Source organism: Rhynchophorus ferrugineus, unplaced genomic scaffold, assembly GCF_030347505.1.
Source record: "Rhynchophorus ferrugineus isolate W39M unplaced genomic scaffold, kcgeb_rfMv2 rfM3, whole genome shotgun sequence".
Lineage (NCBI taxonomy): Eukaryota > Metazoa > Arthropoda > Insecta > Coleoptera > Curculionidae > Rhynchophorus > Rhynchophorus ferrugineus.
Window position 1 is genome coordinate 3,980,358 of NW_027472582.1, and position 144,179 is coordinate 4,124,536.

General features: G+C 32.1%; 6 protein-coding genes and 1 long non-coding RNA gene across 15 annotated transcripts in view; 3 read left to right on the plus strand and 4 right to left on the minus strand.

Annotated features, from left to right (window-relative positions):
- The first annotated feature begins 31,911 nt into the window (after positions 1–31,911).
- Positions 31,912–52,396, plus strand: LOC143192525 (uncharacterized). The gene is made up of 5 exons (XM_076397917.1): positions 31,912–32,148; positions 45,715–45,904; positions 47,798–47,994; positions 52,017–52,130; positions 52,194–52,396. Exons 2-5 carry the CDS (start codon positions 45,788–45,790, stop codon positions 52,375–52,377), a joined length of 612 nt encoding a protein of 203 aa, XP_076254032.1. The 5' UTR covers positions 31,912–32,148; positions 45,715–45,787; the 3' UTR covers positions 52,378–52,396.
- On the minus strand, positions 48,726–51,403 carry LOC143192526 (uncharacterized). The gene is made up of 3 exons (XR_013004799.1): positions 51,093–51,403; positions 50,138–51,033; positions 48,726–50,089 (listed from the first exon to the last, which is right to left on the minus strand). It is a non-coding gene; the product is annotated as an uncharacterized LOC143192526 (long non-coding RNA).
- Positions 52,397–56,157: 3,761 nt separating the features above from the next.
- On the minus strand, positions 56,158–65,653 carry LOC143192991 (gustatory receptor for sugar taste 43a-like). The gene is made up of 9 exons (XM_076398895.1): positions 65,606–65,653; positions 64,326–64,503; positions 64,087–64,271; positions 62,962–63,361; positions 60,678–60,766; positions 60,452–60,622; positions 60,329–60,397; positions 60,186–60,275; positions 56,158–56,430 (listed from the first exon to the last, which is right to left on the minus strand). Exons 1-9 carry the CDS (start codon positions 65,651–65,653, stop codon positions 56,365–56,367), a joined length of 1,296 nt encoding a protein of 431 aa, XP_076255010.1. The 3' UTR covers positions 56,158–56,364.
- A 5,547-nt stretch (positions 65,654–71,200) lies between these two features.
- Positions 71,201–77,210, plus strand: LOC143192527 (uncharacterized). The gene is made up of 12 exons (XM_076397918.1): positions 71,201–71,431; positions 71,481–71,640; positions 71,699–71,836; positions 71,893–71,947; positions 72,008–72,203; positions 72,263–72,490; positions 72,546–72,604; positions 74,820–74,951; positions 75,008–75,147; positions 75,689–75,788; positions 75,844–75,974; positions 76,023–77,210. Exons 1-12 carry the CDS (start codon positions 71,310–71,312, stop codon positions 76,200–76,202), a joined length of 1,641 nt encoding a protein of 546 aa, XP_076254033.1. The 5' UTR covers positions 71,201–71,309; the 3' UTR covers positions 76,203–77,210.
- Positions 76,572–93,765, minus strand: LOC143192528 (transmembrane protein 53). The gene is made up of 5 exons (XM_076397920.1): positions 93,444–93,765; positions 82,266–82,473; positions 82,051–82,203; positions 80,854–80,985; positions 76,572–79,054 (listed from the first exon to the last, which is right to left on the minus strand). The coding sequence occupies exons 1-5, from the start codon at positions 93,635–93,637 to the stop codon at positions 78,893–78,895; spliced, it is 849 nt and encodes a 282-aa protein (XP_076254035.1). The 5' UTR covers positions 93,638–93,765; the 3' UTR covers positions 76,572–78,892.
- A 5,144-nt stretch (positions 93,766–98,909) lies between these two features.
- On the plus strand, positions 98,910–104,560 carry SpdS (Spermidine Synthase). 2 transcript variants are annotated; one of them, XM_076397921.1, is made up of 5 exons: positions 98,910–99,043; positions 100,487–100,619; positions 102,410–102,608; positions 102,664–102,898; positions 104,138–104,560. In XM_076397921.1, the coding sequence occupies exons 1-5, from the start codon at positions 98,971–98,973 to the stop codon at positions 104,437–104,439; spliced, it is 942 nt and encodes a 313-aa protein (XP_076254036.1). In that variant the 5' UTR covers positions 98,910–98,970; the 3' UTR covers positions 104,440–104,560. The 2 variants fall into 2 exon arrangements, with proteins under 2 accessions (XP_076254036.1, XP_076254037.1); XM_076397922.1 differs by lacking the exon at positions 98,910–99,043 and adding an exon at positions 100,402–100,423.
- Positions 104,561–107,429: 2,869 nt separating this feature from the next.
- Positions 107,430–144,179, minus strand: part of LOC143193740 (facilitated trehalose transporter Tret1-2 homolog) — a 67,827-nt gene continuing 31,077 nt past the window's right edge. For 3 of the 8 annotated variants that reach the window (XM_076400083.1, XM_076400084.1, XM_076400086.1), the window contains 11 exons: positions 139,058–139,131; positions 133,221–133,241; positions 118,775–118,904; positions 117,788–117,938; positions 113,712–113,897; positions 112,406–112,504; positions 111,618–111,823; positions 111,338–111,556; positions 108,740–108,926; positions 108,452–108,683; positions 107,430–108,399 (listed from right to left, as the gene is read on the minus strand). In XM_076400083.1, coding sequence (XP_076256198.1) covers positions 108,168–108,399; positions 108,452–108,683; positions 108,740–108,926; positions 111,338–111,556; positions 111,618–111,823; positions 112,406–112,504; positions 113,712–113,897; positions 117,788–117,938; positions 118,775–118,904; positions 133,221–133,241; positions 139,058–139,071 — 1,677 coding nt within the window. In that variant the 5' untranslated portion in view covers positions 139,072–139,131 and the 3' untranslated portion in view covers positions 107,430–108,167. Of the gene's footprint in view, positions 108,400–108,451; positions 108,684–108,739; positions 108,927–111,337; positions 111,557–111,617; positions 111,824–112,405; positions 112,505–113,711; positions 113,898–117,787; positions 117,939–118,774; positions 118,905–133,220; positions 133,242–139,057; positions 139,132–140,648; positions 140,674–144,179 lie in introns of those variants that run through there. The other 5 variants (XM_076400087.1, XM_076400088.1, XM_076400090.1 and 2 more) reach the window with 3 other exon arrangements.

Sequence of the window (144,179 nt, forward strand, 5' to 3'; positions counted from 1 at the left end):
TATTAACATTTACTACTTCAAAATCTGAGCATAATCGACCAGGAAATAAGCGTGTATCAGAGGGTCAGAGTTATTAAACTTAGACAAACATATGATTGTAGCCAAATTAGCCGTTACAATATTAATAGATGCTGTGCTTTCAGTAGATATGTTGGATGAAACTGCAAGTAATTTAAACATTGGAAATTTGAAAAGACTAGATTTATTGACTCATAATTAGTTATATAACATCACGTTAGACTAAAAGCAAAACATATTAGAACCAAAATAAAATAACTATACTGCTTAGTCGGAAGACACTCTCAACTTGATCTAAAATCAAAGAGGTTGATTTATAAGACAATTATAAAGCCAATCTGAACATATGGGGTGCAAATATGAGGTTGCATTAAAAATTCAAATCAACTAGTCAACCAACGCTGTCAAAAAAGGTTCTTCGATTGATTACCAATGCTTATCGCTATGTAACCAATGAAGAACTGCACGATGACCTGGAAATCAAATGGATTTTCGAAGTTATCCGAGATTTCGCCTTGAAACGCGAAAGAAGATTACTAAATCATACTAACGTGGAAGCAGTACAACTGCTGGTCAGCGTGCAGGATCTCAGGAGATTGATGCGAACCAAACCATACGAATTTGTATAAAATGTATGCCTTTAGTGTAAACTATAGCTATAAGTTATTATAATTTTATAATTGAGGAATACATACTGATGTATTTTCTCGCACTCGTCTTGCTTGTGAATTAATCCAAGTGTAAATGAAAAGTAGTAATAAATTAATTTAGAATTAAGATTGTACTAAGCGTATCTAATAAAGAGGTTATGTTATAAATATTTATATAATATTCAGCAAGTAAACTAATTTAATTCCACATGTACAAAACTAAACAGTGGCACTATAATTGTTGAATAATGGGTAAATTAAGTTAAAAATACAGGATGTGTGTTATATAAGCCCCAATCTTAGTTTATGGGTACCTAGTTTAATGGAAGAAGATTGTATGTTAATCATAATAAATAAAGAACGTGATTTATAATTTTTTCATTACGACATTTATAAAAGGTCCTTCATATTACATTTTTTATATTATAAAAGACGAAAAAATTACCAAAACCTTTGAACTTGGGTTTCAATAGAAATATTAGGTTAACTTGTGATTTCAATATAATTTATTTTATTTATATTATATTCTTTAAATATACATAGAAACTTCAACAACTGGCAATCTTGCAATTTCTTGTGCGTATGCCGAGATTCTCCAGAACTAGACTCTTGATTTTTGACAAGGTGGTTTTTGACATACTAATAAATGCCCTGGGAATTCAGGGCACGCACTGTGAAAGTTAGTATTTAAACTGCGAGGTATTAATACATGTCACGCTGAATCTATTAAGCGCGTGCATGTATTTTGAGCATTTCTTCATTTAAAAAAATCATTTATTAAGAAAATATTGGTACAATACGTATCATTTATAATATTTTCGATGTAATTATACAGCTTTGTCCCATTTTTATTGGCAACATGAAAATACCGTTTCGAATAATGTTGGTTTCGCTAATGATCTTATCATTAATCCATTTCCGTACTTCTTCAGTACAGCACGACTTTGAGTCTGTTACTCGCTATTGCTGCTTTTTCTTCCAAAAATACCTCGTTCAATTTATTGAACTGGTATCCGTTGATAGTTGCAGCAACAAATTGCACAACAAGACTGATGATAATGAATATTCTGCTTTAGTGTCAATGTTGATAGCTGTCCTGGACTAACCCATAACTTTTTTTAACGATATACTGGAGAAAACTGTTTTTTCGTCTGACAAGGAATGAAACGTCTGAAAGCAGTTGAACTTGAAATTTTTTTGTGAATTTGAGCCAGACTTATGCATAATAAATCTTGCAATATATAACTTTTGGTAATCCAGGCCGTTCTTCTACATTTATTATTTATGTATTAATATTTTATGACTTAAATCGTTGAAGCAGTACCATCATAGCTTTATAAGTATGTCTGTAGGCTTCGGCAGCAGATTTTTTAACAGTTGTTTTTCAGGTGTCTGAAGACTGATTGCATTGACTTTAAGGTCAAATCTCTCTATGTCTGTGTCTGATGGGACTTGACTGGTGTCATATATTACTAACTGTTGAAACTTAAAGATACATTTAATAATGGTCGTCATGGACAAAAATGGATCGATCTGCAGGGTGCATTGATAGAAAAACGTCCACAACATGCAACGGCAAGTCGTCATACTCGTAATAGTCGTAACAGTTTACATTAGAAGATTATTTAAACAAACATTGCAATTCAGGGATATTACATTGATTAATAAAAGTGTATTTCAAACTATAAAACCATATTTTTTTTGATCTTACGACGAAATTTATTGATCTAATTGTTTTAATTCCGCTCTCCAGAATTACATTCGAGTTTCTATCTGAATTTGTTTAGTGTACTCGAGTATATTCGAGTGACTGATTATATTATCTCCCACGATATATGACTAACGTGAAACGTAAAAATAAAAATGTTTATTCTATCGTCTGGGTGGTTGTATTATTTATGAAAGCAGAGGAACTACGCGATTCCTCAGAGCTCAAGAATTTATTACATTATTTAGAATTTACATTTAACCGCAAATTACATCAATTGTTTGTTGGTATTGCATTAATTTATATCAATCTAAGTTTATCAGAGAAAGTACATGGAATCCAAAGTGCAGAATAGATATAGTAAATGTTAATGTAATTTTTCTTGGGTATTCTTGGCATTTTTTTATAAAACCTTCGTAGCATATGATTTGCAATGACAAAATAAATTTTATAAAACGACAATTAATATAATTTAATGCATTCTACTTGCATAGTGAAACACTTTTTTATTTTAATACAATATTAATATTTTTGTAATTGTATTTGCCAATATGTTGCATAATTTTGCAAATATTCTGTTGTGATTTTGGAATGGCGTGAAGAGCTTCAAGTGTTACTTAAAATTCCATTCTAAAGATATCTGTTTGTTTATTGTAACCGTGACCTTGTAGTTAGGACGACTACAAATGCTTTGCCGTTTTTGAATTACTTCTTAGCCTTTTAGAGAATTTTCTTTCTATCCTGTCCTGTTTTTTTACGCAAGGCTAAACCAAAATTAAAAATATTTCCGAAGTTCTCTAAGAATGTTCAATGTATGGGATAGGTCATTGGCTTAGAGTCCTAAATGTCATAAGAAACTTTAAAATATTTTAAGTAAACTTTTAACAAGAATATACATCTTAGAATATTTACAATTAAAATTCTTCCTGCTTTTTTAAGACTAAATTTCTTTTCTTTAGAGTTATTTTTTTGAAGAACTGGAGTTTTTCTGTCCTGAACGTACTATTAAGTTGGGCTTCGAATACGTTTTTAAAAATAAATAATTGGTGTAAAAGTTGAATAAATTTTAAAAAAATTTAATTATCATCAAACTAATATAAAAAACTAGGATGATAGTTCATTTTAGAAAGTTTGTTATTATTTATTGTTATTATGTTAAAAGATATTTTGGAATATTTGATAATATTTAAATTTTCCGGCTTGGTTGGCATAGTGGTAAAGGCGACAGGATGGTCTACCTACTGTTGCGATAGTCGAATGCTACTGGGGCATGGTCGTAAATTTATGTTTCTGATTGTTTAGTATTTGTGATTGTCCTAAGCAGGAGTGTAAAATCCGACAAGGATCCCGGTCACGCCAGTAACTAGGCTGGGTAAGACCGGATGTCTTCTGGCATGATTTAAGCTGGTCACTCGCCAGTCGGTATGTATTTTCTTTATGTATGGAGTATTATTTGGTTTTACATTAAATTAATTTTTATACAAAACGATGGTTTATATTTTAAACTTTATATTTTTTATATTTAATCTTCTTCATGAATATATTTTTGAATATAATTTGTACATCCTGTTTGCTCTCTTGTATCTTTATCTATTTATTTTTAATTTTTACTTCACCATCTTTTGTTGTTATCTAGATGAAATTCTCCTTCACCATTTAATGAAGAAAAACATTTTCTTTCAAATATATGTACGCTTATATCAGCCCGAATATATCTCTGTACAAAATTATTAATTTAAGAAAATTTAAATATTTCTTCCTGAAGTGAATAGATTAGTACACTTTTAATACACTAGTCATTAATTGAATTAATTTTGAAATATATACAACAGATGGCGCTATATTTACTGAATAAGCTTTTAGGTAATTTATATATATATATATATATATATATATATATATATATATATATATCATATATTTGTTTTTATTCTGTTTCATTTTGTGTATGGGGAAATATGTTATGAAGATCATCATGTATTATTACTATAAATTTCTCAGATTGTGTGATAAAAACCTTTACTTTTTTTAAATTGAACTCTTGCCACACATAGTTGTACTATTTACTGATACTTTCCAGTGATTCAGACCGCTAATAACCTACCGGTAATATTACATAATTAAAGTGATATCCTTGTGACATAAATATTCTTTGAGAAAATTTATAAATACTTTTCTACTATAGCTTCTACGAAGATATTCAGCATTCCAAACCGAACAACTTGCACTGTCCTCCTATTAAGATTCAAGATAACTGCATCTATAATTTATATCCTAATTATTTCCTTATTCAACTATTTTTCTACCCTTCTTCAACTGATGTATATTTAATTTATCTGTATTCCATTTTTATATATAAATTATGATATTCATAAGAATAAGAACATATTGTTTTAATTTATTTTAAACAATTTTATTTTAATAAAAGGCAGAATATTTTATATAGGATATCCTTATATATAAAAATAAACATACTGATTTCTTAAAATATATAGTACAATCAAATTAGTCACCTGTAATGTTTTTATCCAGTAGAGGTTTACAAACATTTATTATGTTAGCGAAATACATACAGATATCATATTTACCAAATTACTAATGTATATGCGCTTAAATTTAATTTACTTCGGAGATATTAAAGTCTACTAATTAACATCTACTGATTGCAGTCATGTGGTGGTGGTCATCCGGTATAAAGTGCAAAGAACAAACTTTCCTCTAGTTATGTAGGAACTCATAAGAGATGTCAATTTTTATTTACGGTCACAGAATAACAGGTTAATTCAAAACTCCCTGGCCTACCTTAGTAAAATATATCTTTTGGCAAAAATAGTTTTTTTATTCCTCTTCTCCAACTTTACGATACCGTTTTTTTAGTACGATTTGTCCTTTGCTTCAAAATAGGCCTCATTTTCGGCGATCGCCTCTTCATTCGAAGAAAATTTCTTTCCAGCGAGCATTCTTTTGAGATCTGAGAACGGGAAATAATCGCTGGCGGTCAGATTTGGAGAATACGGTGGATGAGGAGGCAATTCGAAGCCCAATTCATGGATTTTTGGTGAAGCAGCACTTTCTTTTACTTCAAATGCGGCTGTTTTTCAGCGATTTCGTCCTTTAAATGGACCAATAACGCTCTGTAATAGTCGCTGTTGATGGTCCATCCGTTTTTAAGGTAGTCAATGAAAATTATTCCTTGCGCATCCTAAAATACAGACGCCACAAACTTGCCAGCCGACTGTTGCGTTTTTTCGCGCTTTGGAGCGGGTTCATCGTGTGCAGTCCACTTGGACTGTCGATTGGACATCGGAGTGAAATGGTGGAGCTATATGTCTTCCATTGTCACATATCGACGCAAAAACTCGAGTTTATTACGCTGGATCATCATGCGAATCAAAAGGTAAATCAGCTCAATATAAGCCACTCGACTGGTGCTTGACACGTGTATGGAAGGATAACATGAGTAATAGAACCCGTCAACATCAAAACACTCCCAAAACGAACGACGCCCTGCTACAACTTTGATGGCAGCTGATCCCGTAAAACTCCTCGCTCAAGTTGGGATCCCCATCTGATCAGCAGTCCCTTTAGGCCACCACACATTCACCTACAACAAGTTCAATGGTTGGCAACGCCGGTGGATTGGTGGCATATAGTTCAAGACCATCACGACGACGTCTCCTTCTCTTTTCTTTTCTCCACCCCCTTGTAACAGTACCACTTCCACAGCACTACCGTACTTCCTCTACCTCTAACCTAATATATTACCTAATATTCTGTCAATTCTCCCGTCAACCCCATGTATCATTCAATGTTGTATTCAATCAAAAATAGTAATGAGTGTTCGGACAAACAATCGCATCGACAGCCACACATTTGACGGACTGACCAGACGAATACTCCTACAAATTTAATTCCAGTAGCGCCATCTATCTGTCAGGTCGGAGAATTTTCAATTAACCTGTTACAGTCATTATTGACAAATCAATTGTGGGCAAATGTTGTATATCTGCATTGATTCAATTTGTTTAATTTTTTCATTCATATTTTCTTTCATCATAACAATTTTTGTAAGTATGAAATCTAAGATAAATAAACCCAGTAAAATCGAAGTGCAGGAGAAAGTTCAAATGTTGAATTGTGGAAATTCTGGTTAGGAAACGGTAAGTGACATCAACGTAGCGCTCCTGATAGGTGTCCAGATTTCTAATTTTAAAATATACTTTTTTATTATTATTTATTAGTCGTTTCCGACTAAACTACAATTTGTCTTTATAATAAATTAAATCTAGGTATATAACTAGGAGGACGCATCGGCCCCATCTCAGACTCTGGTGAAATAATATTTATACATGTCACTGCTGTATTTTTTTATTATATGCACGTCACTACACAACACTACACAAGATCAGATAGTTTGATTCTTTCGAGTCTATGTCCTGTTCTAGTGGTATCCAAAAGCTGCAATACTTCATAATATTCTCATGAGAATGGAGTCTTTCTTCATGCCCATGCAATTCCTTTGATTTCTTGACTGACTGTGGGTATCTGAAGGTGTCGATGTAGGTAATCAGTCCTACAGTATTTGTTTTGTTGTTTATGTTACTCTTTGCAGAATATCCCCATAAATGAACTCCATATGTCCATATAGGTTTCAATATTTGCTTAGATAATAGCAATATATTATGTGTTGATAATTGTAATTTTATTCCAATTAGCCACTATATTTTCCTATATTTTCCTTATTCCGAGACGTTTATCTGGGATGCTATTGAAGGGTATTTCGATGCATTTAGTGCTCGACCCTCATTTGGTTTAGACGTGCCACCATCGACTGTCCAAGCCTCGTCTCCAGGTAACACCGCTGTCATCCGTTTTATATAATTGTATTTTTCACATTTTTTTATAGTCAATAAATAACGGTCACATAATGTAAACACCACTGATTCATTTCGTTTTACCTCCATTCACTGAGCCATGTCATTTACCCTAAAAGTTAATGAAGAAAGCCTTCGTGTCAAACCTTACCGAGGCTTGAGCTACATCTTAGAATTTAACTGAGCATATTTTTTTACTTTCGTAGGGCTTTTTCAATAACACTCTGTTCCTTTGTGGACCTGGTCAATTGTTGAATGTTTGTGAATAAACCCAAACTGGTGTGTTGGTGTTAGGTTTTTTCTCTCTAGGATTTAAAATAAATGTATTTTTAATAATCTCTCTGTATTATATTATTATTATGAATCAACATTTCTGATTCTTTATTAAAGTCATCTAACCTATCATGTAAATATGCATGTAATATTCGTACGACAACATGAATTATAATGTGATTTAATGCTATTGTAGGAATGTTCGTCGGGTCGGTCAGTCGGTCGAAATGTGTGGCTGCCGCTATGATTATTTGTCAGAACACTCACTACTATTTTTGGAAGGAATTTGCACGAGAACTGAAAAACACTGGTTGAAGCAACACTGTTTATTTTAATATTAAATTATACATGTGGTCGACGGGAGAATTGACAGGATATTAGGTTAGGTAGAGGAAGTACGGTAGCGCTGTGGAAGTGGTAATGTTACAAGGGGATGGAGAAAAGAACAGAGATCGAGACGTCGTCGTGATGGTCTTTTATCGCCTGGAACTGCATGGTACCAATCCACCGGCGTTGCCAACCTTTGTGCTTGCTGGTGGTGAATTCGTGGTGGCCTAAAGGGTCGTGGTGGTCGCCACACTATAAAACGATAGACTATTAATGCTGCTTAATATTTTAATCTTTTGACTTTTTAGGTCATATTATACGAATAAAACATCGTAAAATAGACGAAGAAATTTTGCCGTACACATTACTCATTGCGACGTATGTAAAGTAAATTATTACTCAACATAAAATACTATTATCATTTATTTATAACCATTTCAGTATTAGTTAAATACACGGAAATTTGTAAGTGAAAATCATGAATGAAATAAAAGGGCACGGTGCATGTTTATTTTACATTCATCAGTTTGTCCTGCAATAGTTCAAAGTCCTCATAGTACAACTTGACTCACTGATAATATTATTCCAAAGTGACGTATTCGCAATTCAGTAAGCTCATCATTCAACCCAATAAATTAACATTAAGTAAATAATGACAATGTTTTGTGAGTGTAATAATTTATTTTTGTTGTTATGGCGTAAGCTATCGGTAACGTATCGATAAGAGAGTGATAATGTTTGTTGTCATATGGCGCCAAACTATATTATTAGATTTTTTTTGATAAAAATATCAAATTAGCATAGCCAGTGTAATATTATGTTACTACATGTATCGTCAAATTATGCAATATTGTTTTGTTTTGAGAGTGATCTGTTAGTATTTATATTGTAAACAAATTCATGAGTTTAGTTATTCAGTCATTGTTATTAAGCAATCGGTCCGAGCCCAGTTTAATATACAGAGTGTTTATTGGGAAAGTTTAAGTTTCAAACAGCTATAAATAATATACAAGTAATTTTAAAAAAATACTGGCTGACCAAATTCTTCATAATTTCATTGGGGTTAATTTTTTTTTTATAAAATACTCTTTAAATATTTGTCATTCATCTTAGATATTTAGGGTATGTTATATTGCTCAATTAATTGAGGTAAAAATGGAAATGAAACAGTGGTGTTCACATTATGTGACCGTTATTTATTGATATTATAAGAGATCGAGAAAATACAGATAGATGAAAAAGGAGGGCAGCGGTGTTACCCGGTGACGAGGCTTGGGCAGTCGATAGTGGCAGGCCTAAACCAAGCGATGGTCGGTTACTAAAATGAAAGTACCTTTCAATAACATCCCAGATAAACGTCTCGCGGTTATCGTTTCATAGTTTGTGCTGTGCAGCTTGCCCGTGTTCAACAACTGGGATTATATTTCTGGGTATTTTGTAGACACTTATTCCAGGATGTGAAATTCGGCATGCCTCAAGGTCGCTACAGATACATAAAGCCAACCAAAAAATTACTCTGCGTTGTATAAAAATCTTTGATGTCTTACTTTGGTTTGTTGCGGTTAAATATCTGCAATTTTCCCTGTTTACATAACATTTTAACTAAAAATAGGCCTGGGGATTGAAAATTACGTTAATTAGTTGACGTTTCCTAGGAAAAATTATCAGTACTTTTTTTTACTTAAATAAAGGTATATATTTGAAAAATATGTATACTTGATAGCTGTTGGATTATTAGTTTGTGAATTATAGTATTTTGAGTGAAGCAACTTTTGTTATTGTGAAAAAAATGATTAAAACGGAATTTTGCCTGTCGATAAAATATTACTTTTTGAAGGGAAGAAATACAGTTGAATGAAGTAAAAACTGGGCTTGATGCCGAGTTTTCGGACTCTACCCCAGGAAACCATCAAGGATAGGTACGTCAAGTTTAGACGTGGTGAAATGAGCACCGAAAACGGTGAACGCAGTGGGCACCCAAAGTAAGTTCTTACAGAAGAAAACATTTTAAAAAGCCACAAAATGATTTTGAATGACCGTAAATTGAAACTGAATTAGATAGCAGACAGTCTAAAGATATCAACTGGACGTGTATATCATATCATTCACGAATGTTTGGGTATGAGAAAGGTCTGTGTAAAGTGGTTGCCGCGCGAGCTCACTTTTGACCAAAAACAACGACTAGTTGATGATTCGGAGCTGTGTTTGAAGATGATCAAGCGTAATAAATCCGAGTTTTTTTGGTCGATATGTGACAATGGATGAAAAGTGGCTCCATCATTTCACTCGGAAGTCCAATCGACATCCGAGTGGACTGCATACGATGAATTCACTCCAAAGCGTAGGAAAACGCAACAGTCGACTGGCAATGTTATGGCGTCTGTATTTGGGATGCGCATGGAATAATTTTCATTGACTAGTTTGGAAAAGGAAGGACCATCAACAGCAACTATTACATAGCGTTATTGGACCCCGAAAAACGGCTGCATTTGAAGAAAAATAATGTGCTGTTTCACCCAGACAATGCAGCGTCTCACAAGTCAGTGAAAACGATGGCAAAAATCCATGAAACTGTAACTATTTCCTGTTCTCAGATCTCAAAATAATGCTCGCTGGGAAGAAATTTTCGTTGAATGATGAGATGGTCGACGAAACTGAGGCCTATTTTGAAGCAAAGGACAAATAGTACTACCAAAATGGTATCTAAAAGTTGGAGGGTCCCTATAATAAGGGAATTATGTTGAATAAAAAAAAAGTTTTGTCAAAAAAAATGTGTTTTACTATGATAGGCCGAGGACGTTTCAATTGACCTGTTAGATATGTTTATTACATACTTATTTTATTACATTAGTCTGCGTTTCTTAAATTAAAGCAATATAAAAGTTCGTGTGGATTGGTTCAGTTCAATCTCCTGATTTCTTGTGTGTTACCTAGTAGCTTTATCCCTTCCAGCTGTTGCGATTGTATACTTTTTTGTAGGAGTTGTTCAGATTATATCATTTCGTATATTAATAATATTTTAAGAACATCGTGCAGTTTTTTAGTAGTTGCGCGACGATGAGCGTTAGTAATTAATCCGAAGAACTTTATTTTGGCAGCGTTGGATGACTGCTTGGAATATGTTTAAGTATAACTGACTATCACCAATCTCTTCTCATCGAAAGTAATTTTTTCATCAGTCAATAGGGTTTTGTAATATCTTACTTTATTGTTTCCAAGAAGATAGAAAAATACAATGCACACTCGTTGCTTTATTAATTCACATTTATGCTAATGAATAGATGAACGTTAGAATTGGTTTGCTCATTTTCGCTGCCGTACAACCACTACAAAACTCTCATTTCGATAACACTGGATAGCAAAAGAAGATCTATACTTGGCTCTTGGTGTAAAGTTGACTTTAACAGATACTCATAAATATTATTACATTTACATATACTTAGAATTATGGAAAAAGCTTATTAAGGTCGATTAAAATGGCATATATTTTATAGACTAGTTTTAGTAATATGATTTGCATGAAAAACATGAAACAACGAAATTATTGTTTCCCAACCCGGTATATTTTATTGTCAAAACAAATACCTTTGATTTAATTATGATGAGTAAAGTTAACAGGTGCTAATTAATTTGTACTCGAATGAAATATTTTTTTTATCATTCGAGATACAACAACTTTCCTATTACAAATGCGAGCTGCTATTTAAGGAATTCGTTTTAATACTATATGACATATTTGAAAGATCTGATATAAAATAAATAATTATGTTAATAATCAGCAACATCGTGTCATAGAAATAGTTTTAGTATTAATCATAACGTAAGCTTAATAAATATAATGCCCTGTATATATTAATTTTTAGGAAATACCCTTAGAATTCCCATTATTAGGTGCAGTAAATTACAAACTATTTATTCTACTTACTCATCACAAAGTCGTTGTTGATATAACATGACAATACTGCTAGTAAATATAACACTTAAAATCACTTAATATACCTACTTGATTTAATACTGATATCATATGATAACACTATAATGTACAAAATCAAAAATACTAGCATGATTATTGCAATAATCAGGATCATTGAGTTTATCTAATATTTTATTTTTGAAAAGTTAACAATAGTTATAAGTTGATTATTGTTATATAGTTATCAGTTTACTAAATCTGCGAATGATTAATATATACATATTATATACAAAGAATTTTAGGGTAAAATGATGTGGCTCGGTGAATGGAGGTAAATCGAAATGAAACAGTGATGTTTACATAATGTGACCGTTATTTATTGGCAATATAAAAAAAATGTGAAAATACAAATAATAAAACGGATGGCAGCGGAGTTACCTGAAGACGAGGCTTGGGCAGTCGATGGTGGCACGTCTTAACCAAACGAGGGTTGAGCACTGAATGACCGAAATACCCTTCAATAATATCCCAGATAAACGTCTCGGGGTTGCCGCCAGCTATTCGTTGTCGGGTTCCAGTTGGCACCCCGCCCGTGTTCAACATCTGGGATTATATTTCTGGGTATTTTGTAGACCGCTATTCCACGATGTAAAATTCGACATGCTCAAGGTCGCTACAGAATAAAACGAAATGAAACAGTGGTGTTTACATTATGTGACGGTTATTTATTGAAGTAATATAAAATTGTGGAAAATACAAAACAGATAAAACGGATGGCAGCGTTATTACCTGGTAATGAGGGTTGGGCCTAAACCAAACGATGGTCGGGTACTGAATGATGGAAATACCTTTCAATAACATCCCAGATAAACGTCTCGGGGATTATTCATTATCGGATTATATTTCTGGGTATTTTGTGGGCCGTTATTCCACTATGTAAAATTCGACATGCCTCAAGGTCGCTAAAGAGTTGTAATATTTTATGTAGAAAGCTCTATTTATAATTATAGTAATGGATTTTATTGAAATCTTAACTCATTTTAATCCTTAGCTGCAAACCTTAGCCATTCTCTAACCTCTAATGTTAGCTTCTAAACAATAGGCATGACGACATCGTATATATAATTATAATAATAGAGGATATAGAGATTAAAAAACACTTGTCTTTAGATTACAAGTGCGATAATATATATATATAGTAAAAATGAAAATATAAAACATAACAATCCCCCATATTAGTCACATTTTCGATATCATTATTTTGACATTTTGTATATTGTTCGAACTTGTTTTGCTTGTTTCGATATGATTTATCTGATGTCCCGTGGTTATGAAATGAGTTCTGCAGTAGTACAGAACAAAATCTCTAGTAGTAGAGAAACAAACGATAGTTATGGAAGTAAGATTCATCAAGAGGCCTAGTTTTATCTAAAAAATGAATCAATTTCTTTATTTGGGAGGATTTTTTGTCTGTTTGTTCGACTGGAACCGAATTTTTAAAAGTTTTATGTAAGTATTAAGCATATTTAATAATTTCAACAAAATTACGTGTTTTATCTTTATTAAGGGACTACATATAACATCTTAATATACAAGTTCAAGGGACTATATAGAATATCTTAATATACAAGAACAGTTTGATAAGTCATAGCAATCAAAACAGTGGGTTTCAACAAGGTAACGTGAACCAAAGTTAGTTCAGTTTTGTCTGTTGTCCAATCAAGTCGTTACAACAGTTGTTTAAAATGTACATAGTGTTCTTCATTTCTTTTTCTATTCGTTTTATTTTGGATACCTTGAGAAACACTATTATTTAGAAGACATGAAGAAATTGGAAAAAACGCTGAACTACATATGTTAAGTTAAAAGGAGATAATATTCTGAAATTGTAATGTAGTTCACTTAATAAAAATGTAATTTACCTATCAAATTGTTCTCGTTTGTTTATATCTAATATAGTAAAATTACTTCATATTTCATAACGGTTCAAACACAGGCTTTTATTTTCCAAGAACAGCAAATGAAACAAAACTATTGATTGTTGTATGAGAAAATGCTTCACATAGAGTACATTACTCTGTGATGCTTCATTTAAAATGTCACTGATCTGTCAAATCGTGGTATGAAAGATGGAAATCGAACCAGGGATGTCGACACCGAGAGAAATCGGTATTTCGATATATCGATTTTTCAAAAATATCAATATATCGGAGAAAACATTTTTCTGTAATATATATTGATAGTTTTATACTTTTATTTCTATCTTTTGATTTTTATTCAACTCTTAACAAAACATATAATATTAAGCAATAAATAAAACATACATTTAGCCTCGATTTGTATCGACAATGTTATTGACAATGTACTAAGATCTTTCGATATGTTATATATTATAAAAATGCTAAATGACATAATATCTGCTTCAAAATGTTTTCAAATAATAAAATAATTATATAATTATATTGAAAATGCACTATCCTTTTTAAAAAAGTGTCAATATTTTAATCTATTTTCTGAAAAATGTCGAGTAGTTATCAAAAAAAAAATTCGATCAACAAATATCAGGCCCTATGTACATCCCTAGTTCAGTTTGAACTGTCAAAAATAGCACGTTTTACTTTTAATATTACAAAAAACATATCGATGTCTTATAATATTTAATTACATTCTACAATCTTCAAATACATATATCGATATTTTATCTACAAACTTAGCTGGCGGTCCGTACTATAGCTTCATTGAATACACATTAAATAAAACGCTAACCATAGCAAAAAACAAAAACCAAATTTCTTTTCCCTAACCTAATCTAACAGAAAGACGTGTAAGAAGTCGAGCTTCTTCGTGTGTACAATCGCATCGGCGCGCGTAAAACTAAAAATATTATTTATTTAATCGATCTGGTGAATTATGTTGCGCAACGCTAATTTATATTTTTACATAATCTAACTTTAAATATATAATGCATAACGATACTCTATAATTTACGAAATATTACCGCTAAATTTATCCCAATGTTAGTCAATTTCCGCGAAAGCGTGTTCGAACAAGTACTATGGTGAAATCCACTATTAATGAACTCGAACCGATGATTTCATCATCAAGCTCGCGTTTCAACTTCTCATATCTTATCACGGCGAGTCCCAAGCGGTGATCCGTGCGTATATAAGGAGGTTTCGAGACCATATGCGGTATTGTTTTATTAGATATTGAATCGACTATTCACCGATTATGGAGAACATTTCGATCTATTAAAACTATAAAAGCGTGATCGTAGGACGTAAATATGTCATTCCCGATCGAGTACTACTACCAGATCATCAACAGTGGAAATTTAACGGTTGATCTTTTGATTAAGAAACGTACTAGGCGGAAAATCAAAGACAAGTGAGGAAATGTGTGCAGTCATTGTGAGTGTTACTGAACGCAAAGTTATGACGAATATTCGAGAAACTCAACCTGATTCGACAATGCAGTACTTCATCGACGTGCCAGAGAGCTGGGGTATTGCTGCTGATGGATCAGTGATGGAACTTTTCAACAAAACTCATATTGAAGATACATGAACTGTTGCTTCAACCAAATATGGGAGGAAAGTTTTTTTTCTGGACATTAGGTGAAATAATGTTCAAAAATAAATAATATTAGTGTATCTAATATATTGATGTAATGTATTCACTAATGTAAACATTAATAAGTTAATGTAACGATAAAATGAAAATGAATAGTTGTAAAGAAATTGTCATTGTTTACTGTGTAAACCCAATAAATATTTTATCATTAATTAGACTAGTTTTACTAATATCCATTCATAATAGTTTTTTTTTTATATTTGTATTATTTTAAAAAATTACAAAGTGCTTGTTCTAAGACAGACATTTTGATCTTAACATCTATGTCACAATTTTTGTGCATGTGCACCGGGTATTAACTGGGCACTGGACTAGATGAAATGGCTTCAGTCTCTTTAATCTTCTGGCTAAACCATCATTAACTACTAGCTGAAGAACTCCAACATTTATGTTCTGGTGAAACCTTTCTTCATATTATTGGGCATAGCCCTTGATAATGTTATTTCAGCTGGTGGCTTTCCTGGTTTAGGAATAATAATTACTTCAGTCACAAATTATGGGGAACATATCGATCTATTATAACTATAAAAGCGTGATCATAGGACGTAAATATATCATTCCCGGTCGAGTACTACTACCAGATCATCAATAGTGGAAATTTGACGTTGGATCTTTTGATCAGGAAACGTACTAGGCGGAAAATCAAAGACAAGTGAGGAAAAATATGCAGTCATTGTCAATGTTACTGAACGCAAAGTTATGACGAATATTCGAGAAACTCAACGTGATTCGATAATGCAGTACTTCATCGACGTGCTAGAAAGCTGGGGTATTGCTGCTGATGGGTCAGTGATGGAACTTTTCAACAAAACTCATATTGAAGATACATGAACTGTTGCTTCAACCAAATATGGGAGGAAAGTTTTTTTTCTGGACATTAGGTGAAATAATGTTCAAAAATAAATAATATCAGTGTATCTAATACATTGATGTAATGTATTCATTAATGTAAGCATTAATAAGTTAATGTAACGATAAAATGAAAATGAATAGTTGTAAAGAGATTGTCATTGTTTACTGTGTAAACCCAATAAATATTTTATCATTAATTAGACTAGTTTTACTTATATCCATTCATAATAGCTTTTTTTATATTTGTTTAATTTTAAAAAATTACAAAGTGCTTGTTCTAAGACAGACATTTTGCTCTTAACATCTATGTCACTGTTTATGTGTATGTGCACGGGGTATTAACTGGGCACTGAACTAGATGAAATGGCTTCAGTCTCTTTAATCTTCTGACTAAACCATCATTAACTACTAGCCGAAAAACTCCAACATTGATGTTCTGGTGAAGCCTTTCTTCATGTTATTGGGCATAGCCCTTGATAATGTTGGTTCAGGTGGTGGCTTTCCTGGTCTAGGAATAATAATTACTTCAGTCACCAATTATGGAGAACATTTCGATCTATTAAAACTATAAAAGCGTGCTCGTAGAACTTAAATATATAATTCCCGATTGAGTACTACTACCAAATCATCAACAGTGGAAATTTAACGGTGGATCTTTTGATCAAGAAACTTACTAGGCGGAAAATCAAAGACAAGTGAGGAAATGTGTGCAGTCATTGTGAGTGTTACTGAATGCAAAGTTATGACGAATATTCGAGAAACTCAACCTGATTCGACAATGCAGTACTTCATCGACGTGCCAGAGAGCTGGGGTATTGCTGCTGATGGGTCAGTGATGGAACTTTTCAACAAAACTCATATTGAAGATACATGAACTGTTGCTTCAACCAAATATGGGGGGAAAGTTTTTTTTCTGGACATTAGGTGAAATAATTTTCAAAAATAAATAATATTCGTGTATCTAATATATTGATGTGATGTATTGATGTAACTAATATCCATTCATAATAGCTTTTTTTATATTTTAAAAAATTACAAAGTGCTTATTCTAAGACAGACATTTTGCTCTTAACATTTATGTCACTGTTTTTGTGCATGTGCACCAGGTATTAACGGGGCACTGAACTAGATCAAGTGGCTTCAGTCTCTTTAATCTTCTGACTAAACCATCATTAACTACTAGCTGAAGGACTCCAACATTGATGTTCTGGTGAAACCTTTCTTCATGTTATAGGGCATAGCCCTTGATAATGACATTTCAGGTGGTGGCTTTCCTGATTTAGGAATAATAATTACTTCAGTCACCAATTATGGAGAAAACTTCGATCTATTAAAACTCTAAAAAAGCGTGTTCGTAAGACGTAAATATATCATTCCCGATTGAGTACTACTACCATATCATCCACAGTGGAAATTTAACGGTGGATCTTTTGATCAAGAAACGTACTAGGCGGAAAATCAAAGACAACTTAGGAAAATAGTGCAGTCTTTGTGAGTGTTACTGAACGAAAAGTTATGACGAATTTTCGAGAAACTCAACCTGATTCGACAATGCAGTACTTCATCGACGTACCAGAGAGCTGGGATATTGCTGCTGACGGGTCAGTGATGGATCTTTTCAACAAAATTCATATTGAAGACACATGAACTGTTGCTTCAACCAAATATGGGAGGAAAGTTTTTTTTCTGGACATTAGGTGGAAAAATGTTAATAAACGAAAATAAATAATATTAGTGTATCTAATATATTAGTGTGATATATTCATTAATATAAACATGAATAAGTAAATGTTTAATATGAATAATTAGCATAAATGAATAAAATGAATAAGTAATAATGTACGATAATATGAAAATGAATTATTTTAAAGAGATAGTCATTGTTTACTATTTAAACCACAATAAATATTTTATCATTAATTAGACTAGTTTTACTTTCATTCATAATAATTAAGATATAATTATTTAATATTATTTCAATTGGTGGTTAATATCCAGTTGTAAAAATATTCGTACTTCAACCATAGAGAAAACTCATATTGAAGATGCTTGAATTATTGCTTCAACCATATATGGGAGGAATATTAATTAGTGTAAACATTAATAAGTTAATGTACGGATAAAATGAAAATGAATAATTTTAAACAGCTTGTCATTGTTTACTATATAAACCGCAATAAGTATTTTATCATTTATTATACCAGTTTTGCCTCCATGTATTTATAATAATTTATTATTAATTTTATATTTATTAATTTATTATTAATTATATTATTATAGCAATCTGTTAATGTTTTTGGGCATAGTTTTTGATAAGGTTATCAACAGTTTCTATTTTCAGGTCCTCATGTATATTGTCATTACGAATGTATCATGGATCATCAAAAATACCTCGCTGTATTTTGTTTCGAAATATTTGTCTAACATCTCTATTGTTTTGGCTGGCACAACTTCAGAGTTCAGACATAATAATTTAACAATGTTTCCTTCAGGTTGATTGATGGTCAGTATCGAGTTGTAACAATAAATACCTTGTTCTGGAATCTTTGTGTAATATTTCTAAAACTTTGGCTGGTACAAACCCATATTTAAACTCAATAAGTCCAAACTAGTTTTGACTAGGTTGAGTTCTTCACATTTTGTTGATGATTGATGATCTAGTACTTTTCTTGAAAGTTTCTTTATTATTTTCTCGATAACAATGGTAAAGCCAAGATTCATAATAGTTAATATATAATAATTTAATTATATTTAGCATCTGGTAGATGTAAAGCACAAATAATTGTAAAATAGACTATCTTATTTATTTTTCTTTTATATCTAATCGTCATCATGTTGAATATTTAATGCATTTTTGAAACTGAATTATATAACTTACAGGTCTATTTCATTATTACCAGAGATATCAAAATTATTTGGAAAAAGTAGTGGACCCCTGCAATATTCTTGGACGTCTCATAAGCTTTTGACTGGGTACGACATTTTCGACAAATATACAAGATGAGTAAATTGCTACCGCGTTATTACTATCGATTGCTGTGATATCTCGCATGAATGCGTATTCTCAATATTTAAACATATTTCGGTTGGAGTTTTCTAGGTTAGTGTTTTGGGAACACACATATCCCAACAACAAAAGAAATAGTACTTGTAACATGTACCAACGCTACGGTTATTATGGCAAAAAATATATCTCTCTAAGGGCGTAAGAAAAGTACATGTGGTAGAACATTTAGACATAACGAAATAGCTTAATTTTAAGTATCCATCTTTATGGTAAGTTAAATTGGAAATATCATTTTAGACATAAAGCAAAACAGAATCAAGGAACTAATTAGTCGAGAGATACTCTTAACTTGATCTAAAATCAAAATATATGGAGTATAAATATGGGGTTGCACTATAATATCTAATAAACTAGTAATCTAACGCTGCCAAAACAGTTAATATTATTAATACTTATCACTACGTAATCAATGAAGAGCTGCACGATGATCTCGAAAGAAAAAAAACTTGAAATAAGCTTACCAAATCACAAGAATGTGGAAGCCATACAGTTTATAGAACAACAGAAATTCGAAGATTGAGACGAATCAAACCGCACGAACTTCTATAGTGTATAATTGTTTAATCCTAACTTAAGCTTAAGTAATTTAATTTTAGTTTAATTTGTTAAATTAAATGTGATCTTTGTATATTTTTAGTCGTCAGAAAAGAAAACCGTAAACTGGCCGATCTATTAATGCCTACAAAGGGCAAGCAATATGATTTCTGTCAGAATATAATGAAAGTCACCCAGCATAAGTTTCTTGAATCAGAAACTCGTTATACAAATGTCTCTTAGTACACTTTACAAAACAAGCAAACCCTCAGAACTTAACATATTTGTAAGCCGGGTATGGGTCTGATCTATTTATCTTTATCGCAAGATTGACATGTCAGTTTTTATTTCCTGTGTTACTGTTCAATTTGATTAATCTAATATCAATTTATTAACTGAACATGTAGCACACTTCCATATATTAATTTGTAGGTATATGATCTTTGATATTATGATAAGGCGTGATATATGATAGTGTCGCTTATTTAATTGAACTGTATTTTCCACTACGAAACTTGGCGTCACTCTCATTTAAAATGTTAAATGTGCTCAACACATGTGCATCTGATAAGATAACAAGCACCACTAGAAAATAGATGATTTCACCGTTTTTGTAGTAAGATAAATAATTAATAAGTATTTGGATAAAATGTCTGATGAGATATATTTTTCTGAGAAATTACAGGTCAGTGATATAACTACCTAAAAATCCGGATGAATCCAAAATATTTATGTGTTTGGCATGTCACTGGTTACTTAATGAGACACACGTTTGATTAAATGTGGGTTTATATGCTGCTGTATGTGACTACTATGCTATTTCAAATTTATAAAGGCGAAGGTCATGATTCTAGCGGTCTTAATATGATATGTTTCTTTTTCAAAAGAATGACGTTGACGATATTTTATTTGTAACACATATCTTAAAAGTTATGCATACATTTTCGATTTTTTTTGGTGATATTTTTATTAAAATTGTTGCATATTAATGAAAATTACAAACTCTTTTCTAACAACTAACAACTATAACTACTTTCAGCTCAAAATACATATGTTTTGAGAGTTTTTTATCTTTATCCAAGAGATAAAAGATTTCATGATTTTTTCATATATATATATATATATATATATATATATATATATATATATATATATATATATAGGCAGAAATCATCCCAGAAGACATCCGGTCTTACCCAGGGACCATTTTCCTTGTCGGATTTTACACTCTTGCCTAGAACATTCACAAATATTAAACAATTACAAACATAAATTTACGCCCATGCCCCAGCAGCATTCGAACCCGCGGCTATCGCAACAGTAGGAGGACCGTCCCATCGCCTTTACCACTTCACCACCAGGCCGGCATTTTAAAAATTATTATATCTAAAGCAATTTATGATGGAATTTCGTTTCTTTCGACCTAAGATACATATATTTGAGAGCTTTATCTTTATTTGACACATACAAATATTTAATAATTTTTTTATATATTTATATGTACCAATTTCAAACACTCTACTGCCATTTCCGTTTAAATAACACCAGGTTAATAAAATCTACAAAAACTAGAAATAATTTTGCGCTCAAACAAGTGGTAGTATAATAAATTTTACACAGTCCTTAGATTTTAAGATATCCAATAGAAAGCGAAAATGATTTTCAAAAGAATGGTTAATTTCTGTTTATCTCACATTAAAAAATATTAATTCTAAAGGAAGTTAATTTAATATGGTTTTTTGTTCCTTCAAATTTCATATATTTTATGAGTTTAAGTTTATTCGAGTCATTAAAAAATTGACAATTTTTCCATATTTTATATATATATATATATATATATATATATATATATATATATATATATATATATATATATATATATATGTTATTTATAAGTTCCTGTGATTTCCATTCACTTAATCTATAAATAATTTTCCTCTGAATCAAGTGGTATTATAATAGATTGTATGCAATTTAAAGAAACATCTTGTGGAATTATGGTGTTTGGAAGGAAACTGATAGTGTTCTTAGTATTTGACGCTCCCGGAAGTGCATTTACCGCTGTTATTTTACATTTATTCAAAGAACACTGTATATTTTACAAATGCAATCAAATAATAGTTATAGAAAAAATAGTTTTATACTATGATGTTGCAAACAGACGACGTCATGAACAATAATATTTTAAGTATAATTATCGCTTTAGCGATTACAAGTATCGAAGATTGTATGGAAGCTTTTGCATGATGTGACAAATAGGCCCTTGTCAGTTTTTTATTTTGTTTTTATTAAGTGCTTTGCAACAAGAAAAAAAGAGAAATTTCGAATAGTTTACAAGAACAATCACCCTAACTATTAAATTAGTAAAAGGTCAATTGTAAAGTCTACGGCCTACCATAGTAAAACACATTTTTTTGGCAAAATTAGTTTTTTTATTCAACATAATTACTTTTGCACTCACTTTGCACAGAGCCTTCTCACCCCAAACATTCGTGAATGTTTTTGCTTCAATTGTATTTTTTCCCTTCAAAAAGCAATATCTTTTCAACACGCGAAATTCCTTTTTATCAATTTTTTTCACATAACAAAAGTTTCTTTACTCAAGATGCTATAATTCACAAACTAATGATTCGACAGCTGTCAAATTTATACACGCATCTTTTGAGGGTTAGTGCTAGCTAAAAAAGATATGGATCAATTCTAGTAGCGCCATGTGTCAGGCTGGGGACTTTTCAATTGACCTCTTACTGCTATGTTTTTCAGTATATTCATAGGCTTATTAAGGAATACTCAAAAGCTGATGATCATCATAATTTGATGATATCTGCTGGTAAAGTCCATAAAATACCAACACCAAATATCAATATATACTAAGTGTTTATTCCATTTCAATAATTTCCAATAAGCTTAGATGTGTAATATCGTTGGGTCATAAATGGTCGTGTTTATCTTGTGATAATGTCTTCATTTAAATAAGAGCGTATTATTTCCGCATATCAATATTTAAATTGATAGCTTAATAGGGGGAATTTTTATACTTATTAGAATTTTGTACGCTACAAAGTCTCAGTTATCTGTTTATTGCTAAATTTAATTGCTTTTGTGTTAAAATGTTTTTGAATCTTGATGGATATAATTATTATACCAACATGTACTGGGGTTTTTTATGATAACATAATTTTAATGATAATTATAATTAATTCCTGGGTAATTTGGACTGAACACGAAACGTGTACGAAAATCTAATAATAAAAATCGTATCGGCTAAAAATATTCTTACATTTTAATATTGCAATAACAAAATCAAATTTACAATGTATATTATTGCATAATGGAAACACTTACGCTTTATTTGGTGTTGTTCGTTGAGTCCATATGAATGAAAAGTTATTAAATATATTTGTAAAAACTAGCGTTGGGAACTATCGACTGGAAATAGTCGAAACAGTCGATAGTCGCAAAACAGTCGAAACAGTCGGTAGTCAAAAAACTGGCGACGTAAAATAGTAATTACTATTTACATTTACATTTATTTATAATAATTACTATTTTATGTCAAAAAAACGGTTCGAATGCTTTTTTAAAATGCGTGATATCAGATGAAGATGTACGAATCCTTTCCTGTATAAATTGTGAGAGAGGAAAGGAGAAAGATAATTGCTTGGAGCAGTTAATTTTATGTGTTTATATTTTCCAACGGTAATAACATATAAGCGACATGGATATGTATAAATTCCTTCACGTACTAACTTTAAAAAAGAAAAGGAAATTAATAATTACTGGATAATACTAATACTACTAATACTGAATGCTACTACTACTAATAATACATAAGAAGCAATTTAAAATTTAATTTTAAACGAAGTATAATTACTTTTATATTTGAATGTTCTGTGAATCTATGAAAAGAGAACACTATCTACTTGCGGGGGTTAATGATTATTAATATTTAACGGAGGATAATTCCTTTTGCGTAGAGTTAACGTCATCTATGAATGGATTTAGTTAAGATAAAGTTGGAGATTCCTTGTGGTTGATATTGGATCGTTGTGAGATGACAATATAATTGGAATATTTTTTTTTCTTCTGAGATTACTTTGAGCCTCCTGGGTATCACAAATAATAGACTTGGGGGACGATAGAAGGAAACATCTTGTGATGTTTCTTCTGATTTGAGAATCATAGTGATTTGGGTCATTTTCCAAGTGTAAGGAAGTAGTTTAGACATAACATGATATTAAATATAAATGATTTTAACTTGAAGCACTTTCCGCGCGTTCTAGGTTTGACATTTATAAATTGGTATTTAATAATGTTGTTGAACATTAATTTTAAGATCATTTCGACAATCTTTACTCCAGTAGGACGTGTCTTTACAGTAAGAAACATTCAAAGAAACTCATACACTTGATGTTTTCATCAACAAATTCCAACGTAAATTGTTCCAAAGTTTCAAAGTATGAGCATTTAGGTCTACATTTTCTGAATAAATTCTAGTCCTTTAAAAACAGCAGTGAATATGAAGTGTTAGACCTCTATCTATCTTCTAAGTTCACTCTTGGGGAGTCTTACCATAGATAGATTAATATCAATATATGGTCCAGCCCTTGAAGGTATATTGTTATTAGAGATAAAGGGAGAGGCATAGGACAGTTCGATGATGTGATTATCTATGTTTAGCAAGAATGGGGAATACTCTTTGCTCAGGGCACATTCTAATCTCTGTATCGTTCAAATATTAGTATACATACCGCTAAAAGGAGTACTGAGACTGAAGAGCAGGGGGGATTGTTTCATCAGGATATCAAAATGATTAAGAACTCATACCAAGACAAATAAAATATTAATTTGATGGGTTGGTTACTCCACAGAAAAGATTAAACACAGCAGTAAATTAATTAAAAATGTGTAAGATATAAATGACTTGGTTGAAAACTCTGACTCTATAGAAGAAAATTTATGAGCTCACTTATCCAGTTGTTTTCATATATAATAATTTTGACTGGAGATTTTAATCATATCAGTTCAGACTTGTTCGTCTGTCGCATGCTATGAGGTAAAAGTTCATAGTTTCCCAAAAGCGATAAAAATTCACGTGTGTGACACATATATAGATAGATTGTGTATTTACAAGTATGACGCCTCTTTAGAACTATGTATGAATGGAAATTCGAGTAATTCAGCCGGAAATACAATGATGTGCTATTGTCCGTGATAGTGAGAACACGATGACATGAATTACTTCAGAGTTATCCCTTATTAGTTGGCTATTTTCTCTAATTAATTCAGCAGGTGATAATTAAGCTGTATATGATTGATCATATCTCATTAACTGATGCATTTTCAAACAGTTTTCGAGATTATTACATAATAATTGATGATATTTGTAAGCTTGATTGTTTACTTATCATACTATTGTTAATGTATTTTTAGGCGTTATATTGGAAAATAATAGTACTTATTAGTACTGTACAGAGGCATCTCTAAGCATTAGTTTCACCAGCATATATGCGATTTTACATGAACACTTTGCTGTGCGAATGTTATGTTCGCGCTGGATCCCATACAATTTGACAATCGCTCAAAAAAAAGGCTCGTGTCGATTGATGCAAAGAAATTCAATCGTGGTGCTTCGAAAGACGTTTATAAAATCGTAACAGATGAAGAATCGTAGATATATTCGTATGAGCTTGAAAGTAAGCAGCAGTCGACTGTATGGATGTTCCAAGATGAACCAAATCCAACAAAAGTTGTTCCCGCACGAAGCACTTCAAAGAATATGGTGGCCTGTTTCTTCGGGAAAACTGGCCATATTGCAACAGTTCATCTAGAGGATCGTAGAACAGTAAATTCTGATTGGTACACAACCACTTGTTTGCCGGAAATATTTCGGTGAAATAAGGAAAACAAACAAGAGACGTCGGATTGTTCTTCATCATGACAATGCGAGCTCTCACACATCTGCTTAAACAAGAAACTATTTGAGCACACAAAACACTTAATTGATGGGTCATCCGCCGTACAGCCCTTACTTGGCACCCGGTGACTTCTTTTTGTACCCATCCGTGAAGAATAAACTGCGTGATCAACGATTTTCATCGTCCGAAGAAGCTAGTGAAGCGTTCAAAAATCATATTTTAAAGATACCTCATTCGGAATGAAATGCAAAAATGTATCGATCATCGTGGCGAGTACTTTGAAAAACAGTAAAAGTATATTCGCAGCTTAACTATTTGCTTTTTTTCCTATTCGCGAAATATAAATAATGATCCTCGTATTTGCTATTGTATGGGTTGATTTTTTCGTTGGTCGCTATTTTACGAGTGTCTCAAATTTTGGATAAATTATATTGGGACAGATCCTACCTTTGCTATAATACCAATATTACAAAATTATACAAAAAAAAATGTTTGGAATATTTACAGACTATATATTAGTTATGGCAAAAAATATATCTTTACCTAAGGTTTTTACATTTAAAGTGCGAGAAAACACTATCCATAAATGAACTAGATACTGTTGTAGGAATATTCGTTTGGTCGGTCAGTCCGAATGCGTAGGTTGTCTGATTTTAGGGGAGTGTTGGCGTTCCTCATAAACCATGGGGCATTGCGTAACGCGCGGGCTTTTTTGTATTCGAATACTTGGCTTAGTTCAAGTTGTTTAAGAGCGAGACATCGTCGTGGAGTTTTTTTATAGCCGGGAACCGCATGGGACCAATCCAGCAGCGTTGCCAACATTTGACTTTGATGTAGGTGAATGCGTGGTGGCCTAAAATGCTGTAGCGGTCGCTGCATTGTAAATACAGCTTAATAGTTCCAAACCTGTCCATGTGAATTTTTCTTTGCTTGGAAATAACAGAGGCTTGCAGGCTTGAGGAAACCATAATTTCTCAAGTAAAACAGAGAAATACCTCGCTATTTTGGAAACACTATACCGGTTAGTTGTTAAATACTCACGTCTCTAACCAGGCTGGGTAAGACCGGATGTCCTCTTGGATGATTTCTAAGTTCGTCACTCGCCAGTCGGTAGACTTAATGCTGAGGATAACTGTAGGTCCAGTCCAAAAAAATCCTCGTTGTTTAAAAGGAGAATTTAAAATATATTTAAAAAATTATCACCAATTAATATTTAATTAATATGTAGATTGTTCAATCAGTTTATGATAATGTATTTTTTATATACAGACCATCCAAAAATGAATAAATTTGGCTAGGCTATTTTACTTAAGCTCACGTTCGAAATAAGTAGGTAAAAATTAAAAAACACAATGATATATAGTTGTTGTAAAGAGTATCCTTATCGTCTTTAAGTTTTCGAAAATAAAATGTTCCAGAAATACAAGTTTCAAGAAGAATTATAATAGGAAAGGAGAAAAGTTCGGATATAAAACGGAACAAAAGAATTTATTACAAATAATTTCTAGATTGGAAATTCCATTTCCATATTGAGTAATTAACAAGAGAGAGTGAAAATTGGAGTACAGTATGTTATATATGAAGTCCCTGTCATATGGAGAATGTTTTAAAAAATCTCGTAGTTCAAATAAGGAAATTTATAGTACCACAATTCTCAATGGTTGCTCAAATGTAGCAATTTTGACTTTTTATTTATAAAGTGAATCAATATGAAAATGAAAATTATTTAATCGCCTAGGATGATGTCACTTGAAACACTTTCATCACCTTTAAAAAGATTATTCAGCAATGATATGGCGATATGTTCCCGTGTAGGGCTCCCTATTTGCTAACCCTATACAATGATTATGGTAGTGTATTAGTAATAGGAATAATGACTAATTTAGAAGGTGCTTGTGAGGTCTGTTTATAGGTGAACTGCACATGTACAGATTTACTTTCATTAATTCTTATTTTCCAAGCTTGTGTCCAATTATTTATATTGTCACTTGCCTCTTATAATTTTAGTGCTTTTAGAGGCTTCACATCGTGAGGCATCAGCAAATGTAGCCATCGTAATATTCTCCATTTATGGTACATCACAAGTGTAGAGTATATAAAGCATTGGTCCCAGTACACTTCCTTGTGGTATACCTGCTTTAGCTTCTTTTATTGTAGAGTAACCTTCTTCTTGTTTAACTCTAAACATTCTGGTTGTAATGTACAATTTTAATAGTTCGATGTATTGTTTTGGTAGCATTTTCTGTAGTTTATGAACAAGGCCTTCATGCCAAACCTTATTGAAGGCTCGTGCTACATCTAAGAATATAGCTGTGCATACTTTTTTGCTTTCGTAGGCTTTTTCAATACCATCTGTTATTTTGTGGACCTCGTCAATTGTTGAATGTTTATTAATAAACCCAAACTGGTGTGTTGGTATTAGGTTTTTTCTCTCTATGATCGGTTTTATTCTTTTCAACAGGAGTTTTTTAAAAACTTTAGATATTACTGACATTAGTGATATAGGTCTATAGGCTTTTACTTCGTTTGGTGACTTCCCAGGTTTTTGGGGTCATTATAATTTCCGCCATATTCCAAATGTCTGGGATATGTTTTAATCTAAATGCTGTATTGATCAACTTGGTGAGTTTTATAATTCTCTGTCTTAAGCTTTTTCTAGATATTCAGCACATAGGTCTCTTATAGGACTGTGTAGACAGTTTCAGTTTTCTTTAGTCGCTTGACTTAATATAGCGAACTTATTTTTACATTTTCTGGTTTTATTTCTATAAAAATCTTAGTAATAGCACTTGTAATTTAAAAATAAATACTTTTTTTAAAACCTATCTATATTTTTGTAATTCTTTATTACAGTTATCATGCCTGTTCGTTTAGAAAATAGAAATTAGTCAGTACACAGTCCAGATTTAAACCCATTTGAAAAACTACGGGATGAAAATAGACATAAACGTCGTTGTAAAAGCTGATGAGGAATGCAACAGATTCCCTGGAATTTTAACACAAAAATACCGTGGGTAATTACTTGCCAAGATGAGTTACAAAATAAATAAAGTAACATCACAATAGAAAATCACAAAATGATAATTTAGTACTTATAAATTATGAAATAACGGTTTTATACAAAAATAGAATTGTGCAAACTTGTATTAGCAAAAGTTCCATCGCCAAGCGGCACATCAAAGATACCTTGCAACAACAATATTTCTATCAAATACAGGGTCGTAAATTGAATCCAATTTTTATTATAGACCTCTAATAAAATACCAATTGGAATATTACCATTATTACTTAGTTAGATGGCTGATTTCATTTTTGCTCAATATCTTTATCTTATCTTGGCGAATGACTATTTCAATTTTGCTATAAAAGATCCACCTTTACTCACTGGACTTATAATCTACAGTAAATAGTCATAATAAGCACGTGAAATATTTAATCCGTTTAGAAGAACAACCCGAGTGAGATTATAGTTTGTTTCTTGTATCGATATATGATGATTGCAGTCCAAGTGGTCGATGGTTTATGTTCATCAGAATACTTCATTGACGTTCCGGAATCTTGGGGAGTAGCTGTTGACGGATCTATAATGGAGCTGTTCAACGCAGTGGATTTAGTGAATATTTCTTAGTTGGTGGTGGATGCAAATCTCAAGAAGAACTTTAAGACTGATGGAAATCGAATTGGGAAGACTTGGAACTGGAAGAAAGCCTAGGTTTATGCGAAGCCCTTAATACATTCTTATAAATTACATTTTATTTCTGTTATAAGTATTTATATCGTTATGTCTTTAATTTATTGTATTTATTTTATGGTATGTTTGTTTAATGATAATTCTGTATTAATAAATTATATTAAATTTAAAGATTTTTTTAAAATTTGCGTTGTGTATGTTTATAAATTAATTCCCATTGTTAATAAGTCTATGGTAATAATGCATATGTTTCAAATACTTTATTGAATAGGAAAATCCTTCTGAAATAATTGAAGAAAAGTAATTTAGCTTTTTTTCATGCAACATTGTTGGTAAAACAATAATTCCATCAGTGAGATTTTTGGGCGAACGATTTGAACCTTCTTTTTATAAGTCTCTGTCGAAGCCAGCTCATCAAAATTTTCCAACAATTTATCTCAATTTATTCTGAGTCATTAAAGGTGATAGTTGTTGATAGTAGATAGCCGAGTTAATGGTTTGACCAGATTTAGGTAGGAGATACAATCATCTTCCTTAGCGTCAATAGGGGTGTTGCAGCTGTTTGAGAAGCCTTAGCGATTTTTTATTATCTTTTCTCACAATATTGTCGCATAAGATTCATCGTTCGTAGATATTCGCTTGGTTGGTTTAGTTAGTTTGGTTATGATATTGTGTTATAATTGTAATATATTTATTTTACTTAATATTCGCATCGAATATACTATTACGGGTGCTTTTGGTTTACTTTTAAATCCAAACAATGTTACGATAAAATCATATTATAAACAGAACCAATTATAATATTAAAAATCAATAAATTTTATGATCAGTGTTTCGTTCTGTGTGGTTTCAACAGTGTGACGTAGTTGCAACTTCTAAAGTCCTTTAAAAGCAACGTTTAAACACATTCTATACGTTTGTTTCTCAGATTTTATTAGAAATAAGGTAAATCTATCAAAATGCTACAACCAGTTGCTTTTAGTGGCCCGCTATGGATTGATAGTGTTAATGAAGTTGTAAGCTAAATCTAGTTATCACCTCTCAGTTTATTTTATCTAGGTGATATCAGAAGTTGGCAAGCGACTTAACATAGCTCATTTAGACTTATAGAGAAGTTCCAGCGCATCTTTAAAGTGTATCGGTCAGGATGTACACTGTTAGCAGTTATCTAAACCCTACATAGAAAGAAGTAGAATATATTTGTAAATGGAATCATCAAAGCTTGGAGCTCGGCTACTAAGTTCAACTGGTGATGACATATACTGATACTAATATATATATATATATATATATATATATATATATATATATATATATATATATAACATATTAACATATAACACATAGTAGATGGCAGATAGTGATAGAACACATAGTGAGGCAGTACTGAAAACCTCTTTTGTTGTTTGAGGAACAGTATCATTTTCAAAATAAGTCCCATCAAAATTTCTTTTTAAAATAGTTTTCAACCAAAGCACCAACTTAATATTCTCTAACCCTAAAAACCTTTTTCATTAGAAACAGTGTTACAGTATCCCATTGTCATCCAAAAATAGAGAATATTTTTTGTTGTATACTTCTTATGTATTAATTTTGCTGATTTAACAAAAGCTTATAATAAATCAGTCTCCTTAGATTTTTTAATACATTTATTTTATCATTTAATATTAATGCATATTCTGATTATTTTAAATAATACAACTATCCTTGATAATATCATTGCATAAATGATATTACCACCTTAATAAAGATTGATAAAAACAATTATCTAGAGTAGATTGGGGAAAATATATTAACAAACAGTGGATGGTAACAATTAGTGGATCTAACAGATGTTCTTTCCAAATATTGTCTTTTAGTTCGGATGGAATAATTTATTTCGGTAATAAAACAAATACTACAACATGATCATAATAACATCTAATAAGTGATTTTTCTGTGATAAGTTTCTATAGTTGAATCATCATTAAAATATAAAAAATTCTAGAACTCTATCGCAGCTCCACCTACCGGGCTCAGTTGTGAATCTAACCTATTCTCTAATACAGAATCAATCGTTTGGGACCAATCCACCGTTTCCCATTATTCTTTATCGACTTTCAACTATTTATTAAAAATATAATAAATAGTGTTTTAAAAGAAAATGATTTAATTACTTTATAAATCACTAATATATACATATACATATATATATATATATATATATATATATATATATATATATATATATATATATATATATATATATATATATATATATATATATATATATATATATATAATGCAAGATGCATGTGCACGCAGCCTTGTTTAAATTTATTTCTCTATTTAGCTAATACTCTTTGCTATTTATCGTACGTACTTGTTCTTTACTATCTTATCAGATAATATAATTTTTGCATCCTTTGTGTTTCAATATTACTTATTATCAAAATATCAAAATGTAGGTAACTAGACATTTAATTTAATTGTGCAAATATCGGTAAAAAGTTAATTGTTTATAGTGCAGTTTTTTGTGCTAAAATCTGTAAATAGTTTCCTTTTGATGTATTATCAGCATAGATAAAACTTTGTGTTAGAAATGTTACGAAATATTAAATAATGCTGATATATAACATATAGATAGATATAAGTAGAGGAAGTTAGATTATCGTGTTTGTATATATTGTAATCGTTAATTTTGGAATCACCGTGAGTATAATGAACAATAATGTAATTTTGTGCTTAACTATAAATTCGATTTGATTGCATTTGATACATATAATAAATCAAACAATAATAAATGCTATATGTGTTGTCGAGGTTGTCGTGCAGTTCTTCGTTAGTTACGATAAGGAATTATAACTAATCGTGGAACATTGTTTTGGCTGTGTTGTAGTTTCAACAGCATCATTAAATAGCCATCAACAGGATTTTATCCTGCCATAAAAAGATTGTGTCGTCGTGAAAACGGAATCATTTTAATTACTGTGTTTTTCGTATTAAGATGATGAACTGTACACTTGTCTAGAAATGTATTATTACAGATATGAGATAAACAAATCGCAAAAACTACATTAATATAAAACTTTTTTAATGACCTGCCATTTTTATCACTAACAGGTAAACTACACACAACGAAACACTTGAATATGAACAGATCTTAATTATTTGTTTTACTCCAACTTAATGTTACATATCAGCGGGAGAAACATTTTTTTGTGCAAGTCATCAACTACTATTAAACAATAATTTCAAGGATAATACATGTATTTAACAAATATATTTTTCATTATTTATTCATTAACAGTTTTACTAGTCGTTTCCGACTAACCTGAAATTGACTCTGTCTTTACAATAACTTAAATAACATATAGCTATGTCTAGAAAAACCCATCGGCCCTATCTTAGTCTCTCTGTACACTACCGTACACAAGATAACTTTTGAGTCTGTACACTGTTCTGGTGTTATACAAACGTTGTACTAAAGAGCTTCAGCTATCAGGAGGATCATGTTCTATTAATTTGAGTGATAGAATTTGAAGATTTCGGTATAGGTAATTAGTCCCTTAGTATCTGGGTTTACCTACAATAATTCAATAGTTCTACAATAGTTCTCAGGACTTCTTGTTCTGAAAATTCGTATTCTTCAGCAAAACCTTCACAGTCCCTTCTCTTGTGATCTGAATTTACTTCAAAATTTTCTTCGACTTCCATATAGTTGGACTTCCATATAGGTGTGTTTCTATGAAGATATCTATCAGGTCTATCTAGCGGTTGACATATAGCTCAGAAGCTGCTTTAAGAAGTCCGTTGTCTTCATTTTGAGCATACGGCTTCATTTTTTGGAAAATGATGTCAGGTGAATAACTTCTGACAAGATAAGCATCAATAATTTTCCACTGGATAATGGCTATGAACTTTAGACGATACCTTTACAAATATAATATATATGACGCATGGTTTTTTATTTCCGGTTGTGCTTAATGCACGCGTCCGATAACCCGAAATCCTCAAGGTGGGGAACCTTATCTTTCGCCTTATATTCATGCGATTCGTGATAATTTATCAGTACTAACGTAATCTCTAGGTGAAGACAGGTGGAATCGGTGTCTGGTGATTAATAATTTAGAACGAGAGACATGGAGAGCGGTCTAGGTCGCGATAGTGTCACGAGTGAGGCAGTCATGAGTGAACTTCATCATAGGTTACACGGTGATGATACTGAAGACAGAGAAAAGTCCGAAAATGGCAAGAAGATCGAGTTTGTTCCCTCGAAACCCATCGTGGATGCCGATAGTGAAGAGAGTGAGACCGAAGATGACAGCGACAGCTCGACTTCAGAAGACGATACTGATACGCCCCGAGTTAAACCACTACCTCCGACATTCCGACCCAGGGGAAGAATGTTTACCCAAGCGGTAACATCCATGAGTACCACAGTACCCGATGGAGCCAATAATTTCATGATCGATGTGCCAGAGTGCTGGGGAATAGCACCTGATGGTTCGATGATGGACTTGTTTAGTAAGATAGAGTTAAAAGACAAGTGAATGTAGGCGTTTTATATTGATATGAAGGCATCGACATGAGGAGGTCGTGAGGAATTACATAATCGAATGTGTTTTGTATGATAGTAATTACTATTTAGCAAAAATGACGTAGTCTCCAAGGAGATGATCTTTTAACATACATTTTTTTGTACGTACATATGATTGTTAATTTATTTTTGTATATAGGACTATTATTGCATAATAAATTTTATAGTAACTGTTTGGATTTTAATTTTTAATTAATGTCATTTCACAATCACGTTTTTATAAATGTTATATATTGCTTATAATATGGATTTGATACGCTATAAAAGTGTCATCATCGATATTATTTATCGGGATAAACAAGTAACCTGGCTTATATTAAACTGTAACATTCAATAACAATAAATGATGTTATAATTTCCTTTTATTATTTTTTTCTCACGAAATCAGCGACAGATTCAAGATATATTTCTATCGTATTTTGAACTAAAATATATTTATTCTGCATCTAGATTAGCAAGAAATGGCCGTTTTATAATATTTCTGTAAAATAAAAGGTTTTATACCCTACATATTTCAGAACTGGCACAAGCGGTAGTGTTCTGGGAGGATTATAAATCTATTCTCTTTTGAGTGCATATATTTGTTCGCAATCAACTAATTTATTAAGAAAACAAACAGATTATCAAGAAAAGAGCATAGTTTGACGCGAAGGTATCGCAGTTGAAGTTGTAAGGTTACAAAAGTTGGATTTAAGGTGTTGCAATGCATTTTGCTATAAACTGTTAAACTTAGAAAAACTTGCTAGACCGTGAATTCCTAATACAAGTATTGTAGTTCATGGTATAGGCCGCCAAAGGTGGATGTAGCCTATTGGAATTAGTAGAGAAGCTTACACTTCAGTGTAAAGGCCATCTATGTTAAGGTGGATTTCTCTAATTCAAATTCAAATTTCTCATTCTCAGTCATAAGCTATTTGAAATTAAAGCCACCACTTGAGAAACCATTCCGTGTAGCGAGAAAAATACTATTTAGAAGATCGGCAATGACAAAGTAGTCGATGAAGCTGCAAAGATTATTCACAAATTGTTTTGCTAAAAATATGAGTTGCGCAAAATAAATAGTTAAGCTGCGAATATATTTTTATTGCTTTTCAAGGTACTCGATGATCGATACACTTTTCCATATGCTTAAACCAATTTTCAAAGCATTTATTAGGCATTTAAACGAAATTTATTCATGAAAATCGTTCTCCACGCAGTTTATTCTTCACGGATGGGAACAAATAGAAGTCATTGGGTGCCAAATTAGGGCTGTACGGCAGATGACCCATCAATTAGATGTTTTGAGTGCTCAAATATTTTCTTGTTTGAGCCGATGTGTGAGAGCTTGCATTGTCATGATGAAGAACAATCCGGCGTCTCTTGTTTGTTTTCCTTATTCCACCGAAGACTTCTGGCAAACAAATGGTTGTGTACCAATCAGAATTTACTTTTCTATGATCCTCTAGAGGCACTGTTGCAATATGACTAGTTTTCCCGAAGAAACATGCCACCATTTTCTTTGAAATGCTTGGTACGCGAACAACTTTTCTTGAATTTGGTTCATCTTGGAACACCCAAACAGTCGGCAAGACGGCTGCTTACTTTCGGGCTCATACGTATATATACATGATTCGTCACCTGTCGCGATTTTATAAATGTCTTTCGAAGCACCGCGATTGATTTTCTTAAGCTTTTATTTGCACTAATCGACACGAGCCTTTAATTTGAGCGATTGTCAAATTGTGTGGGATCCAACGCGAACATAACTTTCGCACAGCTGAGTGTTTACGTAAAATCGCATGGTGGTACTAATGCTTAAGGATGCCTCAATCTCACAGTAGGTGACATGACGATCTTGCTTAATCATTTCGCACAGAGCATCGATGTTAACTAATACATTAGTTAAACGTATTTTCTGCGTACCTGACATATTTTTGATGGTCACTTTCTTTACCATTCATAAGTATTTGGATACATTTTTTGTATTTTAGTTTTGGACTTTCTTTTGTTTATTCACTAAATTCTCATTTTGTTCTTACCTACTTGATTAAATTGATAAACTAACGATAATCGAGATTAACTTAAAACATTTTTCAGACTATCTGAATTATGTATAAACAGCGTCGTATTTTGTGTTAAGGCAAATGATAAATATTCTATTCTAATACTTTGGAGATTAACCTAGCACTTAATTTTTTTTTTTTTTTTTTTTTTTTTTTTTTTTTTTTTTTGTTCTGGCCTAAAAACCAGGCGGTGGAATGCATGACGCATACCTGGTCGCGGAGACTTGCCCTGGAGTGACAAGTTGGACCGGGTTATGTGGGACTGCCTCTGGGCTTACCAATACACTAAACCGAAACCGCCTCACAGTTGACCCCTGTGGATCACTACTGCTACTGCATTAAATTTGGGGATATGGCACCCGCTGATCGGGCAGCCGTTATTGGGCACGAGAGCCCGGCGATTCTATTGATTCGCGAACCTGAGTTAACACACAACTGGGTACTGTTGTATGGGGGCAAAAGTTATGACTGTAGCGACGGATGAGGTCGTTTCAGCCTGGAAAAGGGGGAGAGCTTAGCGGTGACGCGGTGCTAAGCTCCCAGCATGTCGACCAGCTCGCGAACAAGCGCGTTTTCAGAAGAACTTGAGCTGAGTTGTTGTTTGTGGAATGATTGAGATATGAAGTGCTTGATTTCTGGAGTGTCAGTTTCCCTATGGATTTGATTATTTCTGACAAACCATGGAGCGTTTAATATTCTCCTGAGGAGCTTATTTTGGAAAACTTGAAGCCGTTTGACCTGGTTGGGTGTAACAAACTTGAAGTAGACATTAGATCCGTAGAGGAGTACGGACCGAATTAACATCTTGTAAAATAAGCATTTGATGGAGATGGGAAGCCTGCTAGAAGGGCAGATCAGAGGAGATAGCAGGTTTGCTATCCCCGAACCTTTTTGGATTGCTTTCTGGATTTGGGAATGCCAACCGAACTGTGGGTCGAAGTGGAGACCTAGGTACGTGACGTTATCCAGCCAAGGAATTGTTGCCGTATGGATCTTAAGTTGCGAGACGCGCAGTGCGTAACGCTTCTTGTGGAAAATGATGGCCTGGGTTTTCAGGGGGTTGATTTGCAACCTCCAGAATTTGAACCACTTGACCGCATGATCGAGCTGCTTCTGTAAACGCTCATGAATTGTAACTTCGAACCTGGCGGCCGTGAAGAAAGCAGTGTCGTCAGCGTAAAAGGCGACGTCAATATGCTCTTTTCTCGGCATATCTGAAATAAAGAGATTAAATAAGGCTGGGGCCAGCGGGGAACCTTGAGGTACGCCAGCATCGATTTGTTTACGACTGGAAAGTGACGCCCTGATCTTGACCTGGAAAGATCTGTCCGAGAGATAGGACTTGATGAGAGCGGTTAGGTCTTCTGGGAGGCCTAACCGCACGCACTTTGCGAACAATCCGTCGTGCCAGACCTTGTCGAAGGCTTTGGTTAGGTCCAGAAGAACTGCTCCAAGCTTTTTACGTTGGTCAAGAGCATGATGGATGTGTGCAGCCAGACGGGAAGCTTGATGGACGGATGAGTGGTGAGCGCGAAAGCCGAATTGTTCATCTGGAATGATGTTGTTTTCCTTTGTGAAAGAGTTGAGAGCGTAGAGTATTGCCCTCTCGGCAAGCTTCGAAATGGCGCTGAGAAGGCTGATAGGCCTGTAATCAGATGGAGATGATTTTGCTCCTTTCTTGGGTATAACCGCTATATGTGCGTGTTTCCAAGACGCCGGGAAGTGTTGCAGTCTCATGATGGAGTTAATAATGTTTGCCAGTTCTGCGAGTTGCTTATGCGGGAGCTTTTTTAACTGGGTAATCGATATTCCATCGAAACCTGGAGATTTTTTGGTTTGAAGTTTGCCGATCATAGTCTGTAGAGACTTTGGAGATACAAAATGGTTGAGAAGAAAGGCGGGGGTTACTGGTCTTTTGACGGAGTTGGATTCGTTGATGACAGTGTCAATGTCTTTAGTTTTAGTGTTCTGTGCGGGTGGGAGGCATTTCATTTGAGCTTCGTAGGTCTCTGCAAGGAGCTCGACTTTTTCTTGGTCAGTGACTGCAAAATTTCCTGTAACCGCTGACTTCAGGGGAGGGATGACATTGTGCGTCTTCCCCACGAGGCATTTGGAGACACGCCAGAAGGAAGGGGGGCCATCCAGCCTTTGGTCCGCGAGAAATGAGTTCCATTTCATTGCTCGCCAAGTCGAGACGGCCGCCCTTACCCTCTTGCATGCTCTGTTCGCCTCCCTTTTGTCTGCAGCATCAAGGGTGAATCGAGCTAATCTGCATAAACCGTTTTTGATGCGAATTTCACGTTTAAGAGAAGCGGGAAGATTGTTTTTCCACGGCTGGGGTTGTGATGAAATTTTGACTGTGGAAGATTCGTGAGCAGACTGAATATCGCGAGTTAGCTTGAGTACGGCTTCCTCGAGGTGTTCTGGTGTGTTAATTTTCGGAATTGGATCGGATTTCAGGAGAAGAGATTGGTAGTTTTTCCAGTCGGTTTTTTTCCTGAATCTTGTTAGTGGGACTTGAGTGGTGGCGCAGTTTCCGAGTTTGAGAAGGATCGGACGATGATCAGAGTCTAGTTCGTCAAGGACTCGAACTTCGGAATCGCGATTTACGTCTTGAAGAATAAAGAAATCAAGGATTCTTGCTGCGCCTTGAGAGACTGTACTAGGGTGATGGGTGGGTTCATCTGGCAAGGCAAGACCGTAGCCCAGATCTGCACTTAGAGCTACGATGGCGTTACCTGCGGGATTCGCTCTGGAGCACCCCCAGGTGGGGTGGTGGGCGTTGAAGTCGCCACCTATTATTTTCGGAAATTTTCCTTCGACGAGTGATCGGTATTCGGCATAGTTGAATGCAGAAGATTTCCTGTACAGGGATGTAATCACGAAGGGACGTTCTTGGATATCGATTTTAATGGAGGTTGTTTCGAAGTTGTTTACTGATAACGATGGAAGGAGCTCGTGTTTGACTCCTTTTCTGACGAGAATGGCGGTTCCACCGCCTCGACCCGGAGTTCTATCGTTTCTGTAGACAAAAAAGTGTTCGAAAGAGAGACGATGCGAAGGTTTCAGGAAAGTTTCCTGGATGAGCACGATGTCGACGTCATAGAATGTTATGACGTCCTCCAATTCCGCTTGCTTTCCGCGTAAGCTATTTGCATTCCATGTCATCAGTATAAGAGATTTCGGAACAGCCATTTCGAAGAGTTAAAGGCTGCTGAAAGTTATAGAGACAGGTAAGTGTTGCCGCTTAGGCGGCGACATTTGGAAAAAGACGAGCAAGTTGGTGAGCCAGGGCGATCACTTGTAGGAAAGCCTGCGGGTCAGTAAACGCCTGCATTGTGGAGTTAAGGTCCGGTGTATTGGTTGGAGCAGGAGTTTGAGTTGGAGCAGGCTGGGTAGCGCTGGCTAATTTTTGGGCTAGCTTTCTGCCACCTTGGTTACTCCATGCAGAACCTTGTGGAGGTCTGGTTTCGGTCGGAATTTTTGGTTTTCTTGGAGCAGGACGGCAGGTGCAACCGCTGAAGTTTGCGGTATGAGTTTCACCGCAGTTGCTGCACTTTGGAGGTGCTTCTGGGATTTTGGTACAGGATCTAGAGTCGTGATGCCCGGCACATTTGACGCACCGTGGGGGGGCTCGGCAATATGAGCTGGAGTGCCCGAAAAGCTGGCAGTTGAAGCACTGCACTGGCTGGCCGTTTCCTCTCTGGACCTCGACCTTCACTGTGATGACGCCGAGTTTGGTCATATATATGATCTGTCGCTCTTCGCGAGGGACAACTACCTGAACAATTGGTAGTTCTATCCCGGATTTTAATTTCCATCTTTGCACAAATTTGGGATGGAAGCCTTGATCAAAGAGAAGTTCACGTACTTCGTCAATGCAGAGTGATTCTGGGATGTTTTTTATTATTACCCGGAATGCTCTCTCCTCCGGATGACAGAAGGAATGGTAAGGGTAATTCCTTTCCTCGAGCAGGGTAGTAAGTTTACGGTAATTGTCGCTTGTGGCGACGAATAAGAAAATGCCGTCCTTTTTATTTCGGGTTATAATGTCTATTGATTGTGCCTTAGTAATTCTAATGAGCTCCATGAACCTCTTCTTATCACGGAGCACTATAGGCGGAATTTTTTCCTTTGGGGGACTTTGAGAAACAGTCGCCGAAACGGTTGGCACTGTTTTTGCTGTGGAGGTTAAGACTTGTTTAGTGACCTGGCTACTTACCTGCGCAGACTGGTCTTGGGTTGGTCTTGTGGTAACTTGTTTCGGTACTGGCTGTGGGGCCGTCTTGGTGGTCGGCTTGTTTTGCACTGGTCTGGTGGCAAATTTTGTAATCGAAGGCTGTACGTTAGCCTTGGCTTTCGATTGGGTAGATTTAGTGGCTGGCTTGGCTACCGGATTGGGTTGTGATTTGGGAGCCTGTTTTCCCTTGTTGCCGGCCTTCGGCAGCTGGCTTTCCTGAGGTGGAGTGACGGGCCCTCTTTTCCTTTTTCCCACCAAGGTGAAACCGTCTTCTGAGTCTTCAGTTTGGTCTAAGTGTTGTGTCGGTTTAGCTGGTGTCTGGGACTGAATTTCTATGGCAGCGGGAATCTTTACTTCCATGGCATCTCTTTGATGCTTCATGAATTGTGTTATCGTAGCTGTGAGAGTTTTTATTTCTTCCTTGAGCTCTTCGGAAGCCTTTTCGCTCTTTTCCAGCTTTTCCGTCTGTTTGTTCAGGGCGTCTGTTTGGGCTTTTGCAAACGTTTTAAGGTCAGCTATCTGCTTTCGCAGGTCTTCGTTCTGTTTTCTCAATTCCGTTATAAGCACTTCTCGGCTGTCTTCTGAAGATGGTCCATTTGAATTTGAAACACTGGGATTATGTTCAGGAGGCGACGTCGGCTCTGACGTACATGACGCCATTGCCTTGTCTGTAAAAACGCCTTTTCGGCGCTTACAGACGCTTTTTTTTTTTTAAGTAGGCACTGGTGAAACGTGATAACGGGTCGACCGTCTTAGGGAAAGTTTCGGGTAATTCTCGGAAGCGCAGGTAGGTTCGGCGGACCGGACACGACCGTTCTCTTCGAGAGCTAGCACGGAACTCCTAGCACTTAATCTGATGCTGTTACTATCGTAACAACGTAATAATGAAAAAAAAAACCTTTTAGATTAACACTTAAACTATGTATTTTTGCTGTTGTTTGCTGTATGTATCATTTCACAAGGAGGCTTCTGATAAAAAAAAATAGGAATGAGGTTAAATTTAATGCGATTAATGGATGTATGCCACTTGAAAATGTGTAATATGTTTTTGTTAATAGTTGTTTTATCTTTTATTTAATTTTATTTTTGTATCAGCAATCTTTATGGTGAAATTTTGGGTTCCGTGGAAATCTTTATACTGGTTATCAGACTAGGCTGGTATTGAACATTGGTAGTACACATTATATAACAAAAGTTCTCTCCAAATATGTTTTAAATAAATTCAGATTCAGATTGCAACCTTTCGTCAGGAAAGGACTGATTTATATAATAAACACTTTATTCTTCAATACGTGCATATAGTTGCTATCGATCATCAGGGTTTCCATTTGACACTTATACTTAAAATACCCTTATACCCACTCCTCTTATAGTTTGCAATTCTTTGGAACATCTTTTAAATTAATCACGTGTTGCTTGCAGTATTTGAGAAGTTCATTAAATTGGTTAAATTACTTTAGGGTGACTTCGAATGACTATAAAATGAATGTACAAAAAAGATATTCTCTGAATAGTTTCTCCTTTTAATTCCTTTTAACATTTTTTTATATATATTTTAAAGTCTCCTTTTACCAACTATGGGTTTATCTGAACTGGGCCTAAAGTTTGACGTGGGCTCCCAACCACGGCCCTCAGCATTAAGCCTACCGACTGGCGAGTGACCAACTTTAGAAATCATCCCAAAAGACATCCGGTCTTACCCAGCCTGGTTACTGGCGCGACTGGGATCATTTTCATTGTCGGATTTTACACTCTTGCCTAGAACATTCACAAATTTTAAACAGTCCCAAACATACATTTACGACCATGCCCCAGCAGGATTCAAACCCGCGGCTATCGCAACAGAAGGAGGACTTTTCCACTGCGCCACCAAGCCAGCTTTAACATTTTTATTACATCAATTTCTCAAGTTTATTGAATGAAAATAAGATTCATCACCAAACAGATGTTGGTCAGCATTGCAACTTCATTGTGTTATTTGTATTTCAAAACAGTTTAAGAGTTTTTAACAAAAACAATGACATTGTCATGACTATTGATTAATTTACTGTTTTAACTGTAGCCTTCTAAGATAAGCGTTTTTATTTAAAAAAATACAGATGTTTATCAAACAATATAATAGTTTCAATACAATGAGTTAAACAACAACAGAGAATTACACAATATTATGATGTTATTAAACAAACAGTATTACTGATAATGTGATAACATAGGATATATTAATTATGTTAATTATTGTATCATTAATTTAGAAATGATCATTCGGCTGTGGAAGTACGAAATGGAGCTTGAGTTACGTTTAGTTTTGGCGATGGTGTTGTGGTACCAGATTAAAAGAAGGTATAGTACTTATGCCATTTTTCAAGATATTATTAAAGATTATTATTATTATATGGGATTGTTATTTTGTAAAATTACATATATATATATATATATATATATTGAAATCTAAAATTATTTTTTTAGTAAATAAGTTAATAATAAAGTTAACAATAATTACTATATAAATTACGCAATATTTTGCAAAATATTTGTAATACTTAATTTTTTATCCCAGTTCAGCTACCGTGTTTATTTACAACCCCTAGTCCTGATGTTCATCTGTTATTATTTACGAGCATATAGATAATTGGATAAATTATTATTGGCACACGGCAATAGTGAAGAATTGTCTATATTATAACATATTTAACACAGTGGTTCAATTACATATATTAGCAATTTCTGACAAAAAAAAGTAAAATTAAGTACCATTCCTAACAAAAAAAATTTTCCAAATATTAAATTATAATATCAAGATCACTTTACACTTTATTAATACCATTCTGTAAAGTAATACGCTAATATTAAATACAAATAGGATGTTATTAAGATGCGCCCGTAAGTGTGCTAGAAATTTTATTAAACTATGTTTATATTAGATGAACTGATTCCTTGTATTTGGAATGTGAAGAGCAATATCATGTTGTTCAAGAATATTTAATGGGTTATTTTCTTCTAAACTGGCACGAGGAAATAAATAATTACGAAATAATTATGACATATGAGCCAATTTTGCGGGGGAAGGGGTTCTACTGATAAAAAAACATTGATATTGCTGTTGTGCCTTATCTCTATAATATATCTAAGTTGGATTTTTTAAATTAGATACTATAATAATGATAGTATATTATTTTGAACATCATAAAAATTGTTGAAGTTTAGTTCTGTTTTCATTCCCTGTGTCCTAATAAAAGAGATTAACACAATATTATTTTATAGCATCTGACTTGTTTGATATATTACCTGACATTAACTCTACAGCTTCAGATATATTGTTTTATAAAACATTTTTACATATTTGCGGTTGCTGAATATAATTATATTGTCAAAAAAGTGGTAAAAAATTCCTCAAAAAAAGAACAATGCAGGGCTCTATCGTACTTATCTGTCCTAGTGATATGTGTGTTTTATCTATTCTTCAGTGCCACCGAAGATGTGGAAGTGAAAGGGACACGTGTCATAGGGAACGGGCACAAAAGCTTCAACAGACTGAGAGGTGTACAGCATGTCTCTATTTATTTAAAATTAATTCTAAATAAAACGTGTTTTGGCATCACTTTCGATATATTGCTGAACTATTTTACTACTTTCTTGTAATAGACGGACATGCTTAATAATCGAACAAAAGCAGATTCGATTGTTACATAAAAGTGTTGAAAGAATATTGAAAGAATAAACTAAGGTTATGGTCATAATATTCTAGAGCAATTAGAGGTAAAATTAGTGAAAGATAACCAAGCTTTCGAAGCAAAACACATCAACTACCTGTAGGAAAGTTCGTTTTGTCGGTCGGAATGTGTAGCTGTCGATGCGGTAGTTTATCGGAACACTTACTACTACTATTTTTGTGGAGGGAATTCGCACGGGAACAGAAAACACCGGCTAAATACAAACTTGTTAATTTCGATCTTGATTATTATAGCGTTGCCAATATTTGAAGTTAATATAGATGTATTAATGGTGGCCTAAAGGATCATCACTCCTAGGGAGTCACTACATCACTCCTCTCTCAGTGGAGCTTCCGTGGAACGTACCTCCACGTGGTCCGGGTTCCTGAGTACACCTGCAATCAAGCAATTAATCGCCCAGGCAGACTAAAGAGAGAAAAATGAAATATTTTTAACAAAACCGATATCCAAATATAAAGAATAAACTCACTAAAGAGTAAAAAATAATGAAACTTAGGTTTTTAACAAAAAAAAAACGTTCTAAAACAAAATATGTACACAATCGTTTTAAAAACTAAATGAAAACTAACAAAATCCTTATTTAACCTATCTACTACACGTATTTTATATTCTACCATATACATACAATTTAGCTTATTACCTATCTAAACTTATTTATATAATTAGAGTGTTATTCTAATTATTACCAACTGATTAGTTTGAAGTCGATGCCGAGCCCAAGCAACACAAATATAAAGCCGGCTTGGTGGAGCAGTGGTAAAGGCGATGGGGCAGTCCTCCTACTGTTGCGATAGCCGCGGGTTCGAATCCTGCTGGGGCATGGTCGTAAATTTATGTTTGTGATTGTTTAGGCAAGAGTGTAAAATCCGACAATGAAAATGATCCCAGTCGCGCCAGTAACCAGGCTGGGTAAGACCGGATGTCTTCTGGGATGATTTCTAGAGTTGGTTACTCGCCAGTCGGTAGGCTTAATGCTGAGGACCGTGGTTCGGAGCCCACGTTAAACTGTTGGTCCAGTCGAGATAAACCCATAGTTGGTAAAAGGAGACTTTAAAATATATATAAAAATAATACAAAAATAATAATATAATTTTGTGACATTTACACAAAATGAAATAACCATCAAACCGACTTCAAAGTGATTAGATGGTAGTAGTTAAAATAATATTGTAAGTAGATAAATAGTTTTAGGTAGGTATTAAGCTAAATTTTGTGTATGTATATAGTAGTGTGTAGTAGAACATAAAATACGTGTAGTAGATAGCTCAAATAAGGTTTTTGTTTATTTTTATTTAGTTATTACAACGATTATTAAACACATATTTTATTTTAAAATGTTTCATTTTGTGTTAAATATTTAAGTTTGATTATTTTTTAATTCTAAGTGAGACGGTTCAATTTTTTTGTAAAAAATATATTACTAATGTCAATTTGAATGCATAAAGTTGTTGTAATCAACAACATTCAATTCATGAGTGAGAGTGTTGATACGGTTAAATTATTACAGTTACAGGAACAGTTTTAAGTCAAGCGACCAATGACTTGCGTCAGTTATCACAGATTATGTTAGCTAATGTAATTTAAGCTTACCTGCCATGCCTCCTGTTTGCACAACTCATTGATATTGAATAATTTAATTGAGTAAACACCGATTCGTTCTAGTTGTTCTCGAGACAAACCTGTTATCTCTATGCATGCCGAGAGATTAAGTAACAGTGCTCCAACGTAAAGGAAAATGAAGAAAAACACTTTTATAGCCGTATGTTTTTGTTTGTTGGTTGTTACACAGAGTGATCATCAAATATCGAGGAGATCGTTTTATTTGTTCTTCCCACCCAGTGCAGTATTGCAGGTAAATTGAGATTTATTGCGAATTTACTAGATATTTTGGGCGTCTTATTGAAAGTTATTGGGTACTGGATTTAGTTCATAACGTTTCGGAGAAGGTACTGTAGGTAACACAGCTTCCCATTGTTTTCTTAGGCAATCTATTCCCTGCAAAACAGATGTTATATCAAAGATTTCGTGGGTTTTAAAAGTGATGACTTTGTAGGACTAGGAATAGTTTGAGTATCCATTAATTAAGAAAAAAAAAATTTTCCAATAAAATTTATCTGCAAAACGTATCCGAAATGAATTGGACTCTGTTGCTGAGCCATAAAAATTATCTATCTATGTTATCTATTTCAATACTCAGTGTAAAGTATATACAGAATATTTTAACGATAGCCTGTAAGAACTTTATTATTCATTAAATGGTTCTCAAATATTATTTCTATTAATTTTTAAATATACAAGTTTTCTAAAGTTGTAATAAGCACTCTCTGTTCAAGATTTAATGAAGATATTAGAAAAAGTGACTTGATTTGAATGTTATGTTTAAGTACGCCTTGTAATGATAATAATCAAGATACAAATCCAATATAATTAATGTTTGATTATGATGTAATGAATTAATTCCCATTGTTTTCTTAGGCAATCTATTCTCTGCAAAATAGATGTTATATCGAAAATATTTCGTGGGTTTTAAAAGTGTTGACTTTGTAGGACTAGGAATAGTTTGAGTATCCATTAATCAAGAAAAAAAACTTATTTTCCAATAAAATTTATCTGCAAAACGTATCCGAAATGAATTCGACTCTGTTGTTGAGCCATAAAAATTATCTATCTATGTTATCTATTTCAATACTCAGTGTAAAGTATATACAGAATATTTTAACGATAGCCTGTAAGAACTTTATTATTCATTAAATGGTTTTCAAATATTATTTCTATTAATTTTTAAATATACAAGTTTTCTAAAGTTGTAATAAGCACTCTCTTTTCAAGATTTAATGAAGATATTAGAAAAAGTGACTTGATTTGAATGTTATGTTTAAGTACGCCTTGTAATAATAATAATCAAGATACAAATCCAATATAATTAATGGTTATTATAACGAATTTATGAAACACCTTGGTTTTGAATTATTCTATAAAATAAATAGATATATAAGTTCGATCGATATACAATAAAACATGGATCGAGATTTAAATAATGATTTTATGGATATTTTTTTGACTTTAGTGAATAAATGGGCCATAATGAATGTTATTATTAAAAGTTAAAAAAAAACATGGATATGAGGTATCTATATCAGTTTATTAGATTATTAACTGTTAAAATATAAAAGTACATTTATATTTTATTTATAATCAATTTTTTAACAATCATCTTATGAGATATCATCTTATAAATAAAAAGCAGAAAAGAACAGGTTCGAGCTTTGTTATGCCCATCTGATTGTGATAGTTACGAGTGATTTTATACGTTACATAATATTAATTAAACCGTTAGAGAACATATATATTCAATACATTTTATTATAGTCCACCAAGTATAATATAACAATTTGATTAAAAAGTAAGAAGATTCATTTTACATGGAGAGAGATACTTATGTTTTGATAAGATAAATTCACTAAATCAGCTGTGACACAATTTTTTGTTTTTACACTTACTATGGTACTTAATAAACGTAGAAAGTTTAATAGTCCTAAGCCTTCTCTGATATCCTTCATTAATTTTTTTCTAACTATATGAAGGTTACTTTTTCTGAGAAATTGATAGGTGCGTTGCTATTGTTTCTCTGTAAAACATCATCCCCTTCTATTTACATATATTTTATATAAAATTGAAATAAATTAAAGCTTTTGAGTACTATAGATCGTTTAATCAATCTTGTTTAACATAACCTTATTTTCAGTTCACCTATGGATTATCAGTACCATTCGTACTACCTAGGAGATCGATCAACATAACATGGGCGTTCCAGGCACAATATAATTTACCACGTAACAACACCTTGTTACAGCCAAGCACGATAGCGGTTCGATCTAACTCGCTCAACTTTGATCTACCCAGAGTCACGTTTTATGAATATCTTTCTAAAATATTAGACAGGTATAATTTTCTTTTCGGATATATAGTCTATCCAAAGTTACTTTGTATATACGTGATCTGAAATTTTTTTTAGAGGTTTTTTTTATTACTCTTCGTGAGTCCACAATCTGCCCTATTGGCAATAAGTATTTCTTCTGTTTATATTATATATACATGGCATGTAGAAAACCATTTCATTAAGCAATCTTCTGTATAAAATATTATCTTAATTAATTAGTCTTATTCTAATGCTTATTCTAAACTCTACATATGTCCAGTAATCAGATCAGGTGGTGTTAAACGTTTTAGTCTACGCACTTCACTATCACGTCGCATATTTAGCTGATTAGCGAGTACATTGGGATGCACTGACACTCTTTCGAAGTACTTCACGCAAACACGTTGGATTACACTCGTTATAGGTTCTAGAAGAATATCGCGTTGTATCACTTTATTTGAAATATAGTACGGAGCATCAACAATGGCACGCAACACCTTATTTTGGAACCGTTGAATGATGGATATATTAGATTTGCTAGCGGTACCCCATAGTTGAATTCCATATGTCCAAATGGGCTTGAGTATAGACTCATACAGCAACACCTTGTTATCTAATGATAACTTGGATTTGCGCCCAATGAGCCAATACATTTGATATAATTTTAGTCCCAGTTGTTTCCGTTTAGAGAGTATGTGCTTCTTCCAGGTTAGGCGTCGATCTAAATGCATACCAAGATATTTAACATGCTCTGCTTGGGGGAGTTGACGATGATTGATATTCACTGGTGGACATGTTCTTCTACGCAGGGTAAACGTTATATGCGTGGATTTTGATTCATTGGCTTTAATGCGCCATGTCTTCAACCATAATTGTATTTGCTCCAGGTGGGTTTGTAGGTTTATTGATGCTGCGACTGGATCTTTATGGGATGCTAAGATTGCTGTATCGTCTGCATATGTTGCCACAGTAGTTATTTTTGTGGTGGGCAGATCAGCCGTATACAGAAGATATAGTACTGGACCCAGTACACTACCTTGCGGAACTCCTGAATATATGGGATTTAATTCGGTATGTTCATCGCCTTGATTTACAATAAAATGTCTGTCAGTAAGATACGATTTTAGTAGCTGATAGTCCGGATGAGGGAGAAGTTGCTTTAGTTTAACCTGCAAGCCCGTATGCCATACTTTGTCAAAAGCCTGAGATATGTCTAGGAAAGCAACCGAACAATATCTTTTGGCATTTAGGTCAGCGTTTATTTGGTTTACAAGTCTATGCACTTGTTCTATAGTCCCATGCTTATTGCGAAAGCCAAACTGATGTTCTGGAATAATTTTTCTTTTTTCTATTATATAGTTTATTTTTTTACGTATAATTTCTCGAAAACTTTCGAGATTATTGGTAATAAACTTATAGGTCGGTAGGAGGTCACATCTTCTGGTATTTCTCTTGGTTTATGTATCATTAATATTTTAGCTACTTTCCAGATACTAGGGAAGTAATTAATTCGTAGCATAGCATTAAATATATATGTTAATAGTTTTATAGCCTTTTCTGATAGTTCTTTTAAAATTTTGCCAGTAATTAAGTCATAACCAGGAGCCTTTTTAATATTAATCTCTCTCATTATTGTATGTTTAACTTTTTTGACCGTTAATTTCTCGTGCGGTAAATCCATTTGAAATGGCGAATCTAGAAAGCTACTAATTTTCTTTTCGTCATCTTTATGTAGCTGAGACTGGAAAGGCTTAAAAACATTTTTTAAGTGTTTTGAGAAAATGTCGGCCTTCTCTTTAGATCTGAAATTGTGACGTCAAAACGTCGCAATATTGCCGTATCAATTGTGAGTTTTAGTTCAGTTTGGCTATGACACACAAAAAATAATTAAATATTGTTATCAAATATAATTTATTTCAACATTATAGTAAATCATAATAATGCATATATTATCAAAGGACTTAAATCCATAATTAAGAACACAGTTATAATAGTTTGTAGGTTAGGGTTGTGCTTGATTATATTCACATTGAACTCTTTTCAATGCCACCCATGAGTTAGAGTTGAAGGCGCGTTTGTAGTTGTATCCGCTGGAGGTCTAATCCACCTAATTAACAACTGTATATTCAAGTAATATATTTTACTTTCATTAGAGAGCATATATACCGTTTACGCTCAGTTCTTGTGTCCTTTGGTAGAATGTTTCCTTGTAAAAACATTTTGATCTCAGTGTATTTCTCCTTCATTTGTTCTGTCAATACCTGTATTCATCTTTCTTGATAAAACTAGATTTAATCAATGCAATATCTGCCAAGCAAATACTATTCTTTTTCTTCTGATACATTTTAACCAAATGCTCATAATTACTCACTCTACAATAAGATTTCTTACAGTTATCAAATATTAATTATGTACTCACCTTAGCTTTTTTCCATTCTCATCACTCTGTCTTAAAAATAGGCAGCATTGAATCATATCATATTCTGAAAGTTTCATTCAAGTGAGTAAGTAAGCGTTCATTTCCAATGTATCAAATATTTGTTCACAATTCCACCATTTCTCAATTTCTTCTTCAATGTGTCTAACCGAGTCCATCCAAACCGACGGTGTTATTATCCATTCCTGTTTCCAGCATATATCTGCAATGAATTATTAATAAATGTTATGATAAACAAAATCTAATCAATTGTTTTTAAAACATTTGCCCTTTTCCATTGAGGTATATAAGAGCGTTGGGTATATTGGTCCCATTCTGAAATACCCATACCTCATCTAAATACACAAATTGAAATAATAAGTCTTCATTGATTTTATTATATGCTTTTAATAATTTTATTCTTTTATAAGCAATATCCGGAAATTCGACTTCACCTCGTCGATACTTTCCAGACTAAGAGTTTCCTTTGAAATAATTGTATTAAATTATATTCATTGAAAAACTACTCACTGTTTCTATATGCTTCATATATTCAACCTCTGATAGAGCTAACCTTAATATTTTTCATTTTTTGTGATGCTTCAGTGACCGTGCCCATACTAATATTTAGTGCAGCTGCAACCGGCTAAAAATATTTTCAGTACAAGTCGTAGGAAATTAATGTTTAACAGTAAAAATATATACCTCTCTAACGAATGTTATTGGCAAGAGGGGACCTCCATTATCTCGTTCGTGTTCAATGTAACTGATTAGATACACAATCTGTTCTGTCTGGCTTCGGAATTTTTTTTTCAGAGCAATAATAAGCATTCAGTACGAAAGCATTTAAACAAGCACAGCATTAAAATAACGTTTTCCTCGTTATAACCTCTTATCACTATTGATTTGACTTTGGCAAGAGAGTTCGGTTAGATGCTCTAAATTATCAGACAGCATTACATCTCGTTTTAACTAGACTAAAATGAGAAGGAATATATTGTCTGATTTCACGTACAAATTGTGTCAGGTAAAACATTAAACATGATAATGAATGTACAAGAAATTATTGGATAGACTATAAGTAGTAGTAGTGTAGTATGTTAGACATGCGAAAAAGTAATCCACACTTTTTAAACTGTCCCTTTTTGAAATCAATCGAATATAGCGTTCGATGTCGTCAAGAATTGGTCTGCAATGGTTCAAAACTAAACGATTTTTTTAAATAAAGTGTTTACAAGTACAGTGTCGATTATGTTGTTTTTGGACTTTTTACAAGTAGGGGAAAATATTGTTGAGATGTTTATGCTGAATGTAATCACTGAATAATTCATCACGTGTATCAGAGATAAATTAAATTAATTTTCCAATTACTAGATTATTTAATTATTTTTCAGTTCATTTAATACACCATGGTATAGTTCAAATATTATTCCATATGATTAACATTTATTTTAATCACATTTTCGAATAATAAAACTGACACTGCTATTTTCATATTTATTATGGTGAATAATTTGTTCTATAATATCTATTTGTCATTAAATAATACGTGTTTTTCGTTTTCACGTACCTAATAAACATCAGACGACAGCGTATCACAATAAATCTGCATCAAATATTTAATTTTAGTATTGGATTAAATGGTAAGCACTGCGTTTATCGCTCAATCTGTGAAATAGCTGAAATTCCAATGTATAAAAAGGACGAATCCACTCTGGAGAAAATTGTAGAGTTTCTGTTCACGTAAGTTTTAATAAAAAATTGCACTAGACGACTTTAATTCTGTTTATTTCCTTTTATTTTTAGGCCTTCTTTAGACCTCACACACAAAGAGGAATTTAACAGTACTGTCGAGCAATATCAGTCAGGTTTCACCAAGAAGATACTTCGCGCAGAAGAACGGGGAAAATCAGAGGGAAAATGTGACGAGAAATATTCGAAGTGCATTATTTCTTTGGTAGATTTAATGACAGTTCTGTATGTAACTTAGTAAATATATTTTAAACTAGTTTGCTGTTTTACTTTTGATAATAGTTCGCCTATAGTCATCAATATCTGATGTTAATTATTATTAATTGATTTTTCAGACCTTCCAGCATTTAATTTTCTATCTCTATGAGTGAATTTTGCTATGTACGAGTTTAATTTTATGTAAAGATAAATGTTAATTTTGAAACTTAATTTTATCAGAGTGAATTTGTTCTTACATTGGCAAAAGGATACAAAAGAAAACTTTTATATTTATGCTTTGTAAGCAGCATTTCTCATGTAAAAGAACCTCTTACCACATTATTTCTACTTATTTTTACTCATTTTTGTTTATTTTATACGAAACAGCGTATGTTTTACTTGCAAACTTTTACCCCAATTTCATTTTAATTTGTACTCAAGAATACGGGTGTGGCCAACAAAAAAATATCGATATATCGATATATATTTTTGCAACAATTATCAAAAATATATCGATATTTTTAGGTTAAATATTAGCCTAAAAATATACTTTTTAAAAAATTAAGTACCAATTTTAAAGGTTAAAAAATTATTTAATTTATTTTGGAGAAATATCGGCTAAAATAATATCGATATATCGGCCAAAAATATCGAATTTTTTCTCAGAAAATACCCGTATATCGATATTTTTTCTGCATCCCTACTGAAGAGGATATTTCAAGATTCGTATCGTGAACAGGGTTGCAGCTACATCTTTAACGAGATTCACTTGTTTCTAAAAGAGCTAAAGCAGTTCGCTTGGTTGAAAAAACTAGCACAAAACTCATATATGGACCGCTGATTCGCCCTTTTGCGAATTTTCGTTTAAATCTTCTCTCCACAAGGGTTGCAAACATGGCATACCATTTTTAGTCCTTGCAGGCTTAATTTAATTTTGGTCATTTTTTATATCATTTAAACTCTATCTCTTAAGATATCTTGCAATATCTGTTAAGTAAATACAAGTAAAATTTTGGCTTTTAATCCAGAATATCCCCTCAATATTAAACTTACCATCTTTTACTTTTGACACACTTCCTGCTAACTAAAGTTAGGTTTATTTTTGACTTTATCAGTTAACAATCAGTTCAATCTCTAAATTTATTTGAATTAAAGAATTTAATCAAATGTTGTTGCAAATAACTTTTACTCAGCTAAAAACTTAAGGGCTTGTACCATGTCTTTAGGCACATAGGCATAGTTAATTTAATTAATTAGTTATTAGAAATACTGTGCGCATTATTTTTACTGTGTAAGCAACTTGTTTTTTTTATTAATTCTGTTTTTTTTGGCATTTGTCATCTTTGGACAAGAAGAAAGGACTAAAATATTATATCTAATGAAACCGCATCAATATATTTAAAATATGCGTTTATTTTCATACTTTCGATCGATTTTTATTTTATAAATTGTTTGATGAAATATAAAAAATATGGTTTTAAATTCTTCATGATAAGTTGAATAATTAATTGGGTTTTTCGATTGTTAACCAACTGGTTTCTTGAAAAAATATAACTTTTTATAAATTTTTTTTATTCGGAAAACTATTTCAACTAGCCTACAGTCGAACAATGTTTCTGTGTTAAATTGGTCAAATTATATGCAACTTATAAGTTAATTTTAAAGGATTTACAACAGATAGTGTTACTGTGTATTAAATGAAAAATATTTTAGGGTAAATTAGATGGCTCGTTGAATGGAGGTAAAACGAAATGAAAGAGTGGTGTTCACATTATGTGACCGTTATTTATTGAAGTAATATAAAAATTTAAAAATACAAATGAAAAAAAAAGGCTGGCAGCGGTGTTACCTGGAGACGAGGCTTGGGCAGACGATGGTGGCACGTCTAAACCAAACGATGGTCGTTTACTGAATCGATGGAAATACCCTTCAATGACATTCCAGATAAATGTCTCTGGGTTGCCAGCTATTCGTTATCGGGTTCTAGTTGGCACTGCTGGCACCCCGCTCGTGTTCAACATCAGGGATTATATTTATGAGTAATTTGTAGACGTTATTTCAAGATGGAATCCGAAGGTTCGAATGGAACTTTTATAAACATATTTAATTTTGAAAGGAAAAAAAGGAAATAAAACAATAACATGTAAAGCAACAAATATAATGCTTTTATCAACATATAAAAACACAAGTATCCCTTTATCTTTAAAATTACTCAATAATATATCATGAAATGCATTAAAAAATACCTTCATTATTTCATTTTATTCATTTAATCTTTTCCATATGCAAAAATAGCATGGAAACCCCTATCTCAATTCATTCAATAAAATGAACGATGCAGTTTAGTGCATGCTGTAATATTTTTACCAAAATAGGAACCCCCATTCTTAAAACATTTCAAGCGAAGCAAACTTCAATAGTTCTTGTTCAATTGTAATGCTATATGATCATCGAGCTGTGATTTTGATGAGATATGCTCAAATAAAGGACACCGAGTTATACTTATCTATACTCTTACTTTCGCAGGGTCAACTATGGCTAAAATATATTGAATGTGGTATAGAATTGAATCCAATTTGACAAATTTAAATAAAAATTGAATGAAATAGACCAAGGAAGATAAACTATTTGAATTTGTGTATCTTGATGAAACTTGAATATTTCAAAAATGTTCATTGTGGAACTCTTGGCATAACAGTAATAAAAAAGTGTAAAGACAACAAAAATTGATGGAAAATGGTAAAAGTTACAATAGCATTCGAATAGGTTTTTTGGTGATTATATTTATTAATATTTAATTGCAGATATATGGTCGAGAAGGATTCCATCAAAAACTGTTTGGATATGTGGAAGGCAGCATTGTTAACCATAACACCTTCGGTTTTAATGAACTCGATAAGACACACAGAGGAAGTAATTGATAAATGGTGGAATTGTGAATATGTTTTAGACAGATTACAAATTAACAGTTTAGTGATTGAATTGGACAGTGAGTGGGAAAGTGACAGTGACTGAAGGGAACTTTCGGGATATGTGATAATGCCGTGCAATACTAGAAAATCTTTAGATAGAGTGATGAGAGCGGAAACAACTAACGATATGCACAAAATTAATTAATATATTCATGAATTGAATATTAAACATGAGCTAGGTTAGAAAGTATGAGGAGGGAATGAATATTAACTGTTTTGTAGATATGGTAAATTTAGACAGAATTCAGTGATTAGATTTATGAAGAATGGTGTACACAGATAGTACCAGAAGAAATAAAATATACAGTGATACCAAGATGACTTGACAAGTAATCACACCATCGAAGGTAATCAGAACTAAAAGTAAAAAGGTAAATATGCTCTCGAATGAAAGTAAAATACGTTTCTCAGATATACAATTGTTAATTAGATAGATTGGGCCTTCAGTTTATACCACTATATAAAAAAATGTACCTAGAAACTCTATCTCATGGGTGGTGTGGAAAGAGTTTAATGTAAACAAAACAAATCTAACCCGCAAACTATTGTACCTGTGTTCTTAATTGTAGTTTTAAGTCCTTCTGTAATATATGTATTAGATGTACTATAATGTTAAAATAAATCATATTTGATAACATTTTTATTGAATTATTTTATTTAGATTAGAATTTTCTTGTATGTTAAAGCCAAATTGAACTAAAACTCAGAGTTGATGCGGCAACATTGTAATGTTTCGACGTCACAAATATCTATGATGCATTACTAAAACAACTTTGAGTAGACTGTACGTGATCTTTTTGGGATGGGGGCAGTAAAGAAACGTATTTATCCAAATTTATTGCCGTTATATTTGTTTTTATACGTTTTACAATGTGTATTCAACGATTTGGTTATATAAAAATTGATCGATCGACCCGTATGACTCAACCTACATTTCAGCATGTCCGTAAACCAAATATCTCGCTTTGCCTTCATTCCCAGAACCGAACTGAGGCATCTCTCACGTGGGATCGTTGCGAGATACGGGAATGGTCCAGATAGAGGTTGATCTCTCGTCAGTTTCCGCCATTTCCGTTGAATTGGAATAGAATTACTAGGTACGTAGTAACAGCACCGCACACCTATAACATGTTATCAATGACATCATTGGCTCGACTAATCGGGTGCCGTGTATAATGTGTTACTACGATGTTTTGGCGCCAGCATAATTTATAAAAATAAACGTTTTATCATGTGTGTTATATTTTGACAGAGATGTGTTGCGATAATGTAAATTTTAAAACGTAGATGGCAAAGCCATATGTGAAAATCAATGAAATTGATTACCAAAACATTGATAATCAATCATCTACATCAGCATAAACAGTCACTTACTTCCTAAATATTCTGCAATTACGTTCTTGATAGAAAGAAAATACTTTGTTTTAACAAATGTTTGTTTGTATTAAAGCATTCTGTTCAACTGTACTGTTCTTTTAAAATTATTTATTTCTTATTATTTAATTAAATAATATCCCTAGGCTATTAGTGTAAAACCAAGATTTGTTTGTTTACATTTTCTCGATATTCTTTTCTTAAAATACAGATAAAGACGTATACCACCCAAGGAGATCATTAATCGTTCGAATTATCTATCTAGTAATTCTATATTTTAGACCTTTTTAGTTCGGGTGGTTTATATCTTAAAATACAATTAAACGATAATATAAAGGAACTAGGCGGGTTTGTTTCTTTTTAATGGAATACTATGCGGATGCTTTTGCGGATACATAGCGATAGAGATAATTACCCTGAATGGCAACACTATTGATGTATCTTCGAGGGTTGTACTTGCTAGATGTGATATCTTAACATGTCCAAGAGATGTTAGTAATTCATAACAGCTCATTTCAGAAGACGCGATGCTCAATAATACAAACCAATACCATTTTGTTATTTAGTTTCTTTCCTTGAGTTTCATCAAATGGTGAGTTTGTTTACAGAGTATTCCAGTTTTCCGTATCGTATTTCATATGTTTCGAATCCCGCTGTGACATGGTCGTAAATTTATGTTTGTGGTTGTTTAATATTTGTGATTTTACTAGGCAAGAGTGTAAAATCCGACAAGGAAAATGATCCCAGTCACGCCGGTAACCAGGCTGGGTAAGACCGGATATCTTCTGGGATGATTTCTCTTGGTCACCCGCCAGTCGGTAGGCTTAATGTCGAGGATCATGATTTGGAGCCCACGTTAAACAATAGGTCAAGGCCAGATAAACCGTCTTAGGTAAAAAGGAGACTTTAAAATACAAAAAAATACTTGTCAGTATATTTATTTATCGATACTATTATTTATTAGTATTATGACCCGCCCGCATAAGTAACTAACTGTACTTTTAGCTGCCAGTATATAACTGTCAGTAATGCTATATTTCAATATTACGTGACATTAGAGGTATCTGTCTTGTTAGTGACCGATTCTTGTTATATTTCATGTTTATATTTAATTTCTTGGAAATTGAAAATTGGTTATGCAGGTAAGTTATTGTAATTTAATAGAATAGTAATAGAACACCAGCATTATTTCTGCTATTATTTCTTTCAATTCCCAATAAGCCACCTAAGGCTCGATCCAATTTTTTTCCCTAGTTCCTCAACATTTTTAACTGGTGGGTTCCTTCGCATAGCTGTATTGAAATAATTTCTTCATACTTGCTTTCTTCGCTCATACTTGTTAATATAGTTAATTTTAACCTTTTGGATCTGTGTGACATTTGGTTTTATATCCTGGGTCCTATCTTTTCAGTCTTATTGAGGTCCAATCTCTTTAAGATTATTACCTTTAGTCTGTGAAATAATACTAAGGATATTAATCTACGCAGCTTCTTTATTCATTAATTCAAAGTTTGATTATCCGAATAAATATATTGGGTTAAGGCTGTTTAATCAAGATAGTTTGGATTTTTTTGGATCTATTAGAGCTCATGGATTGAAGAATATACTATCATTTGGCATCACATAATTTTTTCATCTCATTCGCCTTTAGGAAATTGTGAAGAGGATGAATATGACGGCTCTTATAATTTACATTCTATACTAACAGCGAATGACTCTATATCTTCAATTGCAGATATTCATCACTACATAGTATAAAACAAAGTCGCCTTTTCTGTCCCTATATCCCTATGTGCGCTTAAATCTTTAAAACTACGCAACGGATTTTGATGCGGTTTTTTTCAATAGATAGAGTGATTCAAGAGGAAGGTTCGTATGTATAATACATGCATAATATACTAAGGCAACATTGCTAATTTTAGAGGTTTCTAACGTGATGTCGTAAATTAACCTATTTTTTAGGCTTATTTAGCAATTAGCAAAAACGCTGCCTAACCCTACGAGTTAGATCAAATTAATGTACTACAGTATTGTACACCATAAAAAGGTCTACAAAAAAGTCCGCGATGGTATATGTTTATCTTTTAGGGATAACCCACATTAACCATTTTTATTGTTTACTTTTTACGTGAGAAAATGGCTTATTTACGAAGCTATTTTAAGCAATACGGCATTAATCCTTATCGAATTAAGTACCTTAAATACAGTGTGCAATTAATATAGATCAATATGGTTCCTTACAGCATGTAAATTAAACAAATATTTTCGGAGATATTACAAATTTAAAATTTGCGTTTAAAAATGTGTAATGTAATAAAAATTGTATGAATTTAGATATTCCAAAGATAGCAGGAAATCTTCATAGTAAGTATAGGGGAAGAGGAATTGTTTTACTCCAAATTTAATGCGTGCAGGCCAAGGGCAGTAATGAATGAACCAAAAATACTGGATCGATTTTAATCATGTTTTCATTGAGTGACATAGGCATATATATTTTATGCTCGTGCAAAGTCGGAGCGGGCCGCTATGTTTTTATATACAACGTTCATATTTTTTCTGTAGTGTATTTAATTTAGTATCAGCATTGCACCCGTGCGAAGCCGGGGCGGGTCGCTAGTATATGAGTAAACCAGTCAAGGCAATATCTTATGTCCCAAAAAATTGTTTATACTGTTAATAGGTCTCTGAGCTACCTCTTTTATTTTATCACGCGATATTGCCACGTCGATAATATAACATATTTTTGTCAAATATAATTAAAAGATGTAAATTTAAAACGTAATTTTTAAACATGTAAATTTTAATTGTACCTACATAATGATTTACCAGATAAAATATTACAAATAATAAGGTGCGCTGTATACTTTTGGGTAAACAGAATTTTAACAGGGAAATACACAAAGTTTGCTTTCACTAGATAGATAACTCTGAGAGATCTAGATGATAGAATAGATTAAATTAATGGCACTAAACAAATATGGAAAAGGGAAAAGACTGAAGAACCGATTCTGATTTGCTTCAAAGTTCTTTGTTTATGATTTTATATATATAATATTTATATAATATTATATGTATAATATTACATTAATATGTTTTTTATTTAAATCTTATTAGTTAATTAAACGTGACGTCAGGTCTGTCACGTACCGCACCTGCGTGGCAAACTATATCAAAGAACCAATCAAACGTCTTCACAGAAAAATGCTTTTTGCAGGTGCCTATAATGCATATTTAAATAGGCCAATCAAGTTACTTGTTGAATGCTGTGCAAAGCATAATATTTCGCCAGAGACCTCTATTGAGTTTTCTCTCTATTACTCTATGGATATGCAAGGTAAATATGATATGAAAGGTAGATACTGACTTAGGTCATAATCCAAACATCAAATTATATTGTCAGTCCAAACTTTCAACTACTGATTCTATCTCTAATTATATTTCTAATTCAACTCATTTTTCATTGGTACTCTAACAACCTTAAAATGATGAAATAAATACTTACTGATGTTAAGAGATTTCTATTGATGGCAAAAAACCCGCATGCATGGAAGCTTATCTCAGCATAGAAGAATTGGGATGCAAAATGTTTCAACTGCAAACGGTATAGAAAATAAACTCGGTGATATTTCACCAAGCGATACTGACCAGTTTCTTAGTTTCCTTGTCGAATTCTAACAACGCCATCTCTGATATCAAGCTACTCGTTATCTTGTACTGTATTAAACATTAATATAATCATATTTTGAATGAATAATAAGGAAACGTTACCTCATCTAGGCAATTTTGACAGGGCTCCACCAAAATCAACAACCTGCCGATGTGTCCCAATACCCAGAGTACCTGCAGAGTCCCGAAGAACGAAAATTTTCCCTTGAAGATCTCCAGCAACAAAAAGTACGGCGTTACAACCAGGTGAAGTAAACAACTCAGGATCAGCAACTGAAATATACTTAATATCAGTCTTGAACATGTTAAAATGATGTTGAAAATTTACCAAAACTCCGTTTGAAGCTGAGGAATTGATTATTTCCACGGAATCCTTGATTTTTCCGTAAACTTTCAATAATTCTATCATTCTGTTAGCTGAAATATATTACCGAAACATCATCAAGTAATCCAGGTGCGTTAGATTAAGGATGCCGAAAAAATGTCGATATTTTGGCCGATATTTTTTTTACTGATGTGCCGATATATCGATATTTTTGTTAGTCCATATTTTTAGATATTAAATATGTTTCTTAAACATTATCAAAAACCATTTAATTATATTTAATAAACCATTGAAAATGTTACTTAACTTTAAAAGTATAGTGTATTTTAGTACTTATTTGTAAGGGCTTATTGGAGATATAAATATATATTGTAAAAAAATATCGATATTTTGTTACCTCTGATATATTGATAACCTTTTAAAAATATTGAAAACTATATATCGATATTTTTGTTAGTCAATATTTTTAGATATTAAAAAAAAATTAAATATGTTTCTTAAACATTATCAAAATCCATTTAATTATATTTAATAAACCTTTTAAAATCGTACTTAACTTTAAAGGTGTAGTACATTTTAGTACTTATTTGTAAGGGCTTATTGGAAATATAAATATATATTGTAAAAAAGTATCGATATTTTGTTACCTCTGATATATTGATAACCTTTTAAAAATATTGAAAACTATATATCGATATTTTTGTTAGTCGATATTTTTAGATATTAAAAAAAAATTAAATATGTTTCTTAAACATTATCAAAATCCATTTAATTATATTTAATAAACCTTTTAAAATCGTACTTAACTTTAAAGGTGTAGTACATTTTAGTACTTATTTGTAAGGGCTTATTGGAAATATAAATATATATTGTAAAAAAATATCGATATTTTGTTACCTCTGATATATTGATAACCTTTTAAAAATATTGAAAACTATATATCGATATTTTTGTTAGTCGATATTTTTAGATATTAAAAAAAAATTGAATATGTTTCTTAAACATTATCAAAATCCATTTAATTATATTTAATAAACCTTTTAAAATAGTACTTAACTTTAAATGTGTAGTACATTTTAGTACTTATTTGTAAGGGCTTATTGGAAATATAAATATATATTGTAAAAAAGTATCGATATTTTGTTACCTCTGATATATTGATAACATTTAAAAATATTGAAAACTATATATCGATATTTTTGTTAGTCGATATTTTTAGATATTAAAAAAAATTGAATATGTTTCTTAAACATTATCAAAATCCATTTAATTATATTTAATAAACCTTTTAAAATCGTACTTAATTTTAAAGGTGTAGTATATTTTAGTACTTATTTGTAAGGGCTTATTGGAAATATAAATATATATTGTAAAAAAGTATCGATATTTTGTTACCTCTGATATATTGATAACCTTTTAAAAATATTGAAAGCGATATATCGATATTTTTGTTAGTCGATATTTTTAGATATTAAAAAAAATTAAATATGTTTCTTAAACATTATCAAAAACCATTTAATTATATTTAATAAACCTTTTAAAATGTTAGTTAATTTTAAAGGGGTAGTGTATTTTAGTGCTCATTTGTAAGGGTTTATTGGAGATATAAATATATATTGTAAAAAATTATCGATATTTTGTTACCTCTGATATATTGATAACTTTTTAAAAATATTGAAGACGATATGTCGATATTTTTCTCGGTGGTCGACACCCTTAGTTTAGATACCGTTGAAAAAAGCTATGAATGAGATGTGACTAGGAATCTGTTATGTAAAGGCGCTCGATCAGATGGAAAGGTTTAGTATAGTTAATTTTCTTAATAAAGTGTTGGTAATGCCAAACTTTTTCGGATTTATTGAATTATGTTAGTTTGCTAAAAAGTTTGTTTGAATAAAATTCATATCTGTCTCTAAACTTTACTTGTTGAGATGGTGGATTCTTATGTTGTTTATTTTTTTTATTAATCTCCTAGAACGTCAACAATCTGCCCGTGGGCAATAAGTATTATTATATGATCTCAGTTATATAATATAACTATCCTGACATATAGAAGATCACCTCAGTAATTGATTGTTTGTTTTACTTGTTTAACAGTAAATTTCTCATGTGGCAAATCCATTTGAAACAGAGTGCTATATTGCTTAAATAATGTGGTATTTCTTCGTCACAATTAAAAGATTAAGGGACTGGATGTGAAAGGACAACGAAATGAAAATGTTTTAAAATATAAAGCCTGATATGGGCTTCACAAAAATTAAATTTACTATAGCGTTCATTACATTACCTGCGCTTTTTCCAAGCTTTGGCGTTTCGTCAACATTTCTATCATTAACCTTGTTATTGTTGAACGTTTTCTTTTCAACAACAAACAAACGTTTGAAAAGAGACTTGATGTTTTGTTTTTCGCTGATCAGGTTCTTGTTTAAACTTGCTATTCTGACGTGAGTGTAAAAGATTAGATGCCAGTAATAGATCTCTTGGAAGAGCAAGATGTAGTACAACAGGTAATAGCTTAGGTAGTTCTTCAGATACATCAGTGGATTTTCCGCGAGCCCTTGTAAGAAACAATAGTAGCTTATATCGGAGAGTAATAGTACGGTGAACCCCAAATTGGTAAATAATAGAAAACGAGTAGAGTTACGACGATATTTCTTGTAGTTTTTTACTGGTGTAATACTATCGATCTGCAAAAGAAGTAATTAAAATGTTTTCTAATGCTTTCAGTTCTATTTTGCTTATTTGTGCATATTTTATTATATTTAATTTTTGAATAAATAAAAGCATATTAATAAGAATAGTGTCTGATATCTAATAAATTCATGAATACATGAATCGAACCGGCGACCTCAGTTTGGGGATGAACGATCCAACCACCACACCATAAAAACTATTCCCCTATATATTTCTACGAGGTTTTATATATTATGTATAATGCGTAAAAGCAAACTGAATGGCTTTTGCATTGAACGACTTCCGATTTTTCGCTATATCAGCTCAGCAAAATTATTATATAGAAATATCTGAAAAATATGTAAAAACCTTGTAAGTGCCTTTCTCCCCAACCGATCCTGACTTGGTTAAAATGGGACCATCTCAGAAGTTTACACTTTCGAATAAAAAGGTAATTTTGAAAATCGGCCTACAATTGACGAATAAATCTGCGAATATACATTAAAATAATGTATATACAGTCGAACATAGACCATCATCCTTTTCCGAACTCGGTTTAAAAAACAGTAGTGTTGGTACATACATATTATTATTATAGACACTAACTAAAGACTGGAGGGATCTTATAGTTATATACTTCGTTTTTCTTCTTTCTTATCAAAGGAAAAGCCTTGCTCAAAATAACTTAAGATGTGACTTAAGATATATTTAAAATTTGATAATTTATGTTTATTTATACCTCACTCCATATGTCTAGAAGTCTAATAAACTTCTTCATTCGAAATGGGATCGATATAATCCCATATAAAGCGATGACGATCACTACTGCCATATCGCACATGGCTATGAACATGGTTTTTGACTTCCTCATTCGATAGTTATCTACAGTTGTGTCAGAGTGAACTCCCCATATGGTTCCAGCACCTGTGAACAAAATCTCTTCATTGTTTCAAAGTGGACGTCGATGTTATCCCTTACCAAATATGAAAACGATCGCGAAACTGTAGAGAACCAAACTTTTAGAGTATTTTACTTGATAATAGTTGCCGATTTTCGTGAACGTTACTGGACATAGGCCGGCAATCCGACTGGTATAAACCAGCGGTTGGATTATCCCAAAATGCGCTTCGGATAACATTATTTCTTGTCTTAATTTCTGTGTAAAAATACTTAATCAAAAGTTACTCTGTATCAAAAGTGATTATCAATAAATTACTAATCAAGAGGAAACCCTTTCTAAACTATATAACAGGTCAATTCAAAAGTCCCCTGCCTGACACATAGATGGCGCTACTAGAATTAAATCCATATGTTTTTTAGTTAGCTCTGACCCTCAAAAGATGCGTGTATAAATTTGACAGCTGTCGAATCATTAGTTTGTGAATTATGAGTTGTTAAATAGCATTTTGAGTGAAGCAATGTTTGTTATTGTGAAAAATAATGGATTAAAAGGAATTTCGCGTGTTGATAACATATTGTTTTTTGAAGTGAAAAAATACAGATGAAGCAAAAACTTGGCTTGAGGCAGGTTTTGAGTGGTGAAATGAGCACCGAAGACGGTGAACGCAGTGGACGCCCAAAAGACATGACAACGTTAACCCTCACGTTGTTATTAGTTCTGTATATCCTTGGTAAACAGTTCAAAAATTTTATGATCTATCTGTGAGTTTATAACCTTGAAGTTCTGAGATAAAAGCCCTTTTATAGTATAATTGCATTTATTAGAAATATGTTCTTCTATAGATACTTCGACAAACAATCAACGACTTTCAGCAGTATTTTGCTTTTGATACGTTATAATAGTGGTCATCATCATCACTTTATATCCGACGTTTAGAGATAACTCCGGACTTCGGACATCCAATAAGCTGCTGTTGGTGCTGCATAACCTTGAATGTTTTTATTCAGGCATCGTCATTTCGTATCTTTAGATCAGTCCCTTTAATCTCTAAATCCAAAACTTTTTGCGACTGATCAAAGTGCCTTCCATACATTTTAATGAAATAATATACCTTCTTAATAAAGACTTACTTCTAATAAATTAAATTAAAATTTATAGAATAGCTAAATATGTCAATTATAAGAAATATCTAAGTAAATGTAATAGTAATAACAGTACTCTTACAAGAAGTGTAATCTGTGTATATGAAATTTACCGAATATAAGCACAACTTTCTGTATTCGCATCAATAACACCACTGAACTTGGAACATCTATATATTATTTTGAATAAAATCTATTTTAATATTTAACATTACCCATAAAGTTGTCGGTTTAAAGTGAATCTTCAAACCATTATGTAACATGTTAATAAAATCTCTTTAAAACCCACACACTTATAGTTAATAGACAGTGATTTTCGAAGGTACGAAGATAGAGCAGAAGTAGCGAGTTAAGAGGGTTGTTTTTACATCACTAAATTTCTGAACCGTCTATACGCACCTGTCTACGATGACAATAAAAATGTTTTAACTGATAAGAATCGTCGAACATATTTACCATCAAGCAGGGGGGTTGTTTTTTCTATAGGAGCACCCTCATCGTTTTGCAGAATTACTACAAGGAAAACTATGTTTTTATTTGTTATCTTTTTGAATAAGTAAACACGTTAATGTATGGCTTCTTAAAATTAATAAGATATGTTTAATATGAAATTATTGTTCTTTTGTTGAGGATGTAGAAAATGTTAATGTTATTTGAGTAATCTTATTCAAAATTCGTTGTAGTCAAAATTAAGGATAGAAATTCATGTACAATGTTTTATTACAATCTAGAAGTCTTCTAATAATATTATATACATGAAGTCCCCTAATAACTTCATTAAATCTAACTCTAACATAACATGAATCAAATTATCATGATATCCGGTCGTTTTATTGAAAAACAGCATCGGTTTTAGTGCTCACAATATATAGACTATTCAAAGTTTTTTTAATAATGCATCATGGATATTTGTGACGTCGAGATATTGCAATGTTGCCAAATTAACTCTGAGTTTTAGTTCAGTTTGGCCTTGATATACAAAAAAATTCTAATCTAAATAAAATAATTGAATAAAAATATTATGAAATATAATTTATTTTAACATTATAGTAAATCTAATACATATATTATAGAGGGACTTAAAACTACAATTAAGATACAGCTATAATAAGTTATAGGGTAGATTTGTTTTGTTTACATTAACTCTTTTCCACAACATCCATGAGATAGAGTTTCTAAGCGCGTTTTTGTATGTAGTGTTATCCCCCTGGAGGCCTAATGCACCTAATTTACAATTGTATATCTGAGAAACGCATTTTACTATCATTCGAGAGCGTATTTACTTTTTTCGTTTAGTTCTTGTTTCCTTCAATGGTGCGTTCACTTGTCAAGTCATCTTGGCATCACCGTATATTTTATTTCTTCTGCCACTATCCGTGTACACCATTCTTTATAAAATTAATCACTGAATTCTGTCTAATGCATTTATCATATCTACAAAACAGTTAGTATTCATTCTCTCCTCATACGTTGTTACCTCATGTTTAATTTTGAACAATTACCAACTATCTGTGCGCACAAATCTTTCACGATCTATAGTACCATTTTCTACAGTTATATTCAATTAATTATGTGCATACCTTTAGTTGTTTCCACTTTCATCACTCTGTCTCCGGAATTTCTAGCATTGCACAGTATTATCACATATCCTGAAAGTTGTCTTCAGTCGCTTTCACTTTCCCACTCATTGTCCAATGCAATCACTAAACTGTTAATTTCTAATCTGTCTGAAACATGTTCACAATTCCACCATTTATCAATTACTTCCTCTGTATGTCTAATCGAGTCCATCCAAGCCCAAGGTGTTATGGTTGACAATGTTTCCTTCCACATATCCAAACAGTTTTTGATGGAATATCCTTTTCAACCAGCAATATATCTGCAATTAATTATTGATCAATATAATAATCAACAAAACCTAATCGAATGCTATTGTAACTTTAATTTTTTTCCATCAACTTTTGTTGTCCTTACACTTTTTTGTTACCGTTTTGCCAAGAGTGGCAAGTTTCATAAAAATACACAAATTCAAATAGTTTATCTTCCTTGGTCTTATTTTATGCCTTTAAAATTTTAGTTCTTGTTAAGGTAAGTTCTGGAAGTTCCATTAAACCTCTCCGAGGGTTATATTTGCACTATTTAAACCCTATGCCCTGTAAGAGTGTATAAAAGGATGTCTTACATCATTCAAAAATCTGCATGTCCCTAATTCTTTCATGTATACTTTTCAGAGAGACAATTTTAAAATAAGTTTACTAAATTATGTTTATATTGATAAATTAGTTTGTGTACTTACTGTTCTTATAGATTTCGTATATTTTCGTATTACAAAATTCGTCACCCACTTTGTATGTAGATGGGTTTTCGTGGATGAATCTAATGTATTATTCTTCATTTTGTAAGCGATGTTATTCACAGTACTCACAGTAATATTTAGCCCGGCAGCAAACCGCTAAAAACATTTTCAATAAAATTGTAGGGACATATATTATTTAATATTATTAATAATTGTCTATCTAATAGAATTTATCAACCAAAAGGGGCCTCCATTATCTCGTTCCCTTTCTAAATAACCTAGTAGAGCCGGAATCAATTTGTGACCCTGAATATCTATTGTTTTGGGCATTTGCAAACAAAGTTATATGATATATTACGTAGCGACTTAAATTATCAAAATAATCAGAGGGCTAAAATAATGTTTGCCGGTTTATAACCCGTAGTAATTATAACTAATATTTTGAATATTTTAGCGTACATCTGACGGACAGCGACGGGCTCTCAGATGTATAAAAAATTCTTGAAAGCAATAGTGATAAGAGATTTTAAGTCTTACCTATAAATTATCGTGGCTGTATAATTAACTGTAGTTTTTAGATATGCTATAATGTTAAAATAAATTATATTTGATAACAATTTTGTTCAATTATTTCAATTATGTTCAAACTGAACTAAAACTAAAACACAAATATCCATTACGCATTACTAAAAAAGCTTTGAATTGACTATAGTTCAGATCTAGCCTCCAGCAATTACTGACTGTTTTCAGATGTCAAAAGACAGAGGACTGACTGATGTGTTACCAACATACTGGATTGGCAATTAATTAAGGGTATTCATTCATTTTCGAATAGATTTTCTTTAATTTTTTTCTTTTTTGACATAGAAATTTGTACAAAATATTAACTGAAAATCTTCATGATTTTAATATATATTGCGGTAATGGTATATTTTTATTTATCCCGCAATATAATAACATTGTGGTAACTTCCTTGATTATTTGGAATTAAACTGCGTTAACTTATAATTATTGTTAAATGTAAATTATTTTGGTTTCCTCTAGTTTGATAAGACATGACCAAAGAAGGAATTACCAACTTTTTCGATGGGATATTACAATTACAATTATTATATGAATTTGGTGAAAAATAGGCAAATTTCCGAACCATACATTTAAATATATTGGTTCAAAAATCTCTAGAGAAGAAGACAAAAAAGTATTAAAAGTGTATCTTAAAGAAAATGACACAGTATTATAAGTAATATAAATATTCATTTTCAGATCTCAAGTTACCTGGTATCTTTTTTCAGTTTTCAGAGTTTCAGTGCGGAGAACGAGGAGTACATGCTCATCTCCAACACCACTGAAGCTTTTGGTGGATATTTTGGTTCAAGAAAGGGTCAACATTCTGTTAGTAATTATTTAGCGAATAAATGCAGCTATCTTAAAAACAAATACTAGCTGAATACCTTATTAATAAATAAATATAAAGGTATAAATGTCCATCTCTTGTAATTATTGTTAGAAATACAAATAAGTTTCTTACCTGTAACAGCAGAAAGCGTCATCATGTAGGTAATTAAGTTCTTTAGAATTTGATCTAGATAAGCGTCATTTGCTGGAAACTCTTAGTTTAGAGGAGTAGATCTGCATATGAGGCTGTCGAGCACGTGGTAAAACAGTAGTCTTAAGGGATATAGGTTGTCACAGGTAGTTTCGAAAACTTGAAGACTGTAAACTTTATGTCGAAGGTAAACATGCACTGAAAACATCCACGTGCACATAAATAATTGAAAGTTCAGAGGAATTTAAATATCATATGTTTCAACTAAGCACTAATTACAAAGTGTTGTAGAATTTAATGTTGCAATTTAAAAACTATGTTGAAATATTGAAATACTTTTTCAATTTTTAGATCTTACTATATTTTGATCATAATGGTATGTATACATGTTAAATATAAATGATTTTATTAGTTAGTTCCTTATCACTAAGTATGCCTTAATATACTTGATAAATCAGGTTAAAAACTACTTGTATATAGTGTTTAGGTTTTTCTCGATATTTTGAAGCCCTCATAAAAACCTTTTAAATTTTTTATGTCACGTAAAGAGGTCAAATATTAACTTACGTGGAATATTGATCAAAATAAAAGCTTCAAATGATGATAAAATATATCCAGGAGAGAAGAATTAAATAACTAACATTTTTTTTATTAAATAATAATTGTTTTACAGGTCTTTGAAATGTTATTAAACATCAAAAAGTACTTTATCTTTGAACGTTAATACCTTTTCGATAATAAGTATTTGGCAAGTAATATTGATTATAAAAAGTTCTACAAATTTTTTGCCACATTTAAAAACCTTTTATCAATTTAATTAAAAACTAAAACAAAACAATTCCTAATATTTTCTTAAAAAAATATATTTTGAAATATACTAGTTATCTATAGAATATCTCTAGTGTACTTGCTGTTTTTAGAATAATGTGACGTGAACTTAAGAAAACAGTTTATGACCCTGACATATAGTTGTAGTACTACCATTATATCAAAATCATGAATATATGTTATATATTATTTTTTAGATATATGAAAATTGGTGTTATACAAGCAAAGTATTGAGACCTATACACTTACAATACTTGCTTGATTGCATACAATACAGTATGGTTATATATACGAGTTTGTTGATATATATTTTCAAGAACAACGTTCAGAGACCTATTGTAGGTCTAACCATATACTACAGGTTACTCAAGAAATCAAGAGAATGGCAAAGGCGACTTGAAGTGAGACTCTATTCTCATGTTAACATCGTACAACAAACCACGTCAGGACACAGGCTTAAAATAATCAAACGATTTGATCTTGTGTAGTGTAGTGTAGTGGTTAATTTAATTTCATTTAATAGATCCGTAGATATAATTGGTTTTCATTTAATAGAAAAAGAGCAGTGTTAATACATAAACCTTATTACACCAGAGACTAAGAGAGACTAAGATACTCCAGATATATACCTAGATTTAAGTTATTGTAGAGATAAGTTTATGTCAGTCTGTAACGAATAGTAATAATATAATAAATAAATAATAAAAAATATATTGTTTTTCAATTGATTTTGGTTAAGCCAATCAAAATTAGAAAATTGTTGTGATTCAATGCTTTCTTCCATTTGTGAGATGATTTTTCAAAGAACAGAAAGAATATTTATTGACCTAAAAACAATCGGGATCATATTTTGATACGATAAAATCGTGGTTCTATTATAGAATGAAAAAACTTATTAACCAACCAGTATATTATCAGGAATATTAAATCTGAATCTAAAATTAGCTAGTTGCATTTCATAATGAATATATATTTTTGGACAAAAATTCATAATTGTTTGCAAGTAAATTAAATATTGATTAACTTTAATAGAAAAAGACTATATGTAAAAAATTGTATTGCTTTAATTACTGCTCTAAATTCGAAGGAAAATCAATAAAAGTTACCATAGAGACCTAGCATGCAAACACTAGCAAGAATTAAGGACATTGACAGTATATTTTTTGTGTTGAGAGGTTTTATTATATGCTCTATAGTTATATTTCTTAATATAACTTCGTCCAGTTTGGTTTCCAATCAGTGAGGCAGAATGCCGGCGCTTTCTGACGATATGTATTGCTCAGAGCAGATATGTATACCTCCTACATTCCCGTATTTACTGAGACAGTATGCTAAAGCAGCTATTAGAACACAACCTGGTGATTTACTAAAGTAAGAGTTTATTTTTATCTCAACACAAATTAGTTTTGTTTATTTGAAGATGGTCCACCGCGTATTTTCGCTGTTTATCCCTAAACATACCACCTCCAGTCAAACCGAGGCTAGAATACCCAATCCCTCGCGATTATTATGGCGTTACACCTGGATGGCTGAAGGCTCTGATATTCCAACTCCAAAACAACCCGACAATACCTTTCAAAGTATAATAGAACATTGCTTATTAATGTTACATATCGAAGGACTCTTCTCTTATCGTAGGTTTTATGGGACAGATGGATTGGAGCTTGTTTGCAGCACAATACTTTAATCAAGATACTGTGCCTTGGTGGTTTCGATAATGCTGATGCCATTCCTTGGCTAAGGTTCATTGCGATATGCGCTGGACTTTTAACAGACGTGAGTTCACTGTCTCATTTGCCTTACAATAGTTTGATGATTCGATGTTTAAATAGGATCTGACCCATAGCATGATCTTGATCTGTGAAATACTTTCCGAGGAACCTGAAGGTTGTTTTGTTTCGTACCTTTAACCATTGTAACCCTTGTAATATGAACATTATTTTACAGGTGGCTCCGCTATGATTACGTCCGATATCTTCATCGATCTGTATAAGTTCCTGGCCAAAATCGATGCGTCTCGGGACCAAATCCTGCGTAACTACTACTTTAGGGATTCTCTGCTTTCATTATGGCGCGATAAAGCCGACAAGGAACAGGCAGCCGAGGAGGTACATGAAGAAGTAGCGTCCGTAGTTGAGCCAAGGTACTGTTTCATCCGTAATAATTAATTCCCATGATGCTTTGGAGTTAAAATTCTTATAGTATCGGAAGTAAATCCAGCACCAGCACTGAAGTTGATCTGGATAAGAAGGACGATGTGGAGAAGGTGGTTTCTTGTCCGAGTTTACCGGACGATGACCACTATTCGTTGGATTATTTGAAAGTTGATGTTAGCGAAGGGGAAGCGGAAGGAGAGGTGGATGCTGCATCCAGAATGGATGGTACTACTGGAGGTTCAATGGTGGTGCGTAGTTCCGAAAATATTCTAGAGTAAGAAACTAGCATCATATTTTGGGAGCAGTATCAATGTTTTGTGGTTTTACAGTATAGCTTTTGTTGCTGACAACTCCGAACAATTAGAAGACGAGGATTCTAAGGAGAAAGGTAGACGTTATTGAAAGATTTAATATGATCATTATTAGATTGTTAGGAACATAAATTTAGCTGTCGTTGTGTTCTGGGTGGTTTTATCGAGTAATGGCTTAAAATCATCTTAAAATCATGGCTTAAAATCATCATCGAGTGCACTTTACTTGGTACCCATTTTTTTTTTTCGCACTTGTGTCGTCATGCAACAACAACAAAGAACATGTCTATCTATTTAAAAGCTCATAAAATATTCTCTTTAGTTTATTGTTGTTTACTTTTAAAAGCCATTTTTGACTTATTACAGAATATTTTGGAAAACAATGCATTTCTATTAGAACCTTCAGATCATCTAACAGAACACCTTTTTTCATTTTCATGTTAAAGCAAATAATTTTTACCGAAACTCTTGTAAAACTGACAGAACCTAGTGCTAAAAAAAGGCCTTCTACAAGAATAATTAGTCAATACGTACATCTCGATAAGCAGTTATTTCTTCCTGAAGGCCATAGAATCAACTCTAAATGGCCAAATACTGCAATATTTGGTAACATTATGAAGCTAGTCACTAAAGGTGACGAGTAAAGTTCCAGACCAAAGCGTATAGTAAAGATGAGTAAATGTGACAGTTGTTTTTGATTTTGCTTGCCAGAACATGGTTGCTACTGTGACCAGTTAAGTTATTCTATACCTTTATATTTTGCGGATTAGTGTAAGGGAAAAGTACCCTTTTGGGTTATTATATGAAAACCATCAAATTAAACGGTTAGGTCAGGTTGTTTAATAGTTGTTTGTATTGATTTTTCGCATTTTCACCAATAGATTTGTTTAGTGGTAAAGATGTAGCAACATTCACTTTAAAGTTCCTTTTTTATTACTGTTATTGGCATTGTTAAGGTTAGCTATTACAAACTACACATATTTCTCAAGTTGAGCTCTTTCTCTGAGAGATTTATACTATTATTTATTATTATTATAATCAATTTTACTTAAAATAATGCTAATTTTAACAATAATTAAATTCGAGCTTTATGTTAAAATATGTATAAAAAATAATCCACCATATTTGTGTTGTTTTCAACATTCAACATTCATAACGTTCAGGTGACGGTCAATTTTAATGACAATATTAACACAAACGCTTCATGACAAAATGGTGAATATAAAAAAGATTTCAGTTTCAGACATACTTTGTTAATTAATTTAAAAAATAATTATTTAACAGTTACACTAGTCCCATGCATAGTTCCCCTATAGAACTAGTTTTAACCAAAATAAAACATGAAGAAATCTTGTTTTCGCAGAATTTGGATTTAACTTGTATAAGGCCCTAAGCAACTAAATATATATTTTAAACGATTCCCTTTAAATTTGAACATCGCCGATTGTTAATGCAATTACTTACGTAATAAAACAACCAATATCATCCAATAAACACTATATAGCGTCTTATTTTGGTTATATATTTGATTTACAATTTATACTTTAGATTATTATTATTATAACAGGTCACTTGAAAAGTCCCCGGCCTACCGTAGTAAAACATAATTTTTTAACAAAATTAGTTTTCTTTATTCAACATAATTCCCTTCAATGGTAATGACAAGGGGTGACACTGATTATAGCGACCCTCCACGAAAGTTCTTCCCAGCGAACATTATTTTGAGATATGAGAACAGGAAACAGACGCTGGGGGCCGGATCTGGAGAATACGGTGGATGAGAAAACAATTCGAAGCCCAATGACTTTTGACACGGTGCATTGTCTTGGTGAAGCAGCACTTCCTTTTTCTTCAAATGCGGTCGTTTTTCGGCGATTTCGTCCTTCAAACCGTCCTCAAAAATACAGACGCCGTAACCTTGCCAGCGGACTGTTGCGTTTTCCCACGCTTTGGAGAGGGTTCATCGTGTGCAGTCCACTCGGATAACTGTCGATTAGACTTCAGAACGAAATGATGGAGTCATATTTCATCCATTGTCACATATCGATGCAAAAACTCTATAATTCACAAATTAATGATCCGATAGCTGTCAAATTTATACACACATCTTTTGAGGGTTAGGGCTAACTAATAAACACATGGATTTAATTATAGTAGCGCCATCTGTGGGCCAGGCCGGAGACTTTTCAATTGACCTGTTAATAAGAGTGAGTATCGAAATTGTTTTCTTGTCAATTATATATTACAATTCTTAGTGAAACTCACGTAACTTACGTTGATCTAATACCGCAGAGTTGGATAAGAAAAGCCAAGAAGGCGAACAACCCGGAGAGCAAGAAAGCGAGACCCAAATTGAAAACGTCGAGGCCCAACCCGAGGAAGAAAAAACCGCAGTTGAAGAAGTCAAAGAGGATACAGCTGAAGGTATCTTGCGCAATCCGTTGTAGATGACAGTCTAAATTTGCGGCTTATAATTTAAGTTCAAGAAGATAAGAAGGAAGATGATGATGAGCTTAAAGAATACGAATCAGTAGATACCATCAGCGATGAACCAGTGCGGGACCTGGGTCATGTTTTTGATGATGATGCCACTTTAAATGAGGACCTGGAAAGACTGAAGGTAAATGCTAGGATTAGCGATTAATATTTATGATATTCTTTTCAGATCTATGATATTCTCAACTTTCTGCCCGTTGGCAATAAGTATTATTGTATGATTTCCGTTATATAATATAATATCCTGATATGTAGAAGATCGCTTCACTAAGTGATCTGCTGTACAACTTATAATCTAAAACTAGCTTATTCTAGATACTATTCTTACTTATTCTAAAGCTCACTTTATGTGCCTATTAATCAGTTCGTAGTGTAGTTTGAGTTTGAGCCTATGCACTATCAGCCAATACATTTGATTTAGTTTCAGTCCAAGCTGTTTGCGTTTTGTCACCATATGTTTTTTCCGTGTCAAACGTCGATCAAAATGCATTCCCAGATATCTAACGTTGTCTGCTTGCGGACGATCATGATTATTCAATTTTACTGAGGGACAAGTTCTTCTATAAAGGGTAAATGTCATCTGGGTAGATTTTGTCTCATTTGCTTTGTTGATGAAATTGATTTGTTTAACTATTTCCAAAGTGTTTTTCGATTGATTTTTCCAGGCTATACAACAAGAGATGGCTGGTGAAACGGACGAGGAATTAGAGAAATTTAAATGCAAGCTTATCGCCGATATGCCCATGACAGAGTCTCAGCTGGAAGGTAGCATGACCTCCCACGAGTTTTAATTAAAATAACCCAATTCGAAAACCTTTAGGTGTGAAGCATTTCGCTCCGGACAAAAAAGAAGCTCACCTGAGCCGCGACCACTTGAAATCAGGCGAAAAACTTATGGAGAAATCGAGTGAAGCTTCCACGGAGACGCAGAAAGAAGAGGAGAAAGATAAGGTCGGTAAATTCTGAATATTTCTTCCCAAAATCAGTTGGTATTTTTAGAGACCGTACGATGAGGTCTTCGTAGATGCCATTCCGGGAATTGGAGCGGTGGTTCCCGATGACCTAATCGCCGCGGTATTGAACTATGTCCACATATGCGAGAAAAATCAGCATGGAATGTTTATGCCTCGAAATATCAGACATTATAGCTGTCCACCTTTGGAGGTGTTGAATTATTAAACTTACAACTCATTAATTAATGCTTACAATAAAATAAATTGTTTTGAAATAGATAGTACGTACAATATTAGCAAATAAGTGAAAAATTATTCTGACGCAAAGTATAATTGGTTGCATAAGTCTGGTTCATTTAATAAGCTTTAAATTATATGTTATTACATAAGAGTAATATTCGCCTTAACATTATATTTTATTAATATAAATTCTTTATTATACATACACTTTTTTAATGAAACTTTGAAATATTATTCCTTATTATTTCTATCACTGTTTAGTTTGTGATTAACTTACAGATAGAGGCATAATTGGTTGCATACGGCTGTAAATAAATACAACGGAGTATTACTAGTTGCATAAAATAAAACGAAATTTATTTTTGAAATATGTATATTAATATATATTTTTCGTAACTAGCACCAAAATAAATTGAAATTTTTTTTTATTATGAGCTATTTATCATATCGTTCCAGAAAGCAATTAATTATCTACATCATGTAAGAAAAAATACGAATAGAAAATATCTTAAGTATGTTAAGTACATTTGTGAATTTTATAGACAAGTTTAGAGTCAGTAAGAATCTATTGGCATCACGTATTGTTGCATAATGAAAGGATTCTTGATATCAACAAGGGTTGCTTTAAAAATATGTAGAGTAAGGTTAATAAATGGGGTGTTCAAATGCCTAACTAATCAGAAGCAGTTGTTTTGACGTTATATTATATGTAATTTTTAAATGTTCTATCCGCTGTTTTAGTAGATCCATAAGATTAAATTTTTTGTCTGTCTGTCAAGTTCCTTCAACAATTTTTTAAGTATTCTTCTTCCTTTGTTTATGTGACATTTTGAAACATTAGAAGTTTTGTCCGTTATAAGTTATTGTGTCTTCTGTATCAGAGCATCATTAAAGCCTACCTAACTCTATATTTATAGAGATTTATACCATAAGTAAGTTATTATGAGAGATTGACAGGATATAATAATAAAAAAACCTTTGTGTTGATGAGTTTTGGGGCCTAACCTTTTAGAGGCAAGAAAAGAAGTTTTAAGGACTACGAAGAAATTGTATCATTTAAAAATTGATTTCTAATGTTAAATGTTTGAGATAAATATTTAAGTATTGCATTGAATATAACTGATTTTAATATTTAACGTGTCGAAGATGATTTTAATATTTAACGTGTCGAAGAACAATTTCGAACGGGTAATTTCAGGCAGAGCAGTCAAATAAATCAGTATACTTATTAATACATATCGGCTCTTCTGATAGTATAAGTGGAGAAAATTTTGGTTTGTTTCTGTATTAATTTGTCTTTCATACTAATGTGTAGGAAAATATATATTTTTACATTCACAGAATATGTGTAATGTTTATTTCAATAGAATCATTATTTTTATGCATGATTTTACCTATTCCGTCAAAATGTTGCTTTGGGGAAAGTCTTTTTTCTACCCTCAAAACATGAACTAAGGATGCATGAATTAGTTAATTTATTATTATATTTAAATCAATTCATCTCAAATTTTTAGTATTCAAATTTCAAACTACAACTAGTTTTCGCCAAAATAAAAAACGAAGAAATCTCGTTTTCGCAGAATTTGGATTGAACTAGTATAAACCTAAGCAAATAAAATATATTCAACCGATTCCCTTTAAATATGAAGATCGTCGATTGTTAACGCAAATCTTTACGCAATAAAACAAACAACGAGATAAAAAATAATGTTAGCGATAGTGTGTTTATCTCAATATAATATTTATATTATTTAAATATAAATGTTATAAGTAAATTACTAGATCCGTAGATACCATATCAATTAATTTTTAGATTCTTCATAACATAATAGAATATCTTTAAGTTTTTCTGGGAGATCATTTCTTTTACTATGTCCTAAGTACCGGTACAAATATTGGTACAGTAAATTTCCCTTAATATTACTAAATGTTACCAAGACTGATTAAATTACAATCTCAAAAAATAACGAAAAAATTTCCTCATCCAAAACTACGGTTTAAAATTTGAACTATTAAGAGATATTTAGAATTTGTTTATGACCAATACATCAAAAAATAATTAAAAGTCAATCGACAGACTACCACAGTTAGAAATTCAAAACAAGAGTTTTAGTACTCATTATTTATTTTTATCTATTTTTATAGTTCTATTAGTTATTAGACTCAATTATTTTACTAGTTTATTGTCTTTTTATGGTAAAATTTTATATAAAAGATATGTTTACCTACCCATGTTACTGGTATTAATTTCTTTGGTTATCCTAAATGTTTGATAAGTTTGTAGTCGTTTTGACAGGCGACCTTAACACTCTCTTCTTTCTAATTTAGACATGAACAAATTAAACGTTTATTAAGTATTAAGCGTTTTATGATTGAAATCAAAACAATAATATTAATTACTATAGAGAATTTTAAATTATTATAACAAATAACTTTTTGTAAGATTTTATTCTGAAACGTTTAAAGCAACCCTCGTATAATCTGACATGATACAATGATAAGTCGATGTTAAATATCATCCGAAAGGTCCGAAATAAACGATAAATACTTTGTGCTATAAATTATGCGTGTCGTAATAACTTTATTTGTCTAATCCATAAAAATAAATGGATGCGTCTATGGTCGAATAAATCCAGATGATATTTTTACCAATGGTTTTTAAGAAAAGGTGACGTTTTACTTGATGGCCTTTAAACACTTGTTGATAAATTGAAAGACACTCGTTACGTAGCTCTCCCTGTTTTCCGGTAGATGTTTGACGTGTAAACTGGTCTCGTAACACACCGTTGTCACGTCCACTCCTAAATTTTTTCGCGCGTTCGCAAAGTACTCGATGTCCTGCAACAAATGACGTCATTGTTAAATATACGATTCTTGTCGATGCAACAGCCAATTTCTAGTATACAGATAAGAAAAATAAAAAGTATAGGGCGTTGTAATTCGTCTCGAGGCTGCTCAACAAGTTTATAAAAGACCAGCGATGTAAATTAAGTTGCTCTCTTGTTCCAAAGGTAAAAGTGGTGTTATTAATTATTAATATACAGTAAATATCATCGTGGTCCAGAGATCCGACTACTTTCGGCTCTATTCGAAATGTTAAAACTCGATGTTGCCAAATTTACCGTTAGATTATTTGCCTTATGGACGTAATTTATTTTAGGAAAATCAATTATTTAACAAGACTTTTAACTAATTAACTTTTATATTTTGTCTTGAAATAAAAAATAATAATAGAGTAGATACGTGATTTAGTATTTAGTGCAATATATAGTCCTTGCGTTGAGCAATCTAATCTATATTTTATGAAATTGTAAGGCTTTGAAAGTTGGAAGTCTCAGGACGATAAAGGATAAACTGTTATTGTTTAAATAATTTCTCAGGGAACAAGAAGTTTCAAGAAGTCAAGAAACTTAATATACAACCGTATAAGGAGTGATTGTGAAGGTAGTAAGTATCGATGTTATTATTATCTTACGAATGAATTTTAGGTAGACTACGATAAGGCAAGAAGAGTTATGCACTTCATATCTCAATCATTCCACAAACAACAACTCAGCTCAAGTTCTTCTGAAAACGTGCTTGTTCGCGAGCTGGTCGACATGCTGGGAGCTTAACACCGCGTCACCGCCAAGCTCTCCCCCTTTTCCAGGGTGAAACGACGTCATCCGTTGCTACAGTCATAACTTTTGCCCCATATAACAGTATCCAGTTGTGTGTTAACTCAGGTTCGCGAATCAATAGAATCGCCGGGCCCTCGTGCCCAATAACGGCTGCCCGATCAGCGGGTGCCATATCCCCAAATTTAATGCAGTAGCAGTAGCGATCCACAGGGGTCAACTGTGAGGCGGTTTCGGAATAAGGGTTCATGCATTCCACCGCCTGGTTTCAGGCCAGAACAAAAAAAAGAAGCTTACTCCAGAAGAAGTGGGCGCCAGAACATTAGGCAGATAACAGTGTTGGGCACACAGTTGAAAAATATTTTAGTGGAATATGTTTTGATGAAGGAGACTAAGTTTTATGGATTGACCACGGCCAGCATTTGCAGAATGGCATATATGTTATACCTTGCAAAAAATGTCGGTAAAAGGGTTTAATAAAAAAGGTAAAGGGTTATAATATACAAAAAAGCATTCAAATAACAATTTAATCACTGCGAATAAAACTTTTGATGTGTAATCGTTATATTAGTTTAAAATCGAGTTAGTGTCCAGAAATCAACCAAGAAGTTGTTAGCACATATTTTTTTATGAAGTAAGGCAGACTTGATCGTGCTTTGTGTTTCATTTCCACTTGGTGAACTTATTGAACATATTAGAAACATTAAAAAAAATTTTTTTACGAATATTTAATATATAATTATATAATAATATAGTTTGATTGTTATAGCTGTATGATTTTGTGTATTATTTTCGTATATAAAAATGCAGTGTTTTTGAAGTCAGGGTAGTTAAATGGTGCTTAGAAAAACATTTAGAAAGCTTCCTATGAGTAGCGAGTAACAGATATATAATTCTTTCGTTCTGAAATATAATAGCCAACCTTGGAACTTGCATTTGTTTCATTACTATTAGGATTTCGAGGTGTTCTTCGAGCTGATGCATTTTCTATCTTAATCTAGTAACGGTGAACATACTTACTGTGTGTGGAATAAGGTCGTCATTCTTTGAATAAATAAACAGTTGTGGACATCTGTTTTTGTCTTTTTGTAGATTCTCGAAAGGATTATGACTATGGACGTTACTCCTTGGATAGAATTGATTTCTAATTATCTGTAAATGCAGTTAATGTCACATATATCACTAATTATGGGATGTAAACATATCATTCCGTCTCTTTTAAATTTAGTAATATTCTTTCTTCCTTTGGACATTCTTATTTAAGTATAACAGGAAAATTGAAAAGTCCCCGGCCTGAACCATAACCACTGAAGACGGTGAAAGCGGTGGACGCCAAAAAGAGGTTGCTACCGACGAAAACATTAAGAAAATCCACAAAATGATTTTGAATGATCGTAAATTGAAATTGAATGAAATACCAAAAACAACGACACGTTGATGATTCCAAGTAGTGTTTGAAGATGATCAAGCGTAATAAACTCGAGTTTTTGCATCGATATGTGATAATTGATGAAATATGGCTCCATCATTTCACTCCGAAGTCCAATCGACAGTCATCCGAGTGGACTGCACATGATGAACCCACTCCAAAGCGTGGGAAAACACAGCAGCCGGTTGGCAAAGGATCAACAGCGGCTATTATATAGCGTTATTGAACCGTTTGAAGGGTCAAATCTCCGAAAGATAGCTGTATTTGAAGAAATAAAAGTGCTGCTTCACCAAGATAATACATCGTGTCACAAGTCAGTGAAAACGTTGGCAAAAATCCATCCATTTCTCAAAAGAATGCTCGCTGCGAAGAAATTTTGGTTCAATGAAGAGGTGATCGCCGAAACTAAGGCCTATTTTGAAGCAAAGGAAATATCGTACTACAAAAATGGTGCCGAAAAGTTAAAGTGAATAAAAAATATTGCCAATAAAATTTGTTTTACTATGGTAGGCCGGGGAATTTTCAATTGAACTGTTATGACAATAAATTTCCACGCTTTACGCTATTTTAAACTTATGTAATCAGCATTAATGATTTAAAATATTTATTTTTTGCTTAACTATCACCGATAAGTCACATGTATGACTATACAACACGAAATTTGGGTAAGTAATAGTTCTTTAATTAAAGAACTCGCAAATTTCTTAAAAAATTCGACGAATAAATAACGTTGTTACTCAAAAAAGACGGAATCATAATTGTACTCGTACTTATCTCGGAAACATTACCTCGTACAGCCACACTACCGACAGAAACATGGTCATAAGGAAAGATAGAGAAAAATTGTAAAATATATTTCCTTCCAATATGGCGGATATGGCCCTAAATAAACTCAGCACTCGTCTTTTGCCCGGCGCCGAGTCAAATATGATCCCTTTTATCTGAAACAAATTTGAAAACGACAATACTATTAACGAACGGCGTTCTAACTGACTCTACTTACTTGTAATGGTTTTTCTTGTTTGTCCAGAGCGACCGAGAAGTTCTGATATAGGAACGCTCCTCCGTTGGAGAAGCAATGAATGAATATCGGATGGCTCTCGAAGTTTAGGTCCATCAGTAGCTTAACCAGTTTCTCTCCGATCACAGCCATTAAATGTCTTTTCGTGAATAATAACTTAATTGGTGCCGTATACCTTAACGTAATCAGTCTGAAACGGAAACAGAAATATATAGAATAATATTTTGATATCTAATATAGATATTCGTTTCAATAATCGATCAAATAAACTTTCTTTGATGTGTATGGATATTAGGATTGACAGTCTATCTAAAATAATAGTGAACTGACGTCATCAAGATGTATACTGTACTGCCTGTCGCAATTTGTAAACACGTCTTAGAATCGGACAATCTTTTCTTTCTCATTTTAGTCTATTTAAAAATAAACCCAATACAGTTTGATGCTTGCAAACGTTTAATATAGTCAGCTTATAAAATTCGTCTAGTTGTGAAATGTCTGCGAAATTCTTCAAAACATTAGTGATAATAAGGGATCATAACCGTCAAACGTTGTTTTGGTGTTTGGACGCAAATAAATAGTCAGTCAGAAACAGATAGTCTCTCTACTTAAGTTAAATTGTAAGTATGTATAAGAAGAGTGAGTAGATTTTTCAATATAAACATAAGTTAATACAGTTATATTAGAGATAGAATACTAAGGGATATGCATCTCTTTGAGAGATACATCCCTTACAAGTCACAGACTTATAAGTAATCTCGTGATTCACTGTTAGGAATTATAATATCTAAATAGTGTAAAGACAAACCGCGAAGAAGTTTAACGAAACTTGCAGATAATGTTTTTAAATGGTTTTATCTCTTGAGCACAGTTAGTGTTTTCCTTCATGTTCAAAAGTAACTATAATTGAGCAATGAACCATAAGTTTTTGCTCAGGTTTTAAAATCAGCCATTGAAGATCACGCCACGAGGAACTATTAGTTATTGTTGTGGACAATGAACTACGTCTAGTATATTGGTGCAAAAGATGCTATTAAGTGGATTGCAAAAGGTTGTAACTAAGGAATGGCTTGCATAACATAAACATGCTAAAGAGAAGAATTATTTCAAATTGTAACCTCATCATTTAACATTCTCAAATTGAATTGTTATGGGATGTGGCAAGGAATTACTAGAATAGATATGCAGGTTGAGAAACATGTACAAGCAAGAACTATTTGGAAACGTGGAAAGAAGGATTGTCTACAAAAACAATCTTCACTTTGGATGAACACCATCAGATACACAGAAGAAGAAATTTCCAAATGGTGGTATTGTGAACTAGTGTTATGTTGGAAATTAACAGCTTAGTTAGTGCCATATGTGTGCAATTGCTCAGAATATACATTGGCATTTGGTTGAAATGTATGAGAAGAAAATGAATACTGTTTTGCAAATCTGGCAAAATCAAAGGGGTTTAATCTAATTTTATCACGAGAAATATACACAGGCAGTAACTAGGAAAGCTAAGGAGAAATACAGTGATATCTAGTGAATAATTTGACAAGGAAACACAGGAATGAAGGAAACAAGAACTAAACATAAAAATGCAAATGCTTTCAATAGAAAGTAAAATACACTACTTCGATGTACAATTGTTAATTTGGTGGATTTTCGCGAATAATAACTTAATTGACCTTGACTTAATTAACCCTTGACGTTTTGTGGTTGGGATTTTTTCTCGGACAAGAAATGAAACCGATATGTTTAAATTATCTGAAATTGAATTATCCGTGTGGTGGCCATTTTCCCCCCTTTTGGATCTCTCCCATCACATATAATTATCTGAAAACAACTGATTCAGCAACTGTTAAGTTGTCTGCAATTACTTAGAGAATCTGGGCTGGGTTTTCGTCCAGTAAGTCTTATAATTCACTGTGTTCGAACTTTGTCAATCCCCCAGGCCTTTCTTTGTCATTGACACCAAAAGTGCCACTTTGAAATCGTTGAAACCAAAGTCGATAATGGACGGAGCAGCCTCACCATAAGTTTTTAAAAGAGCTTGAAGAGCTTCAACGGCGGATGTCTTCAAATTAGACAGCACAAGTAATGAATGTCGAAAATGTACTCAATAACTGAATAACACAAAATGGGTAATGATTATTTTATGTAGAGAAATGTTAAAACTAGTGCATTAAACGTTAGATAAGTTTGTTTAATAGTACTGTCTACAAATGGCAGCAACTGTTAGCTTCTTGCGTAAGTTTTGACTATATAATTCCTTATATTACATATGTTATAAAACATAGCAATGTTTTAGTATCTAATTTTAAATCTATTTTCTTTTTAAGGTGATTATATTTTAATATTTAGATATTTATATATATATATATATATATATATATATATATATATATATATATATATATATATATATATATAATAACAATATTTTAATATATAGATTTGTGATATTTATGACATATGGTGTCCGCAATATTAGACTATTGGATAATATATATTCTTAGATTTATAACAGTTCTTATGTAATTGATGCAAAGTTAACGTTTTTGCATGTGTAAATTCTATAATTTTTTATTGTTATCATGTTTTCTACTGCACACATAAGATGTGTACACAATTAATATTGTTCATATATTGGAAAACAATGTTTAAGTGCTTGTTGCTTTTTAAAAACCTCTAATTCTGACGCAATATTGTAATTACTTAAAAGGTTTCTAACATATGCATTAAATCCAATTTGTATTAATGGAATCAACGAATTAAAGTCAATGACACTTTTGGTGTAGTAGACGTTTATTTTTATTTATTCAAACAATATTATAACAAAACAACTTCCTTGATATAGTTTCCGTTACTGTTTAGCCTGCGATATCGTAGCATTCAACAGGTCCTGTCCTTCACATCAGTGGTCGGACTACCACTAAGATCACAACGTCTTCAATGATGAAGTTATCTTTCTAACTAATAACATATTCCAAGATGATAGTGCTCCCATATACACAGCCAAAGAGGTTCAATCTTTCTTTGACCCGATCAGCACAATAGAGAGACCTCAAAATAATTGAATCGTTATGTTTAGAATTTTGGAACAGATAGTGAGTAGTAACAGGTGGAGTAAAAGTCCCACTACCATTTTAATTACGCGCCAGTTTTGTTCAGTTTTGCTTTCGTCCATTGTGTTGTGTAGATGTCCTAATTTTATTGTGGACGATTATACGCAACAGGAAGGAGCAGAAATAGTGACAATATTTATTGAAAATTATCGTTCTAATATTGTCGCTCAGCGTCTTATTGTCTAGTGCCCCACAATATTACAATTTATCAGTTTACAATATTACAGTTTACGATAAAATTATGCGAATTTTAAATAGTACGGTGCGATAGCAGGCAGGCCTCTTTCTGGAAGACAACGGATATCTCGTAACGCTGAAAATGTGGCTCTGGTGCGCGATAGTATCGCAGATTCTCGAGAAACATCAATTCGGAGACGTGGTTCCCAGTTACACATTTCTGCACGTAGTTTAAGGCGAAATTTGAAAACTGATTTGAAGATGTTTTCGTACAAAATTCAGTTAGTCCAAAAATTGCTACCGAGAGATCCTGATCAACGAGTTGAGTACAGTAATGGAAACATTAGACTGTCTGGTGAAATTGAAATCCAAATTGATAGTGAGCGATGAAGCTCATTTTCTTCTCAGTGACCACGTCAATAAATAGAACAGGCAGTTTTGGGGAACATATAATCTTCAATTAATTCATGAAAAAATATTGTATCCACTAAAACAACCGTATAGTATGGTATTCATGCTGGAAACATCAATGATCTCTATTTTTGTGAAAACGACCAAGGTGTTGTAGTTATTGTTACTTCTGAACGGTACCAAGACATGATTTGAAATTGTCTTGTGCCTGAAATCGAAGAGCAAGGACTAGAGGACATGTGATTTCAGCAAGATGGAGCGACAGCACACAGCTCGTTCAAGAATTCAATTATTGAATGACGTTTTTCCACGAAGACTAATTTCGCGAGGTTGCAATTTAGATTTAACAGCACACAGGTTTTTACAGTAGTTTTTTAAAATCAAAAATTTATGTGAATAAGCCCCAAACGATTCAACATCTCAAAGACAATTCGTTACGAAATTGAAGAAATTCGAAAGTTATAAAAAAGCCGAAAGTTGCATAGGGAATCGCGGTCACCATTTAGCCGATATCATTTTTCAATCATAAGGGAAAAAATGCAAGGGCCAAAAAAACTTTTTATGGAATCCAAACTCACTTATCTTTTCTTTGAGAAAAGTGGGCAATCAAAGTGGTAGCGATACTTTTGTCCCAGGTTGGATATTTCCATCTCCAAGATCATTGAAGCAATAGGGGGATCTTTTTACACAAGAATGGGATAAAATTTCTTTGAAAATTTTCGTTTACGAATCAATTTCTCGAAGAATTGCAGCTATTTAAAAACAAATGGTAGCCCAATATCTTATTAATACCATATATAAATGTTTTGTCATGTCAGGGGTTCATATTATTTCTTCCATCCTTCCATCCAGACAATTTTCATTAAGATATAGGAAGATATATTGATGCAAAATCTTTAAAACTTATCTGTACACTCCATATTTATTGTTAGAAGCCAGTTACTTATCATATAGCTCTCGTAACATACGCGATGTTTACATGTTTTTTTTTTGGTAGTTATTATAAATGGAGAAGATAAAAATAGTTTCTCCTACTAACACAGAAAGATTTATTTTGTGTGTCGTAATTCATACGCAAATGCAAATTATAAATTTTATGTTCTTTTTTTTAATGGGAATTATGCAAAGTTTACCTTTAAATTACCATACACTTATATCTCTTTGTTAACGATTTCATTCGAGCCGAATGCTTTTCCAATTTTCTATCCGTTTCAAAGGTTTATTTTTTTCGAGATTAATCTTTATTAATTAACCGAATTTAAAAACAATCAGTTGTTTGACCTTTGCGTTTTAGTTATTAATTATTCGGAAATTTGATTCAATATTTCTCGCCCAACTAAATTTAGATATTGTTTTCTAAACGCATGATACATTAACTCTGTCATAACATAGGAGATTTTCATATTGTGGTTTTGATAATCAATATCAATTATTCATAAAAGTTGCATTAATGTTTTTTTTTCGCTTTTAGGTATTGGATGCTAATAAGTTTTGATTTTTAATAGTAGAAGTCCTCACTTCTCTTCTCTATTTAATAAATCTGTCTTGTATCAATATATTATCAAAAGCGTCTTGTCTTACAAAACAATATATGTTTTCATCCATCAGAAATGTAAATTTTCATGTAAGAGTTTTATATTATATCAAACAGTAACTGCAAAAATTATTTTTACTTGTTTAGAAGTTTATTGACGAGAATTTGTCAAAAAAGGAACCTATATAATTTTTGATGGTGCTCGATCAAAAGTTTGAATATCATTATAAGTATATTGATGTTGGTTGATTATTCACATTAATGACATTGATTTAAGCAGATATATGTGAAGGAGCAATTTTCTATATCCAAAATGTTGCTTCAGATATGTTAGATCCATTTATTTGTGTCATATTGTTAGTGGAGATGATCTAGCGCTTTCCGATAACATTATTTTTTCAATTGATGATCAAAAGTATGTGGATATGTGTCTGTTTTCCAAATACGAGATTCTTTGTTGGCATGGCATTCATAAATTTCCTGGAAAAATCATAGCTTCAGATTAATGAACAACACAGATAAAACCCGACTTGGTTGGTGCAGCGGTAAAGGCGACGGGACGGTCTTCCTACTGTTGCGATAATAGGGAATCCTGCTGGGGCATAGTTGTAAATTTTTGTTTCTGATTGTTTAACATTTGTGATTGTCCTTAGGCAGTCCCGCTAGTAACGAGGCTGGGTAGGACTAGATGTCTTCTGGAGTAATTTCTAAGTTGGTCACTCGCCTTAATACTGAGGCCCATGGTTCGGAACCCATGTTAAACTGAAGGTCCAGGCCAGATAAACCGTCATTGGTATAAAGTAGACTTTAAGATATATAAAAGGAAATAAATAAATACAAAACAAAGATAAAATAGCTGCATTAATTTAGCTGCATAATAGAATTTTTTTAGTATTTAGTATTGGATTCTTTACATGTTCAGAGTGGATTCCCCAAATCATACTGTCTCCATTATATTTAATTAATGTTATATATTCAGGATAAGAGATTTTACATCAGATGGGACATCATGCCCATTTTATTCCTTCTGATCTATATAATTTCAATTTCCGTCTAAGCACTACAATTACTTTCATTCAGAGTTTATGTGAGTGTCATGGCAGCCATGATTCATCGAATTCAATAAGTAAATATTAGTTTTCAAGTTTTAAAAGCGGTGATTTTGGCACCGGTGACAAATATCTCTCCAGTCAAAAAATGTAAAGTCAGTTAAAAAACACGGGAAAGTTCCAAAATTGTATATTTCAGGTCATATGAATTGAAGCCAAGAGATATTAAAAGGCGTTTCGGTCATGTGTAAAATGCTGTTTCAATGACAAAATTGGAAAGATTTTGTAGCATCGTATTGCTACTGATGATGGAAAGTGGTTCCATTACGATAATCATAAACGCAAAGTCGAATATACATGGGATCAAGTTAACCTTCTGTTTTTGATGAGATCAGCTTGATATAGTAAGAGGTCAGTCGAAAAGTCCACAGCCTGACACATAGATGGCGCTACTAGAATTATATCCATATGTTTTTTAGTTAGCCTTAACCCTCAAAAAATGCCTGTATACATTTGACTGCTGTCGGATCATTAGTTTGTGAATTATAGCATTTTGAGTGAAGCAACTTTTGTTATTGTGTAAAAAATGGATTAAAAAGAATTTCGCGTGTTGATAAAATATTCCTTTTTGAATGGAAAACATACAGTTGAATCAAAAACTTGGCTTGAAGCCGAGTTTCCGTACACTGCACCAGGAAAATCAACCATCAAGGATTGGTATGCTAAGTTTAGACTTGGCGAAATGAGCACCCAAGATGGTGAACACAGTGGTCCTCCAAGAAAGGTTGTTACCGAAGAAAACATTTAAAAAATCCACAAAATGATTTTGAATGACCGTAAATTGAAATTAAATGAAATAACAGACACTCTAAAGATATCAACTGAACGTGTACATCATATCATTTACGAATATTTGGGTATGAGAAAGATCTGTGTAAAGTGGGTGCCGCGCGAGCTCACATTTAACCAAAAACAATGCCGAGTTGATGATTTTGAACAGTGTTTGAAGATGATCCAGTGTAATATACCCGAGTTTTTGCTTCGATATATGACAATCGATGAAACATGGCTGTATCATTTCACTCCGAGGTCCAATCGACAGTCATCTGAAGTATGCTGCACCCGATGAACCCACTACAAAGCGTCGGAAAACGCAACAGTCGGCAAGGTTATAGCGTCTGTAGTCTGGGATGTGCATGGAATAATTTTCATTGACTACCTTGAAAAAGGAAGAACTCTCAACAGCGACTACTACAAAGCGTTATTCTGCCGTTTGAAGGATGAAATCGCCAAAAAACGGGCGCATTTGAAGAAAAAGAAGGAAGTGCTACTTCAGCAAGACAATGCACCGTGTCACAAGTCAGTGAAAACGATGGAAAAATAAAACCCATAAATTGAGCTTCGAATTGCTTCCTCATCTACCGTATTTTCGTTGAATGGGGAGGTGATCGCCGAAACTGAGGCCTATTTTGAGGCAAAGGACAAATCGTACTACAAAAATGGTATCGAAAAGTTGGAGGCTCGATATAATCAATGTATCACCCTTGAAGGGAATTATGTTGGATAAAAAAACTAATTTTGGCAAAAAAATTTGTTTTACTATGGTAGGCCGGGGATTTTTCAATTAACTTGTTATGTTGCAAATTCGGCGAAAGCATACTTGGAAACATTGAAATGTTGATTACTACTTGTTCCGACCTATGAGTTGTGGCTTGTCTGAGCAGCAGTTCGCTTCTTATTAATATACTAAAAAACGGATCGTGGATAGCATCAGAAGATTCATCGTTTTATCGATATGCTATCAGTAACATAAATTACCTGAAAGATGGGAAAATGTAGGAAGATACTTAAAACAAAATACATTGTACTGATTTTCCATAATAAAGTGTCAAAATAATCCTTTAAAATTAATTTATAGGACTAATATAGACAATAAATTTTTTCTCATGTACACCTGTTTTTTTTAATATGTTTGAAAGTCTCATTTTTACCAACTATGGGTTTATCTGGACTGGACCTACAGTTTAACGTGGTCTCCGAACCACGGTCCTCAGCATTAAGCCTACCGACTGGCGAGTGACCAACTTTAGAAAACATCCCAGAAGACATCCAGTTTTACCCAGCCTGGGTACTGGCGTGACTGTGATCATTTTCCTTGTCGGATTTTACACTCTTGCCTAGGACATTCACAAATTTTAAACAATCAGTAGGAGGACCGTCCTATCGCCTTTACCACTGCGCCATTCAGCCGGCTATACCTGTTTTTAATATCAAAATAGTATGCACTGTACATTGCTATTACTATGATTCATCCAATATTATTACAATATCCATTAAAAATTGTATTTTTTAAACAATAGTTTTACGTAATAAATATTTTAATTATATTCTTATCAATGGACGATACAATAAAATTTAGTTGTTTATTTTAATATTAAGCACAGTATGTAAACTTTATAAATACATAATTTAAAAGAACGTAAAATGATGTTATGTTATTTTGTACGAATTAAATATTTATGTCGGCGCTGGCTGATTCTTTGAAAACCTATGCCTATTAATGTAACTGGATTCAGTTAACTAGACTAGTCTAAAAAATATTATTACACTCATCAGTAAGGATATTAACTTTAAAGTCTAGTGTTTAATTGGTTTTCTTTCTATTTTTTGCTTAAAAATAGATTTAATAGAATTGTAGCAGAGGAAAATAAATAAATGTTTGCTTAGACCTATATTTCTTTTGATAATTCACTGTTGATTCACGGGACATTTTATTTTTATGTGTTCGAGAAACAAGTGGATATAGTTGTTGCGATTGAAGGCAGTACCTCTCCTGTTGATCAGTTCAGATCAGATGGCATGTCCATGTCCTATCAGCTCATGATGATCTCATGATTATCCAATTCCACCAAACACTTAGCGTCATCGTCCTTGTAAAGCTTCGACACACTTCCACCCCGATTTTTTTTATACACTCGATGTATTTAATTAACTTTGTATCGTCCATAATAATTCGTTTTAAAACTTGTCGGTTTTATTCAATTTTTCACTGGTAATTCAGATGATACCCAAGAATAAAATATGAATATATCACGGTATAATAACGTTTGACCGAGTAAACTAATTATCAGAATGTTCTATGGACTGTTATTTTTCAAACACATTAAATAGCGCTTCATTGAATAAATATTAATCCATATTACTTGAAGCAAGGGACTTTAAATGTATCTATTAAGACAAACTGATATTTCTTTTAAACAAACTCAACATATGTGTTACAAATCAGTGTCAGTTACTATGGTAAAATAATTATTGAATTAGTGTTATATTATTTCAATAAAATAAAAATGAAAAAGGGCGGCTTGGTGGCGTAGAGGTAACGGCAACAGGACCGTCCTCCTACTGTTGCGTTTGCCGCGGGTTCAAATCTTGCTGGGGCATGGTCGTAAGTTTATGTTTGTGATTATTTAAAATTTGCGATTGTTCTAGGCTAGAGTGTAAAATCCGACAAGGAAAATGATCTCAGTCACGCCAGTAACCAGGCTGGGTAAGACCGGATGTCTTCTGGGATGGTCTCTAAAGTTGGTCACTCGCCAGTCGGTAGGCTTAATGCTGAGGATCGTGGTTCGGAGCCCACGTTAAATTTTAGGTCTAGTCCCAGATAAAGCCTTAGTTGATAAAAAAAGACTTTTAATATATATATACAATAATAATATATATATATATATAGGGTATATATATTTAATCTAATTTGTAAAAAAAAACTGAATTTTGAAGAGTAAATATCATTTTAGAGATATTCCTTTTTTCATATTAAAATAAGACAATGATATGTTTTAGAATAAAATATATTTAACTATGTTTATAAAGATAAATATGTCACACCATCCAGTTGTATTGCTAAGGAATAGATGGCGATGGAATGTAACATTGAAGGAGTTAAAATATATATACTTAGAGATTTTTTTTTACGATGTCTGAAGAAACGACCTTTTAATAGATCTCTTTTAGTGACACATAGGTAATTTATTATTTAAATAATTTAAGAATGATTTATTTGTAGTGCAGTATAGTATTTAGTGTCTTAAATAAATTATATATATATATATATATATCTATATATATATATATCTATATATATATATATATATATATATATATATATATATATATATATATATACATATATATAATTTAAAATAATTTTAGGCAGATATATTTCATTGATGTATAAGCATTGTGAATTATTTGAATAATTATTCGGGTGAGAAATGCTTAAATATGGTTAACCAAATTCATTTCATTTTATACTTCTTTTAGAGTCACACATGTACTTTGTTATTTAAAAAAATTAGTAATTATTTATTATATAGTCTACTGTAGTTTTTAGTGTATCTAGTGTCTTTAAAGAAATTGTATATATAGCTTTAAGTATATATATATATATATATATATATTTGTATTATAATAATTTATACAGATATATAACGATTGAGTTTAGGCATTATTAATTATTTGTATAACTATTGATGTAAGGAAGGTTTACAGCTGGATTAGTAAAATTTCGTAAACTAAATTTAGTTAACTACTTAGAATGTTAGTGACACAGAGGTACTTTATCATTTATTACGTGGTGTGGTGGAGTATATAGTGTATTTAGTATCTTTATATATGTATATTTATTTTATTACAATTTTTAGGCAGATGTGTAACGACTGAACGTGAATTATTTATATAATAATTGATGTAAGATATGTTTAAATTGGCATAGTATAATTTAGTCGGCAACACATTAGATAAGAAACATTTGAACAAGAATATATTTTAAGGGTGTTTATAGAAAAATGGACGAAGAGGATGGATGAAAACTTACCCCCTCTCCTCGTATATCTGCGAATACTTGGCCAGGTACTTGTCCTTGCATCCGGCCCAACCGAACAGGATGATAACCGGCAACTTCTCCTCGTTGACCACAAACACGAAGTCCGATTCGCCATTGTTCTGGCAATAGTTGAAATTCGGATTCGGGAACTTGATGAAATATTCCAGGTTGTCTAGGTTAGCCATGTTCGAGGTGACTGGTGTTGTGCGCTTGATCCACCATCCGTCTATCGATCCATTTTCGCGGGAGGCTTTGCCTTTTCGCTGCGTTCGGCACGTGACGACGGTCGCTGGTGGACGACCCTGAGTTTTGTATTTGAACCGAGCGCACGAACGATCGCTGTTTGAGGAAAACCGTCGATGACTCAATTTTTACGGGTGATTGCATATGTACTTGCCCACAAAACATAGAGAGGAAGGAATCTCCCATGCATTAGTCGTGCAAAAATTTAGTTTTCTTTTTATACTAAAGGGCGCGAGACTCGTCACTATGAACAACGGGAAATTCAAAATATTGAAATGCGAGTTTTATTTTTATTTTCGAGTATAACAGGTCAATTGAAAAGTCCCCGGCCTACTATAGTAAAACACATTTTTTGGCAAAATTAGTTTTTTTATTCAACAATTCCCTTCAAGGGTGATACACCGATTATATCGACCCTCCAAATTTTTTATACCATTTTTGTAGTACGATTTTTAATTTGCTTCAAAATAGGCATCTGTTTCGGCGATCACCTCTTCATTCAACGAAAATTTATTCCCAGCGAGCATTCTTTTGAGATCCGAGAACAAAAAATAGTTGCTGGAGGCTAGATCTGGAGTATACGGTGAATGAGGAAGGAAATCGAAGCCATATGCATGGATTTTTGCCATTGTTTTCACTGACTTGTGACACGATGCATTCGTCTTGTCTTGGTGAAACAGCACTTTCTTTTTCTTCAAATGCTGCCGTTTTTCGGCGATTTCATCCTTCAAGAGGTCCAATTACGCTATGTGATATTCGCTGTTGATGGTTCTTCATTTTTCAAAATAGTCAAAGAAAATTATGCCATGCGCATCCCAAAATACAGACGCCATAATCTTGCCAGCCGACTGTTGCGATTTCCCACGCTTTAGAGCGGATTGACTGTGTGCAATCCACTCAGATGACTGTTTTCCTTGATCTAATTGCACGTCAATTATTATTATTGTTATGTTAGAAACTAGTACGTTGCATGCTACTTTCTCTTCATTCTGTGATTTTGGCACCCTTCATAGTTTATCAGTTTATCATTATTATTATTATTATCATTGCTGTTATCTGTTATGATTATCCGTCAATGTTATTGACTACTATGGATTAAGATTATTATTAACCATCTTGGTTATTCCATCATTGTCATTGACTACCGTACGTATAATTATTAATCGATACCATAATTTATCAGTGCTATGATTGCTAGCATAATGAATTACTCCTAATTTTATCTGCCAGTATTACATATAACTGTCAGTCCCGGTATATTTCAGCATTACCTGACATTGGAAGTATCTGCCGTGATAATCGTCCTTATCGTTGAAAATTGATTGCTCAACTACTTTTCAATTATAATTTCAAAACTGCCACCCAACCACCTCGACATCGACATGTCGCATGCTTAGATTATGCTTTATTTATTTTGTCATGTATTCCTACAGTTTAACGTGGGCTACGAACCTAGTCATTAAGCTTACCGACTGGTGAGTGACCTACTTAGAAATCATCCCGGAAAACATTCGGTCTTACCTAGCCTGGTTACTGGTGTAACTGGGATCATTTTCCTTGTTTCCCAGCAAGATTCGAACGCCCGACTATCGCAGCAGTAAGTGGACTGTCCTGCCGCCTTTACCACTGCTCCAACCAAGCCAGCCAGTATGTTATTTTTAAAGCCACTTATTTTCTAATATATTCTTTGATATACATATAGTATATAATTCGACATTACCCATATAAGCTAAATTAATTGAGATGTGGGAATGAGAAATGTTTTCACCTTTGCTATTATCATAGTGATGAATTTTAATATATTTGGTGTCATTTGGTGTCAAACAAAGCTGTAAATTAAGATATGATATATATTTAACATCAGTTATACACAGTTGCAATAATGAAGGTCTTATTGTTTAACTTTTTTTTGTTTCATACGGATGTTTTAATAAACACATTTTTAGTTAAAAAAAAACTAGAGTTAGCAAGATTTTAATTTTGGTGCCCACTACATAAGAATCTGTTTTTATGAGGTCGCGAGAAACCAAGTCCAAAGGTGAAAGTCCATTTTTTTGGAATTGGTAATAATCATTTTTACCGGTTCATTTTATAATACAACTAATTATAAGAAACATATGCCATCAGGGCAATCAAGATTAGGCCTTGAATATAATTCTATTATGGTTATAAAATGCGAAATATTATTTGAGGGTATATCTATAATTAATTAGAATTAAAAAATTAAAACTAGTTCTTATTTATTTTAAGTGCCAGGCGATTATTTAATGAGTTATTTCTTACTTCCAACACTATTAATTAGATATTTTTAGGATCTTTACGTGGATAAAATAAACTATTTAATGATATAGCTGTTTATAAAGTTAAACTACAATTAATTTACTATATAATAAACTATATTTTCAATAATTGTAGACCAACCCTCGTAATTAAACGTAAATATTGAACCCGTTGAACAAATGGAATTTGAATTTCTCGGAAATCCTTTTGAATATTTAAGTTCATTGAGTAATAAATTGATGGGTCGACTCTCGGTGTTTGTCGTTATATGGTTCGGCCAAGGCCAAAGAACAATGTTGATTATCACTTCTTCGGTAGATCTAGATAAAACATGTCAGATTATTCGAAACATAATTTGATAATTAAAATTGGTGGTAATTAAAAGAGATTTTCAAAAGTCCATTCGAGTTGGAATTGTATATTCTTCACAACTATATCTTGTGTGATGACGTGGGTAATAGTAATGAGGCCGAGCGTTGTTATGTAAGAAGATTCATCAACACTCTGAGCTATCTGAAATTTTTTTGACGGCTTGAACTAGGTTTCCGCCCAATAAGTATTGCAACTTATTGTTTTCGAACTTTATGGTTCACCACTTTTAACTATGGACCCAATAACCAACAACGGCTATATAACGGAGTAGCATCATTGGCAACAGATTTCCTCAAGTCAAGCAAAAAGTGTATAAAATCTCAAAAATTTAGTTCTTTTTTTAAATATATTTTAAAGTCTCCTTTTACCAACGAAGGTTTATCTGGATTGGACTACAGTTTAACATGGGCTCCGAACCAGAGTCCTTGGCATTAACCCTACTGACGGACTGAAGTTGCTGTGAATTAACATATTTTATTGGAACTTAAACAGCAGCTTGCAGTTCAGGGTGAATGGCTACCAAAGGCGAATTATAGTAGCTCAGTTTTTTAGCCGTAGACCACTGGAATTTGGAGTCACCAAAATTTGGTAGAAACAGTGCCATTTAGAATATCTTCAAATGTAAACTAGCACACCAACATATAATCGATTCTCAAAAACAATGTTTGTAACAAGTATAAGCTATCCAAACGGTATGAGGGAGGTGTTATGTAATACTGCACTGACTATCCGACCATTTGTGTTCAAAATTGGTGACTGGTTGGTCTGTTTTCCACTAAAACTTTTATATCCGTAAAATAAAACAATTTTTTAAATAAAATAATAGTTTTTTTTTCTTTAATACCCTTTCATAATATATAACTTAATATATGTTATAATTTTAAATCTGATTAGACTCTCGGAAGGTCAGTGACCATTATTTACTTCTACGACAATCGATCTGATGATAAAAATCCAATAAACAACCCAAATGATCAACTGATTCTCATTGTATCTTTGACCTAACAAGTTCAGTTATCTGTGGATAAAAAAGGAAAATAAGACGCTTGTTATAAAGCGCTCGGTTCGTTCAGACTCCGCATTTTCTAAACTGATTATTAATATCTGTTGAATTTGCAACATTACTAGTTATTGAAAATTACACGTCCATTTCAAGAATATAATATAAAGATAATAAATTATCTTGTATTCAGAAATTAAATTAATACTTCTGTTGAGACTCAGATTAAACATTTTTGGTACATCTTTTATCTCCTATAGTATCAAACATGTAATATGAAGAACCTTTTCAATAGTCCTTCTTTTTAAAATAAATTTGAAAAGGAAAACGAGAAAATAAAACAATATATAATTATTTGTCAATATATTACAAAAACAAACCAAAGTTCTTGTAAATTATTCGTATACTTGAAGAGTATAATGTATGTTATCGAATTTACAAATTAACCTAAAATCTCACTTGAAACTTTAGTTAAAATTTAAGTAAGTTTATTGCCTATTATTATAAGTTTATATATTATGTCTCAGTCATTCAACCTATTATAAAAATATCTAACTTTAAAAAGAAAAGAGAAAATAGAACAACATGTAAGGCATGGCTATATTCTATTAACATGTCATATTGTCCTTCGTATATTATAATTAACATAAAATATTCTTCCTTTAAAGAAGCTTAGGTACCCATAAAAGACAAATCCTGTATCAATGATCTCATTTTCATATGGTTCAACGCTTATAGCCTTACTTTTACGTTTTGTACCTATGGAATTCATTTATTTTTCTTGCTAAATATTATTTAAACCTTTACGAGTCAATAAATTTGGTTTTTTCAAATTGCCGCTTACTATTTACTACTTAAATTAACTCAGGTTTCATCCAGTATAACATTCAATAGAATTTTAACAGCTAGTTTGGCTGTAGGTATGTTTTAATCTGATATTAATGACACCCTATGATCGATTGTTTTGATTTCCTGATCGATTACAGTCAAATTTAGAAGTGATAATATTTTTGTCACAGTTAAACCTTGACAATCTTTAAGAAGTCAAACTTCAATGTTTCTTGTTCAATTTTAATGCTGTGGATTGACTATATCATCAATGAGCTATTATTTTGATGATATATACTCACATAAAGAACATCGAGTCATATTTATTTGTACTTTTACGTTAATCCATTACAGCCTACCACTTATAATTAAAATATGAACATGGGAAGATCAATTAAACTATGAACAACAACATTTTTAGCGCTACAACAAAAACTTAGCTTTACAATAGTAGGGTCAGATCCAAAATGACTGTCGTAGTTCGTTGGATTGTACCTTTCGATTTTCTGTAAATGGCAACGTCGCAAAATCAGGCGTAAACTACCGAAATCTACGGATACCGGTTAGTTATTCTCCAGAAATAGCTACTATTTTAATTTAACACATTCCTGACAGAACGTAGTAATTTTGAAATTTGATTAGCTAATATTAACCGTTAGGAAAAACGTCAAAATATAAACAAATTTCAGTATCATACATTAATATTGCATAACTGTGTGAAATTGCATTTATGTATTATTACACAGCCTGGTTAACGAACGCACTAACTTTTTCTAAGACCCAGAGCATCGGTGAATGAAATTTCTCAGATATCCGCATTTGTTATTCGAGCCTCAGGCAGTTGATACTTCAATTCACATATTCCAAGGTAAGTTTATTTTCATTAAAATATATTTAAATTGTTATTAATTCGTTTTTGAAAATGTGAATTAAATTAATAAATTTGGAAAACATATCTTTATCTGGTGCTTAGTCATTAGTTGTGTTTAAATATAATGGATGTTTTTCAAATGTATTGGATTTTAATGTAAAACATGAACGTTAGGTGAATCTGTTGTGAACGTTACTCAACAAAGGTTTTTAATATATTACAGAGTTTATTTAACATTTTGTTTTAAATATATTGTAATATTATTTTCGTTCTTAATGATAAATATTTATTAGCCGTGATATTAAATAATGTTGAAGACTCAAGTTTCTTTAAAAATTTTCCTGAATAGTTTTTGAAACCCAATTTTTTTTCTAATATTTAAAGAAATATTTCACAAATCACTAGATATTTTCGAATATTTCTTTATCGTTTTGTATGGTACCACTTTTCTTTCTCAACCATATCTATAGCTTTCATATGTTCATATATAAATTATATATTGATACTTATTGAGCAATATCTTTTACATGGAAATTGCATCTTTTAAATCCTTGGAAATGTACATTTGTTTACATATGCCATATGTTACATATAGTTTATTTTAGATAAGCTTCATTTCTTATTGATCCTGTGGTCTTGTTGAATTGATTTTTTTAATATAATATAATATTTGTTCCTCATTTTAATGATAAAAATTTATAAGAATGTATTAAAACAACAAATGTTTTCATTTTTACAGCTTTATCTATAGCTTATCTACTGGTACTTAATGTTTAATTTTTAAACATGCATGTTTATGTTATGTAGTTTTCAAAATGTATTGGATATATAGTTTATCAAGCATGGTCAAGTTTTGGTTTTCTTGAGAACTACAGAAAAAAGTATCATATTACTATTAACATGTTAAACCAATTTTTTAGCATTGTAAATGTATTTTTTAAATATTTTCACATTTTATTTGATTTTGCTTTTCTATTTTCGCTGATTAAGATGGGACATTTCAGTCTATGGTTATTTCAATTTTGAATATAACTAAAACCAAAATATATGTGTAGAACATAATTATTTCCTAAAATTTAAGATTTTATGATACTAGAAAGCAACGAAATTTGTACACAAAATATTTGATATTATCGGTTATAATTCAAAAGCAAATGTATTCTGCGTCTTCACGCATTGTATTTTGTTCAGGTTCCTTTATTATAATTAATATATTAATATATTAATTCTACTGGTAGCTAGAAATACTTCGTTATCAGATTTTTACTAAACAATACTATTAGAAATCCCTTATAACTAAATACATAAAGAGTATGCAAGCCGTAATGTATGATATCTCAGTTTAAGAACAAATCTTGAAAACATATTAGTATAAAGGTATAGCTATAAAATTAAAAATAAATTAATCCTTTAGTTTTAACCTTTTATTAACCATGTTAGGAATGGATGCAATTAGAAAAGGATGGTTCAGTGAGATATCCGATTTGTGGCCGGGGCAATGTTTTTCATTGAAAGTGAAAGAAGTTCTCTTTCAAGGCAAGTCGAAATATCAGGATGTCCTTATTGTTCAGACGTAAGTCCGTTTGATTCCAAATATAAAACTGAATTATATAAAGAATAACAGGAAATATTATTATTTTAAAAAATTTCATGTTATAATAGATACTAGAGTTGTCTTTTATATTTCGGGATTGAGGTAAACTAATATTTATTTTTGCTATAATATATAAGTAGTATAATATAAGTAGATCTCTAAGCAACATTTGTGTTGTCTATAGCAAATTTTTTAAAAATTATGATCACAACAGTATTGAGTCAGTATGCTTGTCATAATGTGTATTTTAGCAATGAGTTACCATTAAAAATCGTAAAGTAGTCCGTTCAGTAGAACAGTGAAGTCATGTCGTCTAAATTGATGATGTTAAATTCGCAATGTTGCAACATTAACTCTGAATTTTTATTTATTTTGGCTTTGGCATAATAAAATTGTATTCTAAATAAAATATTGTAACAAAAGTGTTATCAAATATAGTTTATTTTACATTATAGTACATCTAATACCTTAAGGACTTAAATTACAATTTATTATACAGTCCTAATAATGGTTAGTCATAACTGTTAGCTTACGGTTGTGTTTTATTTTATTTACATTGAACTCTTTTCCATATCACCTATGAGGTAGAATGTCAAGCGCATATTTTATGTAGTGTTTGTAGTAGTTTTATGTAGCCGCTGAAGGTTTAATACACCTAATTAACAATTGTATATCCAAGTGATGTATTTTACTTTAATTATTTATATTTACCCCTTAAGTTTACTTCTTTTCTTCTTTGGTCATTTGTATGTCACTGTATTTGTCCTTAGTTTGTTCTGTTACTATCTGTATACATCTTTCTTGATAAATTTAGATTTAATCATTGCATTTTCCCTAATGAATTTGCCCATATCTGCAAAATAGTTAGTATTCTTTATCTCCTCATATATTTATTCTTTTCACAATTACACACATATCTATGCACATATATCTTTCACACTCTACAATACTATTTCCTAGAGTTAAAGTATAATAATTATATATTAATCCTTAGCTATTGCCCTTGTTGATGCACTTGTTCGTATCCTCTTCAACAGTATATTATGGATTGGTTGTATTATCCATAACAACAGCTGATGGTTCCTAAGTTATTTAAGAGCTGGTTTTCAAACCATAGCAAAATAAGTGTTTTGGTTCATTTCTCCATGACAATCATCCTTGAACTTAGAGAAAAACACTAACTCTGCGCCAGAAATAAAACAATTTCTAATTCCAGCATGAAGAATAATATACCCGCAATGAATTATTAGTAAAGGTTATGCTAACAAAACTTAATCAATTATTGTTATAACGTTTATCTCTTTGCATCAATGTGTGTTGTCTTAACACTCTTTTTATTATCATCTTGGTAGTGAACCAACGTTACCCTCAGAAATATATATATCCCATTTAAATAGAGAAATTTAAATAATATGTTTAAATAATAAAAAAAAAAATTTTAAAGGCGATATATGGAAGTTCAACTAAACCTCATCGTGGGTTATTTTAACACCATTTAAATCCTATTTTATCCAACAGTGTATGAAGGGATGTTCTACATCCCTCAAAGAGCTGCATATCTCTGAACTTTCTATGGATACTTTCTAGACTAACAGTTTCTTCTGGAATAATTCTATTAAATTATGCTTATATTAAAAAATTGCAATAGCAATAGTTTTATGCTCATATCAAGTGACTTAGTATAGTTGTTAGCAAATCCTCAGAAAGTGATTTGTCAAGTTTAAGAAAAAAACAACAACAAAATCTCAGTTTTATTGTTATTCTTTCAGAACAAACCATGGTAAAGCCCTTATTTTGGACGGCATCATTCAGTGCACCGAATTCGATGAGTTTTCCTATCAGGAAATGATTAGTTTCCTGCCGTTGTGCGTTCATAATAACCCAGAAAAGGTCCTAATTGTTGGAGGTGGAGATGGAGGAGTTGCCAGGGAGGTCCAGAAACATCCGTTAGTTAAAGAATTCGTTCAAGTAATATTACGCTACGTATATTTAGGTTTGTATATATTATGTGTTGTGTGTTTAGGTAGAAATTGATGAAATGGTGATTGAACAGAGCAAAATACATTTGCCCTTCATGGCGAAGGGATTCGATTCAGCGAAATTAACGCTGGAAGTGTGCGACGGTTTCGAATATATGAAGAATCACCAGAACGAATTTGACGTTATCATTACCGATTCGTCGGATCCCATTGGACCAGCTGTGAATTTGTTCACCGAAAGTTATTTTAAATTATTGAAAACAGCATTGAAACCACATGGTAAGTTGATTGACATTTTAAGATAATCACATCAAAATCGGGCATATCATGAAGACTCAATTGAACTTCATAAAGACTTAACATCGTCTACAGATCAATGTCAACAACATGAGCTGATGTTGACATGTCATCGATACTAGGAGTATATAGTACAAAAACCTTTTGCAAAAAGTCCAAAAAATTGAAGTTTCATAATATTAATCAGATGCAGGAACTTAAAAACCCAACCGGAGTTGTTGGGAAATCTAAAATTTGATGTTTTAACTGTAATTTTAACGTTCAAAGCAAATAACGTCCTCGTATGCCTAAAATGGTTGAAGATGCGGAAATGTAGAAGTTATTGAATGAAGATCCTACACCAATTGAAGAACAATTAGCAGAAAACATGAATGTGTGTAATTGTAATCGAAGAGATGGGAAGATGGGTAACAGATGAACTGAATGACAGGTAACTAGAAAATTTAAAAATCGTCAGTGATTAGCTGCTTCAATGGTATAAAAGGTAACCATTCTGCATTGAATAGCAGCTGGTCACGAGAAAGGGTCCTATTTCGAAAATCTGAAGCAAAAGGCAAAGGCAAAACTGATTTGGTTGGTTTGAAGTCTTATACACGCCATCTCGTATAGCAAACCCAGTCAAGGCAGTGTTGAAACCACTTAGATGGAAAGTTTTCTCGCACCCGTCGTTCTCTATAGACATCGGTCCATCTGATTCAGAGCAGCACTTATGACTTACGGTACTTATTTAGACAAATTAGGTCGATGAATAGTTAGCTCTAAGGACAATCTGGACGACAGATCCAGAACGTCAAAAATCGGTCGAATGAAACTAGTAGAACCAAAAATAGTAATTAAAAGTACACGGCTGAAACAGTCGATAGTAAATAGTAACAAAATCAGTCGGACTGAAACTAGCGACTGAAAACAGTCGATTGAAACGGTCACTGGTAAAAAGTAGTTAATTACTAAACAATCGATAGTCGTTTTCAGCCGATAGTTTCCAACGTTAGTTTTGTTCCAAGGACAAATAGTTTTTGGGATGACATCCATAAATTGCCTAAAAGTGGGGCAAGATGTATAGAATCAAATGGCCAATACTTGGCGTAAATATTTTTTTTCCATTTTCTTGAAATTATGTTACTTAGTACACCTGGTATTGACAATCCTCAAAGAGATAAATAATAGTAGTTGAAGATGCAATATTTGTAGTTAAATGATATAAAATGAATTATTTTCTAGGTATTATATGTTCTCAAGCCGGTACCGTATGGTCAGACCTAGAACAAGTTCGAGAAACCATAAAGAATTGTAAGAAACATTTCCCAACGGTCAGTTACGCCGTGTCAAGTGTACCGACCTATCCAAATGGCCAAATAGGATATCTGGTAGCGTCGTTGGATAAAGAAGTCGATTTAACGAAACCAACAACCAAGTTTCTTGATAAAGAGGTCGACGAATACCAGCTGAGATACTACAACGCCCAGATTCACGAGGCGTCTTTCGTATTACCAAATTCCTTCAAGAAATCTTTGTGGAACTGACTGATTTATTTTATTAGTCCTAAGCTGAATAAATTTTGATTAAGCTTTGGTATAATTATGTTTTTTATAATTTCTTTATTGAATCATTGATTCTGTTATTAAATATATTTATTTCGAAAAATATTAAATAATTTACTTGTAATATTTTCCTTCTTTATTCCCTTGGTGGTGAGTTCCCACCAATAATATTCAAGGTCGGATACATTTTTGTTTGAATTTTGTATTTATCCGGCTATAAGGTGCCGATACCAGAACATTTTATAGTTCTGGGTTGATGCTAGTGCCAAGAATGGATTAATAAGATCAGGTTGACATTGTTTCGCTAGATGTTAACATCAGACGCCATCAGGTTATATCAGAACCAAAGAAAAAAGGATCTAAAATGGAAAATATTTAGCTTAGGCACTTCATTTTAAGGGATTCGTTATACTGGATTAATTTTTGTAGATTTAATGGCATGTTTTTGCCAATGAACACAATATTGCAAAGTATATGTCTTTCTGCAGTAAAATAACATAAACTTAATAATGGAGATAGATAATAGAGATGAAGAAGGTATATTCAAGCGTCTAAATCGCTGATAAAAGTGTGTTGAGCACGGAGGTGACAACATTGAAAAATGTTAAATGTTTGTGTATACCATAGGTCAATAAATTTATTTTACGAAATTACCGTTCATATTTGATTACCCCTCGTAGCAAAGAAAACAAAATGACGAAAATATATGTTTAGAGACTATATGGATGACGTTGTATTTACTATAAACATTTTTATATCTTTATCTAATAACAACTTGTAGGTTAGTTAATTTTGATAAATAGTAAACAATATTATGACATCATGATTATTTAAAAGAAAACTTGAATAATACTGTTGCTTTCTACTAAAATTATCATTTCGTCTCTTTGTAGCTTTTTAGTATGTTAGTTTAATATTAAACATGGGCACCAAATGATTAATTCCTATAAACATCTTGCTTTAAAAATCTTGGGATTTTGATATATCTTACTCAATCTAATAATTGGTATGAGTGAGATAATGTTACAATTCCGTGATATGATATTCAACGTTATCTTCGATTCTTTTCTTAATTCAATTAACTCGAAATGGTAATATATAGTGCTTCTAATAGCTTCAGAAACAGAACAATATGCCAACGAGTTAAAACTGTTAATACTTTAGTATACTATTTCGTCAACAATCTGCTCTCTATCCCTTTTTTGAGCAAGATTTTAAGTATTTTGAAACCCGATGCATGTATTATTCAAAATATCAATAATAATATTATGAATGAATCTAAAATAAATATTAAATCAATCTTCTGATTTAAATTTCTAAAATTGTTGTATACATTTTAATGCTTTTTATTGTATTAAATTTATTTTTGAAGGCTTTAATATATCTGCTTCACTTACTCACTTACTTAAAACATATGTTATTAACTTACGAGAATATCCATTATATCTATATAAAACTTAAATCAATTAAACATAAGGTATTTTTCAACAAATTTATGCTATTTTTGAGGTTTAAATTCAGTCAAAACTCTCGGTAATCGACCAGGTCCATAGATAGATATCATTGAACAACATTCTATAGAAAAAATTGATACATGAACTGAATAAAATGCCTACAAAGCTGTATATAGGGTTAACGACATACATACATGAGACTTTAAAACTTTAAGAGAGACTTTCGCGCTTACCATTCGTCCATCCTTTAGGCCAGCCGTCTGGGCGCACACATCCATCACGCTCTTGATCAACGTTAAGATCTTGGAGCAGTCCTCCTGGACCTAACCAAATCTTTCCACAAGGTCCGGCACGACGGTTTGATCGGAGAATAGCTTGGCCCCAGCCTTATTTAACTTCTTTATTTCAGATCTGCCGAGAAAAGAGCACATTGACGTCGCATTTTACGCTGACGACACTTCTTTCTTCACAGATCCAGTCTCGAGGTTACCATTTATGGACGTTTACAGAAACAGCTCGATCAAGCGGTCAAGATGTTCAAATTCTGGAGGTTGCAACTCAACCCCCTGAAAACCCAGGCCAACATTTTCCACAAGAAACGTTAAGCACTGCGAGTCTCGCAACTTTAGATGGACACCGCAACACTACCATGGCTGGATAACGTCACGTACCTAGGTTTCCACTTCGACCGACGGTTCAGTTGGCATACCCAAATACAGAAAGCAATACAGAAAGGTCCAGGCATAGCAAACCTGCTATTTCCTGTGATCTGCCCTTCTAGCGGATTTCCCATCCCTCATCTATGGATCTAATGGCTACTCCAAGTTGGTTACACTCAACCAGATGAAGCGGCTTCAAGTTTTCCAAAATAAGCTCCTCAGGAGAATCTTAGACGCTCCATTGTTTGTTAGAAATAATGAAATTCACATGGAAACTGACCCTCCAGAAACAACAACTCAGCACAAGATCTTCTGAAAACGCGCTTGTTCGCGAGCTGGTGGACTTGCTGGCAGCTTAGCACCGCGTCACCATTAACCTCGCCTTTTCCAGGCTGAAACGACTTCATCCGTCGATTCAGTCATAACTTTGACCCCCATATGACAGCATCCAGCCGTCCAGTCAAGTTCACGAATCTATAGTTAGTTTCACCAACCTTTTTTTCGCAGGGTCCTCGTGCTCTATAACCACTGCCCTGTTGGCAGGTACCATATCCTCAAATTTAATGCAGTAGCGATCCACAGATGTCAATTGTGAGGCGGTTTAGTGTATTGGTAAGCCCAGAGGCAGTCCCACATAACCCGGTCCAACTCGTCACTCCAGAGCAAATTTCCGCGACCAGTTATGCGTCATGCATTCCACCGCCTGGTTTTAGGCCAGAAAAAAAAGTTTTTATCATATTATTATGACGATCCCCTGTACATGTCATACTTGGGACTTTTTAAATGAATGGGAACGCTTTTCTGAAGCCAGACTGTATAGAAAACTTAAACTCTTACTGCTTCCGGTACAAAAACAATATTTGATGTGAAATAATAATTTTTATTACTAAACAATCGATTTGTACAATTGCATATCACAAAAGATTAAGTATTCAACGGTTTCTAATTGAACTTTATACAAGTCGCCTTATTATTCGCAATATACAAAAATATAATCTCCCTAAAAATACAAGAATTACGATTTTTTCATCTTTTGGGTGCGCGTGTCTTAAAGATGGATGTTTTTGTATTCAATAAATAAACTAAAAACTAACAAAAAATATTCTTATAGCCTAGAAACGAGAAAACAATACTGTGTCAAAAAAAATCATTCTATAATTTACGCGTGGTTTCTGTAAATTATAAAATCATAATTAGTATAATTATTTCTATGGCGTTAAAATGGCCCTCTAGATCCGATGTAAATGTTAACACTATTTCACATTTATTAAGGGGCTATATTTTTTTGGAGTTGTTTACTATTTTTTTCATATAACGATTTCCATTATTCTTCTTTAATCAATGACATGCTAGATTTTATTATAACTCTGTATATAATGGCTATATATCTTGTTCGATTGTATTGTGCTTGAATGGCAGAGTGAGTTAAACCATTATGATTTGGCTACCCGTGTATATTTCACTAGTCAAATTCATGAAGAGAATGAAAACAACTCCCTGAAACTTCCAGAAGACTGGAGCAAAAACTTCTAAACAATTTCTACTATGTGCAAACCTGCTTGAAAAATATATATAACCCCTTAATATTTTGAACTATTTATTTGATGAGCTTTTGATTTTGATTATTCGCTTGCTTCACGTCCTTCCTCGGTACCCTGGACACGTTCTTGTTCTTGTTCTGTTTCTTCGATTTGCTATCCTCCGAGCAGATGTAGAAGAACCCGCTGTTGTTGAAGTAGTTCGTTATTTCCGATAATTTTTTACCGTGTGTTTCCGGCAGGATGAAGAACGTGTATACTGATGCTAGTACGGATATTACAGCAAAGAACCTAGAATATAGATTGTTATTTCACTGTTGAGTTTATGGATACGATGACTTACCATTGGATGCCGACAATTCCACCGAACCAATCTTGGAGGGTGTAGAACATCTGCACCGAGGCAAACATCAACAGATTCGCTATGCTGTACGCGATAGAATGGGCAACTCCTCTGATTTCAATAGGGAACATCTCGGCGGTCATTGTCCATGGTATCGGAAGTAAGCCAATCATAGTCGTTATTACGTATATCAGTAGTAGTACGGTTGGTACCCAATTGTGCGTGGTTGTTCCTACAATTATCATTAGTAGAATGAAGAAATAGACTCAATCCTTATTAGAGTAATACCTTCTCGAATCCATTTGGTGTAGAAACCACATAATGTCATACAGAGAGCCATGGTAATGCCGGAAACCATGATGAGCGGTCTTCTATGAAACGATCTTAGCATGTACGTGTTTATACAAGACATGAGGAAACGAATGCAGCCAATAAGAACCGATGCTAAGTAACCATCCATAGCTGAATGCGTTTCCTATGAATAAATGAAATAAGTTGGTATTTTTTGCGTAAAAAGTATCTAGATTTGAATAGTATTAATCAAAATTTATTATTATTAGAAACGTATAAATATCATATTGAATTAAACTCTCCAATATCTTAGCTAATTATCTTTCGATTCATTTTTGGGGCAAAACTGATTTTATTTTGATCGGTTGCGTAGCGACGTCAAGATCATAATCATATTTTTAGCGGAGTGTCTGTTTGTCCAATACGCAGCAGTTGGTGCCGCAGGACCTCACAGTTGGACAATGTTATCCTCCTATATTCTATATCGCTTTCTATGATCTTGATCCATGTATTTTTCAAAGCTGTTCGCTGTATCTTCTTCACGAAAGCTCGATTTCACTACAGAGGTATATGATGCATTCATTGTCGCATCTTAAACGAATTACTTAATATCTAATAAGTATGTAGAATTTGCCTAAGAATTGTTCAAAGTTCAAGTCTCAAAACCATACAAAACTATTGACAAGAGAATCGTTCTAAAGAGATTTTGTAATATATCCTCTGTTCCACCTGCATCCTATTAGAGAAACAAAAGCTCCTGTTGTTTGGCCGATTCTACTTATTGCTGCTTATGGCTCTGCTATACGCCTCAATATCTATATCAAAGAATATCACATCGTCCAAGGAGTTTAGAGTATTATAATCATCATTTAATGATTAAAACAAGTCATAGTGGGATCTAACAGGCATGTCCACATGTTGGGCTTACTTCCCGAAATTCATATGATGATTTTCGGATGACTTCGATGTTTATGCTTTCACTATGGATATGTATTATAATTTAATGGAGTTGTCACTATCGTCTCTCCATCAATGTTAATGTCTTGGCCTTCTGTGTATGATTACTACTAAATCAATATACTTGCAGGTATTTTATATCATTTTTAGTGACTGTGAGTTCGATACTTCCATTTTTAACATCAGGTTTATAAGGCAAGCTCTTTATTAAAACAATATTTTTATTGTTATATATTAATGTTTATTATATGTCAAAGGTTTTAATCAATATCCAGGAATCTTTCGGTGGGTTCAAAACTCTGTTGTGGGCAATTATGTTTAAAATATTTGTAGAAATATTGTCATATCTCCCTCTTTTATATATCTTTATCATGCTTCCTCGGTATTTAAATTGTAAATCCGAAGAACAGCACATATTCTGATGTTATTACTGAGTGTTATTCTTCAAATTTACGTTGTAATCATGGTATATTCCTATAACAGATGAGGAATAAATCTGTCATCGGTACCTTCATATACATTCTTATTTACGTTTATGATATTCTCCAATGTTCAATTAAAAAGCAAATCTATTTAAGTTTGATTTTTTAATCAATTAAAACCGAGATCCTTTTTCTATCAGTTTATTACGGATTTTCTATCAGTTTTGAGTCAAATAAGACCTTAAAATAAAATTGATGTTACTAATCAATTTGAAAGGTTTTTCTGACAAAAATTACGTATTCTTTCTCGTTATAAAAATGAGAAAATATGTACAAATATATGAGTCAATAAAATGAGATTTACTAAGATTGGATTGATAAAGATTAATATAATAAGTTGTAACAAACAATATTAACTTTACCATTTTCTTTGGGATCTATTATAGCTACACACCATAATATTTATGATGATATTCGGAGTTACATTATTTTAGTAAAACGAGATATGAACATACGAGTGTGGCTCAATAAGTCCTTAGATTAAAATTTAGTTCAATGTAGTTCTAAGTATATCTACTTTAGGGTTGGTAACATTTTAGTTTATCCAAAAGTGATTGCTGTTCAAGAAACGCTGATTAGTTAAGTTTACCAACATATCATCTATTGTAACTATAATGTCAAGGAAACTAGGGTTTTAGATGTAAATGAACGTTTAGAATATTATATTGTTAAGTAGGAAAGAGAAAAGTATAGGGGAGAACTTTGCGATTAAAAACAGTTAAATTCTTTTCCATTAAAACAATTAATAGAAACACAACACCGCAGTTTCGATGGCGATAGTTATCATTCAGATTTAGTACCCAGTGATATTTTTATTTCCAACGTCAAAAATAACAATCAGGCATGAGACGCATCAAAACTTCTAAAAAATCTTACTTGTCAGTTGGTTAAAGATAATAGAAACGTATTTTTAAAACGTTCTCTTAAGATTTCCCTCGTAATATGAAATATTTAAAAATAGCTTGTTTATTCGAAAAGTAAATAAGACTTTAAAAGGAATTATACATTATCTACAAACATTGTTTTTATTAACGGAATGAAAATCTATTAGTCGTTAAACCTGTTTAATAGATTAATTAGCAATTAATAATCCTTTTGTTATTAAGAATTGGGCGATAATAATTGTTGGTAGAACTAAAGTAAAAAATAACGTTACCTTGAAGAATGTAATTGAATAAAACAGAGTAATATATATTCCAGAAAACTGTTGGAAGAAGAACAACCCGAACAGTAACAGAAGCGGTTTGTAACCGGTGGGTTTAAGGAATTCCTTTGCTTTTTGTGCAAATCCACTTCCTTTCTTGCTCTGCTCCTCCATTTTGAGCTGGTGTTCTTTTTGTAGTAAATTAAGTTGGAGTTCGGCCAAGGTTTCAGGCTGAAAATATTGATGAAATTATGCAAATATAACCGGGAATATATCAAATAGTTTTACGTACCCGGTGATCAGGTTGGGGTTGATTCTTATGGATCCAGTTCAGACTTTTGGCCGCTTCGTCTTTACGACCTTTCGACACGAGCCATGGGGGACTCTCCTGTACCAACAGTTGGATTAGAATGACGGGTATGAGCGAGTAGGCTATGCATAACCAAGCGACTATCCTCCAACTTAGGAAGTATCCTTTCAAGAAGGCTACCATCATACCTGTACATTGATATTGACAAAATAAGTCATTCAAATTTTGTTTTATTTAAATATTGTTTAGATATTATGGCGATATTCTGGTCTATGCTTTCAAAAACTTTGGGTGTTACAATTATTTTAGAGGACTAAGCATGTTACAATAACAAACCAGAGACAATCTTCTGAAAAACATTTTTTAATGTGGCTGATAGAAAATTAGCAGAATCTATTTTATACTGGCCTTCAATATATAACTATATAATCATAAATTGTTTTTTTGTCACTTCTGTAACTTCTGTGACATTAAATCGGAATCAAATGAGGCTTTAAAGGCAATTCCGGGAATCTAACTCAGAAAAATGCTGCTTTAATGACTCATAAAAACGGTATAATGAATATATTTTGTCCAAGGGATAATGAATTCCAGTCCAGGAAATAACCCGTTTAAATTGGTTAAAAAAATATTACTGTTTTTTGATTACACTATTGTGTATATATAGAATGCTAAAAAGAAATATTTTTATGTGCAATATGCTGCATACTCTATTCCGGAATAGCTCCTTAATAAAGGTCTAAGATATAAGACTATAATTGTTGACTTACCTAAAGATGCATAAGCAGGACCAAAGGAAATTAAAGATCCCCTGGCGTCCACACGTGCAATTTCAGTAATGTATACTATCGCAGGACTGGTGCCCCATGCTGAAATATGTAACATTGTCTGTTTATACGAATATAAATTGGAAACTTTATATAAAAATTGAAAACAAAAAACAGAATATGTTAAGTATACTAATATTTTTCTTTAAGTAAGCGCCCAAGCTTTATAGAACATATAAGAAACCATATATTGCTACAGCATATACTTACTTGTATTCTTTAATATATACTTAATATATTACACATTTTTAATTGTTAGAAAAAACACTATAGGACACTCATATCAATTCTTATAGTCTCTGGTTCTTTATATTAATCTGTGGCTTTTTAGTAGAAGATATGATCTAACTGGATTTCAGAAGAAAATCTTAGAGCAATAATTAGTTTTTCACAATACTTTTTATCTCATTTAAAACTAAAATTTTGTATTTTTTTATTTTTTATAATTCCATCTTAATTAACACATAACTTAGTAAACAAAATCAACTTTTTGAATTAATTTTAAAAAGAACAAGTATGGGTTTGGTTGATTTTAAAATTCATATGATGACGTATTCTATTAATTCAGACTATAACAAAATAATGGGTATAATAATTAAAAGACGTATATTTTATAAAATAAATTTGTTGCTTTTTTTATAAAAATAGTTTATTTTAGTTGAAATTAATGACATGTATTACCAAAACATTGCACGTCAATTGTAGCATAAGTAGGCCACTATTAATTCCTCCAATTCTTCATCAAACTCGTTCAAAAATCAAAAATACCAATTTTTAAACTATTTTCTGCTTTTTAATAACACAGTTATTAAATTGTTAATTATTCAGTCTTTCATCAGATACTTCTCCAATATGTGCTGCATTTTTTATAAATCAGTACATGTTAATTCAAACGCCAAATACTATTTTGGCAACTAAGTAAAATTGAGGGTTCCCTTTTTGCAAATATATTGGCGGCCGTATCGTTTGATTTAATACGAATAACTATTGATTTTTCGTAAAGACTAAAGACAACTTTGAATCAGTATTATTTAAATTTATAGCTAAAACCGGTTAAATATAGATATAACTACTCTAAACAATTACTATGATTATAAAGCTATTTCGGAATTGTTATCAGACACGCTACAGTGCCTGACGACTAAGCGACGGGACAGTTTAACTTTAACAGAACGAAAAACTTTCTCCCAATTCGTCCGACTTTTATTCCTGTAGTAAATATAAGAGTAACGAAATGGTTTTAACTTACATGTGGCTAATCCTGTTAACACCCTCCCGATAATAAGCATGGGAACGTTAGAGGCTAGGGCTATCGTGCTCCAGCCTATAATACTGGGTATAGCGGCCAATTTTAACGTGTTCAGTCTTCCAACACCGTCCATTAAGAAACCTCCAGTAATGCCTCCTATTGGTGCTACTATTACGATTGCACTGGCTGAAAAAGGGGAAACAAACAAGAACATTGAATAGGATAAATAACTATTAATGGTTATAGTTGAGATAATATTAACAGTTTGAATATACTCTGGCCATTTCCTTAACCTATAAAAAGGCTTTTACTGAGATAAACTGGCACAATATATATACACTCAATAACTCAATAATACGAATTAGAAAGCTCTGGTATATATTCATATTTATGATATTCTACAATGTCCAATCAGAAACCGAAATCTATTTCAATATAATATTTCATGGAATTTAAAGTTGCAGGCATAGGTATATTCGGTAAAAGTTATTTGATATTTCATGTTATAAAAAATAATATATATAAATGTATGAGTTATGAAATAAAATGAAATTTGTTAAGATTAGATTGAGTAAAATGAGTAACATAAAAGTATTATAACAAAGTTATTAAAGAAACAATATTAAATTTACTACTGTAGTACACACCGTAATATTTATGATGAAATTCAGAGTAATATACTTTCAGTAACGCTAGAAAAAACATACGATGGTTTTTCAATAAGTCTATATTCTAAGAATTACATTCATGAAATTATTTGAAAATTGTATTGTCGGTGGAGAAATTCTTATTCATTAGAAGAATGAAAAAGGCTTATATTTACTCCTAAGATATATAAACATCAAAATTAAATTAAATGCAGTTTTAGGTACATTTGCTTCTAGATTTGTGCGTTTTTGAATCCTTGAAAAATGAATGTGGTTCGAGATATTTAACGAAACTAAATATTAACTATGTTTTACCTATGATCAATTAACAATATTGAATAGATTAAAGAACTAGTAATAGTTCTAGGTTATACAATACTAAGTGCTTTAAAGCATCATTTCTTTGCTTGAAAAAGGACTTCGTTGAGAAAAGTTGATACGATATGTATACACTGAATAACTCAACAACAATAAATAGAAAACTGTTATTTTTTATCTACAAATGTAGAAACCATCGAATTTAACAGTTCTTTACACTAATACTTTGCATGTTCACCAGTATATCGCTGATTAAAATATATACAAGTACCTAATAGTTCAATTAGTGTTCTCCTGATTGTGTCAATTCAATGTCAATGTCATAATTTATCAATACCAAATACTTAAACGTAACACTTCAAGCGTTATTTTAAGACTTGATCAAGTTTTTTTTGATTTCGTTCGAGTAAAATTTCACAGTATCATTGTCCAAAGGTGGAAAAGCTCATGGCATTCTTGAAGAAATCTATCGAGATTGCCGCATAATAAATATCAATATTGATTTATATCATTTACAGAAAGCTGGTTGTCGAAATAATTGTGAATAATAGAAGTTTGTCGTCAATTAGGGCAAAGCTTTGCCACACATTTGTTAAGCTGTCAAACATTTTGAGAGCTGAGTTGAGAAGTTTTGATATATCCAGAGTATAGTGCAGACAGTGCTCTTTGATTAATACTAGGCTTACTGGCGAAATGCATCTGATTAGGTCTACCCGATGACCTAACAGCTCTTATCAGATCATTTCTGTCAGGATAATCGCTCCAGGTGAAGATTGAAGATATTCTCTCTAGCCGGAAAAAACCATCGACGTTGGAGTTCCACAAGGCTCCCCGCTGACCCGCTTTATTTAATGTTTTTCTTTCAGATATGCCTAGGAGACTACAAGTTGTTGGCAGCTTTTTACGCAAACGACACTGCATACTTGGCTTCTTCAAGAGTAGCACCGCACATCTAAAGCAGACTCCAACAAACACTCGATGAGACGGTCCAGTGATTACTTTTCTGGAGGTTGCAGGTCAACCCACAGAAAACCCAGGCCATCCTCTTCCACAAGAAGAGTTTCGCACCGAGCATTTCGCGTCTTAAAATCGAGAATGCCGAAATCCCATGGTCAGAAGAAGCCACCTATCTCGGTGTTGTCTTCGATCGCAAGTTTAGATGGTTAGGTGTAGGTATCTATAGGGCCAGCAGGCTTCCTCTCTTATTACAATCTCTCCTGATCTCAGAATAATAATCAATGCACCCTGGTTCGACAGGAACAATCAAATTCATAGAGAAACAAACGTCCACTAAATTCACGATTTTATACCTAAGCTCTACTCGAGATATTTCTCCACTCTTCGTCTCTCGGACAATAGATGTATTACCGAGCTAGCCGATATTTTAGGCCAATAACTCATTAGACTCTTCGTGGCCTTATAATGTCCCAGCCGACACTATCCCGTCTAACTCCAAATTGTCTCGACATTCTCGGGCAAGCCATGTACCGCAAGTTGCGTGGTGCGATAACGACGTCTGGCCCTTGTACCTCTTAACAGTGTTACCGGTTACGGGCACCCTCCTTACTAACAGTAAGAAGTATCAGTTAGGGTCATTGAATCAACTGATAGGGTGGGGTTTAGTGGGTAGCTCAGAGGCAGTCTCCACATAACCAGTTCAACTCGCTTATTCCTGCGGGTCTCCCCGACCAGGTATCCGTAACAGGATTCCCCTTCCCGGTTTCAGGCCAAAAAAAATGTTTTCGTTAATACCTGTTTGAAACAATAGATTAAATTTTTGAACCCGAAACTCCAGTCCTTCTACGATGGGCAAAATATTGTCCATAATAATGAAGCATTTCTTTTTCAAACAATTTCATTTTCATATAATAAGAAAGCCAGTTAAATTTTACTAAAGAAAACGGTACGAAGTTTTCCTGAAAATCAATACCGATGCATATATTGTGCTTGTTTTTTTTTGAAATCTGATTTCGTATTCAATTTCGTTTAACACTTTTGTGAAAAAGGATTCTGTATCTCTAGATATACAGAGTTAGAGCTTTCTCAGTCATTTTATATATTGACTTGGTATAACAAATATGAAATATGGTTATAGGAAAATACAGATATTCTCTAAAATATATGCAAATGGTGTTTTTTTAAAGTAAAGTTTTAAAAAGTTTTTACAAGTAAGAATACAATAAGTAATACAAGAAGGATGGAGCTTTCTTGCTGTTGCCTTTTACATTTCCGACAATATTAATCACTTTCTTACGCTACTAAACATTAACTACTTCAACAATATTTTAAGTTTTTCGAATTCTTTATCTCAAAGAATTAATCATTTAAAATGAACATATTGAGAACAATATCTGCAAAAAGTGGTATATCTTGTAAAAGTTCAGTATTATAATACATTATTTAATAAGTTTCGTATCTAGATAATTTTAATTCGTTAATTCGGCTGTATTCATCGACATAGAATGTAACGAAGACTATGAAATAATTTTAAGGGAATAAATAAGAGAAGATATGTTATGTCGTGAAGATATTTCTCCAACTATATGCATGTCAAAACGCTGTTATTAGTTTTTATCTTTCATCTTTGACGAGATAATTGTTTTAAGCATAAACGTAATTATTTTAGTCAGCATTAAACTATTCATTCTATTAAATTAAAACTAGAATTTTATTGGATAATAACGATGAAGCTAACATTATCGATGGCTTAGCTACAAACTTAAAATTAATTAAATAGTCAATAGTCTTTTTCTCACAATCTCTTGAATTAACTGTGTGTAACAGAAATTTGGTCAATTAGAAATAATATTAATATGATAAATCAAAACAATAATTGCTCAATGAACTATTTTAATACTTAGCTTATTGGCGGATGTAAATCAGTTCGACAGTCACCAGAAGTTTCATTTGAGAGATGGATTTAATAAACTAGATAACTGTAAAATATTTACTGAAGTTCTCAGATTATATACAAGGTTTTTCAAACCAAATAATAAAGAAAAAGTTATTCAATCAAAGTTTTTATGCAGAAAGGCATAAGAAGCAAGAGAAATGTGCAAGGTTATAAAATAAATGGATTAAAACTAAAAGGAAGTATGTATTAGGACTTACCTATCCATGATGTTTCAGTCTTGGTGGCTATAATATCATCACTAGTTGCATTTGTAAAATTTGTATCAAGATGGGGAATCAATATGGCCGAATAAGCTAAACTAATCCCCACGACGAAATGGTAGGAGGCAGCAATAGCTGCTCCCATAATCTGGAAGAAAACAATTATTGTTTATATAAATTGTTTGCCACTTTTTTATTCTATAATATTACTCGCTGGCGCATTTTTACTAGGTCGCTCTTCAATAGATATTAAAACGTGCTTAGACAACTCGTTTGGAATTTAAAATGTGTATTTTTAAACAGTTTGTATGCTCAAGTTTGAAGAAAGAATTTTCGGGATATGGATTTCCTGCAATTAACATATGCAACATTTCCTTTTTAATAGTTTTTATCGGATTCCCAGAGGTAGAGAAATTAATATTAATTTTAGAAAAAAAAAAAAGCACAGAGTGAACGAAAACAAGAAAATTCATTTATTATATTCGAACAAATAATCACAATCAACATTTAACATGTATTTACAGCCAAATTTAAAACTATTTTCAATTTTACTGACGGGGTTTGTCTTTTATATTTTGGGATTGTGTTATCATTGAGGATGTATGTGTATTAACATAAATAGTTTCCATATAAATAAACCAAACTATTTGGTATTTGGCTAATAATATGATGGGTTTCAGCTTTATAAGTGTGTTTGTCCTCAGGTATCTACAGTAGTCGGTCTTCAAACTTTCTTAGCGAATGGAAATATTTAGCTTAGTATTCCGTAGTTAATGTTTTAGTAATAACATTTCAAACCTAAATTTCATGTATTTTCGATTCGTATAACAGGTTATTTTCGCTAATTTAAAAAATAATATCAATAAAAACATTGTTCTCCAGTTAAATAGAATAAAATTAAAAAATATATAAAAAGAGAATAAAATGTCTTAAAATATTTTAATGTATTTTTCTGGTAAAATAATTTTGATTCGTTTTACTTACTTGGGGCCCCATTGATTTAAGATTTCTGCCTTCATATCTAGTGAGTGATCGAACACTGACAATAATTTCGGCAAGTTCACCTCCTTGACGTTCTTCTTCTTCTAAGGTAGCTCTTGCAGCTTCCTCGATGCTAAAAAAGAGGAAAAATGTTGAATTAAAGCTTCCTATAAATTTTCCTTAGCTAGATAGTATTTTTAATGTTTTGAACAAGCTTTTTGTTATTTCGCCTATTATCACTTAAGTATATTGTGAGATTCTTAATGTTAAAAAGTAGTTAGTAATCTAAATGGACTAAAAGGTTTTTGGGTATAAATTAAAAATTGAGTTAGGATATATAAAAAAAAACAAAAACAGATGAAGAAATAGGGTAATACAAGTTATACTAAGAGCTGCAAGATGAGTAACATTTTTGTATGTTGTAAATTTCTCTGAAAAGCGTATGGTCTTTGTATATCTTCCTGTTAAAGAGCTATCTGGTAGCCCATTATTCGCAATGGCGATAAAAAATGATAATCTGTTTGTCGCGACGTAATTGTTCATTAAGTTTGGCAAAAACTGTGTAGTTAAGATTGGGAATAGTATTGTTATTATTTTGAACCTAATGGTTCAAGGCGGGCAGTATGTTGAGATGTAAATTCATTATGAATGGTTGGGACAGCCCTGTAAAATATAAGTTACGCTAATTGTAGAATTCTCTCGGATCAATTGTTAGAGAGAGATTAGATCTTTTAACTGAAGTTTTTAATATTTATGATATAGAAAAGAATTATGACCTGATCAAAAACGTAATGTTCGCGCGGTATATTGAACGTCTGCTAAATATAGACAGGCAAAAATATACCAAATAAACAGAACAGACGTGTTCAACAAGGATGATTCCCATCGGCTCGTTGTCCAGTGTTTAGGATAAAGAGGGTTTACGTACCGAGGCTAGACGAAACGTGTGGGATGTTAGACCTGGTAGAAGACTCTTTATGGCGCCTAACCATAAATATCAAGAAGACCTGAAATCATGGAATTTTGGGATTTCCTTAAGAGTCCGAAACGCACATGTTTTATCAGCGTGAGCAGTTCCTAGCGGGAAGGATGTTTTCCACCCAGATATTTTCAGCCAATCGGGGTACAGAAAAGGGTTTCTTGGACCAGCCTTGTCCATCACCACCAAGAACCTGAGGCAGGAGCTTCAGCGATAAAACACTGTGCATACACAACGAGCAGACAGTCTGACAGTAATTTGCATGAACAACGAGGAAAAGAGGGTTATTGAAAATGAGAAGAATAAAGTATTGAATATATATATATATATATATATATATATATATATATATATATATATATATATATATATATATATATATAAAACTCTTGAATATTGAATAAAGAAGAAAGAATTTAAGTACTATTTAAGTATTATTGAGAACATAGAGTTCCTGTCTACATTAGCCAATCTATACTTTTCGTTAATAGTAAGGATATGCGATTTGAATCATAATACTGTTCCCATGACGTATTAATTAATATCTTTTAAATGTATATATATAAATATATATATATATATATATATATATATATATATATATATATATATATATGTACGTATTCTTTATTATTACTTAAATAACTTAATACTCAAGGAAGAGAGAAAATAAATTGTATTTCATTTACAACCTTGTTTTCTCTCCCGCATCTCCACACTGCTTGACCTGTTGAATATTGTGGCTTCTCTTTTTAATTTTTCTTTTAACATATTTTGTCAATTCTTTCCAAATCACCGTTGAAATTGCTAATAAATCGATAAACTTTAAACTCAGATTGCTTCATCAGGGTTGAAGCTCTGATACTGAAGTTCTGCTGCCTAAGATAGGGCCCCTAATCTTTTCGAGTAATAATCTCCTAGTTGACCATAGTCTCTTAGTCTAACCAAAATGTACAAAACAAGAAACTTAGAAGGAAAGACATTATTCCCAGTCTCAACGGTGAATTCGATCTCTTGATATAAAGGTGTCGTCCGCATATTTAAAGCTTGTTTTTTTTTAAAGATGTTTCATGAATATGTTGATTATGATATGAGCTATAAGGACGGAAGGTAGTGTTTTGTTATTAGAAACAGATTGCTTGGTATTATTTAAGATTTTTTGCCCTGAAGATGCTAGTTCCAGCCAAAAAACCAATCCAATCCGAAAGCCAATGATTCAAATAAAAAAATTTCTACATAATTTCGTAACTTATGGAATAAGAGATTATTATAAAGAAAAAACTAATATAATTTTATGTGGCAGTAAATTTTTAAGCAATAAAAATCATTAGTTATTGCTATTAAACAATACAAAGACGAATAAATAGCAATAAAACGGTTTCAGCAACGAACACCGTACATTCTCGGTAGTCGTCTCCTATTTAAGAAATTTTATTCTCCCGGTGACGTAATGAGACTTTATGGACTTGTTTACGCGGTGGCTGAGAGGTTATGTTCTTTTTATGATTCTTCTCTATCGCTGAGGGAGTCAACAGGAAACTTTAACACTACTACTTACGATTATTGTTTAATTATATTTTTTATTAAATATTATTTAACGGACAGATTTATAACTATTTAATGTTTTTTACTAATCGATATTTTTTCTTTCAAATAATTAATTGTATTTGATTCATTCAATCGCATGTATTTGAATCTGCGACATCTGTTGATGAGAATGCGAAATGCCAATATAAACAACTGTTGAACAATCTAAAGTAACTATTAAATTCAATGATTTTTCATATCTTTACGGAAAATAACGTTCAAAGTTGCAGATAAAGAAGGTCCTGGTAGGCCAAAACGTTCGAAGATGTGGAACTGCAGGAGTTCTTGGATGAAATCTCAATATAAACTCGAACAGAATTGACAGAGAAGTTGAGATTGTGAGTCGAGTCGCAATTTCTGAATGATGATAAGCGATGGAATTCAATAGCTGGCTGTCATAGGAATAGAAAAGCCATTGCCTGGCATTGAACTACTGAAACCTAGAGATATACCGTTTTTCTCCTAAAAGGAAAACAACATAATTTTCATGAAATAGGGAAAATTTATTTATTCAAAGTATTGGCTATTTGTATATCTTTTAGACAATTTATGGATACTATTCCAAAGAAAAACTGTTTCGGCTTTAAGCAAAATCATTCATCGAGCTATTTTTTAACTTCTTTGAAATTAGCAGAGTGCTGCTCTGCGAGCGCCTGTCCTATAGTGGCCAAAGGTTGATAGTCAGACGGGGCAATCTCTGGAGAGTACGGCGGGTGCTATAATATGTCCCATCTAAGTGCTTTCAATGCTTCTTTGATCAGTTTTGCATTTGGTGAGGGCGCATTATTAATGCTTTTTGAAAGAAATGAGTTTTTTCAGTCAAAGCATGGTTCAAATTAATCATTCCTTGTCGATATCCACTGTTATATGCTGCACCAGGGTTCCACGGTTTGTAACATACCACGCCACTCTAGTGACACCAAACTTTTGATCATCTGTCACTATTCGATGAAGAAATGACTTCCGATCATACCAATAAAGCAGCATTTCACAGACGGTTTTTCAATTAATGTGGCACCTATCTTCACATCACTTGGATTTTTCCCATTCCTCATAATCGGTCGCTAATAATTGTTGAGTTTTATGAATTTTTGAGCTTGGATTGCATCTTCATCCAATAATTGTTGCAGTGCATCTTCAAGCTTTTTCTATCTACCAAAATATTCTCTGTTTTGCACATCGAAATCACCACTTTCGGATTTTTGAAATCATGCCTAGCATCTTTTTAAGGTTAGAATATGCTCAGCGTAAGTTTCTACCAGCAAACGATAACTTTTAACAGCTTCGTTCTTTTGATTAAATAAAAAAAAGTATGCGTGCCACAAATGTACGTTTTCAGGCACGACATTTTATTAATCAAGATATGTTTTTTAAAGAGATATAAATCTATGATGTTACGTTCGCAAAATATTACTTATATAGCTTTGAAGCTTGATATTAGTAGAATAAAATCACATAGGTGTCAAACCATAAGATTGCATAATTAAACCAAGAGTCTGACTCTTCGGTATACCTGGTAGTTAATACTGCTCGCCACCGACAAGAAATGTCAGTTTTAACAGCGCATTGATCTAAGAATCTCAACAATATGCTCAAATATGATAATGTTATCTTGAAGCATGATAACATGAATCACTTGGGTGGGAGGTTTTATAGCACCCGCCTTATTGTCCAGACTTGATTCCATCCGACTATTATCTTTTCCGAAAAAGCAACCAACACACCCGGTATTACTAGTACTGTTTCTTCGAAAATATATTTGCGGTTGTTCTGGTTTTAAATATCCATTCATTGGTTGTTTATTGATGAATAAAATAATTCAGTGGTATAGTTACATAATAGATGATGGCTGTCTTTGAATATATATATATTTCCAACAAGCCTGGTACGTATTTTGAATATCTCATCTGATAAAAAAATTTACAATGCAAATTTTTATACCGTCAACATTTCATAGAAATATTTATAGATACAATTATTTAAATATTACTATTCATTATTGCTGACTTGGCAATTTTAAAATATGTTTTAACATAGCCCCAAGCTATTAAGTAATTATGCTAAAGTGTTTTATATATTTAATGATATATCAATATCAACGAGAATTTACTAATTTTAAGAATTTTGTGTGAATGAGTTGTCTTGGAGCTTATTGAGAATTATTGTTATAATGATCTAATTTATTATATATATGACGGCTCCAAAGTTTGTTTATTATAATGCAAAAATGAATATATATTTCAACCATTTTTTATTACTTATTACATTAGATATGCTTAATAAAATGTTAATTGAATTATTCTAATAAAGCTAATTTGTTACTATTGTTTTGTTGCACTTATATCAATACACGAGCAAGATGAGAGCAGAATAAATACGTCAGTATATTTCTCAAATTAACATTATATTAGATTATTTAAGTTAAAGTTACAACTAACACATATACACTCTACATATTCATGTGGTTTTATTCACTTTCACCTTCTAATTTGCTGCGTGTTACCCACTAGATGTAATGTTTCTATATTGCTGTGATTTGGTAACCTTATTTTATGCTTTAGAACAAAATAGAACAACTTTGTTTTGGCAGCGTTGTATCAATCTTTGGTTTGATACTTTAGTTAGATTTAGTGTTTTAATTTAACAACTGATTTAGATTACTTTTTCTTATAAAATATTTCCAAAAACTATGTGGTTTTTGTGAAAAAATAGATCATATGCATTTTCATGTTCGCGAAATCTAGCAGTCCTGCACAATAATAGCAAACAGTAGCCAAAGTATCACAACTGTTCAACTAAGCTTTTGCAATTTTTAACGGCTTATTGGAGAACATTATCAAATAACATTTCAGTAAATGGATAACATAGACAATTAGAATATGGCTACATTTACTGTGCACAGCACAAAGTAGCTCTAAAATGTAGCTCAGTTTTGTGTCACTTTTTTCATGTTTAAAACAAGAAACGTTGTATTCGCTGAACTCATTTTAAACTTGTTTACACCAATTTATGTATGAAGATTGCCTATATAATTATTTGCCAGTCTGAGTTAACGCTATCAATCAAAAGAAAACACCAAGAACTGTATCCAAGATTCAATATACTTTTAGACATATTGTGAATTATCCTAAAGTTTTTAACAAAACCTGCTATATTACCCTTTATTTTTGTTTTACACTGAACAAAAAAAAATCAAGAAATTCACAGTAAAGAAAAATCTTGACATATTCAATGATGAAGGTCTGACTGTGACTTACTGTAACACTGCCATGTTTCAAAATATTAATGCACTCATACACACAGCAAAAAAGGCTTGCTTGGTTTGAGGAGCATAACAGATCAATTGAAAAGTCGCCGGCCTACCATAGTAAAACACATATTTTGGAATTTTTTTTTATTCAACGTAATTCCCTAAATTGTTTTCACTGATTCGTGACACGGTGTGTTGTCATGGTGAAACAGCACTTTTTGTCTTCATATGCAGCCGTTTTCGGCGATTTCGTCCTTCAAACGGTCTACTAACGCTATGTAATAGTCACTGCTGATGGTTCTTCCATTTTCAAGGTATTCAATGAAAATTATTCCATTCGCATCCCAAAATACAGACGCCATAACCTTCCTAGCCGACTGTTGCGTTTTCTCATGACTTCGGAGTGAAATGATGGAGCTATGTTTCATCCATTGTCACATATCGACGCAAAACTCGAGTTTATTACTCTTGATCATATTCAAATACTGCTTCGAATCATCAAGTCGTCATTGTTTTTGGTCAAAAGTGAGCTCGCGCGGTACCCATTTTGCGCAGATCTTTCAAATACCCAAATATTCGTGAATGATACGCGTGCATTTGCTATTTCATTCAATTTCAATTTACTGTCATTCAAAATCATTTTGTGGATTTTTTTAATGTATTCGTCGGTAAAAACCTCTTTGGGTGTCCATTGCGTTCACCGTCTTCGGTGCTCATTTCACCACGTCTAAACTTAGCATACCAATCCTTGACGGTTAATTTTCCTTGGGCAGTGTCCGGAAACTCGACATCAAGCCAAGTTTTTGCTTCAACTGTATTTTTTCCCTTTAAAAATCAATATTTTATCAACGCGCGAAATACCTTTTTATCCATTTTTTTCACAATAAGAAAAGTTTCTTCACCCAAAATCCTATAATTCACAAACTAATGATCCGACAGCAGTAAAATTTATACACCCATCTTTTAAGGGTTTATAGTTTATGGATTTAATTCTAGTAGCGCCATCTATGTGTCAGGCCGGAGAATTTTCAATTGGCCTCTTAAGTATATCACCAAACATCTTTCCTCACTAACACAATCGCCAGACTTCAATATAGTTGAATCGTTATGGGGAGTTTTAGAGAACAGATAGTGAGAGGTAGATTTTTGTCTCCATTGAATAAATTGGAGAATGATGAAGTGCAAGAATGGTACAATATTCCGCAGGAATCTATTCAGACACTAGTCCGTGAAGAGTTGCAGTGGTTCTTGGCATCACGCAATTGTAATATATATTAGAAATCATCGAAACTGTTAATTTTGCATGAAATAAATCACCGATTAAGGGTAAAACAAGTATTAAGGGTAAACAATAAACTTGCTGTTACAGCAAAAAATGTTTCGATATCTTCGCAATAATAAACCAAAAGTCAATAAATCCTCTTCGATAAATTAAGACAAATTAATCGGAGACAATTTCGTCCCTTTTTAATCGGAAACCTCCCGAAATTGATTGTTTATGGAATCAATAGCACAATTACGCGACACACGAATGGAACCAATCAAGATTATCGGAGATTCGTTAATTATACGCACAGGCTTAATTGGGATTTGCAATACGCTGGAGGAAAAAACACATTCCGTAATTTTTTGCTTAAATAATAATGTCAATGCTTGACTGATTCCTCGTAAATACTCTCATTATTTTATTAATTGATCTTGAATATATTAAGTTGTTTACTATATATGTTCGTAATGATCGGTGATTGAAAACTTATGACTGTGGTTCAATAAAACATTGCTTTAAATGATAATAAGGAAGTGGTGATGGTAAATAAAGGCTTGGTTTACGTTGGATTAGATAAAAGGTTACATTTAATTTGCTTTATATATAGTGGTCTTTACCTTTTCTAGTCCTTCGCTTCGTTGACGCCATTTATTATTTTGGTGCTTTCTAAAAATAGCTTTGAAAAGTAGACAGTCTCTTTATGTGGATTTTTTTAGTTAATAGAAAGAAAATTTCTGATTTTAGATATATTAAAACTTTTTGGTAGAAAATATTTGGAATCTGTTAACTAAATGATGTTATACTGATCACTTTCAAATCGTTGAAACTAAAAATGACAATTAGGATATTACGGAGATGCATTACTATAAGTTCCTAAAAGTACAGTAGGTGGCGAAATTATTGGGTGCAGTAACTGTATTTATGTAATTTAGTGTTTATTATATCTGCTCGAATAAATTGTGTTCTTTAAAGGGTTATTTGATCTCAAATAAGTACTGGTATCATTATTATTGTTTTTGTGAAGTTACAGTACAGTATACGGGCCTCATTTGTCAATTGTTTGAGTGTTTTTCTCACTCCTTCATTGTCCGCTAAGACGCGCACTTTGCAGTATTGTTGTATTGTCAATTTGTATAATTTCATTAATTTTTACCTTTTAAACTTCAATAAAAGAGTACTGCTCTGTATAATAATACTTTTGCTATATTTTGTCTACATAAAACATCAACATCGAAAATCAGAAAAAGAACGTTGCTCGTTTGACTACGATAATAAACGACGAGGGTGTCAAGATTTCGCGGCGGAAAATGCGGAGCCGGTTGGTTGAAGAGAATTTAGGACGGCGGCCTTCCAAAACACCACGCTTAACCGATAGCATGAAAAAGAAACGATTTCAATGGGCTAGGCAACATCGAAATATGAGTGTTGCAGACTGGAGTCGAGTAATTATAACTTTTTGAACAATTCAATTGGCCAATAACGATTTTCTAAGAAACGAATGTCGAATTGGCAACGAATTTAACAGTTAGGTTATTTGCATTGATACTAAACATTTTCATCAATAGATATCGCTGATCATTTTGACAATAAAGGTGATAAAACAATACATGATGATGATAAATGACGATAAAACAATACATGCAAAGGTTTTCTTAAAATACATCTGAGAAATAAAATAAAATTCCCGACTTTGAAAAATGATACAACGTGGGGCCAATAACGATTGCCTATAACTTTGCTCAAAGAAAAGATCAGTAAGTAAAAGATCAAAAATTTGTTTGGTCTTTAAATTTTTTTTCTATATGATTGAAAAACTATATAGGCTAAATGGTGGCCACGATCGATATGCAACTTTCCGCTCTTATTCACATAAACTTTTAATTTTAAAAAATCTCTGGAGTAAAAGTTTAGTGCTGTTAAATCCGGAGATATGTCCATGCTAAATCGCCACTTCGCAAAATTAGTCTTCGGGGAAAAAACGCCATACAAAATGAATTGTTGAATGAGCTGAGTGTGCTTTGGCCCCATCTCGCTGAAACCACATGTCTTCTAGTCCTTGCTCTTCTATTTCAGACACAAGAAGATTTTAAATCATGTCTTGGTACCGTTCAGCAGTAACAGTAACTATAACACCTTGGTCACTGAAATAAAAATAGGGACCAGTGATATTTCCAGCATGAATACCACACCATACAGTTGTTTTTAGTGAATGAAATGATGTTTCATGAATTAATTGAAGATTCTATGTTCTCCATAGCCGATTGTTCTGTTTATTGACGCGACCACTAAAAAGAAAATGGGCTTCATCGCTCAATATCAATTTAGACGAAAAATCTTCAATTTCACCAGACAGCCTTCATTCATCATCAGTTCATTCATCTTCATTCATTCATCAGTATTCAACTCGTTGATCAGGATTTCTCGTTTTCAGTTTTTGGACTAATTAAATTTTGTACAGAAATGTGTAACTGGGAACCACGTCACCGAATTGATCTTTCTGGAGACTCTGCAACACTATCGCGCACCCGAGTCACCTTTTCAGCGTTACGAGACGTCTAATGCCTTCCAGAACGAGGCCTGTCTTCTGTCGTACCGTACTGTCGAAAATTCGCATGTACACGATAAATTGTGGTTTTGTGAGGCACTGGACGATTAGGATTTTTTATTTCAATTTATAATTCGCGAAAAGATTCAGAAAGCGAAAAAGTTATGTTTTGAATATTTCTATTTATTAGTTTAGTATTAATTAGTATTTTGGTCAAATTTACACATAATGTTATCAAAAATATCGGTGTATTAGCATTTTTAGGTGATCACAGTCACCTATAAAGCACGCGTATCATTTGTGGACCACAAATCCTTGGGTATGAAATTTTATCAATATCTTAGTATAGAATGTAACTTTCAACCTAATTCGTATTAATGAAATTATATTATGTAAGTTACTTTTTTTATGTTTAGTTAGATTTATTTATTTAAATTATATTACTTTATGCTAATATGCACAATTTTTAATTGCATTTATGTATAATTTGGTTATTGTTTCTAGTATGACTTGAAACTAGGTATTACAATGAGATGGGTTTTTTATTAGACATACTAACTACATAACTACTAATAAGATTAAATGGATTGGTAGATTTAATCAACAGTTGTTGAATGACTCCTCTGTCTTGTATACATTTTCTCTTGAAATATTACTCTCTTGGTATGAGTAATATTCCTGTAGTAGATAGGAATACGCATTTTTAAGAGGTTATGCTCTAAAATATTTGTATTTTATTAATTTTATTTGTACTACTATCGTGTATTTAAATAACGTATAATCAACAATGTATTTTTGCGAAACTATGTACATACTGTGTGTAATTTGATATTATACTAATAAATTCGCACTTATTTACATCCATTAATTTTTTTTCCTATGTCTTGGGTCACTTATAGTCAATATTGTTACTTGTACTGTTACAGTTTCTGGTAATTTATTGCGTTATCGATAAATACAACTATTGTAGCATTTTCTATTACTGAATTATTGTGGAGTAGGTCAACAATTTGTCATACAAAACTGTTTTGATACAATTTTCTGAAGTTTACTTTGATGAAATCATAGACTTTTTTAGTGATGTCATTTATACTATACATCTGATCATATGTTCAATCATTATGTGTTTGTTAAGGTGAATAATTTGCCATAATACACTGCTTTATAGTACGCTTGTTTTGGTTTATTTCTCTTGTTTGGTTCTAAATCTCCTGACGGATATATAAGAATTTATTATTTCCGTATTAATAACATTTTCTGAAGTTTGAACATGAGTTTTTTCACATAAAACCTTATCGTAGGATTTCGTTACGTTCACAAATTCAGTAGTAGGATATTTTACTAGATTTTACTGAACCCTCCACATTCTAGTCACTCCAGTTAGTTATATCAGTCATTGAATCGGATTTTTTAACAGGAAACTGAACTTGTTTCCCATAAAAGCATTTTTTTTTGTTATCTTGGATAAATACCAATGATTCAAAAATATCAACACAGCATGGTCATGTAAAAGATAGAAAATATTCTTGCAATAATTTATTTGTTGTATCTACTTATTCTTTTCTGTGTTTACTAAGAGTAAACAGTAATGTTAATAACATACGTTAATAGCAACGCCCTTAAAATAATCGGTAATAAATTACGTTATATCTAATTAATACTGAAAATGGAGAAGTTAAATATTTAACAAAATATCTTATAAGAGTAATGAAAGGAATTAAATTTTATAAGAATTATATGAGTATCTATTATAAAGGAAAATGACACCAATAAACGTATTAACAAATTGAATTGAATTACATGTCCCTAAATTGTTATATATAATATTGTATAACTGAAATTTAATTTGTTAATGTATTGACTCGATATGTGTTTCCAATTTTAGTTATTAAGACGCAGGTAGCAATGACCACGTGTGTGCTAAGGAATTCCTCGAATCGTAAAGAGAAGTTATAGTTTTGATTAATATTAAATGAGTATTAAATTATATATATATATATATATATATATATATATATATATATATATATATATGAAATTTGATATAAATTTGAAATAATTCATTTGATAGTATGTGACTTGTTGCAACTTTTGTTAGATCAAAGGACATTTGTTATGGGTAAGGTTTCAGTCAGAAAAATATATTAATATCTCTGTAATTCCTATTTTGGTAGTGTTTTTAAAGAACGCTGACAAACACTCTTAAACTATAAAATGAGATATATTTACATGTATTATTGGAAATGGCATTCACTTTCAACATATTTAAAATACAATTATTAAAAACATATATTAATATTTTACAATAATTATCGCTAGACATTGGTACAAAAAATGTCTAAATATATTTATTGACAAAATATTACGCTCTTGAGGGAGCCACATGCTGAGCAACAATTCCACAATTTGCAATTTTTTATCGACCTGCTGACAGTTTACAGCTATTTTTTAGTTAATTTATTTTCATTAAAGATTTTTATAGCTACAAACAAGTCATTACCGAGCAAATAAGAGAGATTTTGCTACGAGGGCAGTTTGTTTTGTCAGTGACATTTTTAATTTCTATTTTCACGATTACAATTCCATTTTGCTTAAGCTTTCTTTTCTGCAAAAAGAACCATTACCGTAAAGGTGGAAATACTTGATAAATACTAGGGCGACTCTACACCATCCAGATTGTATAGATATAGCTCTAGCTAGATGAAATTAATTTTTGTCAGGTAATAAAACTAGTATATATTATCGCTCATTTTTTTGTGATTTTTTTTATTAATTAAGAATAAGGCTTAATTATTGAACATCATTAATTTATTACCCTAACGTTACCAATTATAGGAATATAAGATGTCTAATTGCTTGCCGTTAAGCTATCTTTTTGTAAATATGTTAGATATTTCTGTCGGTTCTCTACCCGTTATATATTTTTTGACCCCCTCTATATCCCATTATGCTGTTATGGCTGGTTATATTATAAATAATTCATGTTCATATATGATTTTTTAAATAAATTGAAACTATTACAAATAACCGAATGTTCTATGAAATTTCATAAATTTAAAAAACATTCTGAATATATTTTAGTGCATTTTACGTTGAAATGTAAAAAAAATATATACGTTTTCGTCAAATAGTGGACGTAAAGTCGCCTTAAGTCATTAGTTTAATGCTTGAATAAATGTAAGATTGTTAGATCAATATACTCCAGTCATGATACTATTATTAGAGCAGTCAATCACCTTTCTAGTATAGTATTTAAAAATCAATTTTTGGTTGTATTAATTTATATTCAGCATATATAGATAGAGCTAACAAAGTCAAAATTACAACCACTGATATCTGCTATAGTTTTGTCAATAGTTGACTTTTCATTAATAAGATTTTGTGAAATATTTACTGATATTAATATCTTTTTTCAATTATTCTTTTGTCTCGGAATTTGTTCTTGATCACAAAAACCAACCACAAGTACAAACCAAACCAAACATTGCTAAATCTTGTGAGTAAGGAGTCTGTGACCGATATCTGTGACATTATATTCAGCTGTAATAAAAATGCCTCTAAAAACTTACGTATATTATATAAATTTTGTTTATTATTATTATTTTTTAATATATTTTACAGTTTTTTTTACAAACTATAGGTTTATCTGGACTGGGCCTAAAGTTTAACGTGGGACCACGGTTCTCAGCATTAAGCTTACCGACTGGCGAGTGACCAACTTTAGATAAACCCTCGTTGGTAAGAAGGAGAGCTTAAAATATTTAAAAAATATATTTTCACTGAATAATGGTTTCAGTCTTTCTGCTTGGTAAACATTGCTTCTACATACAACAAAACTATCTATTTCTAAACTTCTTCTTCTTTCTAAAATTGTCCGGTTAATTGCAATAGTCAATAATTTTAAACGTCAACATTTATGTTTACATGATGATTAGTTAAAGGAAGATAAGTATTTCCCATCGTTGAAATAGCAGAAGGAAACGGCTGCATTAATGAACCGAATTGATCCACGTTAAACTGTAGGTCCAATCCAGATAAACCGTCGTTGGTAAAAAAGAGACTTTAAAATATTAAAAATATATATTTTCACTGAGTAATGGTTTCAGTCTTTCTGCTTGGTTTGAATCTAATTTTCTCCCATTGTATAAAACTATAAACTAAGAACAGAAAACAATTTTGATTGTCCGGTTAATTGTAATTGTTAATAGTTTTAGATCTCAACATTTATGTTTACATGATGATTAGTTAAAGGGAGACAAATATTTCCCATCGCTGATATAGCAGAAGAAAATGGCTACAATAATGAGCCGAATGGGTCAAGTTGCAGGAATTTCTTTAAGATAATAGGCGCCAAAAATTGATATATTATAATCAGGATTTTTTTTCAAAGCCTATATAGCCAATTAGATTAACAATAGGGTGATTTACATAAAATCTGTGTTTGTTTTCGACAACAAAGAGAAGCGATGGTGTGAGATTTATTTTTAAACGACTTCGAAAAAAGAAAAGGCTCTATGTTCGGCTGTAAATTTTTTTTTCATTTATGGTCGATGCAGCACATGCAATTTTTTATCATTACTCATACATTATAATAACTATCGGTTTTTTTCCTATAGGACATTTAATAATGAAATATAAAACATCTGTTCAAGCGGAACTAAATTGATTTTATATATATGATAATTAACGAGTAATTACAGGCATCAATCGAGCTAAATTGGTTATAATTATTATTTGTTTTGACTCGGGGACGCGTATTTAACAATTGCCGCAAAATGCACTATCCTAACAACAATATGCCTTAACCTAGTTAATACTTACTGCAAGTTATAGCAGCTGGAACTGAAAAGTGAGAAAAAAATTATTAGTAATTAGTGCAACATGCCACTGCAATCAACATACACAATTAATTGTTACACAAACTGGTCGAGAAAAAGGTTTTTGAAATTATTATTAGCGTCTTGTTTTTCTCGAACACTCTGTGTACATGCATTTTCATCAAATATACTACTGAACATTCATGTTCATTCAATATTATATACATAAAGTAAAAGATAAAATAATAAATATAGTATATTAATAGGTATAATGGTTTTATTCAGTGGTATAGCAGTTCGCTTGAGCAGTTTTCAAAAATTATATAAATTTTTGACGTGTTGCTTTGGTGAACATTGGAAATTGAAAGTGTCTTAAGAATGCTCCAATACTATAATTACCCTCTAATATCTTTAAGCTCTCTAAATCCAACTTAACTTTACAGTTCAAAACAAAAACTATTTTATGTGTTATCATAGGTTCAAATTCACCATATCGGTTAATAATAGTTGATTTGTCTGGTCAATCAATAGCTACAATAATAATTAAACTATACTTAATATATGATACTCATTTTATATTTTAAAAGTTTAAGTATTTATGATGGATTTGTGATATGTTATGTAATATTTCAACATTTTTCTATTTCGTTTTACTAAGAAAATGTGATAATAAAAACATGTTTAAAATAATCATTAAAATATTTTAATTAAATTTATCTACTATATTATGTTTTGAAGCTCTAAATATCAAGCTTAAGCATAGTGTGGTTCTAAATCTTGTTTGAACAACTAAAACTACGTAACTTACGTAAATAAAACATAAAATAGTGTTGACGAAATACTGTGAAATCTACTTAGTGTCGAACTATTTTGTGTGGATTAGGGATGCACGATATAACAATTCTACAAATGTTAAAAAGATATCATATTGTTAATTTTTTTGGAATTTTGAGAATTTTTTTTATAGTTAGTTAATAATAATTTTTAGACACTCTTGATAATAAGTCATAGTATATATTTGTATTTACATTGGATGTATCTTATTTTTGTATAGAAAGAACAATCACAATGAATGAAGTTAATGTAATGCTTCCTTGCCGTATAGACACAATATCAATTTTGATTTTGATACTATCGCGCCTCCCTAATACAAACCAGGAAAATAAATCCATTACAGGTAAATTACCTGTTGAGAACGAAGCTCCAGTCTTCTGTATATCGAATTTATATCTAATAACATCTATGAATAAATTTACCATTAGACTATTTCTGTAAAATAAAGTTTATAATATAATAACGCTGTTCAACCTTTTATTAGTCTTCGATTATTTTTTTGATGGTATCTACTGTTGAAGAACTAGTAATGCTCAACCAAAATATCATATAAAGATCATGAATATCTAAGATTGCTCATCAGCAATGACATCGATTCGTTGAGTATTAAACCCATGAATTTATATTTTCTTGTTATCGATTGATAGTTAGAGCCACAAGTGTATTTCTTACGAGGAAAGATGGACGAAGATTATAAATTCAACTTATTCAGCTTAAAAATTATTATTGTTTTGTTCAAAAATTAACTCGTTCTTACTGTTGATTAAAATGGAGATCTTCATTAATATTCTTAGTAAAATGTTGCTAAAGCACGAAAAGTTTTCTACGTAAAGGCAAAAATTGAAAGATAAACAATTTTTGTTTGCTTTGTCATCTGATACTTGGAGGATATTTTAATAAAGTTTCCAGCTTTCTGGCTCCTCGTTATTTTTAAGAGTATTAGCGGCAAATTAATCCATCGTAATTTAATTTTTATAGTATAATTTTACATTTTCATTATAAAAGATTTTATTTATATCTTTTTAATTATTTTTTCCTTAGATAACACCTGGAAAAATCTACTAAATTAAGATGCTATAAACTTGTTTAATAGCAAGTTTTTGTTTTTATATACACGAATTGCAATATTTACATTTGATGGTCAGGGGTGTTTTTTATATATCGGTATTGAGTTAAAATTGAAGTAACAAATTTACTCAGAACATTTGAAAGTAGGAGCAATATTTGTGTTGCTTGCGATCATTTGAGGAAAAAATATAACGGTTACAAATTGAGAAATTTATTTCAATCTTTGGCGATGAAGGATCATCAAGGATAATTGTTGGTATTTCAGGTTGTCAGGTATTTTTCATCATTAGTACAGCAGAAGAAAATGACGCCTATATCTACATTAATGAGCTAAATTGGTCAAACTGTAGGAGCCATCCTTTTATTAAGATAGTAGGTATGAAAGAATAGAAATTATACAATCAAGTTCAGTACTATATCTGTCTTGATCAACTAGAATGAGCAATTTTAAACAAATTCTGTGTGTTTGACCTGGAGGTTACATTAAATATTATGGTGAAGAATAAAAGAAAATGCAACAAAACTGCAGCAACTCAAGACGTTTTAAAATGCATGTGTTAGAGAGTCATCAGGCAGGTATAAAAAGCATTCAAATGAAAGAGCCAGTCCATATATTGCTTGCTGTAAAGTTCAGAAGCTTTCTTTTCAATGCAGGAGTAACAAAAAATATTTTATACATTTTATTTAGAATTGATCTTGAATTATAATATAATCATATAGAAATAGAGATTTAACTTCACAGGAAGTTTTGGGGAAATGGTTCGCGACGTCCAACATATAGATGTCGCTACCTTTAACATATTACTTATTTTATTCGTTATGCTAAGATAGCTATGTGATTAGCTTCTTATAACGTTTATACATTATTATTTTATTTTATTAATATATACAAGTGGGTAGTTGAAATACATTCTCGTTCTAGGAAGTGTTGTGTGCCCCGGCGCACAGATGGTGAGGAAATGTGTCATGGTTTTCCGTTAAAAAAGCACCCGGCGCTCTTTAAGGAATAAGTAAAAAATATTGAAAATCCTAAACTGGTTGGGTTAAACATAAAACAGATTTTTTAAAGTTTGTATTCATTCGGCCAGGATCCCCGTTTCTGCTCATTCTTACTGTTAACTACTTGACTCTATAACTTCAGTCCAGATGTTCCTATAAGATCAAATAAAGTTTTACGTTGTACATTAGTGTACATATCAGGTTATTTAGTAAAACTTTTGAAAAAAGAAATTAATGTTTTTTGTTTACATTTAGTTATGAATAAATCAGTAGACCCACAATTTGAGACTGATTCTAGAGAGACAAGACAATATTTTGTGCCCCAGACTCCAACAAAATTGTTTTATTATACTGTCAGTAGGTCTGAACTATGTCTTATTCTATTCAGCGATTTTGCCACGTCGACAATATTACAAAATTTTTGTTAAATGTTAAGAAAAAGTAAATTTAACTTTCCTTCAATTGTACATTCAATAATGATATTTTGGACTTGGATAAAATATTAAAAGTACTAACAAGGTGTGCTATATACTTTTGAGTAAAAGTAGAGGTGAACATAATATTAGGAGAGAAATACTCAAAGTTTGCTTTCAGTATAAGAAAACAAAAAGACAGAACTCTGATAGATCCTATTAAATTGATGGCACTAGCAAAATATGAAAAAGAGAAAAAAAGATGGAAGAGATAATTTTGATTTGCACATTGCATGGTTTTTACATATGTATATAATATGTATATTTTATGGGTATATTAATTTTCATATTATATTTATATTTTGTATATAAATTTACATTATATATTTATATTTATTGTTGTAGATTACATTTATATTTATTTATTTTTAAATATTATATTTATATTTAATTGAATATTTAATAATTTTATTTAAGAAAAAAATTGTTTTTTTATTTAAATTCCATTGGTCGATTAAACATGATGTCAAGGCTGTCACGTGCCAAATATTACTATGAGCCAATCTTACAGGTGCCTGTAACGGAGATTTAAGTTCACCAATCACTTAAATGGCCCATTATGGCGCCCTCTGAATGTTGGGCAAAGCAAAACTTTGCGCTAGAGTCCCCTATTAATTTGCAACTCTATTAGTCTATGAATATAATCTATTCCAATCTTTCCAACGTTAAAACAAGAAATTACTTTCTTGCCAACCTGATTTCAAGTTCTGTATGAAGATATTATAAATAAATTGATTAAATTTAATCTCTGACACGCAATCATCATATTTAGACTCGTTGCTGACGTTAATTAGTACTGATATCAATCCATATTTTATTCACGAGACTTGTGGTTTAATTAATATTGTTTATACATAAACAATGATACACTATGAGTGTGTTTTTTTAGTTTACTGGGTTAGTTATAAATCATACGATATGATTCGTAATATAAGAAGTAAAAAAAGTCCTTTTGAAGGCAAAGTTTGGACTTTGAACGCGCTACATTTAGTATTTGTTCGAGACATCAATTGATACATTTTTCATAAAAAAATACAATTAAGATCGTAACAGAATCCGTACTGACGAGACGTTCGAGAGATGATAATAATAGAATAAAAAGGTATAGAAAAACAACGTGAAATATTTTAGTTGATGCCTTATAGCTACCGATTTCATATTAGCGATAAATGTTGTTCGAAGAGCCGAATTATAGAATAGAAAACACGAAAGATGAACTTAATTCACTAAAGTGTTGGTTATATTTAGACACATTCAAATTCAATTTCTTGATTTAAGCTTTAGATTGAAAAAATTTTATGTAGCATATGTGTTCCAATATGTGTCCCAAATGCGATATTAAGAGTCTATCGACGGGACTTAAATCTACACTCACTATGATTTCAGGTTTTTTCAAGCTTTTCAAAAGGATTTCTAGGATTTCTCGGCGAACAACTGAACCAAGTAAAGTTGCATCAAAACTTCCTTGTTACTAATGATGTGTGTGGCCTAGAGTGGTCGTGATGTATTTCTTACTGATTAGTACTGATACAGTTTACAATTGATTGATTCAATAACATTAGAGGTTGATAGCATATAGCCCAATTAATAATCGGGCCAGGCTGGAGTAGCTCATCATAAACAATTCCTTTGTAACACCATCAAATACTTTCTTGGCTTCAGTTCGTACTTTGCACAGTTTACTTAAGAAATAAAAAATCAAAATGTCATAAAAATGACCTTCTGGAGTTTCAATTTTTAAAGCGCTTTTGGGAGAGTAAAAGAATAATATGATCATCATATCCGAAAATTTTATGGTCTATTATGTTTCAAATTCGCTATAGTATAGCTTTATCGAATAAGCATTAATGGAGATATGCGACTATAAAAAGAGTAAGAACTGAAATTATATTCCTCCAATAGTATATTTAATTAAAAGAAAAACCTAAGGACTTGTGTGAGATATGACAATTCAGCAAAATATATCACTTAATATCAATTTTTTGAGACACACTAGGAATTATGTCAAAGAATTGTATTTCTATTGTTAAAACAATAATTTATATCATTAATCCGCGAGAAAAAGCCTTGCGCACAAACACAAATAGACCACTATCAGGGAATTTCAGATGTTCTTAGTTAACTCAGTTAAGAGTAACAGCTTTGAGTCTCTATACATTAAAGATCAAAGAGATTATATTGAATAAAATGCTTTTCAAGGCCTAAAATTGTGTTTTTTTTAATCAAACGACAATACTTAAATAACCCAGTGATTTCAATCCTATATACGTGCTTATTAATCGAATATTGGTTCGAAATTCACTATAACAATACATGCACAGTTAATTTTTAAATAACCAGTCTATAAAAAAGAATATTTTACATGTTTTTCCAATGAAATAATTTATGGAGCTTAGTTTTTTTACAATAGTATATTTAATATAATGCACATACATATACAAACGTAGGATATAACGACTTTACTCACCCAATAGGATCCATTTTGGTTTGGTACGAGATTGAGGCTTAGTACATGTCACTCGCTAAACGAACTTAATCAATCTGCAACAAATAATTTATAAATCAGTGTAATCCTCGCCACTATTATCGTTGGTAATTATTTTATCTAGGATTTCGCAGGCTCGTCATCATTACACACTTTTGATTTATCGCTGACGACCTTCACATATTTTTTAAAGAATCATATCTGAAGTGTTTGAATCGTTAATTGGCGATAAAACCTGATACAATACCGTTATGTGTTTTTATTTGCAGCAGTATTAAAGAATTAGCAGAATAATTATTGTGGAGTACGTCGATTTTCAGGGAATATCGTTTTGTTTACTAAAAATTGATTGTTTAGTAGCGCCGACAAGATTTACGAAATTGTCATGATTCATTATATAATGTAATAATCCTCAAAAAATCATCTGGTGAGCTCTTAAGATGTTTTTCAAGTATTCGAGTACTTCAGAAATTCGTGAAATTATTAAGTTTTGTAGAAATAACGAAAATTTTTTCAGATTAAAAAGGTAGAAAGGTGAACAGGAAACAATAAGTTTGGAGTGATATTACATTTTGTTTAGTCTGAGAGCTGAACGTCGCATAATTAAGTGGTTTTTTTTTCACTGCTACGACGATATAGGTATTTATTACGTGTTTCTATTTAATTCAAGAAAATATTTTATTTTGTAATATAAAACGATTCATGCTTATTGGGGAAAGCAAAAAGAATCAATGAAGTCATACTATGGCACGTTTGAAGGAGGGCATTCCATAGAACATTCTACATATAAAGGTACTATCAGTCCATTACTAAGTCAAGTGTTAAAGCTTCAGAAAATCTTTGAAAATTGAGTTTCCTCAAATATTTCTTTTAACATAGGCAATACAGTACATGTTTAAGTGCAAGTCAGTGTTAAAATTCGTATGATTGCTAATCCTATAATAAGTGTTGATGAAGAGATGTTGATGAAATCCTTAAACAAATCGAAGAGAATAAAGAAATCGATAAAGAAAACCAATTGGTAACCTCCTCAAGAGTCAGGTGTTTAGTACATATATATGTATATGTGTATGTTATAATTACGTCTCCAACAAATTGATTCAGCGGGATATCCCCTTAGAACCTATAACGAGTGTGATTCGAAGTATTAGTAGCTCTGAAAGATTATTAGTGCATCCTAATGCACTCGCCAAACAGTTAAATGTGCGCGATAACAGTGTAGTGTATAGGCTCAAACGCAAAGTACCATACGAACTAATTAATATACACGAGAGCTAGATTAAATAATCTGTAGCATAAGTTAGAATAGTCTTTAGAATAAGTTAGGATAGGCCTTAAAATAAATTGAAATAGTGTCTAGAATAAGATTTAAATTATAAGTTGTACAGCAGATCACTTACTGAAGCGATCTTCTACATGTTAGGATAGTGATATAATATAACGGAAATCATATAATAATTGCCTTATTGCCCACGGGCAGATTGTTGAAGTTCTAAAAGATTAATGAAAAAATATTTAACAATAATAAATAACGGGCACATAATATAATCACCACAGTTTCATTTCGTCTTACCCCCATTCACCGAGCCATATAATCCTAAAGTTTCTTTGCTGTATTGTTAATAAAAAAACTCTAACATATATGCACATACGTTCTTAATTAATTCACAGTCTCATGACAAGTCTAATCTCCGTCCACCGTTACATCATAACGATGCCTGAACTTGACATTGACTTATTGAATAATCGGAACGTATATATAGATAGATATAGGCTCGTGAGTGAACCATATGGCCGTCTCGAAGGCCCGATCATTTAATCATCATTGCGCTCGTTTACCATATCCTTGAAACGCCAATTTTCTAAATAATTAACGACACGGCTGACGTATTTAAGATTTCACGAAATTAAAACAAATATGCTATTGTGTTCGGAACGCTATTGAGCAGGAACAACTCGTTACTAGAACACTAACGGATATCGTGCATTTTATTTGTTTGCTAATGTAGGTTTCGATAAAATATACTAGTTTTACGATGTTTGCTTGTTATTCATATTTCGATATTATTGTAAAACCTAAAATTGATTATACAATTATACGCGGTTTCGGATTTGAGCATTTAAAACTGTTTATAAGGTAAACTGGAGGGCAGCAGTTTAATGGTCAGACGGGACAAGGTCTGGAGAGTACAGCGGGTGCGACGATATGTCACATCCAAATGGTTTCAACGCTTCTTCGATCGGTTTTGCTTTATGAAACGTGCTATAATATCACATTAACATGCCTTCGGGCCCATTATGGACGTTTATCGATCATTATATGGTTCAAATTGATTATTTGTGGTTGTTAGCGATTACTTTTAACTTTTTCACCAGGTTTCAATATTTAGTAATACACCGCGCCACTTTGATCCAACCAAACACAGTGTATTGTCTTGAGACCAAAACGATTTGGCCTTGGAGTTGATCGGTCGACTTCACCAGGTGATAACCATGATTTTTTAGGCTTAGGGTTTCCAAAATAAATCCAGTTTTCATCATCCGTAACTACTCGATGCAGAAATGACTTCCGATCATGCCTTTGAAGCAGTATTTCTCACACAGTGTTTCGATTTTGATCCCCATTGCGCGTAATCTGTCGCTAATCGTTTCTTGGTCCACATTTCGCGCTTCTACTAATTGTTTTTGAGTTTGACTAAGGTCTTCATCCATTAGTCCTTGCAGTTTCGAATCTTGAAACTTTTTCGGTCTACCAGAACTTCCTTTGTCGTGCACATCGAAATCATCAATCATCAGCCATATTTGAACTCTGTTGGCTTCATTTATCACTGAAATTGTTGCGCTTGTGATTCAGATTAGATTTTCGAAACATCACCTCACATGTTTTAAAGGTTAGTTCAATCATGAGTTTTCTAATATCAGGTCCGAAAAATATTCCTTAATAATTTAAATTTTTTGGTTCTCTAACGAAATTTTAGTCATTGGTCGCCGTTGATGAAGACGAAGTTCTTAAGGTATTTTTTACACTTGTATCTCAACAAATTAAAAAATTAAAAAGTTTTTTTGATAATACTATTCCGTCTCCTAAATTTACTTTAAAAACATGTGTACTTAAATATTTGTAACCCAAAATTTCACTTAAATCTTTTTAAACTGGATATGACATATGAAATGGATATGAAAAGTCAATCCGTTCATTTCCATTGACGTGTAATGAGATGTCAATTACGTAAACATCAGAGACTGGCACGTGGTTAAAAATATGCGCATGTAATTGGCTAGGACGTCTTGAAAAGACATGTAATTATACAAGTAATATTTACAGTGTGAAACCAAACTTGAATAATGGATACTTCCATTATTAATGAGATACTGAATAAAATATATACAATATAAGATTGGAGAAACTATTTTTCGTTTACCTAATAAATGATTTTATAGTCTGGTATTTCTAGTAAAACTTATTATAAAAGGAAATAATAGTCTTTTGAACTAGATATAATGACTTAGTATAATTTCTTACTTAGTTCAAAAGTTATTTATTGCACTTTAGAAATAGACATTCTAAATGGTTATTTTTGTGATGTTCTGTCTTTTCCCAAAACATTCACTAGAAATGATGTTAGTTTGCTTCTGTTTGTGTGGTATATTTGTGTAGTTTAGGGTTGGTAAAATTGGAGCAATTGACGACAGAACAACGCGCATCACTGATCAATCTTTCAAATATATTAAGCCATATTTTAACTCTGTTGGCTTCATTTATTACTGAAATTGGTGCACTTGTGGTTCAGAAAACATTAAAACTGAACTGCTGTTATAATTTAATGTTATATATATGAAAAGTGACTTACCAATCTAACCATCTTATTTTGGAGTAGAAAAATCATCATTAATCCGAATATCTAACCCAATAACACACACTTATTAACTTAATTATAAATTAGAATAAATTCGTAGCAAATAATTAGTTGGGCCATGCAAATAGGTTGCGTTAGGTAACATCGGTATTTTAAATCAAACTAAATTTAATATATCTTTCAACAATTATCAATATAACGTTCAAGAAATACAAGCACATATATTTGGATGGTGTATTCTTTAATAACTAGTACTTAGAGTCATTCTTGTGCTATAACGTCCGTCATAAGGGCGTCAGAAAGATTTGTTGTCTAAAGATTTCGCAGCAGCTCTGTCTTTATAAATCTTTATCAATTTTCTTGTTAAAAGTACTTGATTCTTTCGGGTCTTATACATCAATATTGTCTTTAAAACACATATATACTCATTGTTATATATGCTTTATACACTGAAATATCCTTATAAATCACTATAACAATTATTTCGTATCAAGTCTCACGTAAGTCTATTGTTTAACTAACAATTTATATGTTATATCTAATATCTTATAACGTTTTTGTATTAATATCATCTACTTCAAAATAAATCGTGTGATTTTCAAGCTCTTTAAGCATTATTGAATTTGTACGGTATGACATTGTATAACATAATGTATTTGCGATTTTAGAAATTATTATATAATTGCTTTTTGAAATGTTTTAAGGATTGTTGATACATTTTAACGGTTTCATTTTGATGTAAATTGAACGTATTATTGCGAACAATTGTTAATTGTTTTCACGTATTTTCCACTGCTAACAAAAGTAATGGTATATCGTCATTTTAGTAACATTTGAATGAGATTTCGAGATTATTAAGAGTCTTTTGATACCATTCAAGTTTCGTTTTCCGGTACGAAATTTATATTGTTGCATAATGCAGTAATTTTACAAGCAAGAAATGTAAAATAATTAAATGCCACTGCAAGAGAGTACCAATAATTTTTGGTACAATAGTGCCTTCTGAAATTTTCAATAATATTCAAACATTTTTATCAGCTCTGTTTTCTATTAGTTTCTAGAATTTTTGTAATTCATTCCATGACTTTCAGCCATACTATCTTATTGGATATATCCAAACATATATAAATGAACAAACTTTTCAGAGAAATGCCAGCTATTGCATTTATTGCCATTACATAATTTATCACATTTTTCAAGAAAATTGGATCCAACCTAACAAACCACTACCATTATTCAGAGCGTCA

Excerpts from the sequence above, each read along its gene's own strand:
- LOC143192525 (XM_076397917.1), top strand. The coding sequence starts at position 45,788 with ATGAAGAAAAACACTTTTATAGCCGTATGTTTTTGTTTGTTGGTTGTT. Across the intron at positions 45,905-47,797 it reads CACCCAGTGCAGTATTGCAG|TTCACCTATGGATTATCAGT; the intron begins GTAAATTGAGAT and ends CCTTATTTTCAG. Across the intron at positions 52,131-52,193 it reads ATTGTAGAGTTTCTGTTCAC|GCCTTCTTTAGACCTCACAC; the intron begins GTAAGTTTTAAT and ends TTTTATTTTTAG.
- LOC143192527 (XM_076397918.1), top strand. The coding sequence starts at position 71,310 with ATGCCGGCGCTTTCTGACGATATGTATTGCTCAGAGCAGATATGTATA. Across the intron at positions 72,204-72,262 it reads GCGTCCGTAGTTGAGCCAAG|TATCGGAAGTAAATCCAGCA; the intron begins GTACTGTTTCAT and ends AAATTCTTATAG. Across the intron at positions 75,148-75,688 it reads AGGACCTGGAAAGACTGAAG|GCTATACAACAAGAGATGGC; the intron begins GTAAATGCTAGG and ends TGATTTTTCCAG.
- LOC143192528 (XM_076397920.1), bottom strand. The coding sequence starts at position 93,637 with ATGGCTAACCTAGACAACCTGGAATATTTCATCAAGTTCCCGAATCCG. Across the intron at positions 82,474-93,443 it reads CAGATATACGAGGAGAGGGG|ACTGATTACGTTAAGGTATA; the intron begins GTAAGTTTTCAT and ends TTTCCGTTTCAG. Across the intron at positions 80,986-82,050 it reads CGGTAGTGTGGCTGTACGAG|ATAATTAGAAATCAATTCTA; the intron begins GTAATGTTTCCG and ends CTGCATTTACAG.
- LOC143192991 (XM_076398895.1), bottom strand. The coding sequence starts at position 65,653 with ATGTTACATAATGGTTTGAAGATTCACTTTAAACCGACAACTTTATGG. Across the intron at positions 60,767-62,961 it reads AAAGCTTGGAAAAAGCGCAG|CTAACAGAATGATAGAATTA; the intron begins GTAATGTAATGA and ends AATATATTTCAG. Across the intron at positions 60,398-60,451 it reads GTCAAAATTGCCTAGATGAG|TACAAGATAACGAGTAGCTT; the intron begins GTAACGTTTCCT and ends TGTTTAATACAG.
- SpdS (XM_076397921.1), top strand. The coding sequence starts at position 98,971 with ATGAAATTTCTCAGATATCCGCATTTGTTATTCGAGCCTCAGGCAGTT. Across the intron at positions 102,609-102,663 it reads TAGTTAAAGAATTCGTTCAA|GTAGAAATTGATGAAATGGT; the intron begins GTAATATTACGC and ends TTGTGTGTTTAG. Across the intron at positions 102,899-104,137 it reads AACAGCATTGAAACCACATG|GTATTATATGTTCTCAAGCC; the intron begins GTAAGTTGATTG and ends ATTATTTTCTAG.